This window comes from Cavia porcellus, unplaced genomic scaffold, assembly GCF_034190915.1.
Source record: "Cavia porcellus strain 051 isolate PalLab524CR breed Dunkin Hartley unplaced genomic scaffold, mCavPor4.1 scaffold_21, whole genome shotgun sequence".
Lineage (NCBI taxonomy): Eukaryota > Metazoa > Chordata > Mammalia > Rodentia > Caviidae > Cavia > Cavia porcellus.
The window spans coordinates 18,704,479-18,848,657 of NW_026947504.1; positions in this window are offsets into that span (position 1 = coordinate 18,704,479).

Consider the following 144,179-nt stretch of genomic DNA (forward strand, 5'->3'; position numbering starts at 1 on the left):
CCATAATATAGAACTTGTGTTTTTCACTTGTGTGAATGTTTGGGTTAAATAAAGGATGAGAAAATCAACAACAATTAATAAGCAGTGGTAGCAATATTAATATTGGAAATAAAATGTTATAAAATACCATGAGCAGAGTTTCAGCCTAAATTATGGAAAATTTTAACATAAAACACCCTTGGAAATTCCTGTGGCTCTGGCTGTAATACAAGAATCAATGCCTTGGGGCTGGAGATGAGGCACAGTGGTAGAGTTCTTGCTTTGTGTGCATAAGGCCCTGAGTTTGATTCCTAGCACCACAAAAAAAAGACAGAAAGAACCACAAGTCTCCCACAGTCAGTCTCGTAATGAAGCGAAGCCTGACCTGTTAACTCAAAATTAAGTCACTTGAAGAAATCTGCCATCTTTCACTTTCCATGGCAACCTGGAATAATGTTCAGGTGCAAATATTCTGCATTTCATTTTGTTCGTATAGCTTCATCCAGTGCTCACTCAACATATAAAATTTTGTGTAACTTTCAGGCTGCAACAGCTTGAAAATTCATGCTCCTAAAATTCTTCTTCCCTCAAAATCCTTCCTTTCCATTACCTCTTTACCCACATTCTCCGCTGCAAATTCCTGTATCTTGATACACGACTTCCTCTCCCGTTGGATATACTAGAACTTTTGGTACCTCCTGAGGCTCTTTACTCTGGAGGTGACCTTTACTTTTTATTTTATTTTTTAATTTTTAGTTTTTGGTAACGAGAATTAACCTCAGAACCTGAGGTGGCCTTTAGACAATATGTGGCATGACTTTTTCTACACAAAAGACTCAGTGGGCTCAAGTACAGAGATTGCATGAGTTTGTTGATGATCTACACCTTACCCACCTTTCCAGACTACAATGGGACAATCAACCTGTACCACTGAGGTAGGATTAATGATTTTAAACAATAATGTTCATTTGAGATGTATGGACCGTAAATTTACCATATAAGTTAATATCTGAAAATAAAGGAAAGGCAAGGCAAAAGAGATTCGAGATGTAGGATCTGGCTTATGCTTAAGAATTATGTTTTCATCAATCTAAGAATTAAGGGAAAAGTAACAAAACTGGATTGGATGACTGTGGATTAGAATACATTATAGAAGTCAAACTGTTGGAAGCTTTTGATGTTGTGGGCAAGGCAAAAGGAACAATAATCATCTTTGTTAAGAAAAATTGAGTGCTTTGGAGTGAGTTTTTGATCAGCAGCAATGTCTGTATCCCTTATTACACTCAACATGACAAATACAGCTTGCCAGAAACACACTTCTGTCGTTAGTCAGGCTACATACTATAGTAATACCTAAGATAACAAACACATGACACATGATAAAGGCACTGACTCAGATTTTTATCTTAACTTCAACTGAGGATTCAGCAAATATGCCATTCGGTTGAAAAAGGCACCTGTGTAAGAAGTCTTCCTAGCTAATGTCCAACAAACTCATTGAATAAGAACCAATATAATGCTTTGTTCAGAGTGAGACCTTAGAAATATGTAACATAGGTTGAAACTTCTGTGAAATTTTTTATTAAATTTCCTATTAAAGTTCAGAGAAAACAGTAAAATCGTATACTGCATTATGTGTTTAGTAAGACATATAATGCTATTAATTTTTCAAAGAATTAACTTTCAAATTGGCAGAGCAAATGCCTCTCTTTACCTTATTTTCTTTATCCTAAAGATTCTGTCTCACTTTACCCTCGTGATGAAGGTCTATGTTTGCTATTTTTCATCCTATTCAAATATCCCCGTATGAGCACTCAAGTTCCCAAATCTATTAACACAAAAGAAGAGGTTTCTTCCCTTTTCCATGATTCCCGATGGTGTTTCACAACATTCAATACTCCTTGTTTCTCATGAATGTCTCTCCTTTAGTTTTTTACTCCTTTCTTGGGGATCTCCTCCTGGACTTATTTTTTATGTGATGTTGATCTTCAGTTTATCTGCCTCCTGCTCACCTTGTTCAGAATCTTTAAATATTTCTTCAACTTTAGCTTTCTTGATCTTGGCAAGGGCGACCCAGGAGCCGAGGATTCACTGTCAATTCCTTGTTACGTTCTTATAAAATAAAATAGCGTCCATTTATGTTTTTCCGGATTGGTTTGTTGCCCAAATCAATCACATTGTAAATTGGAAATAAATCCATTTCCCAAGATGAAATCTGAAATGAGGAAAAATGTCTACCAAGGTTTCAAGGATAAACTCAAAGAAAAATAAACTGGACATAACTCCTACATGGTTCCACAAATGTGTGTTAAAGAAAGGCAACCAGGATCAGCTTACTATTCCCAGGAATTCTGGATCTCTTCTATTAGTAGTTAAAGTAAAAGGAAAGCAAAAGGATAAAGAGGAACTAGGGGAATTTGCAAACACCAATTCAACTCTACAGAGAATACTGCAGGATATTCTAAAAAAGGAAAAATACCAAGGCTTCAGAAACAGTGGCAGAGATGCCACAATGAATGGAGCAGAAAGCGAAATGAAGAAGACAAACTGACAAAAAACGACAGAAAAAGAGCTCAACAGAAATGAGGCAGAGAAGGTTGGATGGTAGGAACAGCTATTTTGGAGAAAACAAGACATCGTTATAGCTAGTGCTGATTTAGTATCATCTTGCTTTGAAGTCCCATCAAGCTTTTATTCTTCTGTCTCCATCAGTCTTAACAGGTTGTATCTTATTGGATTTTATTATATGTGATAATATAAGCAAAAACTTTTATAGACAAGGCGATTACACAGAAACCATTGTTCATTTTCTGATAGTTGGTTCTAAATACCCTGTAATACTATCATTCTCTTGAGTGGTTTTACATTGTCTTGATATGTTTGGTGCTACAGTATACAAAGTTATACTCAAAGATTTCAAGGAAAGAGACACTATGGTAACTACTTTTATGTCAGGATATCTTGTGGTGAAACACTATTTTGCTTAAATGGTTATGCTTTGACCTGCGCTGTTTTGTTGTTATGCCCTTTTTTATCTCAGTCTCTTTTTTAAAAATTATTTATTTTTTTATTTTTCTTTTTAATTAAGGGAAAAATAAAAAAAGGATACATTATAGTAAACTACTTTGATTTCCTATTAACTTGATTTGAAATCCTGTATTGCCCTCACCATCTTGCTTTGACTGATTTTCCTCTATTCTGCTTTGCTTGATAGTGCCAAGTTTGAAAGTATAGGCAACAACTGTAAAGACAATAAGATTCATTATGATGCCCATTCCGGTTGACTATTATCTTCTTTTAAAGCCCTGTAATGTCTCCAATGTTTTGGTTTTATTCTTTACTGTTTTGTTCAATTTTATTATAACTGATGATATAGGCAACTCTTTTTAAGATAGCAAGAGGCAGTATGGTAACCATTGTTGATCACCTAGTATTTTGTTTTTTACATTATCTGTTATGTTCATCCTTCTGATTTGACTGACTCTGTTCTGTTATGTCACATTTGGTTTTATTCTTTTCAAAAAAAAGTAATAAGAACTGTGGGAGTAATAAAACCCAGAATGTGTAGTTGTCATTGTACAAAAGAAAGGAAAAGAAAGTGCTTTAAAGAATATAACTGCATATATATTTAAGTATATAAGATAGAGAACCATATTACTGAGTTTTGTTGGATAATTGAACAGAACTGTTTGCAGTCTCACTGTTTGAAAGTCCACTTTATATGCTTTTTGTAACTTGAACAACTATTTCTAAGATAACAATATGTAATCTCTTAACTAGTGATTTCCTATTGTTTATTTTTTCTGAAATTCTGTATAACTAGTACCCTATTTCTGTTTTTTTTTCTTTTTCTCCATAATAAAAGAAGAAAAAAAAAAGGAAAGCAAAAGCAAAAGTATAGTTTAAAAAAAAAACCCTCAAATCTAGGTAAGTTTGTTCCTTTGGCATCCTGCCTCCTACACATACGTATATAACAACATAGTTCTGCTCCATATGTTTTCTGCTTATACTCCAAATATATCAGCATATTTTCAAAATTTTGTATTTGTTGTTGATTTATAAAATTTATCAAAAAGAAAAAAACTGATAATTTTATCTAAAAATTCTATTCTATAGAGAAACAAGGGTTTTGAGTAGTTATTTATATAATTAATATTCAATAATACATATTTAAAACCAATCAGTAAATAAATGTTAATAATGTTTAGATATTTAAAAGCAGTAAGCAGTAAGCACAAATGCTATTATCTGAAAAGTAAATATTAAATTATCATTTAAAATATTATACATAGTACATTGGCAGGGCTTTCCGATTATTCGCATCAGAGTAAAGATAAGTTATTCTACTAGGAGACTACAGGATTTAATCAATTGTCACACTCTGAAGTTTTTCCTGAAAAATCCAAGAGAAATTATCATCTGTAAATGACACAATAGTGACTATAGACTATCTCTTTCTGAAGCTTTAATTTTTCCCTGTTTAATTCATTATTTACTTGTTTATCAAACAAAGTTATGGCAAGAATTAAATTTCTGTAGTAGATAACAAAGCTGTGGGAATAAGACTATTTCAATTGGATTATTCTTATCTCTATTAAGCTTTCTTCAAAACAATTTAAAAATACTGCTTCATTCATCAGGAGGACAAAATATGCAATCCGAAATGGTCAAGTATATACTAAAGAGAAAACGGAATGAAGTGCTATGTGACTCAACAAACTGTCTTGCAGAGTTATTTGGTTTCCATTATGCGTAAGGTGTTTCAAAGGATTATGAAAATGAGATGGAATCAAGATGAGCCTGCTCCTCTCCTGGCAACTGACTTTTTAATACAATGGATAATTAAGTTGTTTTTTTCCAGAGAAGGTCACAGAGAATGTCAACCATCAGAACTTGTGGAGAAAAGTCTTGTAATTTACAAAAAAGTAAGAAAAGCACCCCATTGTATTTATTGTTAGTAAGTTACAGGCGGGAACTAAGCATACGTTTTAAAATGAAAATAAACACTGGGTCTGGCTCTATCTGCTTCTTTATTTTTAATAATTTTGTTCATTGTTTATGACTTAGTGAGGCGATCATCACTGAACACTTTTTCATGCAGAATACCGTCATCAAGGTTAGGATTTCAAAACGTTCTTAAAGAGCAAGTGTGTGAATTGATCCAGAGGGGCTTGATGAGCACAGAAAATGTGAGCGTGTCAGTTACATCATCCTTAGCTGTGAGCAATGTGGCCTTCACAGGACTCATGGACACTGGGCCTCTTAGCAGAACAATACCGGGCTTTTGCTCCACCTCTAGCTTTGCCCATATATTATCTAACATTTAACTTAATGCAAAACATACCGAAAGAAATTACTGATTTTTCATTGGAATATCAACTTTTCATGTGTCAGTAAATGTGTCACCCTATACCCAAATCCTTGAGTAAGAAACCTAGATGTTCCTCTACACATCATCTTACCATGGGAAGAATTAAGCAGATATTGTTCCTTCTCAGAAGCTTTCTGTTGTACTTGTGTAAAACTCATACGTTCTCCCACATCTATGTCTCATTCTGTTTGTTGCTCAGACTTTGATGTATGAGTAACTTTATCGCTTAGTATGCCCCTACATTTTTCTTCTACGAGTTCTGTTCATCATTCTAATTGTCACGTGACTGGTGCCAGTCAGTTATTTAATAGAGCTCCATTTCTCCAACTCACACATATTTTCTCTTTTTTATTTTTTCATATCATGTGCCACAATTTATAAAGATTCATTCCTCTGATAGACTTTACATATCTCTCTCTTATTCTGTGAGAGCAGGAAACAAGTATACTCAACTCAATACTACATTTCCATTCCTTCTCATGATTCCAGACACACTAATACATACTCAGTATTTGTTGAAAAAGAGACAATTTTTGGTAGATTTACCAATATGTACTCTTCTAAAGCTTCATTAAATACTGCAACACAAATCATACAGATGATTTTTTTCTTAAAATTTTTATGGAAACATGATGGAATATAAATATATAAAAATAAGCAACGGTTTTAATTTCAACTGGTGATGTTAGTTTGCAATTTCACATATAACTATTCTATAGTTCTCAGTACTTTTTGATGAACCAAATGAGATCATGACAAGGATTTCCAAATTATCTATCAGTAGGATAATAAAAGGCACTTGCCATTTTCAAAGCAGGTTGAATCTTACCATTGTATTTGAGGAAAATGAAATTTTTTAAAGTGTCAACTTTCATCCAATTCACAAAATTTCACATTTAACCTCATAATTTATAAGTGATTTCCATTTGTCAGTCAAGTGTTGTGGTGGATTGATGACCGGCGGTTAACTTGTGGGACCCAGCTGAGCTGAATCAGTATGGCACCGAGTGTGGAGGCCCACCTGGGGCTTGTTGCCAATATGAGAGGGAGAACTGGAGAGGAAGAAGTGCTGATGCTGGTTCTTCTGTTGCCATTGGTTCTCCCGGAGGAGCTTGTTGAGTTTCTTTCTTGATATGAACTTGGATGTCCTCATCCTCGGAAGAGCTTGGGACCTCATTGTTACTGAGGATGGTGGTCCTTTTGGGGAAAGCTCTGGTCCTTACTTGAGTATTGCTTCCTGCATTAAATTGTTTTCCTTGCAATCCTGTGACAGATGTCTATCAAAAATATGTCTATATCCTGTGCTCATTTTGAAATGAGTAAAGAGTTGTGAAAGAATATTGCATTTTTTTTTGCAATTTTATGAAAATAATAGTCAAGCTGTTTTCTGAGAAAATGTTTTGCCTTTTAAAAGTTGATCTTGATTAAATAACACAATAAGTTGGGCTCGGTGATGTGGGTATGTGTCATAGTTACTTTTTACTAGTCTCTGAGACAAAATATCTGAAGCCCAAAGTTGGGAAAGGAAAGGTTTATTTCTTACAATTTTTGGAGGTTTCAGTCCACACTCAGTTGGCTCCAAGGCAGGCGGGCATGGCTGGGCCGCAGTTCATGGTGGCTGCAAACAGCAAGCAAAAACCTGCAAACAAAGACACACCTTCTTCCTGCCATTACATCACATTCTGGCTCCACCCCTTTGTGGGTGGAGCACTGACACCATCAATCCAAGCACTAAACAATGAACCATCACAAATGCACAATGCAAACTCATTAGGGCTGGGGGACACAACATAAACCATGACAGTATGTAATCCCATCACTCTCGGGGCCCAACCTGAGCAACTAACATATTTAGCAAGAACCTATTTCAGCCGGGGGTTTAGATCAGCGGGACAAGCACCTGGCAAGAACAAGGTCTTGAGTTCAATCCTCTGTACCAAAAAAACCAACAACCATTAAAAAAAAAAAAAAAAAAAAAACCTTATTTCAAAATAAAGAATTAAAAGTGATCTGAGGATTTGGCTCAATGCAAATGCCCTGCGTTCTATTACCAGTAATAAAAAATATAAAACACTAGATCAAATCTATGTTGTGATGTATAGGCAATCAGTTCAATATTTTAACTATATGTTATATTTTCTCATGTACTTATAAAAAATTTCACTTGAATACTCAAATGCATATTTGAAATGATGATTTATACATATGGTCAGATGAAGTAAGAATTAACACAGATCTTAATAAAATTCTCTTTTTGTCTGAAATGTTCTGGTAATTGAAATAGAAAAAAAATTTACTCAAGTATCCCCAAGACTGCATTTGTTTATTTGTTTTGGAGTATATGTATATTACTATGATCATGGTTATAATACCCAAGAATTTATCATTAAGCATAAAACAGAAATTCATTTTAATCCATGTTATCTCTTAAATTTGATCTCTTGGAAAAAGTACCAGGAAAAAGCCACTGTTAGTAGTAATTTAAAAATAAACCATGCTAGATGAGGTATGAAATGGGATAAATCTTAACAGCCATAATTTTTCCTTTCTTCCGTAGAACACTAGTGAATGACTATTTCTGTGAGACAAAAATGAATTTATAGTAATCAAATTACATTATTGAAAGACATGCAGTTTGTATTTTAATATTTGTGTTTTGATGCAGCTCCTTATTCTGGGACAAACTTCCTTGCTATTTTTCGATTTGCTGTACATCAAAAATATCAGAAGGCAAACAGACATGAAACAGGTAAATGATCTTTATCGTCCCTGTTATTTCTGTTAAAAGATTGAACAAACTACAGTCAGCTATTTTTTATGGCACTCTGTACTATCTCCACCTGAAAATGTCAAACTTAATGGTCTGTACAGGTCGGGGCCCAAGCTGCTTCAGTTTTGATAAATTAGAGGTGGATAAATTGAGATGGGGTAGATCAGAGCCTCCATCTTCCTGAATAATTGAATATAAAGCAATTGACTGTTTTAAAAATTTGTCTGTGGTCTATATGTGCAGAAGGGGAGATACAGGTCATAAAATTTATCCACTACTATTGCTTCCTGAAAAATCTTAACCAGAATAATAAACCTTTACCCAAATGAATTTAGATAGCTATGGAATTCTTAAATTTAAAAATTTAAATCTTGAGATATATGCATAATATTTAAAATTTCTCCATGAATATATACACATATTTTGAAGGAAAAAAGTGAGAATATTTTCTTAGATGAAAGTTTGTAATTTTATTTTTATTTATTTATTTATTTATTTATTTATTGTCTTTTTGAGACAGCATCTTGCTATGCAGTTCAGGCTGGGCTTTAGCTCACATCATAGCCCAGTTTAGTCTCAAATTTAAAACATTCCTCCTGCCTCAGCCTCCTGAGTGCTAGGACTACATGAGTGTACCCCCACATTCAACTTGAAAGTTTGTAATTTTAAAATGTATTCTCCTTTAATGAGAGAAGAATATGGCAAAAAAGAGATTATGTTTTCTTCTTTAATTCTCCATAGAAACATCAAATTATTCAATTAAAGACTGGGCCAAATATCAACTCTACTAATTGCAGAAAGAATTTATCATTAATTTAATGCATGCAAAATCATATATAGGATGACAAATTTAAATTATCACAACTGTATATGTTTCTAACTTATTTCATACATAGGTAGTACATAGAGAGGGAGAGGAGATAAACTTTTAAGGAGCAGACATATTTCAGGACTCCCAATGATTCAGGTGATTTATAGTTACAGAATCTTTAAAGACAAAGGTATTTTACCAAAAGATTAAATTTAGGAAACTAGATTTAGTTTATGGAATTGACATAACCATCTAGTATAAAAATAACCACATCTTTTGCATTTATTCCTTGGTTGATGGGAATTTGAGTTGTTTCTAAGATGTAGCCATTACAAATTATGCCGTTATAAACATGGGTGTGTATATATCACAGTTAATGTTTTAACTATTCTGTCTTCTATTATTTTGTTATGAAGTTCTGTTTTACTTTTGCTTTCCATAAAAAACTAGTGATCCTAAGGAGATTTACATGAACTACAGAACATTAGAATTCAATTACTACATTTATTTTATAATCTAATTGTTTTACTTTATATATAAATGTTCTTTGATGCATTCTAGTCATTTGAAGTTGCTTACACATTTAGCCATATAGCAATTTTTTCTGAAATTACTTTAAACTTATAGGTGCTAAATGACTATGGTTTATGTATTTATTTATTTAGAATTAATGAAAATGACCTTCCCGGCATACTAGAGGCTAACATATTATTTAAGTCTCCTGTTAAATTAGAAATTCCATATTTCTTTCTAAATATTGTAGAGCTTTAACATGTAGCGGCCAGAGGAATTTCACCCAGAGCAGGTCATTAAAAAACCATTCCTTTCTTTGACCCTATGACTTTCATCTCCTATACAGTGCCATTAGAACTGAATTACACAGTGGTGTTTTACGTTTACATCTGACTTTGGGAGACTCTTACCTATGATGGAATTTGAAGCTGTAATCTTACGGAAGCCCTAATCTTGGCTAGCTCTTCACAGCAGATGCTTAGCAAACATTTATAGTTCTAGAATGGAGAAAAACAGTGTATCTATGACTCTTCACTGAATTTTCAGCAAATTCTGAGGAACAATTCCAGTGTTAGCAGCATGTCTCAGAAACTACGATTGCTCTCATTAGAATTTTCAAGCTAGTGATGAATGGCTACCAAAGAGATTTTTATGCAAGGTAACTGCTAACATCTTATGAAGCATAAGTCTATGGTTCATAGCACTTAGTCCTTCTGATTCCTGGAGAAAAAAATTCTTATCCTCAGTCTTTATCATGATTTCTATGAAGATGGAGGCCTTATTTAAATTTTTTTTCCTACTCAACTACCTTCTTAAACCTCTGCCCTTTAGTCACTACTCACAATATGTGATAATTACAGACATTTAACCAACAGACCAGTGAAGAAATACTGTTTCTTTTCCTTTAGGTAAGGAAAAGTTAAAATAGATAACAAACTTCCGGCAAATAAATGTTCATTAGTCTTTTGCATAAACAAGCTGTGGCACCCTGGCTTCCACCCAACCTTGCAAAATTTCTGTTGCTTCTCTCTATTCGTCCCTTACTTCCGTATGATATACTGGCTTAAGTGAAGAACTTACATCATGCTTAAAAGATACTCTTTCATTTACAAATACTGTTTGGTCCCTGTCCAACTTCACTAGAAGCAGAATTGGTATACAGTGCAGCAACGAGCACTATTTGAGAGCTTAAAAAGTAAAGAATTAAAATACCAGTACGCTTTATCAAGCTGCTCTGTGTCTTGGAAATTTTGCTGTGATCTCTGTACAACTGCTTTATGTTGCTGTCTTGTTTTTGGAAAGAATTATTCTAACAGTTATTCATTGCTTGATAAGTGGTTGGCGCTAACTTCAGAGTAGCTATATATAGGAACTATCCATCAGTGAGGTCAGGGTAGGTACAACACAGAAGACACAAAATTTGCTACTGAGTATTTCTGTGCCAAGGACATTACTGAATGACTGTCTTGACAAACAATCACAAGGCCTTTATTTCAGAGCCAGTGAGTATAAGAATCACTCAAAAAATCAACACGTACTATGTTTTCATCCAGCACAAGCAGTAACACATTCTGTGTGTGCCAAGTGAAAAGATATTTTTCTTTGGCGCTGAGGGCTGGGCATTTAAAAACAGTCATTTTTCCTTTGTCTGTAATTCATCCTGATGGTTAAAATGTGCCGTTGGTTCCAGAGTCTGAATCAGGTGAAATGATTTTCTTTACACTGAGAGTGGGGAGGAAAAGAAAAGAGTTATCTGTACCTTCACTGGAATATATTGATTTGGCACCAGAAAGAAGGAAAATAAATATTCCATATATGTGACACCTGGTAAAATATGTATAAAATTCTACTTAGAGGAAAGAAGAGTCATGTACGAAAGTACTGTTTTTGAAAAACAGGAAAATGATATTAATATCTCTTTACTTTTGCAAAAAATATGCCTCAAGTCTACTGAAAGTTCATAATGAGATTTATAATGAAAAGTTCATTCATAATATGTTGTCATTTTGTGAAGTACTTCATATGCACTTCCTCAATAAATTGCTCCACTGGATGCATTTGCATTCATATAAGATCATTTCTAAATTATTAATGCAGGAAAGAACTTGTGGCATATCATTTTACTTGTAAGATATTGGTGAAGATTCTTTGAACAGCTTCATTGAGAACAACTGCGGTACACTGATTATAGTATCAACTGTGATTTCAGAGGTAGTTTTAAGTCCTGGATTCACCACTATACCATTATAAATGTAAAATTACAAATTGCTTGAACAAATACATGAGATTTACTTATTTATATAATTTTTAAATGTTAGGGGAATCTAGATTCAGGCAGAATTGAATTCAATGAGTAGCTAATAAAATCAGAACTGAATTTCTCTCCATTATTTTGGCATTATTTTCTTTATTCGTTGCCGTAATTTTGTTTCTTTGGTGGGAAATTCTTCTAGATTCACATTCCTCAGATTTGTTTCAGGTAGGAAAACCAGGGACGTAAAAACAAAGTTTAAAAATGCATCGTATAAAACTGAGGGTCCTTATTTGAAGTGAGATACAAATTGACACGAGGTTACAAAACATGTTCCCTTCTCACCTAATCATTACTAACTGTGTGTTAGACAAGTTGTTTAACCTATCCAAGACTAAATTTCAATTGTAAATGGATGATGAAAATGTTAAATACTTTCTACATTGTCCAAGGTTTAAATGCTTTTTCAAAAACAATTTCTGAATTTCTTGGCAGAATGTGTGACAGATAATGATTCTGAAACAAAGCTGTTGAAAATGTGCTAGCAGCGGAAAAACAGGGTCCTGATCACAGAGCCTGTCTGAGGGCTGATGGTCTCTTTAAAACAGAGGAACATTTCTGTGAAAATGTGTGTCTAAGTGGATTAAGTGCATGAAATTGCTTATACTTGTCAAAGAAAATTATCCCAGTATTTATGAAAGATGTGCTATTTTTGACAGAGAGCACAGGAAAAGATATCCAGATTCCTTTTATATGAAAATTATATTATTTGTTTTAATGCTAACAGAAGTGAGTTAATGATGGAAACATACCTTCATGAATCATTTTGGATATACAAAATTGGGGATATTTTCCTTTGCCTGGTGAGGCCTTTATCCTGATCATTTAAAGATTACCCACTGGATGAAAGGGAGAGAAAGTGAGAGATCAATAGTTACAGGAAGGGGAATGAATTTGTGAGCTTTCTGTTGTTGGAAAATGTACCCAACACCCATAACTTAAAGGAGATGGCTGTTTTGTTCTTGGTTTCTGAGGTTTAATAGATGATTAGTTATCTGCAAGGCAGGAATTTCATGGTGGAAAGCTAACGTGGAGTGAAAGCTACTTTCTTCACGGCAGCTGGGAGGCAGAACACAGAAGGGCACCAGCAAAGACATGCTCACCCAAATCCTGCCCCTACTGACACATTTTAAAGTGGTCCTCACCTCCTACTAGACATTCGACTATGAACATCTGTGGATTAAACCCAGTGATGATTATAACGTTCCAGGAGTCTATTAATCCAGACAAATTGACAATTAAACTTAAGCATCATAGAGAGATATAGAGAGAGAAAGAGAGAGAGAGAGAGAGAGAGAGAAGAAGGGAAGACAGGTATGCTTGCTACATATTTTTTACTGGAAAATAATGAAGGGGCTCTCAGTCATCTTTAAAACCTGCTAATTAGCTCACAAATAACATGGATTTCTAGAAGAACAGCAAGAAATAATTAAGAATGAAGGCAGAGTACTGATTCTAAAAAATTCTTTTTTCTGGCCCGCAAGCCAGAGGTATAGATATATTTTTCTGGAGACAAAGTATAGATTAAGTGGACTAAATACATTTCACCACAATCTGCCCCACATGCTGGATGCTTAATATTTGTTCTTCTGGGTTTGGTCTCCTTCCTTTCTGTTCTCTGCACCTCTCTTTTGAAATGGGAACATTTATCCTGTGCTGTAGCATGCTGAAAATGCTTAATTTGCTTTTTATATTTTAGAAGGGCTCACAGCTAAGGGTTCGCGTTAAGTCTCAGATGAGACCCTGGATTTGGTCTTGCTAGCAGTCCTGGAACTGATAAGACTTTGGTGACTCTTAGAGATGCATTAAACACATTTTGCATAGAGATGTACATAAGTCTTTTAGTGCACAGAGTGAACTGTGGTTTAAATCTTGATATCTGGCAGATCCTCATGTACACATAGGTGGGGAGTTTTGGAAGAAGACTGAACCATCATTGGCACACTACAGCCGACTTACTGTTAGGAGACAGGATCCCATCAGCTGCGACAGGTTGCTTGGTGGAATAATCTCAAAAGCATATCTCCCTTGACAACCCCTCCTTGCTCTCTCTGCTTTTGGGCCATCATGAGTTGAGTACTTTTTCCTCTGCCATGACTCTCTACCATACTGTTTTTCCTTTGGAGCCAGCCCATTATGAGCTAAAAGGGAGTAAAAATAAACTTTCTCCTTTAAACCATGGAAGCTGTGTATTAATCCCCAAAACAAGAAAGCAACAAGACATCTGCTTAGGATATGCTTTTAGATACCTGCATCCATTTCTTATTGTTTCTATTCTCCTGTTGACTTTGAGAAATTCCTGGATATTCCAAAGAGAGGGCACTCTCTTGTTTTCCACTATAGGATACTGGGCTGTGGTGCTGCTGCCAGAATCTTCAGTTCTGTCATTTAGCTTTGAGGCTCTGCTGGCTGAACTATGTTTCATTAACATGGTTGTATTTTAAAATATATTTTGATAGTACCAAAGTTCTTAAATTTAAATTATATTTTGTGATTCACCTGAACCATTAATGAGTTACTCATAAAATGTTGAAATAAATAGAATATATATAATTTGTAATTATTCTGATGAATATAAATATACTAATTCCCATTCTCTGGTAGATAATTTAAATGAGCCTCAATTACTAGTTTGATCTACCATAGTCTTTTAATTAAATACATTAGAAGACTCAAAGAGATGTTATAAGACTGATATGATGCTACAGTCTGATAATACTAACCACGTAGTCATCTCTTGAGAACTTGAGCATTGAACTCTGCGATAAGAACAAATAGTTTTCGTACATTTAGATTTGTGTAAAGCAGAATTTTGGGAAACAACTCACAGAATTGGAAAAATCCTGTTCTCTCTGTCTCTCTCTGTCTCTGTCTTTCTTTCTCTCTCTCTCTCTCTCTCTCTCTCTCTCTCTCTCTCTCTCTGTCTCTCTCACTATCTCTGTCACTCTCTCCTTCATTTTTATGGCATCAAAATCATTTAAGATATGACAAGGCAAAATTTTAAAATGATCATCTTGGTACCTAGCACATTTCTAGTACAATGACAGCCATATTATATGAGATTATATTTTAGTGTTCCAAACTCATTACTTCAAATTCAAACACTACCAAAATAAGCACATTTGCTATCTACAGAATATACTCTGGCTGGAAGTTTCAAGTATAAAGTGATTAGCATTCAGGCATGTTTGCTTCTCAACAAAAGCTTCAGAACAAATGAACGTGTAAATCGAACAAGCTATCAGTCCCATCTCATTATTAAAGTACAGCATTTTGGCAATTTCTTTGCCAGGTCTTTTGTTTTATAAAAATTGGCTTCCAATCTGTGATAGACAGAGCCCACTGAATTGTTTGCTATGCTGTCAGCAGGTCCCTGTGTCTCTTGGAGACAGCTGAATCTCATTTCCCTTCCATTTTGGATTGTGCATTTGAAGCACCATGTAATGGGTTGGCTATAGGAGCAACAGCAGAATGAATCCATAACTGCTCCAGCCATTGCTTTCAGTGTTAATTCACTTTGATTGTGTTGACAAGACCCAGCTGTGAGTCTGATTATTAGCACTTCTAAAGTCTTGCTGCTTATGCTACCATCAGAGCAACAGAAATCAGAACTTGTATCTTAACTAGCACTATAATTTAAAGTGATTTAAATTATCCAATAATAGTGTGATGCTACTTTTAAATCAGTGAAAAGATAATTGTCCAAGGAAAAATTTTATGTATGTTAACATCATGGCTTTACTTTCATGGGAATGTTGAGAGTAGCTTGATTCAAAAGTTAATGGAGTAAAACCAGGGTGAACCAAAATGGATTCTCTTTGGCAGATATTTAAGTAGACAGTGTTAAACTAATCCATGTAAAAAAGTTCATTTTTACCTTAACTCATCCCATTCAACCTATGGGATAATCATATTGATGGCCACCATAATTCCCTGGAAAAATTTCTGAAGATAAATTTTTCTAGTTTTAATGAATAAAATTTCAGGATAAAACTAATTCTTATCACTTTGGAAGAACTTTAATGGCTTTGCTATGTGTTACTTGTTCAGGTTGAGCTACATTATCCATAATTCATTTTTGTCTGTTTCTAAGTAGGATGAGATTTAGCATTATTCTCATAAGGTTTAAAAGATGGAGGGAAGGAAGGAGATGCTGTGTAGCTAACGCATGCTGTTGCCGATATTTTGACTCATTTCAGTGAGGTAACAGGATCTGAGTGTGGAATTGCTCTATATTTTCTGACTTCATCTCCAATTTTTCTGACTCAAAGACCAGGTGTGTGTCTGCTTAGATCTTAGATAAAGGGTACTGCAGGTTATGTTTTGCACTGAGGTGAAGGTAATAAAGAGGGACTTGGATTTGAGTTCATCCTCCTTAGATTTCAGGGATCTCTGTGGAGTTCCATGTCTGGCTTGTAATCTTTGCTTCCTAACCTGTAGTCTTCACATTCCAGCATCAGTGGTAGAATAAGGTTTTCAAAGGACCTCTTAGGACTGGAGATGTAGCTTAGCAACACATACCTGCCTGGCAAGTGTGAGGTCATGAGTTCAATTCCAGGTACAAGCAAAAACAAAACAAACAAACAAACAAAAAAAGAACTGCTTAAATATTCCTCATTAGTTAATCATTAATAACATCTATATGTAGGCATGTGCATGGATGTATTTGTATATAAGAAATATCTTACTGATATTTATTCTGTCATTGCATCCTGCATGACATAGAATTTTTAATCAAGCAGTGGTCTTCTCTGGAGAGAACAGAACTGATTTTGTGTGACTGTATGTGGGAGGTACTGATCTTTTATGCTCAAGAAGAGGGATACCTATAGGTATACAGGTATACAGCTATACAGATACATCTGGGAAAAAAAGAATAGGTAAAGGACTGTGATGAGATTATACATGATAAAATGTATATGAGATCATTATACAACATCTGCCTTTTTTCATGCTTTTTTATCTTTCTATTATGGAGAAAACTAAATGAATGTTCTTGTTAACACAATCATTGTACTGATGAAATTTATCTGCACTTAGTAACATTCTATTTCTATAGTTAAAACGTCATAGTCTGATAGCCAATACTGTTGTTTCTAGTTATAAATCAAGTTATTAATGAAAATATTGGAATTATCATTATTGACATGTTTTTAATAATTTACCAACTAATTGCTAAAAGAAAATGATGCAACTTATTCACAATTCTGAGGGAAAATAACTTTGAATCTAGAATTATATACATTACTAAATTTTAAAGTCATAGATTTTAAATGACAAATATAGTTAATATATGTCATTAAGGGTATACTGTGATATTTCTGTACATATATGCATTGTGTAAAGATTAACTAAGGCTCTTTAGGTAACCCATCATCTCAAAGTTTTAGTCAAGCACAAGAAAAATGTGAAATAATTTACAGGAATAGAAGAAATTAGAAAGCTATTCTACATGTTTTCTTTCTGAGAAAATTAAAAGCACATTATATTAAAACAAAAAAAAAGAAATAAAAATGTGGAGATAGAGGTTGATTCAACCATAAAAATGAATTGAAGAAATCTGAAGAATGCAGCTGGGCAGTAAATCTGAAAAATAACGATAGTCTAGAATGAATGAGATACATTTGAAGACAATAAGAAAGTCTTTAAGAATAAAGTACAATTACCACAAGTAATTGAAATAATTGTGTAGCACTACATACTTCTTCCATTACAGTTTACAAAGCTACCATCACAAGGTCTCACTATGTCAATTAACAGTCTTCAACCAGCTTCTAACCTGGACTACTTAAAATATGATATGGAGAAAAGGTGGCATGACTAAATGCCATCTTTCCAATACGAATCAGGTGATAGTGAGAAGGAAGGAACAACTACTTCATGGTAAATAAAGATGTAGACTACAAAGGAATAAACCTCACATTAATAAGCAAATCCATACATATCTTACTCTATTGAATTTCACTGTGTTGCATTTTGCAGATACTACATTTTGTACATATTGAAGTTCCGCCTTCTTGCACTGAGTAGGTCTATAAGCACTATTTTTCCAACGGGATGTCTTCACATCATGTTTGTCACGTGTTTATAATGCTTAACATATTTCAGTCTTTTATTATGTTCACGTATACTATAGTGACTTGTGTTTGTTGATCTTTGATGTAACCACAATAATTGTTTTGGGGTACCATGAACTCACCAGGATAAGATAGTAAACTTAAAAAATGTTGTATGTGTTCTGATTTTTTCCATCCACCTGCCTTTTTCCTTCCCCTTAGTGCTCTCAATTGCCTCAGACACCAGAATATTGCAATTAGTTCAATTAAGTACCTCTACAATTGTATTTAAGTGTTCAAGTGAAAGGAAGATTCACATGTTCTTCCCTTTAAACCAAAAATCAAAAATGATTAAGCTCAACATAGAAGGCATACTGCAAACTGAGATAAATTGAAATTATAAATGCAAGAAGATGTTCTAAAAGAAATTAAGTGCCACTTCAATAAATATGCAAATGACAAGTGCAACAGATTTCTTGTTGATATGGAGAAACTTTTAGTAACCTGACTTGAAAATTAAACCAGTCACAACATTCCCTTAAACTAAGCCTATTTTAAAACAAGGTCTGAACATATATTAATTCTTTGAAGGCTGAGAGAAATGAAGAAGCTATAGAAGAAAAGTTTGAAGCTGGCTGCATTTTATTCATGAGATTTCAGAAAAGAAACATTCCATAACATAAAAGTTCAATCAAAACTCTGCAGCAAGTTTTCTAAAGTATCTACCCAAAATAACTGATGAAGATGATTACATTAAATAATACATTTTCAACAGAGACAACACAATCTTATATTGCAAGAAAATGCCACTTAGGCATTTTACAGCAAAAGAGGAGAAATCAATGCCTAGCTTCAAAACTATAAAATACAGACTCTTTTTAGTGGCTATGCAGCTGGTGACTTTCTGTTGAAGCCAACATTCATTTACCATTCTGAAAATCCCAGGTTTTAATGTACCCTGCTTGTATTGTATAAATCAAACCACAAAACCTGGATAGTAGTACATCTGTTTACAACATGATTGACTGAGTACTTTAAGTTCCTTATAGAAGCCTAACTGTTCAATAAAAAATTTCTTTTCCAAATGTTATTGCTCGTTATCAATTTATCTGGTCATCCAAGAGCTGATGGACCTTTACAAAGAGATGAATGTTGATTTAGTTCCTGTTAACCTGACATTTATTCTACAGTCCAAAATGAAGAAAAATTTTCAATTTTAGATTTTTTTGTTTAAGAAATACATTTTATACAACTAGAGCTGTATTGATAGTGATGCCTTTGAGGGATCTGGGCAAAAGAAATGGAAAATATTCTGAAAATTTTTAGTCTTCCAAATGCCATTAACAACACTTGTGATTTATGGGAATAAATACAAATATCAAAATTCACCAGATTGTGAAAGAAATTGATTCTAACCCTAGTAGATGACACTCAGAGATTCAAAACTACAGAAGAGGAAGTAACTGCAGATTTGGCAAAAATTATTAAAAAAAAACAACCTAGAATTAGAATAGAGCCTGACAGTGTGATTGGATTTCTGCAATCTTGTGATAAAAGTTTAGGGATGATTAGTTGTTTCTTATTGAAGAGCAAAGAAAAATTTTGAGATGGAAGCTACTCTTCATGATGATGCTATGAGCATTGTTGAAATGAAATAAAAGATTTATTGATAAGACAGTGACAAAGTTTGAGAAATCTTGACCTTGGTTTTAAAAAATTATTCTGTGGGCAAACTGCCATCAAACATTACCAATGCCACAGATAAATCTTACAGGAAAGCAAAAATCAGCTGATGCAGCAAACTATTGCTTTCACAGTTTCAGAAATTGCCACAGCCCCTCAGCTTTTAGCAGGCCCAATCCTTTGAAGTCTGCAGCCATCAACATCAAAGTGAAATCTTTTAGTAGCAAAAAGATTATGATTCACCGAAACTTAAATCATCTTTAGCATTTTTAGCAATAAAGTATTTTTATTACAAACTACATTTTTAGACCCAGTTCTATTGCACACTTAATGAAATATAGTACAATGGACATATCCTTTATATCCACTGGGAAACAAAAAAAAATTATGTGACTCATTCTATTGCTACATTTACTTTATTATTGTAGTCTGGAACCAAAACTGTAACATCTTCAGTGTATGCCTATCAATGAGAACATCTTTAAAGCCATTACGTTCTTTAAACTTTATGCTTTAAAATTTATGCAATTGTGGCTAGCCTAGAGAAAGACCACCACACCCCAACCCAGCTCTGACCACCGGCGTACCTGCAACCTGGCATGCTCCTCCCATGTACTGACCCACAAGACTGCTGCACCCACCCCAGCTTGGCTCCCTGCCCTCAGCTATCCTCCCTATCTCTTAGGCCAAGCACTGCTGTGAATGTTTGCCTCCCACTCTCCCTCTCAGAACCTTGAACTGCAGTGGATTGGCCATGCTGGTTTGACAGGAGACTTGGTGGCCCCTCACCCAGACGGAGGATGCTGACACGTTCCAATCACTATGAAACCAACAATCGGATGCACATCAACCACACAGTAAGACCCTAAGAGACACACTGCTGACAGTTGTGACTATTGGGATTGAATAACCAGATATTGGTCCAGAAGACGAAAATGACAAAATGAAAAAAGCAAAATGCAATCTCAAACATCTAGTCCATCAAGAGTAAGAACAGGCAACAGCGAAATACAGGAATTTAAAAGTCATACATCAGAAATCTCTGAAAAGATAACAAAGTAAAGAATCAAATCCATGAGGCTATAGAGGAAATCAAACGAGAAACAATGTCTTACATAAAGACAGAAATAACAACCTTAGTAATGAGTTGTTCAACTTAGCTAGAGAAAAAATAATTTTAAAAATACAGAAGCATGGGAAATTGATTGAACCTTTGAATGAACGATATGGAAACAAGCAAAGCAAAATCCATGAAACAAATTCAAAGAAATAGAAACAAAAAATCCCATTGAAACCTGGCAAAACAGTTTAAATGAAGCTGAGGATAGAATTTCAGAACTTGAGAACAGGATCACAGATAGTGATCATGAAAGGGTAGAACTTATAAAAAACAACACTGCAGCATGAAATGACAATACAGCAGCTTCAAAATGGTGCCAAGAAGACTCTAAAACTCATAGGCATCAGTAAAGATGCAGGACACAACACAAAGGACATAACTAAACCATTTACAGAAGTAATAGCAGACAATTTCCCAAAAAGGGGAAAAATCTGATATACAAATAAGTGAGGCATATAGAATGCCAGTCACAACCAACATAAACCTACACCCAGACATACACAATTAAGATCTCAGACACACAGATTAAAAAGAATACTAAAAGCTGTTAGAGAAAAGACACAACTCACCTATCAAGGAAAGCCTATTAGAACCACAGCAGAATTTTCAGCAGAAAACTTCAGGTTAAGACAAGCTTGGAGTGAAATATTTTAAGCCCTAAAAGAAAACAACTTTCAGCACAGACGGATGTACCCAGAAATCAGTTTAATGGAGAAATAAGATATATTACTATAAAGAACAACTGAAAAATTCATATCTACCAAATCAACCCTAGAAAGAGTATAGAAAGACCTTCTAGATACCGATAAAAATGACCACAATCTCTAGAATAACAACAGAAAGAAACCACCAGGCTGGACAAGAGATTAAACAAAGGAGAAAATCTGGAAACCAACAACAGAAAGAGAACATGGCAAAGTCAAGCAGTACATATCAATGATATCCATAAATGCAAAGGGGCTCAATTCACCTATTAAAAGAAACAGGTTAACAGAATGGATCAAGAAACAGGACCCACAATATGCTGTATACAATAAACACATCTGACTCAAAAGAAACTCCATAGATTAAAAGCGAAAAGTTGGAAAACAGTATTCCATGCATCAGGAACTCAGAAAAAAGCAGGGGTAGCTATTCTGCAAAGTGAACTTCAAACCTAAAGTGATTAAAAGAGATAAAGAAGGTCACTACATACTTGTAAGTAGAAAACTACAAGAGGAGGAGCTAACAATTATAAATATATATGCACCAAATACAAGAGCATCCAACTATATAAGACAAATACTAATGGACATGAAAAACCAAATACACAAGAGCACAATTGTAATAGGGGACCTGAACACCCCATTGTCACAAAGAAATAGATCAACTAGACAAAAAGTCAGCAAAGCAATAACAGAACTGAATCACACCTGTGAGCGAATGGACTTCGTGGATGTTTACAAAGTGTTCCATCCAACCACATCAGAATATACATTCTTCTCAGCTGCATATGGACATTCTCCAAAACAGACCATATACTCACTCATAAGACATTCTTAAGTAAACAAAAGGGAATGAAATCATCCCATGCATAATACCTGATCATAATGCACTAAAATTGAAAATCAATGGCAATAAAACTGAAAAACCTATGTATAAACATGGAAATTAAATAACAGCCTTCTCAACAACCAGTGGCTTACAGATCAAATTGAAGAAATAAAACAATATCTAAAATACAATGAAAATGCAGATATCACATACCGTAACTTATGGGATGCAATGAAAGCAGTCCTAGGAGGGAAATATATAGCAATACATAGTCACATCAAGAAAATGGAATGAGCACAAATAAATAACCTAATGCTACATCTCAAGCTTCTATAAAAGGAAGAGCAAGTCAAACCCAAAGCTCATAGAAGAAAGGAAATTGTAACGATTAGAGCAAAAATTATACAATTGAAGCCAAAATAATAATACAAAGAATTAATGGATCAAAGAGCTGATTTTTTGAGAGAATAAACAAAATTGACAAACTTCTGCCGACCTTATGAAGAAAAAGAAAGAAAAAAATCAATTCCATGCAATAAGGACTGAAAAGAAGAAATTATTACAGATCCCATGGAAATTTCAAGAGATCATGAATACCTACTATGAAAATCTCTACTTACATAGAGTGGAAAACACAGAAGAAATGGACAGATTTCTAGAAACATATGAACTACCAAAGCTCAATCAAAAAGATACAACAATTTTCAATAACCCAATATCAGCTACTGAAATAAAAAACATGATTAAAAACTTACAACAAAGAAAAGCCCAGGTCCTGATGGATTCATGGATGAATTCTATAAGAAATTTAGAAGATTTCATGCCAATTCTCCTGAAACCCTTGAGTGAAATTGAAAGAGAAGCAGTCTTCCCTAACCCATTCTTGGAGGCAAATATCATTCTGACACCAAAACCAGAGAAAGATGCTACCAAAAAAGGAGAACTATAGGCATATCTCATTAATGAACATCAATGCAAAGATTCTCATTAAAATATTGGCAAAGAGAATGGAGCAAATCATCAAAAATATTATACATCATGACCAAGTGGGGTTTATTCCAGAAATGCAGGGATGGTTCAACATATGCAAATCAATAAATGTAATATACCGCATCAATAGAGCCAAAAATAAAAATCACATGGTCATCTCAATAGATGCAGAAAAAGCTTCTGCGAAAGTCCAACACCAATACCTGTTCATGATAAGAACCCTAGAGAATCTTGGAATAGATGGTATGTGCCTCAATCTCATAAAGGCCATTTATGACACACTAACATCCAACATTACATTAAATGCACAAAAACTGAAATCTTTCACTCTAAAATCAGGAACAAGTCAAGGATGTCCACTATCACCATTTCTATTCAATATAGTTCTAGAAATATTAGCCAGAGCAATCAGACAAGAGGAAGAAATAAAAGGAATAAAAATCGGAAAAGAAGAATTTAAATTATCATTATTTGCAGATGACATGACTCTACATAGAAGACCCCAAAAATTCCATTAAAAGACTAATAGAGGTAATACACAAATTCAGCAGTATAGCTGGATACAAAGTCAACACTCAAATATCAATAACAATCCTGTACCCAAACAAAAAACCCACTGAGAGAGAAATTATAGAAATAGCACCTTTACAATGGCATCTAAAAAATGAGATACTTAGGAATCAATCTAACCAAGAATGTAAAAGACCTATATGCTGAAAATTATACTACTCTAAAAAAGGAGAAGAAAGAGGATATTAGAAAATGGAAGGATGTTCCTTGTTCTTGGTTAGGAAGAACCAACAATGTGAAAATGGCCATAATCCCAAAACTGTTATACAGATTTAATCCAATCCCAATCAAAATACCATAAACATACCTTACAGATCTAGAGAAAATGTTCCTAAAATTCATTTGAAAACAGAAGAAACCTAGAATAGCAAAGGCAATTTTGGGCCGCAAAGGCAAGATTCCTGACTTGAAACTATACTACAAAGCCACAGTAATAAAATCAGCATGGTACTGGCAAAAAAAAAAAAAAATAGACCTGAGGATCAATGGAACAGACTAGAAGATACAAACACTACTACAAAGAAACTCAGCCACGTTATATTTAACAAAGGGGCTAACCATGTTCACTGGGAAAGAAAGCCTCTTTAATAAATGGGGTTGGAAAAAGTGTCTTTCCACATGCTGAAGGCTGGAAATAGACCCATGTCTATCACCATGCACTAAATTAAAGTGATAATGGATCAAGGATCTAAATATTAAAAAAGAAACACTAAATCTACTGGAGGACAAGGTAGGTAAAAATCTTGGAGTCATAGGGGTTGGCAGAGAATTCATGAATAAAATGCAAACCTCAGGGGAAATACTTCAAAGAATCAATAACTAGTATGTTACTAAAAAGTTTCTGCACTTCAAAAGAAATCACCAACAAAGCAAAAAGAAAACCCACAGAATGGGAATGAATTTTAGCCAACAACCCCTCAGACGAAGGACTTGTCTCCAGAATATATAAAGAACTGAAAAACATCAAACCTCCTAAATTCAAAAATCCTCTCCAAAAATGGGCATTGGAGATGAACATACAGTACTCAGATGAAAATATACAAATGGCAAATAAATATATGAAGAAATGTTCACCATCACCGTTCATTCCAGAAATGCAAATTATAACAGCATTGAGATTTCATCTCACCAAGGAAAGAATGGCCACCATCAAGAAAACAACTGGTAACAAATGTTGATGAGATGCACCCCCCACCCATTGGTGGAGGCATAGACTGTTGCAACCACTGTGGAAATCAGTATGGAGATTCCTCAAAAAACAAGGATTGAAAGTTCCATTCAATCCAGCCATTCCTCTCCTTGGTATTTTCCCAGAAAAATTGAAAAAGTCATGTCACAGTGATATATGTGCACCCATGTTCATAGAAGCACAATTTGTGATAGGTAGATTTTAGAAAACAACCAAAATGCCCATCAACTGCAGAGTGGATGAAAAAAATGTGATATTTTTATACAGTGGAATACTACTTAGCTATAAAAAGGATGTTCTGGAGGCCTTTGCAGGCACCTTGAAAATATCCTCAAAAATGAAATAAACAAGACTCACATTAGTAAATATTGCATTGTCTCTTCAGTGTAAAATATAATAAAAACTGACAGAATAATGGGATTCAAAAGTATAATAGATATTGTAAAATCAAAAGAGAAGGAAAGTGCTCTAAAGGATATAACAGTATGTACAGTGTGTAAGGTAGATGACCATATTACTGAATTTCTGTTGGATCATTGAACAGAAGGGTTTGCACTGTCAATGTTTGAATATCTAGCCACTTTTTATGCTTTGATTTTGTGACTTGGGCAAATATTTTTAACATGACAATGTATTAGGTATCAACTAGTGATTTTATGATGTTAATTTTTAAATTCTGTATTGTTCTACCTTTTTTCTTTTTTCCATTTTTTAAAAATTCCTTTCTTTCTTTCTTTGAAAAAAGATAACAATTGTTAAATTTCTTCCATTCTGTTTTAAAAGCCTATATTGTTAGTGTTTTGAGTTTGCTGTTGTTGCTTGTCTCATTTGCTTTTCTTTTCTGACTGCTTTTTTCTCTTTAAAATAAAAAATTAATTAAAAAATAAAAACAAATCTATGTAATTGTGCTTTAAACCCAATTTTTAAAAATAACTCCAAATAAAATGATGTAAATGTGGCTAAAATAGATACAAAAATGTGTTAAGCCATCAACAAATGTGATAAAGTTTATAATTATAATAATTATATTAGAATTATATTAATTATATTATATTAATTATATTATATATATTATATTTTATTATAATCTAATTATATTAATTAGAATTATATTAAATGAATTTCATGACTTAATGCACAGGACATAGGTAGTGATTAGAAAATAAGTCTTGAAAAGAAGGAGCAAGTCAGGAATCCAAAGTGACATCTGAGAATGCCAATTAATGAGACTCTCTAGAGGTCCATGGAAAAGTCTCATCTGAACATCCAAAAGCCTGAAGAGAAAAATAAAAATGACAAAGTTAGAAGGAGAAATTGAACTAGATCTTGGAAATCTGTTTTGTTGGCATAGGAAAAATGATAGGAATCTGAAAAATAAATAAAAATAAACAAACTAGAATAATTTCTGCTTTTCTATCTGTACTAATGAATGTAGGGTAGCACATCAGATGGAAAGATAAAATTACATGAAGTTTTACAGCTTGATTTAAAACAAATGTGTGCTATTTCCCCATAGAAAATTTAAATGTATTAAAATGCTTTGGCAGTTTTCTGGCCAATAATTCAGAAATGAATACTTGCTCTAACACTAGGAAATCATAATACCATCAAAAGGACTGCAAGATCTTATTGTGAAGTACACCTCTAAAAATGACCCGCTGAATCATAAAAGCTGCTTCTTCTTGTGAGGTCAACTAGCAAGTCAGAAAGTGTGTTAAAAATAGCATGACTTGATTCCAAAATTAAAGAGGATTATTCCTATCGTAAGATTTCGAAATCCATTGGATAATATTCCTATCATGGCTTATCTATTCACATGGTCATAAGATTCGTAGCATAGTTGGTCGTAAAGATTCACAGCACATAGACATACCATCCCTCCTTTAATGAAAGGTCCTGAAGTTACAAAGTATAATTGCCTTTCCATATTTAAAAGCAAGGGAAATAGCAAGAAGACAAGTTCCTAAACCCATAAATCTATCATGAGATTATATTTTGCCAAATATTTATAACCCAAATTTCACAAATCTCCGCTCATGTCTGAGGGTCACGGTGGAGCAAGGAGCTTTTAACACAGGGATATGTGTGCCTTCTATGCAGGGCTGAGAGCAGTAGTATCCAAAATGTGTCATCTTTTATTCTCCTTTTTACACTGTGTGATCACCATGGAGGAGTAGCTGGAGATTACTTTGGGAAAGAATAGGAGGAAGATATAAAGTACATAACTGGTGACAGGATGGAACTTCCTCAGGCATAGCTGGCTTTCACTGAAGTGAAATGAATTCAAGCATTCCTGGATATAATCTTACTCAGATTTGGCATTTGGTTAGGGAGTTATTATTCTTCACTGTGGTGACTTAAATTAGGACTCGATTAATCATACCCACACATAATACTAAACAAATAACCCTAATCAGTTATCCATGTGAACAAATAAAATGAGTGTATTATCTACGGTAAAATTCAATCTCTACTATTCCCAATTGTTAGATGTCTTAGTCTCTTATTTCATAACAAAAATTATGGCATATTAATCATTGTGGAATCCAGGTTTCAGTCAACACAGCAAACAGAACCATCTCCCAGTCTCTCAGACCACACAAATCTTACATCTGTGCACCCAAATGATACATCTGGTTCTTCCAGAGGCTGGCTTTGTTTTATGGCCAAATGGCATTAAAAATAGTGCACACATATTTCTTTGTTTTCTGCAGGTTTAATTTAGTGTATTTTTGTATTCCTTTGGCTAAGTCTTCTCTCTCCTTTTCAGGTTTTTTTTCTCCTGGATCATAGTGAGATCTGTTGCTAATAAACTTTTAGGAAAAGGCAGTATCAGGACTATCAAATGGAAGCGAAAGGCTGTATCTACTAGAAGTGAAGCTTCAGGAAGATCTGGAAACCTGGGGTTTTCAAGATTCATCTGAGTTATTCAAATATCCCAATCCCTATCATCGTTTTTGTGCTTTCCAAATATGTTAGTAGTTTTTGGTCTTCACTAGTGAAAACATAAACTCAGTTTGTAATTTAATAGGTAGAAATGTTAGAGTTTGCATTATATTTTCTGTTATATTAATCCATAACAAAAAGAAAACTTATGTTTTTTAGGAAAACTATTAATTTATTTTTCTAACTTGGATTGTTCTAAGAGTTCGCATCTAAGTTGACATTTCTGACTTCAGGGTCTCCACACAGCAAGAAACAAACAGTCTCCACAAAAGTCCTAATGTTTCTCATTCTTGCCAACATTTTCTGCTGTAACAATAAATCAGTCTGCTAGATCCTTGCTGTCATTTGCCACTTTGTTACAAATGAATGTAAGTAAAATTTTAAGGCACAAGACATACACTAGCAGTATTCTTCCTCTCAAATTAATGGGAAAGGTCTGCTCATTAAGGTAGATTAAGCATCTCAGATTTCTAGCCTTTTTTGTCTGTTGCATGAAACTTCTCTTATTACCCAGTAGTTCCACTGTAAGGCTTTGTACATGACATGGAAATTATTCTAAACATTGTAACAGTTAAGGGGTATATTTGGGCACTCAAAAATTATTAGAAAGGTTAGATGTATGGAGCTTAAGATAGACTCCTTAAGTCCGACTTTCAGAATAACGCATAAGTGACCGCTGAGAGATAGAGCTTGCCTTAGATCTATCAAGTTCAACACATCTCTCCTGTGAGCTAAACATTATACATGTTAGAATCAGAACTCGACTCCTCTACCCTTGCATACTCAAATATTCCTGAATAAAACAGAAAATGAAGAATATAGAATGGAAAGTCATTTTGTTTCTGACTTTATCAATAAGACAATAGGAAACATTAGAAAGGTTCTTCTTCTGAATACTTACATTTACCGAATTACATATATGTGTAAAATTTAATTTCTACAGAACCATATGTGGAAAAGAAATCAGTAGTGCAGATTTTCCATTCTGCATTTTAAAATAAAACCAAACAAACAAAACTACTGAAGATTGTGAAATGAAGGTAAAATAAGCCAGTATATAGTGTTTAATATATGTTGTCAGATAAAAATCTGGCTTAAAATTAAACTATGTCTATAAAAAGACAATGCAATTTTAATGCAAACAAATAGAGTATTGCTTTCAAAAGTATGAATCTGAAGGTAATATCAGAGGTCCAAAATGGATCAAAAAGTTTTGAAAAAATTGGGCAGAGAAATAGACAATGTAACAATAATACTTACCCTGACTTCATGATTGAAATTGCAACTAGACAAAAGTCAGCAAGAAACTGAAGAGTTGAAAACACTAAAAGCCTCCAAGACCTAACAGACAACTGTAAGTATAGTATTCCAAAAAAGCAAAATATACATTCTTCTCCAACACATACAGAATACTCCACAGGAGTACCTTATAAAATGAGCTTATAAATGTAAAAAATTAAAATTATTCACAGCATGTTTTATTGACCACAATGGATTTAAGTTAAAAATGACTAATGAAAAGACATTTGGGAAACTTGCAAACTGGTGTAAATCATACACTGCTAACAAACCCATTAGTAAACACGAAATGGATATACCTTGGGACCATAATGTTAAATGAAATACTCAGACGCACAAACTTAAATCCACATGCTTTGTTTTACATGAGCAACCCAAAATATAATGAAGAGTAAAACAAAAGATAAATGTTAGGAAAATGGAGAGATAGTTCTTTGAAAAGGAAATGGAAAAAAGTGAAAAGGATCACTGGGAAGGGAGGAAAAAGGGTTAAAAATTAAAATGTTTTGTGTAATCTACCAACTCCCCATGATGAATGTAACCATTATACACTGGAGACACGCAAAAAAAAAAAAAAAAAAGAGGAAAAAAATCACAAGGAAATTTAGAGAATATTTAAAAGTATTTTCAAAGTGTAATTCAGAAAGAGAAATTACATCTCAAAACTTACAAGGTGCAACTACAACAGTATATAAAATGATATCATAGCTTAAGACATCAATATTACCAAAACAAGTAATATATCAAATTATGGACCTAACCATCTATTTTAAAACACTGGAAGAACAAGAAAAACTAAAAGTAAAGTAAGCAGGAAAAGAAATATTAAAAATTACAGCTGAGTCTTATGGTATAAAGCAGGTGCTCAGCTGATGGTAGAAACTGATGATGCAAAATGGGGTTCAACTTTTGATATACAACAGGGGTGTAGGGACACAGAAGGGGTTGAATGCCGAATAAGCAAGCAAAGTTTTGTCTGTGTTTATATCAACTCCTTACCATTCCCTTTACTGCCTGAGATTCACGTCATGTCATTTCAGTGGTAGCACTGGATTTCTATATAAGCATAACTCATACTGCGAATAGTGCGTCCAAGATATCTAGCTTCTACCCTTATGAGAATCTACAGCCTGATCATCTGAGGTGGTGTGGAGGTGGTGATGCTAGCCCTGGGGAGTGGCTGCAAATACAATTGACACACCTTATTTGACAGGACATAATAAATCTATTGCCTGCTGATTCATAAACACTTTAGAACATTTAAGCTAAGTCTGGTGTCAGACTTCATAGTGGTAAGTAGATGGTTGTACTTGAACTTACAGTTGCATCTGGTTGGCAGCTTTAAGTCATAATCTGGCATTTTTTTTAGTCTGCACATGTTTTATCCATGATTTTATTTACCACCCTCATCTGTGCCTCTTCCCTACACTGCACACTTCTTTTAGTCATAGTAGTAGTAAGTCCACAATCTAACCCTAAAAAAGATGTATTTTGTTACCAGAGAGCTCTTCTTTGTAAAGGCAGAGAGACTTCATGAAACAGTTGGAGACTCTAAGATTGCCAACAAAAACAAAAATGCACTAAATAGAAAATAACAAGAATTCTAAATACGGTTTGATTGCAACAAGTGTTTCACCTTCTCCAAAACTTGTTTTTCTAATATGTGGTAACAACTGTCTAGTGGAGTCAGGAAGCCTTTGAAACTGTTTTATCACATGACAAGCCTGCAGAGTTTTTCAAATGAAAAGCATGTGAGCTGAGCATGAAAAACAGAATTATGGAAAGTCACAACTTTGTGCTTGATGTGTACACTAGGGCGTTATTCTCAGCAGATAACCCCATGGCTAAAGCTAAAAGGACTTCATAATTGAAAGAGCTGAACTTGTCTGCTGCTAAGAACGTTTAGAGAACTTGCAGTTCAAGAGGTGGCTGTGTTTCTCTCTCAACTAGCACAATAATTAAACAAATTGATGAAATAGCAGAGAATACTGAAACACACTTATTAGAGTGAATTATAGAGTCGTCATTATACAAAATCCAGATTGAGGAATCTACTGATGTTGACCACAAGGCAACAAAGCTTGTTTTGTATGTGATATATATGTTTAGGAGAAAGTGCATGAGGATATATGATATTCACTTTTATTTTCAATCACCACCCCAGCTGCAGAACTAATCGATTCTTTGATTACAAATCATAAAAAGTAAATTGGTTATTTTGCGGTTGTATTTGAATGGACAGAGCAGCTGCCATTACTGGAAAATTTTCTAGTTTCACTGCACAAGGAAAATTTTTGAATGTAAGTCTATACACTGTCATCCATAGATAAATACTGCTGGCCCAAAAACTTTCACGGGAACTTAACAACATTTGGATGATGGCATTAAAACTGTCAGCCATGTTGGAATGCATTCCTAACACATTGTCCGCTCACACAGATCTGTGAGGGGTGGACATAGACCGAGTACACCTTCTCTTAAACACAGAAATGAAATGAGTTCTTAAGGACAGTTCAATGGCCAGAGTTTTTGATTCACAAAAACTGCTGAAGGGTTTTCTTTTAAAAAAAGTTATCACCACTGGCCACATATTTCAGTGACATAGAATGTACACAAAATTTGCTTATTCATGTCACATTCAGCTACCTCACTGAACTCAGCCTTCCCCTTCAGAGAAAACAACAGCCATGTTGAGTCAGTAAATAAAGTGGAGGAATTCAAAGCCAACTGGGACAATGGGGGTGACAAGTGAACATGGAAACGTGGAGATTTTTGACATGTTTTGAACATTAGTTGAGTTTTGGAAAGAGTAAAGCAGGACCCTCTTTCTCTCACATGGTATGTGCTCATATATGCTCCCTTTCAAAAAAATTTGAAAATTACTCTCATTGTGGTTGCATCTAGATATCACCCCAAAGCCTGATTCAGTCATGAGTAGAGAGTTCTGAAGGTGACTGGATCATGGTGTGTGACTGTGGATTAAACTGTGACACTGGGGTGGTGGGTGCAGATAATGGAGGTCCTGCCCTGGGAATGGGTGGCATCCATCAATAAGCTGGTAGCCAGCATGGGATATAAAGGAGCAGAGAGAAGGCAGGTTTGCTGCCACTGATACTTGCTCTTGGCTGTCTGTAGTCATGCCGCCCTGCCTTGGAATAAACCAGGGACTGAAGAAATGACAAGCTGTGAGCTAAAATAAATATTTCCTCCTTTAACTCTGAGTGTCGGGTATTTTGTCTCAGCAGCACAGAGAGTCACTAAAACAACTCCTAAGACAAAAGATTCCTTAATTGAGAGAGAACAGATCTGTGACCCATTTATGAATATGCCACGTTAATTTGACTGTGTCTATGCTAGAATATAGAAAATGACATTGGCCTTAAAATTGGTCTGAGACTACTTCAAATGTCCATACATTAGGGATAAAGTCAAGGTAGAATATCCTGAGATTGCCACAAAAATACTGAGAAACCTTCCTGTGTTTCCAACATTCTATATTTGTAAAGCAGAGTTTTCTGATTGATGTCAATCAAAATAATATCACATAGTTATCTGGACAGAAGAAACATTCTCTCACGTCATATCCAGATGAAATTCTTTAGTCTAAGGAAATAAGGTTAGAGATTCCACTGATTGTGCTTCTTGGTGAGACATATAATTATTTTTTATATATTACAATGTAATAATAATAGAAATAAAGTGTTCAGTAAATATAATGTGCTTGAATTGTGCTCAAACCACTTCCCATCTCCCCAATGGTAGAAAAATTGTCTTCCGGAGAACCAGTCCATGATGCCAAAAATGTAGGGGAATGTTGAAACAAACTATATAAAAACAATAGAAAAAAATCAATAAAACAGAAAAATGGTACTATGGATAAATTTTTAAAATTAACAAACATTCGATTAGACTGGCCCCTAGAAAAACAAAGACATTTAAATTATTAAATTAGGAATGAAAGAGAGAACATCACAATATGCTTTGTGGAAATTTACGAAGATTATTGTAGAATACTATGAAGAGTTGGGTGCTCACAAGTTAGACAAAATTAAGTAAACAGAAAAATTCCTAGAGAAATGCAAACTACTAACAATTTTAGAAAAGAATAGAAAACATGAATAAGCATAAAATAGGAAAACAAATCAATCATTTGAAACTTCCTTCAAAGAGACTCGCATTCTATATTACTTAATTGGTGAATGATGTGAAAAAATATATGCAAATTTGGTGAATTATATGAGAAAATTTTGAAATAAATTTGTCCTATTTTTCCACAAATTTTTATAAATACAGAAGAGAAATTTTGCCAACTAATTTTATGCAGCAAATATGAATCCAAAGAACCCACAATTACTCCGAAGACACACACAGACATTCTAAAGACAGAGATCTCCTTTGACAACACATCAAAACAAGAACAACACAATATCTTGTTGTTGTGGTGTGAAGTCAGTGATATTTTTAAAGATTTTATAATAGTACTAAATGTTTAATACACAAAATTCATATAATATATTATTATCAGTTGAAATAAAGAATGAAAAAATTCATATATTCTTCTCAATAGGTGAATAAAACCCCATAACATAGAAACTCTGCATGATCTAGACAGTGATTAAACTGGAAAACCTGAACTGAAGGAGAAGGTCCTCACTTGATAAATGACCTCAACAGAAAACATCTGGAGCTAACATTGAATCTAACAGTGACTAACAGAGTGCTTTCTTCTTAAGATGAGCAGAAAGACCAGGCTTCCCACCATAGTCAAAAGGTTCTAACCTGACAATTAGGCAAGAAAATAAAATTAAAGGTATTCTTGTTTGAAAGGAAGAAATAATACAATCTATTTGCAGAAAACATGATCTGGTATATTAAAAATATCCTTAAGATATGCGATTAGAAGTTATAAGCCAGGAACTTTGCTAAACAAATCAATATGCAAAAACATATTGTATTTCTATATGCATCTACTAAATAATAAAAAAAAATTAAGCAGCATTTACAATAGCATTAGAAAAGAGTATAATGCAAAGGAATACATTTAATAAAAGAGAATAAAGTTTAAAATGCAATTTTAATTTGGACAGATAATGAAACCATGTGTATATTAAAGCTTGTATTTTGAGTTGCCTGCCAAAAAGGCAAGGTAGGGCTTAATTGTAAAGTATGTAAAATTCAGTTTTTAGATGTTTTATTCAGAGACCATTATAAACATGTATTTACATAAGTTTTTGCATTCCCATTTTATGCAAACTCAAAAATTATGCTTTCATATTCAAGACATTCAGTTGAATGCAACCCACTGAATTTTCTTTACACGTTTTTAAATCTACTGAATACTAAGTAACTAATTTGACTGTTTTCACTTCCAAATTTAGTTGTGTTGTTTCCAGAGATAATATATTGCAAAATAGTTATAAAATCTAGCTGTAGGCAAGGTTTTGCTAAAAGAGAGGCTTTATTCATTGTTTCTAGTTCCGTTTACTTAGTCTTTGTCTAATTGTCTTTCAGCTCACTGGATATTGTAATGCAGATAATAATTTAACAAGAAGTTGTTGTTAAGGGATTCATAGTGCAGGTGCAATATAAATTTATATCAGACAATACCTTAAAATTTATCTAACTGCATGAGTCAACTAAATTGAGTTTTAGTATATAAAAATTTGTCTCACATTCAAGTCTCTTTGTCCTATTATTCAGAGCATACTTACTAAGAAAGGCTACTAGAATAAAACCTATCTCCTTAGCAAGTAATTATTAATGATGACTTAGTTTGAACAATTCTTTGCATCTCACATAAGTAAGACTATGGAGAATAGAGATGCCCATTAAGAAAAGAAGCAGAAGAGCCGTAGAGTGGTTGACATTGCAGTGTATTTAAGGGAAATCATTGAAAAATGATTTGTAAAGCTTTTAGAGGTAAACAAATTATCTCATATGTGGCACTGCTCTAAGAGCAACTCTTTCCACTCTGACAGCTTGTAGATAGAGCTGGGAGCTGACAGGCGCTGTCCTCAATTACTTGATTCTGTTACATGTACACTATTGCAGCAATGTAAGAGAAATCCAAGGCATCTGGAACCAGGAATCAATTTTTCTGCTGTTTCAATTTAAACAGATTATTGGATAAGATTTCAGTATTGAATTAGACTCCAGCTATATTTTTCACTGCATTCAGTAAACTCTTGAATTAATCTTGCTTCTGGGAGCTTTATATTTATATATCTTAGTCCTTTTGTACATTCTGAAATATGAAATATGTGTTATGAATCTGTTTCTCTGTTCTGGTAAGACATTTTGTATTTGAGGAAGTGATTTTCTTTCCTTTTTTTTGTGGATTAGCTACTGTGAACTAATGAAAGTTAAAGAGAGACCGGGAATCTGTAGGTGACTTATATCCAAGAAATATCATTAGTTGTAAGAGAAGTGTATTCTATATTACTCATTTATATTTGCCATAATCCCCCACACAGTAAGTCTCTGACTTACAAACATTTTGAGTCATGAATTTTCACAAGTATACTGTATAAGATTCACAGGTATACTGTATAACACTCGTTTCATTCACTACTAATGAATCTGACTTAGGAACATTATCCAAAAACGGATCTCATTTGTAAGTCAGAAACTTATGGTACATTTAAATATTTTTTTATCTTATTTTGCTTTACAAAATTTACGAGCAGCAGTCTTTGTTCTGCTTTCCCATATCCCTTTAGAGAACCCAGCATCACACTTCATGCAATACTAGAGCTCCAGGATCATTTCAACCCAGCCTCTCCCATCCTAGTCAGCCAAACTGAGTTTAGAGCTTTGAATGGCTCTCACGGTCACAAAGCTAATTAAATATAAATTTAGGTAAAACTTGATGTCTTTACAAAAGTTACTTTAAAATGGATCAAAAAACCTGAGGTAAGTAGGACTTTCAGAAGGAAACATGAAATAAACACTCATCACACTGGATACGACAAAAATTCTTAGATGTGACATTCAAACCACAAATCTTAAAATAGATAGACAGAACTTCACTTAAATTAAAAATTTTTTAATCAAAGGATATATGAAGAAAATACTTCACATAATGGGAGAAAATATTTCAGCCAAGTGTTTAGGCACATGTCTGTCTGTCTCAGCCTTTAGGAAACTGCCTCAGGATACTTGCCTGTTCAAGACAGCTAGGATACAAAGTGAGTTTAAGGCCAGCCTGAACCACATAGCATGACCCTGTCTCAAAAAGAAATTTTCAAATCAATTTGCAAATACATATCTCTATTGGGTGAATCTAGTGATCAGAATACATAATTAACTCTTCCAATTTAATAATAAAGAAGCAACCTAGATTAAAATGGAAAGGACCGAAAAACACTTTAAGGTTCCCCATCAGAAACTTCGTGCACAGGAAGAAAGATCGTAACTGACATCTAAATGACTTCAATTTACAAAAAAAAAAAAAAAAAAAAAAAAAAGTGATTACAGAAGACACTAGCCGTCTCCCTTCCCATGTCAGCTAATCTCCAAAGGAGCATCAGCAGAAAGCTAGCAGACAATCTCAAGGCTGCTGTAATAAAGTCAGGAGATTTGATGTGCTTTTGTTACCATTGGTGTCCCAGGAAAGCATGTGTCATCCCTAAGTTGCACAGAAGTTTTACACCCGTAAGTGATACCACCATCTGTCCAGATGTATAAACAAGATAACCCCTTTGTTTTCACAAAAGTCATATGTACACTTGGATATTTAGTTGGCATCTTTAAAAATGTAAATGACCTAAAACTCTGTACTTTTCCTTCCCTCCTTGAAAAATCTATTTCTCTCAAATCTTCCCTTTTTAAAGATCTGAAAGTACCATCTACTTGGTTGTTCAGGCAAAAGCTGAGACAGCTTTCCTTCTTGAATGTTGCTCTTTGCCAGCCATCTTGTCATTGAGATGCAGCGTGCAACACCTTCAGCTTAAATGAGGGGTGGTTTCATCTGCTCAAAGTTTTGTTTCATGTTCTCTGGGTTCCAAGCTGGAGGCAGCATGGTGAGCGGGCATGGTGGCACAAAGCTGTTTAGTTATGGTGTCTGGGAAGCAGAAAAGGCAAAGAGTGCTGGGCAGAAGATTTAAAGAACCAGACACAGACCAGTGCTATGCAGCCATGACCTACCACACTTCCTAGGAGTGTGCTTCACCAAGCTCTGAGTTTACCCCAAAGTTGACCAAATTGGTCATTCAGTCTAACTGCCATACCTCTTCATTTAATCTGTCAAGTCCTTTCATGCTTACCTTCAAATTTACCCCAAATACATTTACTTTCTCAAACTTTATCAGTGGAAAACAAGTCCAAATTGCCATGCTGTATTCCCATGGAATCACTATGGGACATAGAATTTTGGATTGGGTATTGATCATTGAGCAGGGCCTTTGCAGTGAGTTATACCTCCAGTCCTCTTTTGAGACAGTATCTCTATAAATTGCTAAATTGTGAAGCTGAGTTTGAATTTTGCAATCTTCCTCACTGAGCCTCCTAGACTGCTGAGATTACAGGTATATATTACTAGCCCTTTCCTTGCGATGTAGGATTCTGATGACTTCATACTTTCAATAAAACATTCAGTGAGCTGCAATTATTTAACATGACTGACCAGGCTTTGCACAGTCTACCCTTATCTACCCCTCTAGATTCACTTTTCCTGCTACTCCTCTGTTTACTTCTGTTTTTTTTAAGGCAGGATCTTACTGCATAACCCAGACTGGTCTCAAACGTATGATCCTCCTGCTTCAGGCTCCTGAGTGCTGGGATTACAGGTGTGCACCTGGCTTTTGTTCAGTATTCTCTATGTGGAAAGATCTTTTTTCCTTAGACAATATTAGGATTATATTTTCTTGCAGATAGCTCTGTTTCCATTTGTTTGTCTGTTTGTTTCTAAAGACTCCAAATCTGGGACTTGTAGCTGACTCCTTATCATTGAAATTTCAACTTAACTCCTACCTACTCTTTGACATGTTCGTTAAATTATTCCAAGCAAAAAAAAAATCTTAAAAAACTGTTTTGTGTCACTCTATCACATTTCTGCAGTTTATTACTGTATAATATATATATATATATACATATATATATATATATATATATATATATATGTGACTTTGTCTTGTCTTGTTCCCTGGTATACACTTAAATTTTGCAAGAGTTCCCAGCTCAAAGTACTGGTTCCCAAAACTCACTGAATGAATAAATTCTTGACCTTTTCTTCCACTCCAACAGCATAGTGAAACTTTGTCTAATTCCTGTTGCTATTAATTTATAAATATCTTTTGAATGCATCATCTTTCCTCTGTCTCCCACGTCAAACTTTCCAGACTAATTTATCATTCATTACTTAGCTAGACGATTGAAATAAACCAGGATCTGAATTTCTCGTATCATATTTTGTCCCTCTGCAATCTATTAGCCACCTTGCAGAGGGTAGTTCTTTTAAAACTGTCATCTGAGCACGTCCTCCTCCTAATTTACTTTATCCACTTGTCTGCCATTGATTTTAAAGATAAAAAATGTGAACATGGGCTACAAAGCATACATCTGTGTCCTACTCCTGCATATTTCCTCTCTCTTGTCTGGCTATTTTCTCTTTCATATTCCGTGTTCCGTCCCCTCTAGCCCTCTTTGACAATATTGTTACTGTGTTGTTTTTTTGCCTACCACAGAAGCTCTCTGCTTGCCTCTCCATGTGCATGGAACAACTTTTAATCCTTTTGTGTTTCAGATGTTAATCCTGTGGTAAATGCTTTAGCAAAACCATGTACAGCTTGTAATCAACACTCTCAATCCTGGGGCATCAGCAAGATCGCTGTTTGGAGAAAAATGGAGAATAGATAAACAAAACATGAACCAAACAAAATAATCCACCCCAGGGTTCTTGGACCAAAATATCAAGGAGACCACTTCCGTCATCCACATTATCTAAGCACCCTTCCTTTTTATTTGTGACCTTAGATTAAATGAAGCTCAGGTCCTATCAGACTCATCTATTGCTCAAAATAATCCAAGGATAGAGTGTAGACTGGTTCCCAAAGCCAGACCGTCTATGTTATTTGACTTCAATTAATAATTAAGGGTTTTAACTTCAGTGATTGAGCAGAAATTGATTTTTCCCTACCTCTTTCAATTGGTACTTGTTGTATAACATATGGCTCTGTTGCAGCAAACAAATTAAAATCCAATGAAGTTTTATAAAAGTAAGTTTTATTTTATTGAAAAGTTGCTTCTCACTTTTGACTCAGTAAGTTTGTTTTTAATTATGACTTAAGTATTTTCTCTCCACTAATCATGTTGCTAAGCAGTGTTCTTACCTGTAGTAGTTGATTGAGAAGTTTAGAAGTTTAAGTGAATCAGCTCAGCAATTCTACACCATAGGGTAGGAGGACCCCCACCCACCCACACCCAGGGCAGCCAGCACCTGGATGTTACAAAAGGCAAATGAGGAAAGAGGGAGAGGCTTCCTTTCTCTGTTGTTTGGAGAGCTAATCTTCAACTTCAGCTTGTACATCGTCTCCCGGCTTCTAGCTCCGACTCTTTGGCTTCTACCTTGACTCCTTCAGCCTTCAGGCATAGACCCCTCAGCCATCTATCACAGACTCACTGGTTTCTCTCTGCAGGCTCGCAGGGAACACCGCTGTGAGCCACAGACATTAAACTGAAAACTCAGCCTCCGCGTGCTGACACTCTCTGCATATTCCCTCATCCAACTCGTGGCTGACAAGTGTAAGCCAATCTTGTAATTTCTTATACATTTGTACATCTTGTGTTTTGTCTGTTTCTCTAGCAAAACCCTGACTGATACATCACCTTAATGGCACATGAATACTTTCCTTGGTCTGTTTTACGTAACTACATTGTCCTTCAATCTTCTTTGTTGTTTACATTTATTCTGTTCATACTCTTTTAGAACAAAATAAATAAATTCTGGATTTCTGATTTACTAGCCTTCTGTTACTCATCCTATTCTGCTCTTTCCCACCACAGAAGCTTTACACATGCTTTTCCATCTATCTCAGATAACCTCTTCAGATATTTGTATGATTCATCCTCCCTTGCGTAATAAGGTGTTAACCCAGTAGTAAGCAGAACCCTTTCAGCATGAGACAGAGAGTGAAGGATTTTCTACTTACTGCATATGTCCAACTGTCAATTTAAACATTCACATTCTTCTCTGAATACCTAGTAAATGTCAGTCTACTTGTTTCCTTTATAGAATAATCACACAAAAATAACCATAAAATAGTTTATGTATTTTGAGTTCTTGCAATAATAAATCAAGAAGCATTTCAACTGCTTTAAATCTAGTACTTTGTGTAGGCCAAGCTCAATAAATGGAAACAGTATGGTCATTGTTGTTCTTCTTGCAATTTTCATTTTAAATTATTGTCATTCTTAGAATTTTCATAGCTTTCCAATCTTGTAGACTTCTGAGAAGAATAATATAGTTATTCTGACATAACTTGTTTTAATGAGATTAAAATCAACCTTGATAATCACTGCTTCCTGTCCAGCTGCTTACATGTCAACCTTTCTATTTTTTTTTTTTTTTTTTGTCTTTTTCATTTTTATCGGTACCAGGGATCGAACTCACAACCGCCTGCTTGGTGCTTATGCCGCTGAGCTAAATCCCCAGCCCCTCAACCTTTCTATTGTTCAGTGTATTTTAAACTGTAGCCTGGAATAAAGACCACATTTTCTTGTTTACAGAGTGTTTATATTAGAATCACTTTTTCTTGTCTTTTTGTTTTTGCATTTTTAGTCCCTCAGAATTATTTAGCACTATATTGGCAATGATGTACAATTCCTGGAAATATGTAGTCAGATTATTAATCAAAACTGATCTATTTATTTTGAAGTCAGGAATAATTAATACTTTGATGCCTACCAACAAATTACTGGTTAATTTGTCCAAATAGTTGATTCAAATATATATAAATATATATATATATATATATATATATAGATAGATAGATAGATAGATAGATAGATAGATGTATGAATATCTATATATATATAAATAGTGACTATGTCACTATCTAATGTATCATATTTTATAATCATTAAATTAAAATTATCTTTATCATAGTATAAGCAACACTTATGTAAGGTGTGATAGAAAAATTTGAATTTTTAAAAATTACAACAAAATAAACATGGCCTCAAAATATTCCCCCTAGTGTCACAACACTTATGTTATAATTTTTGGCACTTTTTGAAGCAGTTCTGGAAATCTTTTGTGAGTGTCTTTAGTTGCAATGTCTTGGCTGCCATGAAGTCTTGAATTTTTTTTGAACATTTTACCTTTCAAGATTATTGTGACTTTGTGAAGAAGTCTGAAGTCCCACAGTGCCAGATCCAGTGAATGAGTCTACTAAGAACACGACATCATATTTTTATGAGCCTGCCTTTGGTTCAGTGGCATTTGGTAGCAGTAGTCACATTTTTTATCGTTCCTTAAACAAGCATCCAGGAAACAGAACACTTAAAACTGCTTCAGAAAGCATCAAAAATGATAGAATAAGTGCATTTGAAGGGAGGGAGTATATTTTTTATGAGAATTAATGGCAATGTGCCCTTTACTATAAGAATCTTTAAAAAATTTAAAATTCATCACATACTTAGATGGTATCTCAGACATACAATCAGTCTCTACCAAGAGATTATAAGTGATAACTAATCAGGTGGAATCTCCTATTTCTTTGACCTTATTTTCTTGTGCAAAAGGACCATGACCCTGTAATATCCTTGTAATATCCTTATTCTTTCTTTTTTTTTTTTCTTTATATAGAAGAAATGAAGTATCTGTTGTTGTTTGGCAAGTGTCTGACACCAACTGATTCATGTTTTTTAATTAACAAAGCTCATCTATTAACTCTGCAAGCGCAGTAAAATAATTTCCTTTCTCTATATTCAAGGCAGTTACCCCAGGTCAGCATATTTGCTTAGCAGATCCAAAGTTTTCCTTGAGTGTGTTTTAATAAGACTTTTGGCCTACATACCAATGCCATAATCTCTAATTGGCTTTATCAACATTAAAATCAGTATTTGATCCTCCTTAGTCTATTTTCTATGCTTTGTCTCTCAATGTATTCTGAATTCAAGATGAGAAAAAAAAAGAGAGGGTGATTTGCTGATTTTCCCAGAGCAGAATAATTTTTCTGTCTTTTCTCATTCTCTTGATATTTCTAGGCACCTGTCATCTTATAGCCTTGCACCTGGGGAAACCCAGTCATTACTGGAAATTACTGGCACTGAATTTTCCAAGTGGTTATCACAGGATTTGTGTGAATGAGAACTTGTGTAAATGATTTACACATATGCAAGCATTAAATTCTTACATTTTCCATCCTTATAAATGCTTACAAATGAACATATCATGGTATATTCACCTAATTTATCATCTTCAAATCAAAACAGAAGCAGATAAAGGAAGTGTTCCATGCTAACAGGTGGGTTTTATTCATGGATTTTTTTTTTTTTTTGTCTTTTTCATTTTTATCGGTACCGGGGATCGAACTCACGACCGCCTGCTTGCATATTCATGGCTTTTTTTTTTAAAATCATTTCTGCTTGAAATGTGAAGTTTCTCTTTTTATTGCACATCTATTATACAAAGGATGTATCTCTTGATCAGAGTATTTTGAGAGACGCTATGATATTCACAGATGTGAAGAAATTAAGGTCAAGTTAGCTTAGAGATGCACATTGATAGTCTCTTAACTTGTCCCAAAGTTGGATAGGATGAAAAAAACTGACTCAAGATACAACCTATACATATTGTATCTTATTGGATTTTATTATATGTGATAGTATAAACAAAAACTTTTATAGGCAAGGAGAATATACAGAAACCATTGTTCATTTTCTGTTAGTTGATTCTAAATACCCTGTAATACTGTATTCCCTTAAATGATTTTACATTGTTTTGATATATTTGATGCTACAGTATATGAAGTTATACTCAAAGATTTCAAGGAAAGAGACAATATGTAACTACTTTTATGTTGGGATTATCTTGTGGTGAAACGCTATTTTGCTTAAATCATTATGTTTTGATCTGCACTGTTTTGCTGTTATGCACCCTTTTATCTCAATCTCCATTTTATTATTTACTTTTTTATTTTTATCCTTTTAATTAAGGAAAAAATAAATAAAAATAGCAGGATATATTATAGTAACCCACTTTGGCTTTCCATTATCTTGATTTGAAGCCCTGTATTGCTTTCACCATCTTGTTTTGACTGATGTTCCTCTATTCTGTTTTGCTTGATAGTACCAGGTTCGAAAGTTTAGGCAACAGCTGTGAAGATAGTGGGATTTATTATACGCCCATTCTTGTTGACTATTTTTACTTTTGAAGACCTGTAATGTCTCCAATGTTTTGGTTTTGTTGGTTTCGTTCTTTACTGTTTTGTTCAATTTTATTATAACTGAAGATATAGGCAATTCTATTAGAGACAGCAGGAGGCATTATGGTAACCGTTGTTGATAACCTTGTATTATGCTTTTACATTATCTATTATGTCCACCCTTTTGATTTGACTGACTCTGTTCTGTTATGTCACATTTGGTTTTCCTCTCTTCCAAAAAAGTAATAAGAACTGTGGGAGCAACAAAACCCAAAATGTGTAATTGTCATTGTACAAAAGAGAGGAAAAGAAAGTGCTCTAAACGATATAACTGCATGTATATTTAAGTGTATAAGATAATGATATTACTTAGTTTTGTTGCATCATTGAACAGAACTGTTTGCAGTCTCACTGTTGGAATGTCTACTTCATAAGCTTTAATTTTGTGACTTGAACAACTATTTCTAAGATGACAATATGTAATCTATTAACTAGTGATTTCCTACTGTTTATTTTTTTTCTGTAAATCTGTATAATTTGTACCCTTTTTCTGCTTTTTTTCTTTGTCTCCTTAAATAAAATTTTAAAAAATGTAAAAAAAAAAAAAAAAGATACAACCTATACAGAAAAAAAAAAAACAGAGTAAAACATGGGCATAGAAGAACATGTTTTGAAAGCTCTTGTGGGATCAATCTGAAATTTGAGAAATAATGCCTTGCCTCTGTGTGATACTTTTATTAGGGTTTCTGCTTTCTGACCAGTATTCATGCTGAAGTACCAGAACACTGGCATCCATTTCACTTATCAATCCATTTTTCTTGTTTTGTTTTGTTTGTTTCAAATCCTTACAAAGTGTAGAATGTCCATAAATTAAGATGTTTTGTGTATTTTTTATTTTGATGTTGTTTTTCAGGTTATCCGTTCCTGTATTTCTTTCTGTGAATAACATAGCAAAATATAATCAGAGAGAATCTCTTTCTCTCTGTCTCTGTCCCTCTGTCTGTCTCTGTATCTCTTTCTTTCTCAAATCACACACATGCACACAAGCACATATATTGACATATTTAAGTGCTAATGGTCAAAGACTATTTTTTTCAGCTTATCAACAATGGTTCCACCATAATTATTGACTCTTAATATGTAGTTACTGATGAAAAGATTTCAGGGAACTTCTTGAAAACTGATAATGTTTTTCTGGGGAGGAGGGAGATTGTATTGGTGTCGATTGCTAGTAAAATTTCACCAAGTTTTGCAAATTATAATTAAATATGATCAGTCCTCAGTACGAATCACACACAACAAAGAAGCTTACTCTAAAACACCATACATGAACCATGCAAAAATAAACAATGAAATATCAGTAATATAGGAAATTTAAATTTGAATTGCAAATGCATTTTGGAATATTTTGACTTACGAAAAAATGAAACATTCATTTTCACTAGATAAATTTACATTTTCCCCTCAAGTGGAGTAGCACTAAAAAATTGTGTATTCTTACAGTATTTACAGCTAAGAAAATATTAAAAATAATCAAAATGTTGGCAAATTAAGTTATGTCTACCAAAATACTTGTCAAAAATAGTAATATACATGGAAATAAAATTATTGTACCTGTGACATCTCTGTTAAAATACTTACATATTTCATTCTGAACAGTATCATGAGTTATTATATTGTTCATTTGGTAGAATTTGCTCTGAACTAATTAGAGAGATTTTAGCTACAGAAAATCAAGTTTGAAAGAAAACAGAGAAGATAGTATAGGAAAAAAAGCATATGTAATTGTAAAACAAATCACTTCAGAAAAAGTATATGGACCTAGTGTAAGAGATATAGCTGAGAAAGATTAAAATAGCAAACATGTTAGAAATATTCATTTAGTGTAATTTTTTAAGTGAAACACTTTTTCTTTTGTTTTAAGGTGCATGGATACAGGCTATCTTTACTTTTCAAAATCATTTTTTAAACTGTAGGATAGAAATAATTGATAGGTCTATCCGTATATTAAAATTAACGGGTGTTTACTCATTCACAAATATCATAGAGTATGAAGGTCATTTTTATATGTCAAGATGACCCAATCAAGGTGTCTAGATGGAGTCATCAATCAATACTTTTCATGTTTCTGTAAGGACAATTTTGGATGAGATATACATTTCAATCAGTGGATTTCCAGTAAAGCAGATTACCTTCTGTAATGTGTGTTGGCCGTTCTCAATCAGTGGAAGGCCTGAATGGATTTAAAGGCTAGTGACATTGAAGAAGAAGAAATGATGTGGGCTATGTGTGAGCTGATAGTACTCCCATTCTAACTGCAACCTCAGCTCTTTTCTGATCACCAACAGACTGCATTTGGACTCAAGGTATTGCTCTTTTTTGAGTCTCCAGTCTGCTAGCTTCCCCCACCAGACTCTGGACTTGCCACACTTTTACGGCAATGCAGAGAAGTATATCTGTATGTCTGTATCTCTATCTGTATGTGTATGTGTATATGTATCTATATCTATATAATCTGTATATTACCATATCTATAGCCATTTTCTATATTTATCTATGTTTGCGTCTATGTCTATGTCTGTGTGTATGTGTACATCTATCTATCTATCATCTGTTGCATGCACACACACATCCTATTGGTTTTATTTTTCCAGAGAACATTGGCTGATTACTAAGGGGTAGCAATTTAGTATAATTTCCCGAAACATTCTGATATCTGAGCAATCAGGCAAGTACACTTGCTATACATTGTCACTGTCTCATTCTTCATCCACAGCATCATCCATGAGAGCACAGCATCTGTCAGGGGAAATTCCCAAAGTCCCAGGGACCTACAGCTGAATTCTGAGTTTTGGCTGCTGATAGAAGGAAATGAGAGGGACAAAATTATCAAAATTTGTATTGCTAGAATCATCCTACACTTCTTACTTTTAACTTATTTGTCTACGAGTTTAATCTCACACTGTGAGGCTGTATTGATAGCCTCTCAGAAGGAAGACAATATTGAAAATCTTCAAATTAATCATGCAGACATTTCTCAAAACAAATTCCTGAAGCAACCTTCCTCTCCTCCTCTGTCTTTCCACTGTCTGCCATACTTGGTTAAGGATTCATTTCTTTAGAAGATGCAGTTTTATAACAATGTGCTTTTTTACATTTTAAAACACAGTGGACAATAATAGGAATATAAAGACAATGAGTTATAACTCATAGAAATTCAGGTTGAACTCAAGCAAAATAAAAACAACAAAAAAAGAAATTTAATGGTTATATTAATTGGGAAAGGATGAGAAATGCAGTGTATAAAAATGTCAAGTGCCCCAAGTACTCCACTAATTGGCCTCCTGGTGTGCAAGTACATACACCTTCCTATGTGCACAATTCATTTTTCCACTATGTGTTTAGTATTATTTCCTTATTTATACAAATACACAATGAATGTGGAATTGTTAAAAGTGGAAATACTATGAATCAAATTAAACCCTCTTTTGACTACTAGATAATACCCACTTTTATTCCAGCTTATCAGTTAATGTGTGTGCTTTCAGGAATTTAAAGTTTTAAATAAACATGCACACATATGTTCAAGTGTTTAAAGAAATATATAGCGTTATTTTGTGTAGGTATGTGCTTTTGATAGAGAACATTTCATACTACACATATTATTTAAAAAGTTGCTTCCTACTTCTTTCCTTTACCACTTTAATCCCCTCAGAGATCTTTTTGTATCATTTTAGTATGACATTTTATACCGTTATTATGTATTTAGTGCAATTCACTTGTAGTTTATTTCCTCAATACTAGAAATAATACATTTTCCCATTTTTGTAATAAACAACATGTCACTGAAAATATCTGTTGATTCTACATATTTTTAAGTGTGGGTGTTAAATCTGACTATATGATAAGAAATGGAATTCAGTTATAAAACATTTAATTTTTAAAATTTGGAGGATTGTTTCCCATAACTTTACAACATTTGATACTAATGAACTCATTTTGTCCTGTAATATTGAAAAGAGATTTAACTGTGCTTATTGTGTTCCTAAGTCCTATGCATCTCCTGCTGTTCAGATTATCGTTTATACATTTTTGGTCTGCTTTCATAGCTTGGCGAATCCTTTACATATTTCAATATTCATCTAAAATCTGATATTTGTACTTTTGTCATTTGATGTTACTCATCTTTTTATACTGTCTACAGAAGAGATTTTTAGTGAAAGAGATATTTTTCAATTTAGCATGGTGACATTCATGAATCTAACTTCATGCCATACAATTTTTGTTTAAAAGAGATTATATAATCTACAGTTATACAATTACTTGCATTTTTCAGAATTTTATGTTTATTCTACTTTTTAATATTCTGTCCAACTAGAACTTTTCTGTGTGTCAGGAAAGTAGAAATGTATGCAAATGTAGTTGTGTAAAGTACTTCTCAATATCTCCAATACCATTTCTGAGTATTCTATAAGTTTTCTACTAATTCAAACATACAAATCATTTTCTTTTCAACAGATCAATTTTTAGAACTCCCATCCTGTAGCTTGTGTTTTCATTTCACAGAGAAAATAATCTCACACTTTGGCTCTAAAGTATCTTTGTAAATTTCTATATTCAAAAGACATGGAGCAGCAGTAACCAGATTTACTCTCCCAACAGAAGCAAGTTTAAAACTAAGCAAGACAGATGACATGTAGTTTTCAAGTGAAGAATTGTGTATCATGAAAAGACAATGATGATCAAGCTACACAAAGCAAAACAGGTGAACTCTACAATTGCTATTGTTTGTTCCCTTGTCTGTTCTAAGCAGTAGAATAGAGAAGAGAAACACACACAGCCTGACAGACCTCCTAACAAGATGAAGGAGCTGAGAATCAAAAGAATCCAAGATGGCGACAAGCAGCCCTAGAATAAATGCTACCCTCTTGCTGCCTACCACATTTCAAAAGAAGGAACGTTTCCAGGTAGCTTAACTGTCTCAGAACAAATTTTAATAGTATTTATATGAATACAAAATGTCTAGCATCAAAGAAGATAAAATTTGCACCTTTTAGTATCCTGTGAGAAAGATATACAGAAAAGAAGTAAGTATAGCACTAGGGTAGAAGAAAAATCAACCTGCAGAAAATCAGAACTAAAATTATTCGTATTATTTTCATTATTATTATCATCAGACAAAGCCATTAAACAGTTACTGTAGCTGTATTAAGCATGGTTGGAAAGGTACAGAAAGCTTGAAAACATTAAGTAAACATGGAAGATAAAAAGTAAAATCAAAATCAAAATTCCAGAACTGAAAATTAGTCTCAGAAATGAAAAATACTCTAGATGACATTGGTTGCTGACTAATATTGTAGCATAAGTACTTATGAATTTGAAGGCACACATAGAAATAAACACTGCATATATGGAGCAAAAATATTTTAAGAATTTTGTGTACTATGCAATAACTTCAAACAAGCAACTATGATATACCTGGTATCCAAGAAAGAATGAAGAGGAAGAATACAGAAGACTGTATTTGAAGAAATCATAACTCAAATTTTATAATTCTATAAAACCTATATTGTACAGTTGAAGAGCGCAGAATTTAAAGAATTTAGAAAATCATACAGAAAGATGGCCAATTATAAAGACAAGATCCAAAGAAAACTGACATTATGTAATAGACAAGAATAACAGATTGCTCAATGAAAATAATGTGACCATAAAGACTGTAAAGCAACTTCAGCAATGCGAATAAGGAAAAACAGCATTAATTTAGAAATCAACAACCGGCAAGGGGCAAACAGGCTCAGAAAGAAAGAATTAGACATGCAAAAATCTGAGGATAAGGTGTACGTTCGCTGTCCTTATTCTATTGGTGCTTTTGTAAGCATAAATTTATATCAAATTTATCAAAACTTATAACTCAATGTGTGCAGTTCATTGCATGCTGTTTATAACTAAACAAAGCTGTTAATTTCTTAAAAATTGTTTTAGGAATTCTTGAATATTTGTTGTTCCCTTTATACTTTGTAATTTCTGCTGAAATTTAAATTTCATATCACTGAAATATGACTAAACGTAAAGAGTTAATCGATTTATGAATTTGACTTTCTATTCTTTTTGTGTGTGCCCTAGTTGGATCTGAAATACTGTGTTAAAAATTTGACTTTTCCATTTTTCACTTTGTCATTAGTCTTTGAACATTATAACCATACTTAAGTTTCAAAAGAGTCCTAAATAACTCTTCAATGTCTAAATGAAAGTGGAGTTACTATTTCATCAAAGAATAGCTTCTAATTTGTCCAGTTATACCTAGTTCTGCTACCTAACACCAAATTTAGATCTCTGACTAATCAGCTTCTGAAATGGTTTCTTAGTGTGTAAAAAAATATAATTAGTTTACCCAAAGCAGGGGTAAGAAACTAAAAATCTCCTTTTAGAAACAGAAGACTCAGTATTGTTAATAGGGGTTATTGGCCCGGAATTTATGTCCTAAGCTGCATGGACAGAAGCAGCAAAGATGTCTCAGCCTGGGCTTAGTGAAAGCTTTTAGTTTTTCTCAGCTGCCTACCAGGGCTTTGGTGCATAGTAGGATCATTCTCCTCTTTGCCGTCTATAGTGCGATACTTAAAAGGTAGTCTATGAAGACAACTGAATAATAGAAATTAGACCAAGCCAGCAGTTAAGATGCCTTTCTTGGCAATTACAGGACTTAAAATTAACAGAGGTGTTGAGCAGTGAGTGGCTTCTGGATAGCAAACTAACTTTATCTACAAGTCAGCTCTCATAAAACTTCTAAGTGGCTCATTCCTAAAGATTTCATTAATTAGCAATCAAAGTCAGAATTTTGTTTGTCAAAAAATTTAATTAGTGTATGTTAGTTATGAAGACTAGCAGAATTGTGCAGTTTTTGAATCAAGAGAGAATCTGAGCATTCTCTGTATCTTAGCAGTTGTCAAGTGAGTTCTATCCTTGTCCCTGATTTTAAGCTGAATAGATAGTGCTAATATATATCTATCTATTATGCTTAATAGAAACATGAAAGTATACACAAGAATGTGGACAGAAAACATACTGTCTGTCTTTCTAAGCTTCAGCCTAGTAAAATACAGATTTTATTATAGAAAAAAAAAATTATGCTTGAGTTTCACAAGGATCGCAAAGTACTGGATGAGGCCTAGAGAACTAAATATCCTTCTACCCTACCCCAATCACCAGAATAAGCCTTGTAAATTTCAATATCATTTCCTGCTTTGGTTTTCACTTTCAGTTTGTGTGTATTAATATGGAGCACAGAACTCATCTTAGTCAGGAGCAGGGAATCTAATCCTGCAAATAGTATCATTACTAAACCTTGACAGTCAGGCATTATAGTCCCGGGATCTTTCTTAACACTGTATAGTTTTCTCTAACTGTGCTCAGTACAGTTTAGACCAAACCTTAACCATTATCACAGGAAACTGCTAGAAGATATAAAGTGCAATGAACATAACAACAATTTGACGCTTCTCTACCAAATCTGAGAAGCTCCCATTTTGGCTGACACACAGTCCAAGACCCAATATACAATAAGTCATTTACCCACCAGCTGCTTTGCTATCGCAAATGTCAGATTTGAACTTACATCTTTTTCTATTAAGGTAAAGGTACACTTTAGGATCATCCATTTGCAATATTTTTACATTAGTAAAAATACCACAATGAGCAAAATGTAGGTAAAGTTAGATGAACAAAAATTGACACAGTTCATAATTTATATATAAGGGGTAGAGGAGACTCCAAGAATCCAGACTCATATGGCTACTGCTATAAGAACCTGCATTAGATAGAAATACTACAGGCAGTCTGACAGGGCTGGGCCTTGGAAGCAGCCAGTGCAAAAGGCCAGGTATCTTGTAACACTGGAGGAGACAGACACCTCCAGCTAGAGGCCAGATCTCAAGACAAAAGACAAAAAAATGCAACCACATCCTAAGTATAAACATCAGGGATTGATATTCTAAATAGGTATGGATCACACGGAGGTAGTTAAGAGTCACCATCCCAAACCCCTGCAGAAAGAATCGCTGCTTTCTAAGCATGCCCAATTGCTATGTGACGATATAAAAGACAGGGTCTTTGGTAACCCACTCGGGACCCCTTCTGTCTCTCTGACAGAAGCTTTCTTTCTTTCAATAAATGTATTCTACTCTTAACTTCCACTGTTCCTAAAATTCATTCTTCAATTTTAGAGAACATGAACTCTTCCTGGACATCTAGTATGTTGAGGGTTTCATTGTCCTATATTGCTATCATTAGAACTCTTCTTTTTTTCTGTGGTTGGCTTCCTTCCATCCTCTGCTCTGCGTGGCCCCTATATAGAAGACAAACTATAGTGAGGACATATTTTCAAACAGTCTCAGGCTTGCATGACTCCAGTTTAAAGATCTCAGGGTACCTTCTGCTTGTGTCATACAGTATTTAAATGTTAAAATCTCAGAAGAAATCAGCAGTTTTGCTTCTGTGAAGTTTGGCCAATACTTTTGATGCCCAGCAGGATCCAGGTCAAAGATCCCAGTAAGGTATGGTGGAACATGATTAGCAACCTTGTCAACGAGGGATAATTTCTAAAGTAAGTTGTGGGCATTTACTGGAAGATAGGGGCAATGTTCATTAGTAGATAAAATATTAAATGCTCATGCTGAAAAGAATAGAAAAGCTCCAAAGCCCCAACTGACTCAGTTCCCAGCATCACCTGCTAAGTCTGTTGTTTCTTATATTTTTAATAAGCAATGAAAAACTGAAATCACTACAGACTCTGTAGAAATACAGAAGATCATCAATACCTATTTTGAAAACCTCTACTCTCATAGGTTTGATAATACAGAAGAGATTGACAGATTCCTAGAAATATATGAAGTACCAAAGCTAAGTCAAGAAGGTGTAAAACTGCTGAATAACCCAATTTCTATTAATGAAATTGAAAATGTAATTAAGTCCTTACCTACAAAGAAGAGCTCAGGACCAGACGGATTCACTGCAGAATTCTACCAGAAGTACAAAGAAGACTTAATGTTGACAGTCCTCTAACTCTTTAATGAAATTGAAAGGGAAGCAATCCTTCCTAAGTCATTCCTGGAAGCAAATATTACTCTAGTACCAAAACCTGAACAAGACCCAACTAAAAAAGAGAACTATAGACCAATCTCCCTAATGAACACAGATGCAAAAATCCTCAATAAAATATTTGCAAATAGGATGCAACAAATCATCAAGAAGATTATACACCATGACCGAGGGGGATTCATCCCAGAAATGCAAGGATGGTTCAGCATATGTAAATCAATAAATGTAATCCACCAGATCAATAAAACCAAAAGTAAGAATCACATGATCATCTCTATAGATGCAGAAAAAGCCTTCGATAAGGTCCAACATTCATCCATGATAAGAACTTTACAGAAAATTGGGATAGACGGTCTTTACCTCAATGTAATAAAGGCCATTTATGACAAACCAACAGCCAGCATCATACTAAATGGCCAAAAATTGAAAGCCTTTACTTTAAAATCAGGCACAAGACAAGGATGTCCCTTGTAATCCTCCTATTTAATATAGTACTGGAACTACTAGCCAGAGAAATTAGACAAGAGAGAGAAATAAAAGGGGTAAAGATAGGAAAAGAAGAAGTTAAATTATCATTATTTGCAGATGACATGATACTCTACATAGAAGACTACCAAAACTCCATTGAAAGACTCTAAGATATAATAAATAAATTCATCAAGGTAGCTGGATACAAAATCAATACTCAAAAATCAATAGCATTCCTATACACTAACAACAATATCACAGAGAGAAATAAGAGAAGCAACACTCTTCACATTAGCAACCAAAAAATGAAATATATAGGAATTACTCTCACAAAAGAAGTGAATGACTGATACAAGGAAAATTATAATACACCGAAAAAAAGAAATTGAAGAAGATCTCAGAAAGTGGAAAGACATCACCTGCTCATGAATAGGAAGAATAAATATTGTGAAAATTACCATACTCCCAAAATTCTTATACAGATTCATTGCAATCCCAACGAAAATTCCATCAACATACCTCATAGATCTAGAGAAATCACTCCTAAAATTCATCTGGAGCAAGAAGAGACCTAGAGTAGCAAAGACAGTTCTAAGCAGCGAAGGCAAGGCAGGAGGCATCACAATCCCTGACCTGAAGTTATACTACAAAGCAACTGTAGTAAAATCAACATGGTACTGGAATCAAAACAGAGCTGAAGATCAATGGAGTAGATTAAAAGATACAACCACAACTACAAACACACTCAACCACCTTATCTTTGATAAAGGGGGCAAACATTTTCTTTGTAAGCATGACAGTCTCTTTAATAAATGGTGTTGGAAAAACTCGTTCTCCATATGCCAAAAACTAAGACTAGACCCATGCCTATCACCATGTACTAAATTAAAATCTAAATGAATCTAAGATCTAAATACTAAAACAGAAACGCTAAATCTATTGGAAGACAAATTGGGTAAAAATCTTGAAGACGTGGGGTGGGTAGAGAATTCATAAACAGGACTCAAACCACATGGGAAATAATTGCCAGAATCAACAACTGGGATCACGTGTTATTAAAAAGTTTCTGCATGTCAAAAGAAATCTCCAGCATAGTGAAAAGAAAACCCACAAACTGGGAAAAAATCTTAGTGAACTGTCCCTCAGACAAAGGACTTCTCTCTAAAACATATAAAGACTTTTTAAAAAATCCGACCCTCAGAGTTCAAGGATCCAATCCAAAAATGGCCATCTGAGTTGAATACACACTTCTCACATGAGGAAATACAAATGGCAAATAAATACATGAAAAAATGTTCATCATCATTACTCATTAGATTAATGCAAATTAAAACCACACTGAGATTCCATCTCATTCCTGAAAGAATGGCCAGGATCAAGAAAACTACCAACAACAAATACTGGAGAGACTGTGGGGAAAAAGGAACTCTCCTGCACTTTCAGTGAGAGTGTAGACTGATGCAACCATGTGGAAATCAATTTGGAGATTTCTCAGAAAGCTGGGATTGGAGGTCCCATTTGTTCCAGCTATTCCACTTCTACACATATTCCCAGAAGAACTGAAAGCATCATACTACAGTGATATATGCACACCCATGTTTATTGCAGCATAATTTGTAATAGCCAGATCTTGGAATCAACCTAAGTGTCCATCAACTGAGGAATGGGTAAAAAAGTTGTGGTATTTTTATACAATGGAGTACTACTCAGCTATAAAGAATGATCACATTGAGATATTTATAAATAAATGGATGCAGCTTGAGACCATACTCATAAGTGAAATAAATCAAACTCACATGTATAAATATGGAAAACTTTCCCTAGTGTAAGAAATGGTAAGGATACATAAAAGAATATGGTAATCATGATTCCCCATTGTATTTCTTTGAAGCCGTATAATTTTTTCATTCATTACTTGGAATAGTTTTATTCTGCATTGTTTGATTTTATTGTCTGTGATGGTATGAATAGCTATTTTGAAGAAATCAAGACATTATAATCAGTGATGATTTAATATCATTTTGTCTTGAAGTCCCCCCAAGCTTTTATTCTTCTGTTTTATCAGCTTTATCATGTTATTGGATTTTACTATGTGTGATAGTATAAACAAAATATTTTATAGACAAGGAGATAACACAGTAACCATTGCTCATTTTCTGTTAGTTGCTTCTGAATACCCTGCAACACTTTCATTCTCTTGAATGGTTTTACATTGTCTTGTTGTGTTTGATACTATAGTATATGAAGGCATACTCAAATATTTCAAGGAAACAGACACTATGGTAGCTACTGTTATGTAGGTTTGTCTTGTGGTTAAACACTATGTTGTTTAAAATGTTCTGTTCTGACTTATTTTATTATGCCCCCTTTTATCTTTCTTTTTTTAATTTAAAAATAAGGCAGAAAGATTACAACATTATTAGACTAGGTCTGATGGCTAGTAAGCGACGGAATCAAGATTCAGACTCAGGTGTCCTGTTTTGCCTTGTAATTTTCATTTGTCCGTCTGCTGACTTTCTTTCCATACATCATTAATTTTCAATAAAACTTTCAAGAACTGTGAGCTACACCAAGAGATACAGGGATGATTTTAAAATGTCTATTTTTGTCATCATGAAACCGGTGATATCCTTTGGGGTTAAATTTTAAGGAAGAAAGTCAATTCCTAGTCTCTCTATTGGCATGTTTGGCTCTGTCAGGACTATTTCTTATCTGCCAGGAATGTTTAAGATATTGCTCACTCCCCTTTTGCACTTTCTTAAACCATAGTTATTTGGGTGTAGCTGATGCTTTGAAATTCATAGCTACGTAAGACTTGCTTATGTACAGGAAGAACCTAAATTCTGTGCTCATGCACTGGAGAAGAGTTATTGAGGAGGTGAGAGTTTATTTGCTGTTGCAACCATCTAGGTGTGGACTCTGTGCCAGGTCCAAATATTTTTCATTTCAATCAGAGTAACAACAAGTTCTCCATAAGCAGAGGCTAAGGTATAGTAGACTCTTCTCTAGTCATCAAGGGGAGACTCAGGGCTATTTTTAATCTCACTCATCACAGGACAGATTCTCTTAATTCTGCTCAAGGCACTCAAGAGGGTCTCTGACATAGTCAGCAAGCAATTTTCTGCTGGATTAAGTAAGGTAGTAAATTCAAAGAGGATAGGTTACCATAAAGGCTTATGGGATCGCAAATCAATGTAATAATTTCCTTCAAAGGCCTCTGCCTGGATTGCCATTCAAGGCTGAAATGTGTTTCAATTGTGCTCTGAAAGCTTATATAAAATCGTGGTAGGAGCACTCTGCACCTTTACATACATCTGATTATTATAGCAATTTGACAGTTTTCAAGAGTCACCAGAACATTTGGTTCAGTTTAATGTATAAGGCAAGACCAACAGGAATTTCTATTACTTGAAAAGATTAACAAAACCAGTGAGACCACTGTCCAAATATGACAAGTATAAACATAGTTGAGCCACAAGTTTTGCGGAAGTTACCCATAATGTTTGCAATTTTAAACAAATCAGGGCAGTGGGGGGAGTTATTACCACGTGTTCATATTTTCGTCTTGAAGCAGTATTAAAGGAAAACTCAAAAGCAACTTGATTCTATCCTTTTACCTGTACTTGGGTGAGGATTATTATGTCAAACAATTAAATGTGAAATTTTTAAGTGGGTTTATAGACAGGAAAGGTAGGCAAAAAATTGGTTGGAAAGTTAGTGTACCTTTCCACTTTAACCTTAGGAAATCACTTTTTTTTTTTTTTTTTGAAAAGGGAAGTAAGCAAATTAAAGCAATCAATAACATTGTTCTACTTTTCTTGATACTGACTTTTTCTAATATTTCCTAAAATGTGTACATGATCTTTTAATATCCTAAACAAGCTATCCTAAGGCGCCATACCTAAAATTTATAACTCTGGGTTCCCTTATATGATGTTGAACATCCTAGATTTCAAATATTTTAAAAATATTTTTCTTTATAATTATTGTGCAAAGTCTCAAAATAATTCAGTGTTAGCATGTATATCATAAGCTAAAATAAAATTATGCATACATAATGTACAAATAAATTCACTTGAATATTTATTAGTAGATAAGTGAAAATATATGTATATTATTTACAGGAAGTGTTACTGAACATAACAGAAATTAAATGAATGATCCTTTGAATCACCTATATATTACCAACACTTGTTTCTAAGAGTAACTATATATATACATATATAGTATATAGTACTATAGTATAGTTTAGTATTGTGCTATAGTATATATATATATATATATATATATATATATATAAAGTTTGACTGATCTGTAGGATAACCTTTGATTCTACCACTTAATAATTCTGTAGGCATTTCACTTAGCTGGAAAAATGTCACAATAATATATGCCATTTTAAGGACACATTTTAAAACATAATAATGGAAACAAAAATGTTTCATAGGATTGTAACAAGCTCCCTCTAGCTCTTGGGTTCTTACTTTGGAGTAACAAAGATAGAAGCCCACAAAACAGCTCCGGTGAGCAGTGGAGAATGGCCGAATGTGTGTTTGTCAGAAAGGATAAAAGAAAAGAGCTTCCTGATTGTTGGGGAGGGAATAACCTCAGAATAACCATAGCTGTTTAAGTTTATTGGCCTTTTATGTAGCCTTCTGACTAGTGATCCTAACAGAGAGCAGGGATGCTCCTGGATGTGGCAGGTCTTAACATCTGCAGTGCAAATGACTTCATTTCCATTTACTTCCTTCCTCTCTCCCATGTGGTTAGGGACCTGTTCTTGGTCCCTTGTATTAGACCCGTAGTCACTTTGCTCAAGTTGATTATTCTGGCCCCTAACTCCCTTAAACGCCTTAGTTTAGGTTAGTTATTCAGGACCTGTACCTTATCTACCTAAATCCCCTTCTTTGCTGCCTTCACTATCTCTGGAACAATATTTATGATTCTTGCAAAAAGTATGATAAAAAAGAACAAAGCTAAATGTCTAAATATAGTTATTCCTAACTGTATAATATATTCTAATATATTCTGAGATTTGGGAATTTCATATTTATAACCTTTTGATATTGACTGTATTAAAATCTAAATCCTTAATCTAATTTGGAAACAACAGATCCTCTGCTCAGGGAATTTTTGAAATACTGTAGAAGATGGAGGTCACTTTGGAAATGATCTTCACCCAAAAGAATTATACATTTGTTTTATATGAATGATGATGCTTGTGTAGATTTTCACCTTAAGTCAATAATCTGAATTTTTAATATTCATTGTATTTGTGGAACTGTATTCCCTAACTTTCCATAAAGAAGTTCAATGTTCACCTTCAAGACTGTGAAAATTGAACTTCTATAAATGGCAGGTGTGAATCATCTATTCAATATGTGTGAAAAACAGAGAATTAGAGTTCAACTGGTTTGCTGCACATGTGTTTTCTCTCATTCTATTTTCTTACTAAAAAATAAGTTATATGTTTTTAAGAACTTTCAAAGTATTGTTTTATTTATCTATTGTTACTTTTAACTACATTGAGAAATTCCATAGTTCAAGTTTACCAAAATTTTACTTTAAAATAGACTGAAATAACCAAAAAAGTAACTCACAATAGAAATATGCAAAACCTGCTTTAAGACAACTGTTCATACAATTCTATTAACATATTATCCTTAAACTACAAACTTGAACACAAAAGATTGTACCTTGAAGGGATATATTCAAGGTTCATGAAAGCAAAATGTTACCTTATATGTTCACCTCCTTTCCCCTGCACCCAGCTCCTCCAAGGTTTCCACCCAACCCCAGCCACAGCTCTGCACTGCTGAGGAGTGTCATGGATGGTGTGATGCTATACTGGTTGTTAGACAAAAAAAATGTATTGTTGTTTCATGCATATGCATTTTTAAATCACTTAAATAATAGTTGGTTATGTAGCTTATTCCTTTCTGTTTCTTAGCTTTTCCCATGTGAGAATTTAGTTTTTATTTTAGTTGAATTTTATCATATTAATATTTACATACAGTGGAATGCACCAATCTTAAGTGCACATTTTGATAAGCTTTGAAAAAGCATTCTGTCTATAAAGTATATTCCAAAGGTAGAAAGACACTTGGGACACTTATTTTTTATCTATTTAGTCACTATTCAATTACTATTTTGATACTTTTATTAGCACATATTTGCAGTATAGTTTATTTATTTGTTTATTTATTGGTACCAGGTATTAAACTCATGACCTCAAGTTTGCCAGGCAGGCACACCACTGAGATAAGCCTAACCCAGCAGTACATAATTTATAATTTGGATTCCTTATAAAAGAGATGCTATGTGATACGTAAACTTGTGTGTCATTTCTGTTAAGACTTAGAAGGCAAAGCTTAGGAAGCAAAAGATAGTGAAAACTATTCCTAAAAAATGAAATATGTCACTGAACAAACAGAATCATAAAAAAATCAAACTGTTCTTAAGATTTAATTTTTAAATTCTATAATTGAACTTTGTGATGTTTTGACTTGGAAGAATATTTTCAGGAAACTTTTTAATAGGATAAATTTGTATTGTATATAATGAGTTATTAAATGGCCATGCTAAATTTGTGTTGTATGTGTTATTAAAATGAGAAACAATACAATTTGCATCTATTCAAAAAGTTCACAAATTTTATGTAAACATAAAAATTTATTTTATGAATTCTGATCTGAAAAAAATTATGTATCAAAGGAAAGCCTAAATAAGGCAAAACAAAACAGCTAGAGAAATATGTCAGTTAAAAATTTACATATTTCAATATGGGAAAAACAAAAATCAAGAATATCTCCTATTTAAAACAATTTTTGGAGATTATCAAATACCTAGTTACTCAGAGAGTATATTTTTCTCCATAAAAATAGGCAGGATTAAAAAACTACCAACTATTTAAAATTATCAACTATAAAGTAAAACTTTTTATCATTTTTCTTTATTTTAAAGATTGTGAAAATCTACACAATAAAGACAGAACAAAGCCAATTAAAACCATGCAGCAAAATTGGTACCGAACTTCCAAGCAGGATACCAGGAAAACAATAGCTACCATAGTGTATCTTGTTATCTTCACAATAGTTGTCCATTCCATCAGGTATAGCAAAATCAAACCAAAACCAAAACACAATAAAACCAATCAAAACAGAATCAGATATGTTCTGATAATCAGAACAAAGCAAAACAGTGAAAATAATATTTGAATTCGAAGACAAGACAGAAGGAAATCCCCATTTTGATATATTGTATCCTGTCAACCTCCCAAGAGATGCTCAGACCGCTAACCCCAGGCCCGACAAAATCAGCCAAACAATACAAGCATTTAAATGCTGTATATATCTTAGTTGCTATCAACTCAGCCTGTCCTCTGAACCACCGCTTTGTTTGGGCTCCGGACGACACCCGGATGGTGTTTGATTCTCAGCCCAGTGCTGGTAGGTTCAAGAGAGGCGCTGACTTTTTTCTCCCTGGAAATCGTGTAGTTTGTGCAGCTTACTAACAAGGCTGGCTATTTGATTTCTTGTTTGGACTCCGAAGTCCCAGCATGGCTGATTCTTGAGAGATGCTGACTTTTCTCTCCCTGTATCTCGCTTGGCTTGCACAATTTACTAGAAAGGTTGGCTGCTTCATTTTTTGGTTGGTCCCCCTAAAATAACTCTTATTAAAATGTTGACTTTGGAATTTTTTTAAACAAAAGGGCTGAAAAGAATATGACCTTTAGAAAATTATCAATTTGTTAAAAATTATACATAATCAATGTGCAAACTGATTAAAGTAAGTGAATATGTATCAATAATACACTTATTCTAATTAAATGCTAGATAATCAACATGACTTTTAAAATTTATTTAATTAACAGAGATATTTTCATTTTTAAGAAATTCATTTTGTATGTAATACTTGAATAAAAAGAACTTTATAGTCCCATACGTAGAATCAAACTATTCACTCAGTCAATAAATACTTTAAAATGGAATAATTTAAATTATTTTAGCATTTCTTATTAATAAGTGTGGGGGTTCCAACAATAAATTCTGTAATCACCATTATAAAGGGTTATGTCTCTCAGACTTTTTGTATATGACATTCTTTGAGAAATGAAGGTGCAATCTGATACTGTGAGAATTCTTCCTTAGGTTCTTGTTTGGGTAGTTCTCTTGACTTCCTGTGGTAGGTCACTTTAGGAGGGCAGATATTGTCATAGTGACATAATAGGTTGTTACTAATAGTTTCTCAAAACAGGTACTTTGCTAGTAGAACAGGTATGTTTCCATCATTACGAATGACAATTTTCATTGTCACTCTATAATCATTTACATGAAATTATGACTAAAGTAATTTTATCTGCATTCAATCATGGGAGTAGAGGTATATGAAATGTTGTTACGTTGTAAAACTTTTGTATTATATATTTACCATAAAAGAAATACTTCTAATTTTTATGTAATAAATAATGTGTAAAATTTTAATGCTATGAGCCACTTGATTTTTAAACACAATCAGAACTTTTTCCCTAGAGTAATGGTGCTATAATCCTACAGCCTCAGAATTTATTGTAATGGTAAGTGTGTGAAATGTAAATTACTGGAGATATCAAGAGCTTTTATGTTCAAGTGAGATTTTAGTAAGTAACATTCATTGCCGCCAGCACCATATTTCCACACTACCCCCTGTAGGTGTGGCTGCAGATTTCCCAGGTGCTCTTCTGACCACCTTGGTTTCCGGCTGCCCTACCAGGGCTGTCAGGCACTAAGATCTCAGCGGGGTGACTCCATCTACCCTGCAGCACCACAGCATCACCAGTGTTCTGGCATGAAAATTGCCCATCAGCCTGCTGCAAGATGAAAAAGATACCTTTATAATATATTCTGTGTAGGAATTTAAAGCAATGCTCCATGTCCACTCTTGCTTTATGATCTAATTGTTTTTATTGATATCAATATCATCGTCTTTCACAAGAATCCAGACATCTTACAGTAGGGAAACTAGATGACAATATGTAATCTATTAACTAGTGATTTCTTACTGTTTTGTTTTGAAATTCTGTATTACCTGTACCCTTATACTTTTTTTCTCCTTTAAATAAAATTTAAAAAAAAAAAAAAAAAAAAGAATCCAGACATGTGGCTATTAGCCAGGAAGGTGAGACATACATGCTGTATTCAGAATATGGAGCTCTACCCACTTTAAAATGAAGTAGGCCTTGTAATTCAGAGAAATACTTTGTTCTGTCTCCTTTTTCCCTTGGTAAACTTTTGTGTTGATTTTATGTTGATTTTTGTTAGCAGTTGGCTAGGCATACTCAGACACATTGAAATTCTAGGATTCCTAACAGTCAATATCTCAGACACAATGCAAAGAGAGGACTATATTTTATGGCTTTTGATGTGATTGATACTCAGTTTAGGCACCTTGTATTTTGAATAAATAACACATATATTATATGTTTTAAATGGTAATTTATGATTAATCAACTAAATTATATTCAAATTTTAAAATGTAAATTGCTAATATGATATTTAAACACTTTGAACATTTAAGGATAAAAATAGATAAAATATACAGAAGATTAACAATCGGAAAACTCAAGAAGCATTACAATTAAACCTCTTATAAGTTGTAATTCCATAAACTTTATTCTTCTTAGATTCTTCAAATTTCTCTAAATTACAACAATATTAATTATTTAATATCTACCAAGGAAGCAACCTCTGTCTTAGGATTTTCCCAGAATAAAGATAATCTAATAAGAATATCATGCTATAGCCAATGTTATAGGATCTGATATACTAACTCCTTGATTTTGATTCTGAACTAAGATCTAATGATTCAGGCTAAAGTTAACATATACTGAGTTAAATATTTTTAGAAATTATGTATACTATATGAAAGTATCCATATATGTCAAATTAGACTTTTAGCTTCATCATATGTGCATAAATTTTTAAAATTGTATTTTCTTTCCAACTGGCCAATTCTTCAAGTTTCCCTTGTCAGCCTAACATAACTCTGCAGTAATGTGTGTTTCTCATCAGTCAGCAGGGCTGGAAACTCATGAAATGATTTATTGCCATAGGATAATGATTTACTGTTTTTAATAGGTGGCTAGGAGAAGAAGTAATCAAAAACCATGTAATTCTTTCCCAAGAACTGAGGGCCTTTTTTCAAGCTGGATTTCATTTCTTACAAGCAATGAATTACGAGGTCAATGTCCACTCAAAGGCAGTATCCTCATAAGGTGAATCAGCATTCAGGGCTGCTTTTCCTTGCTGACAACTGACTATTCCCGAAGAGGAGGTTAAGAGACTGAGACGCTACCCAATGTAAGGAGCACTGTGGGCTGGGGAATGGAGAGGAAGAAAAGAGGATGAAAAGGAGAATTAAAATGTGTTGTGTACATATACCAACTCCACGCAAGGGACATAAACATTATATACTGCTAATACATATTAATAAAAAATACACACTTGGGGTAAAGTATAATAAACAGGATTGTGGAGTCAAGGAGTGAGAAGATAATAATAATGATATTAATAAAAATTTAATAACATATTAGTTTCATTAGAGGTTTTGCTATCCAGAGGAAAGCAAATTGAACCTATACATTTAGCTCATCTTTTAAGAATATTTAGAAAGTAAAACATTTTGTATTATGACTTGAGTTTTATATGCTCGTTATTAAACTTCTCCATTGGATCATTAATATAGTGGATTTTCACAGACTCAATTTGTTCCAAATTAATCATAGCTTTTACTTTATTCTCCTTTAGTGTCTCACTTTGTGGCAAATTGGCTAATGGAAACGCTTTCAATTTGGTTTCAGTAAATACTACTCCGGACATTTTCAAAGCATCTTTCTTTCTCCTCAGTAATATTTGAAACACTTATTATTTTTAATGTTTACCCTGCTAAAGATATGAAATCAATCATTTGTCACATTAACACCTCCAGTGCAGAACAAAAGACAGTCAAAAATATGGACATTTTGTGAGAATATATTATGTTTTCCTCATGTATACTGATAGTGTTGACACTTAGTTGGTTGTCTGGTGACAGTACTTATAAAAATTATGTCCAGTTTCGTCTCTGTTACTGCAATTGACCGCATTTCATTCTGTGTTTGGTTGAGTTGTGTTCCCCGTTGTATATATACTATATTTGTTTTCTCTATCAGTTGATGGACACTTTGTTATTCTATTTCTTGGCTGTTATGAATAATGCTGCAATGAACACCCAGGATTATCGGGCACTCAATAGGAAACTCAATTTAACATTGAAATAATAATAGTAATAATTATAACAAAATCCAATTAAAATGGTCAGTAAACTTCTCTCTAAAGATGACATACAAATGAAAAACTTTGGAAAGCAGTTCAACTTCACTAGTCATCAAAGAAATGCAAATTAAAGCCAAGATAAAATATCACTGTAGTTTAAGTGGCTACAGTCAAAAAGATAAGAGATACCAAGTGCTGGAGAAAAGGTGATACACTGTGAGTTTGAATGTAAATTATTACAACCATTTTGGGAAAGACTACAGAGGTGCCTAGAATACTTAAAAATGTAGCAACTATATAATCTAGCAGTCCCACTGCTAGGTACATGTCCAGAGGAAATGAAATCAGTAAGTTGAAGAGATAACTGCATTTTTTGCTTGCTGTGATCTGAATGTGGTCTGTCTGCAGCAGAACTCTTGGTGAGGCGTATTCCTCACCGCAGTGTTGAGAGGGTGAAGCTTCCTGGGAGGTGTGAATCCTATTCCACTGCTCCATTGCAGGAGTAAGTTTCCTCCCTCGCAGGACCGAATGGCCAGCAGATTGTGCTGCTGCAAACCAAGTTCAACTTCCTCGGCTTTCTGTTTCATGATCTCTCCAACAGGCAGCTACTCACCTTTTAGTTTTCTGGCAAGCATGCAGCAGCACAAGACCCCTACCAAAAGCCACCTGATCTTGAACGTTCAGCCTCCAGAACTCTGAACTAAATAAACTGATTTACAAACTATCAAGTTTCAGATAGTATGTATAAACAGAAAGTAAACCCGAATATGACCTCACCAATTAATCTATATTTTAACAATATCCAGTTATTACTCCATAGAACTCATAATTGTCCAAGTTACATTTGTTTCCCTGGTATTTCCTTGCTAATGTTAAATGACGATAAGAGAAGTGAAGGAAATTAAATACCAGGAAAACACTGTGTCTGCTAGAAGCTCAAATCTGTCATCATGAACCAATTTTTAAAAACAAATAAAGGCATGGGTTTTTTGGGTGAATATAGAAGAATCTAAAAAATCTGAGAAACACTGCAATACTGACTAACGGTCAGAATGTTTTTTGGTAGACATTCCCAAGACAAGTTTGTGAGAAAGTGTTAACCTTTTTATCCCTTTTGGCTGTGGCTGTTTTCAGCTATTTTAACCAGTCCTTTTTCCAGGCCTAATGATGTTGTTTGCTAATCAGCCCATGTTACAGCAAATGGATTTTGGATGCCTCTGAGATGTCTAAGTAGCAATTGCAGTAAATATGCATCATGTAGAATTAATAGTGACATCTTGACAAGTTCTATTTGTTTTGAACAGCCCTCCTTACCACACAGAATTGTCACCCAACATAGCACTAAAAGCCAAGGGCCATGTTTGGGTTTTATTATCACACAGACAGGAGAAAAGGCAGAACTGTGAGATCACCTTGGTGACCAACACTTGAAAAATGTAAAGGCTTGTTAAACTGGGGGACAGAAGATCAAGATTTATTATTTCTGACACCATTTCTAGTGTGAACTGAACTATGTATAGATCACCTGGATAAAGGAAACTATATTGTTCATTATGATGAAATTAAAATTAGAACTAAGCTTTTTTAGATGATCTGTACAGTTTCTCAGATTTATAACAATGAAATGCCTCAGAAGCATATTATTTAAATAAATCAAAGGGACTTTGCAGCATGATGCCATGTGACTTGTGATTTATGGAGAAAACTTTACTGGAGTCTATTTTGCATATCTCACTTATTTGTTAGTATTAACTATGGATAAAGAAATTTAAAAAAACAGCTTTGGGACAAAAGTGATTAAAAAAAAACAGAGGGTAAATTAACTGAAGTGTTTTTAAATGTGCCTTATTGGTTGGGTGGTGCTTATTTTGGACCTAGATTTCTTTCATTTCTTTAAAGTTTACAATAAACTTTAAAGGCCAGCAAATAAAGTTATCTGCCAATTATGTTCCCTTTTCTTCCTGCTCCTCTTCTCATTAACATTTGCGTGGAAAAAGAATAAGACTCCAAGTATGAATTGGCGACACTGCTATTAGTTCCACGTGTTAAATTGATTTTTATTGCGCTGTTTGGAAATTTTAAAATTCCAGGCCAGCTTAATAACAAAATTAATACATTTCAATTGTCTAATAATTATTAGAACATTTTAAATATCAGTATTTGAGATTATAATAAAGGGAGCAGAACAGTGAATACTCAAGAGTTTGTAAAAGACCACAAAGGTTTAAAAAAAAAAAAAAAAAAAACCTTTGAAGCTTTAAAAAATACAAAAAGAAATACAGGTTTCAATAAATTCAACAAAAAAGAGTGTCTGTTAGTTAGATCGACTTTATAGCCCTGATGGGACACAACTGACTTTTTTGCTGCTGCGTAGTTTTTTCTTAAGATTCAGTGTTAAATACTGGAATTGAACTCCTCTGGTTTCGGTTTTCCTGGCAAATAAAAAATTTCCATTTTGTCAAACATTTAGAAATCAAGTGTTGATATTTTTCTTATAATTATTGTCAAGAAACATTTCCTGGGGGAAATAGAGCCGGCTGCCACTGGAAAGGGCTCAAAAGGCATTTCTGCATTTGTCTCGCCTCCAGAGACTCTCCCTTCGCCACCTCTGTACTGATTGGCAATAAAAACACACTTGAGCAAACTGAGACCAACAATCTGTGCTACAGACACCCACTGCCTTTCAGAACAGGCCAGAGAACTGTCTGGGGTGATACTGCCACAAATGAATTGAGCGCAATTAGTCTTTCATTTCTGCTTTATTTGTTGAAATTTGTCTGTTCGATGCTATTTGTTGAACTTTAATAGAATGTTTATTTCAAAGTCACTATAAACTTAGTCTTAGAAAAACAAATGAGTTTCAAAGACTTCAAAAACAAAGGGACATTTCTTCACTCTGAAAGACGTGTATAAGTGAGTATACACATCTAAAGTGGCCAAACTATAAATTTCAAAGATATCAATGAAGAATTAAAATTTTAAGAATTTTAAGCGTGAGTATGATTTTTACTAGTTATTATAGGTGGCTGCTTTCTGAATACAGTTGAGAATGAAACACCACAAACTTAAAGGATCATGAAGATCAAACTCATGGTTTCCATTTCTTCTCTTTTTGTGAAAGAAAACAGCAAAATCAAGTGAATAAATTCAAACCTGTATAAATACTAGTTCATGATCAAGCAGAATATAACTCATAGTATTTGTAGGCTCTGGAGGCAGAATTGGAAGGTCAATAAATATTGCACATTGTTTTAAACTACTGATAAATAAAAGATTGCAAGTTAAAGTCAAACTAGATAAATTCTTATTTTAGCTAAATATAGGAATATTATCTACTTTACTCCTTAACAGTTTCGAGACTCTGAAATTTTATGAGTGCAATCACACTGAAAACAGTGTAGTAATATTGAGTTATCAGCTGTTTTATTATAACTTCTGTGTTCCGATCAGCATAAATAGGCTGACTAAAAATTACTTCTTGCAAAATGCAAAGAAAGTAGATGTTAAAGGTTTTTATCACAGAAATGATCACTATGTAATGTAATGCATTTGTGAATTAGCTACTTTAAAACAACATGTATACAATAAAATATACTACTTTATCAATTTAACTTTTATAAGTAATATTCCAGTTATTTTAATGTTCCTTGTACCTTGAATGACTTTGTACATTACTAACTAAAATGTGTAGTACTCCAGATAGCAGGATATAGTTCACCAACTTATACCCTACTGAGCTAAATGAGTTTTCAGCATCTTATTAGGCACAAATTAATTTCAAAAGAAAATTATTACTTTTAAAGTTGCTTACCTGCCAACTTCATACTTATATTAAAACTGAAATGAATATTAGCATCGTGGTTTGAATAACTTAAGCAAAACATTTTTCTCTTATGTCTATTCACAATGACTTTTAAAATGAAGTTCATAAATTTTAAGCTATAGATCCAGTCTGTTTTTAACTAATTTCCTTTCTTAAAATGTCTATACTTAACACAGGGCATGAATTATGTTATTACATAGGATAGAAGCCTATGCAATGGCATTGTTAGCTTCGTATTTCCAGAAAGAAACTGATTTTTAAGGGTTATAAAAGTTTTCTCTAACAGTCATGCATAAGCCACATTCTGGTGATTCTTATAAAATTCTATTCACTAAAAGTGTAATAAAAAAGTTTTTGTGAATTCAAAGCCAGCACATTTAAAACTACTCTATGTCAATTACCAAGTATAAAATCAAGCATAAAGTAATAGCCTAACATGCCCACCATTATTGCCATTAAAAACATCCTCCCTAGTTTTACTAAGGTATGTACTGCAAAGCCTTTTGCTATCCAAGAGAAGGGTTGACATATAAATAGAGAGGTTTATTAAGCTCATAGTTTTGGAGGTTGAAAGTTGAAACATTGCTTGAACTGGCAAGGCCTTTCATTGCCTCATGTTTGGTTGCAATGGCAGGAGGAAACATCACATTTCAAAAGAGGAAGCATAGAGATCCTACGTGAGGACAGTTCAGGTTTTTATGTCAATGAGAGAATGATTAGGGCACATCTCAAACTGGCCTCAGGACCTGGCACTAAGCCCTGTGTCTGAGAAATTCAGCTTTCCAACATCACCACTGTGAAGACATAGTTCCTATCACACACTCTCTTGGGAGTAAACGACATCCATCAACAAATACTATTGACAAATGAAATGATATATTCATGTGCACACATAGGGAAATGATTAAATTGAGCTAATTAGCCTGGCGTTTTACTTAAGGCATCATCTTTTGTGAAGAAAGCAACGCCTACTGTCTTGGAAATTTTCAAGTATAAAATACAATACTATAATGTACTCATCATGCTATATAACAGGCCTCCAGAATTCATCCTGTGTGGGAATTTGCATCTTACAGCCAACAACTGCTCATTTCCCTATGTCTCTCATACCCTAGCATTGGCAACCCCTTCTCTTCTGCTTGTGTGAGTTCAACATTTTTAGATCTTATATGCAAGCAATATTGTTACCTTTCTGTACCTACCTTATTTCGTATAACACAATGTACAGTTACTATAGGTTTATTCATAAAAGATAGCATTTACTTTTTTTCAAAGGTGAAATAGTATTTCAGTGGAGTGTGTGTGTATGTGTGTGTGTTGTGTGTGTGACGTTTCCTTTATGCATGCACTGGATGATAGATATTTGGGTTGATGTTAAATCTGTGCTGTTGCAAAAAAGGCTGCATGAGCAAGAGAATGTAAATATTTAGCATACTGATTTATATATATATATATATATATATATATATATATATATATATATCGTCATATGTATGCCAGATCATTGATAGATCCAGCTATAATTTTTTGAGGACTCTCAGCACTTCTTTGTATAATGGTTATATAGGCTTAGCTTTCCAAGAACAGCAGACAAGAGTTTATTTTTCTCCACATCTTTTTTTTATTTTTTGTCTTTTTCATTTTTATCAGTACCAGGGATTAAACTCACGACTGTCTGCTTGCAAGGCAGGTGATTATGCCGCTGAGCTAAATCCCCAGCCCCTTTTCTCCACATCTTTAGCAATAGTAACTTTCATTTGTCTTTTTGATAAGGGTCACCTTAATAAGGATGAGGTGATATCTAACTGTTTTAATTTTAGTTTTCAATGCTCTTGTGATTAGGATATTGAATATTTATTCACATATCTGTTAGCCACTTGAATGTCTTCTTATAAAAATGGATACTCGGTCCTTTACCCATTTAAAATTGTGTGATTTGTTTTCTTGCTATTTTATTGGTTGAATTCTTTATATGCATTGGTTATTAACCCTCTATGAGGTATAATTTGTAAATGTTTCCTCCAATTCTGTCAGTTCTCTTTTAATTCTATTGATTATTTATTTTGCTGAGCAAAATATTTTAGTTAGATGTAATTGTATTTAATTATCTAAAAATCGTATCTAAAAAATCACTATCTACACCTATGAAACTTTATATTTTGTTATAAGTACTTATTTTTCTCTTGAGATGAAGTCTCACTGTGTTGTCTAGGCTAGACTTAATCCCCTGGACTTAATTTCAGGTTTTGTGTTTAAGTCTTTAATCTGTTTTGAGCTGAATTTTGAATATGGTAAGAAACAAGGATTCTAATTTTTTTTCTTTTTCATGTGAAAATCCACTAATTTGTCACTTCTTATTGAACCATCTTTCATTTCCCCAATTTATTTCCTTGTCAACTTTGCCATGCACAGATTCATTTCTGGACTTTCTATTCTTTACTAATCTTCTGTGCATCTATTTTCATGTTAATATCATTTTGTGATTGCATGGTTTGTAATTTATTTTGAGATTGGGCAATGTTCTTTTTGTTCAATATTTCTTTGACTATTCAATTTCTCTTATGGTTCAATAGGAATTTTGAGATTTTTAAAAATAATAATAAAAGACATAGTGATCAGGAACAGTGTCATGGGAAGAGTCTATGAAGATACTGCATTGTATAATATTATCAAGGTAAGTGTTTTTTGGGTAGAATAAAGAAAAGTTAATCACATTAGCAATTTAGAATTTTTTCTCATAATTTTACACATCACTCATATGCATATTGTGAGATAATCAAATTTCTTAACCTTTGGTACTATCTAGAAAAAAAACCTTCTGAATGATCTTCCAGGAGGCATCATATTCTAATATCATTGTAACACAGTGTCCTTATGTGAGAGGAAGGGAGATGTTACTTAGTTTGTGACAGTGGCAGGTTACTTTGATTAGAAGTTGAATCAGTCAGCACACATTTCAGAAAGAAAGTCATTCAAAACTCATTACTTAGAACCTTGATTACAAATAAGGATTTTTCTATGTATGGTTTAATGGAACATCAAATATCATCAACAGCAGGCAAGTTTAGTTAAAAACACAATACTTCTCTTATAGAAAGGAATTATTCATTAAAATCCATCTATTTTCTTGCTAATACTCTACTAATAATAACTGTATCAAAAGTTGATTTGTTTGACTTAATAGATTATTTGGCAAGCTAAATATAGAGCACAGAAATTTTTGACAATACACTAAGAAAAAAAAAGTTTTGCCTTCTAATGAAACAAATGACAGTACACGTTCATTGGAACTGGGTCAAGATTTCTTATTATGTCTTTTATTTGCTAATGCTTTCCTGAATTTCTGGTTAGTTGCTCTAAACATGAACTTACCTTGCTAGGACCTGGAGGTGCTTCTAAAGAGCGAGGAGCCATGTGCTCAATTGAACCTCCTGTTCCTCACTTGGCTTGATTGGCGAGATGAAGGCACAGGCACCAGTGAGCAACTGGAGATGTGGAGGGCAGAGAGGGAGATAAAGCGTCAGTTACATGCAAATATCTCCAGTAGCATCCTGAAATTCTCATGCTTCGTGATTCCCTTCATGACCACACACTCCATTAAAGATAATTACTACATAGTTTTACTTCTTTTTAGTGTTCTTTGCTGCTCCTCAGACCAAATAACTGTCCATATGGCACGACTCTCACTAGAGACCTAGCCTAGCCAAGTTCAAGAAATGAAAGAATTTTTTCCAAAAAAGACACTTAATGAAACAACCCGGAACAATCTTATTATGGCATCTTCCGAGTAGCCATATTGGCTTGCACCTCCCTTCCTGCACATATCCTGTTTCCTCGCCTATTCAATGGGTAATTTCCACTCATCCTTGCCTTATGTTTATACCCCACAAATTCTTCCTAAGGTTTTCGTCACAGTGAGCCCAACAAGGTCATAACTTATACAAAAAGTCTCCTTCCTGACTTTGCTATCCAGTAACAAAAGTCTGTTTCTCAGAGTTTTCTGATTAGGCCTCTGCTACTTCTGTCACTGAACCAGCCCAGCCTGTTTGTCTTTTTGAGAAGCAGTGCTAACCTAAGTGCTATTTTGTCCTGATCATAAAGACGAAAAGAGAAATGCTCCTGTTTTCTGCTTATGAGGAACAAAACAAATGAAGTACTGTGTTTCCACTGAATTCTTACAAACCCACTAACTCTCCCGCGGTCTGGTGAAAGGAGGGAATTTGCCACCTACACTGGCGATGTACTTCGGTAAGTCGTTGCATTCCTTAGAAGGCTAGTCACTGCTCTAGCAATCACTGAGACTAAATTTGGAAATTCATTCATCTGTCAGTTTTCCTTAGGTTGGTTTAGGACTGTGGAGCAATGAAATAAATGACTTGGGCTTTCAGCATAGCTGTGCTCTGGGAATAACCTAGGTGACCCAACTATGACAGATTTCCTGGGTTGGTCCAACTGGAGTCCAGACATGTTGTCTGTGCAAAAGCATGTGCACACACACACACACACACACACACACACACACACACACACATCTGCTCTAGGCTGCCTTTGTGCACACGTACATAGGCAGCAGAGCTGAGTTTTAATGATTTCTTATGATAAATAGCACAATTTTTTTTTTAATTTTAGAGTTTCTTTGAAAACACTTTCTAGTCTCAAATCTGCTGAAGATTTCAACCCACATCATGCTTTATGGATATTAATGCTATAAATTCTGGAATGTTAATTTAACATAAATAAAATAATAAGACTCAGTAATAGGAATTGAAGTAGTATTTTTAGTATTTCAGATAATTATAACAGTAACAATTAAACTTTATTTTATTTTTATATATGCCAGGTAATATGCCAAGTATCACACTTCAAATATTACATTTGTGAATTTCAGAACTGGTATTATCTCTACTTTTAAAATAAAGTAACAAATTCTGAGCAATTAAGTCCCTTGCTTAGGGTACATAGTAAAAAGATGGCCGAGGTGGGATTGAAACTGACTTAACTGACTGCAGTTAAGGGGCCTGGTATCTTCATGCCTCTGCTCTCTGGGCATGTGAGAGAGGCCATGATTCCTCCCTGGTTCTCCGTGTCACAGCCGTCCGGGGTTCTGCTTACTTTCTCTTTTTGTGTGCCTTGATATATATCAGGATATGATTGTCTAATGTTCCTAATTCTGGTTGTGACCATTACAGTAGGGTATAATGAAATACTTTTTTATAATCATTTGATTCATTACTTTCTCCCTTATAGACTAACCCAAGTACAGTGTCTAGTTGGTCACTATTTGAGAAAATAAAAAATACAGTAATCAAAGTATGAGTTCTGGATCTAGACTGGGTTTTGGCTTCATGACTTTAGGTTGTCGTACGTGTGTTAACTTTTCTGCCTGTTTTCACAGTCTCCATTTTCTTATGTACAAAATGGGAATAGTAATATTTATTTCCTAAGTTATGGAGATATAAATTAGTAAAAGAAAGATACTTAAACTATACCCTGTTTGGAATAGGACTTAGTTGAGAGTAGTTATTGTTTTTTTTTATATGTTCCTGACACCTGTAGTAGTGCTGATTAGATAAGAGGCACTCAGTAAATGTTCTTTGAATAAATGCATGCAGGCATCAGTGAAAGAAGTAATGAATGATTAAAATTTATGAAGTTATCCTAGTATCTTCTCTGGCTTTACTACAGTCTGGTTACTAAAGCTCTGGAGTTGTCTGCTAAACAGGAATTAGTACTACACTAGTCCTGCATCAGATACCACTTCCTTGGATGCTCTTGGGAAAGTTCTGGCTTTGGGGTCTAAGGCCGAAGGACTTTATGTTACAATTTATAAATAAAAGTCACAAATTATGCAGCAGTGCTTCACATCTGTAGCACTGTTTTGGTCTTGGCATCTTCCAAATTTTTTCTTATAAGAATTTTTTTTTTTAAAAGAAAGAAAAGAAAAATAATTGACTACCACTCGGCTAAAATACCGAATGTTTACATTCAGCCAGGCATAGCGGCACACAACTGGTGTTTTCATTGCTGGGTGGCTGAGGATGAAGGACTGCCTGAGCCAGGAGATTGGAACTGGGCTGATAGCACAGTGAATAAAAGACAATTAGAAAAAAGGTTAACCTCGTGGAGATGGGAAGGGGAACTGGGGACTGGGGAGAATGGAGGGCGGGGAGGGGAAATTAGAGTGATTGTGTCTCATTATGTATATGTTCCAGTTTCCCAAGATGAATGCAATTATTATGTATCTCAAATATACACTAATCAAAGAGAAAAACAAAAATAATTTTACAAGGATGTATTAAAAATTGCTTTACTAGGTAAAAACCAGTATTCCCTTCTTATAACTATACTGTGCATGAAGCTCATATAGATTATAACACACTAGTGAGCACTTACCGTGTTTTAAAACCTTCACATATTCTTAATTTTCAGTTTTTGTAGCAACACATAGGAATTGTTTCAACTTTAGCAATGAAAAAAATTCATAGAGGTTAAAGAAATTGAGCAACTTGGGCTGGGGATTTAGCTCAGTGGTATATGCAGCTGCCTGGCAAGTGTGAAGTTGTGAATTAGATCTCCGGTACCACACAAACAAACAAAAAATATTGAGCAACTCTTGCAACAAGAAAAGACTGTTGTTGGAAACCATATTGGCTCACTTTATTCTTACAGGTTTTACCCTTTTCAGTAGTTACATTAGCACACAGTACATTGAAAAGGAAGGATGATTGCTCAAAGGGTTGCATTTTAAACATACCAAAGGCAATTAGTAAGGATAAAAATAACACTGAACTATCTTTGGCATCTTTATTGGACATCTCATCTTTGGGGATAGGTTCAGGCAATGGTTTTAGTCATGCTCTCTGGGGAGCCCAGCTAAGATTTAGCGGCTAGATTACATTTAGTGTGGAGCTACTGTATGCAGCTGCCTTTGGTAAGGCAGATGTTGTGCACTATTATCATCATTATCTGTTTTTTTTTTTTATTTTAAAGAGGGTAAAACAAAACAGAACAAAGCAGATCATAAGAAAACAATGCAAGCGACACAAATTTCAAAGCCAGACAATAGGAGAACAACAGTGGCTACCATATTGTCTCTTGTTTTCTTCTAAATAGTTGTCCATATCTGCACACACAATGAATTCATACACAAAAAAGTATCACTAAACTGATCAGAACAGAGTGATGAAGGCATTACAGGTCTTCAAAACCAAACAATGGGAAAATCAACAATGCTGCCATAATGTCTCTGGTTCTCTTAAAAATAGCTGTCCATACCTTCACGTATGTTGAAATTAGACAATACAAAACAGACTAAAACCATGCGGAACAAAAAATAATAGTATTGCTGGATTACACAGCATGATGCTATGAAATCAGCCCTGGGTACGTTAGTGTCTCTTTTTCTTCAAAATAGCTTTCATTTCATTGTGCATTATATAATCGATTCTCATAAAATGTTTAGGAGAAGTTCTATGTGTGTATGAGTCTCTATATGTATACCTATCATTTTCTGTATTAGAGGAAAAACAAAACAAAAACAATTACTAGAAAAATACAAAACAAAAAAGACAAATAAATAACAATAACAACGAGCCCAAAACAATGACAATATAGGCTTTCAGAACAAGGTAGTAGGAGCATGAATAGGATTGTTATTTTACATAATGATCTTCAGGAGTTCCTCAGATCACTATACAATAATACGCACAATTGTTCCAATGTTAACTATTTTGTTCCAAGAACTTAAGAGAATTTGTAACACAATTGCGTTAGCTATCCTAAGTGTGTTTATATAATTTTTGATATTTTTTCTTTTCTTTTCCTTTCCTTTTTCATTTTCCTCATTTTCCCTGAGATATTATTTTTCCTCTTTAAGTAGATTCTTATCCTTTCAGTGTATTTGTTGAGTGTTTTGTATCTTATGTAGTCTTACTATTTCTTATACTAATAATACGATATGGTATTTACACATGTGAATTTGATTTATTTTACTTATGAGTATGGTCTCAAGTTGCATCCATTTATTTATAAGTATCTCAATGTGATCATTTTTATAGCTGAGTAGTACTCCACTGTGTGAAAGTACCACATCTTTTTTATCCATTCTTCAGATTATGGGCATTTAGGTTGTTTCCAAGCTCTGCCGATTACAAGTTGTGCTGCTATAAACATGGGTGCATACATATCACTGTGATATGATGTATTCAATTCTTCTGGGATATGCCTAAAAGCCTCACTTTGGTAAGCACCAGTTAGTTAACACCAATGACCAGCCTCCCCATCTGAATCTGCTAATACTGTTCACTAGCTCACCTCATTCATTAAAAACCTGTCTTTTCCTCCAGTGAGACTTGAGTTCAATCTCTCTCTCATCTTATAAGCATTTTGATCCCTATTGCTATAGTACTTTACAGAGATGTCTGCCCTTTCATGTTCAATGAGACATTACTAATGATTGCCAAGATATGGGATCAATGTAAGGATTCACCAACAAATAAAATGTGCTTTTTAACCAAGAAATTTTATTAGGAAAATTTTAAAATTTAATCTTTCTCTCTCCATATATACATATGTCTCTCTTCATATTTATGTACATATGTATATGCATATGCAAACTCATACACACATATGTATATCCTCTGGCAATAGAAACAACAAATTTAAATGTCCAAGTAACATTATGTACAAAATATTAAAATGTCATTACGTATATAATTATATAACTCATAACATTCGTGTACTTTAGCACACTTACATTTACTTAGATTGTGAGTTGTGAGTACACCTCAATTAGCTTTATGTAAATTTGTGTTCCATACATTTTTATTAAAAATATTGGTTTTGATATGAGGTTCTTACTCATCAGAATCTGCATTACTATTTTGAGCAAAGGAGATTATTTTCATTGAATTTTTGAATGAGCTATTACTATCTTTTCCACTAAAGTCATTTTTCACAGAATTTCTGGAAATTTTTTTTCATTAATCAGATGAAAAAATTGAATCACTAATAAAATTAATTTTAAGCTTTTGATGCTATTAACATAAGACCAGCATCAATGAACAACTCTCCTTTGGGTAATGCATTACTAGGTATCACTTTTCTCTTTCTGCATTCACAAAGAAATGTGAAATCATGATGAGTAAAGTTAACATAGATGATATGAGTTATGCAACGTAAATGTGAAATAATATTTCTGTAATGATATGCAAATTAAATTTTGTATCTGCATGTGCTATATCATTGTCACTGATCACAATCCTAAAATGCTAATACACTTTAAAATGGTAGAGCTTCTTAAGCACATTTTGTTCTCTGGTTTTTGTTTTGCCTATATTATTAGTACTATGTCTCTGGCATATGAAAAATGTTTACAAACATTTTAAATTGAAATGGATAGTATTAATATTCTTGAGAAACAAAAGTGTATATTTCTTTGCTTCACGAAATATTTTCTTTTTCTCTATTGCTGTCAAAATGTTTTAACCCGATATTGAAAACATTCTAAAACAATAAAATAAACAGTTGTCAGTTTATAGCACAGAATGGATTGCCAGATTGCGTAGTGAGAACATGCGGCAGGGCTGCTGGACGGCCAAGGTGAACACTCCTGCTGCTCATTCCCATGTTTGCACATGGCCCAGTGGCTGGCTGACCTTGTAGCTTCTTACATTTCCCGGGCTGGACAACCAAGTGGTCAGCATGATCAATTGTGCTAGTGTCCTCACTGATTCTCATCCACCTATTGAGATGACAGAATTTTAAATACAAACTTAAGCACAGTTCCCAGAAAGAATCCAAGAGTAGGACGCATCTATGGGGACATGACCGTGGAAAATTAGCATCTGATTAAGCAAAGGATAGAATGAGCAATGTGCTCCAGGCAGAAGATACAAAAAATCCGAACACTTGGATTTGCCATAGAGCCACAGAGAGGGGTGCAGAGGTGAGCAGGAACCACATCCTGTAAAATTGTGTGCAATCCATGGTAAGCAATTTGTGCAAGATAAGTGTATGAATGAATGAGCGAGCAAGTACATTTGTTAACTTTTCAAAAGCTCCTGAGTCAGAAAAAAGGGAAAGTCTCTTCTTTCATCCAGTTCCAGTCACGTACAGGCTTCTATATTTATACGAGGAGGGGGCGCACTGTCGTGGAGAGAAATCTGAGCTGTTGTATGTGACAGTCCCACATTGTCATGATTGTCCTGACTTTCTATTTTGGTCATGTGAAAATATGAGAGCTAGAATAACATTTTTGTGCTTCTGAAATATACTTTCAATATTTCTGAAAACATTATTCGTCATGTTGGCTTTGAGAGTGATAAAAATATTCTTCCATAGGTCCTGAACACCAAGGTTACTGTGTTTTACCTTGATGTCTTTTCTAATATAGCAGCAATGTGATTCAATCATTTGTTTTTATAATATTTTTTATGACATACCTATATCTTGACTGCTCTCCACCAGAGTCTACATAAAGCTGATGTCAAAGTAGTAACAGGGACTGCCTCAACTTTGAGCATCTCAAAGTCACTACCAGGCATTGTCTCCTTCATAAGTCTGTTGTATCATGAATTTTTGTTGTAGGACAAGCAACCACAGGGTAAAACATTTGGTACTTAATTTCTTACAATCCTGTGTGTTGACTTGACATTGTTTCCTTCTTGGCCCACCTAATGCAGAATAGTCTAACCCTCATATCTGGTGCTTGGCCTTTTTCCTGGTTTGTGATCTCATCAGAGGAGGCTGGAATGGCTTCACTCTTTGTGGTTTCTCTACCCCTAAAAGCCTTTTCGTGCCCAGCCGTATGGTGTTAAGCCACAGGCACATCTTACTCCTCTGTCTGAGTCTTGTTTGCCAATGTGTTGTGCCCACACCAATTCACATGATTATGCTCAGATTCACAGGGAGGAGAAAGACATTCTACTTCTTCATGAGATGAACTTCTTTCACTTTACCTGCATCAATTAAGCATGATTTCAGTCTGAACATTTCTACTTCACCTGAAAGGTGACATTGGACAGGGAAACAGAGAAATGAAAGGTTTTTGCTTTACCTTTCAATTCCTGTCCTGGCTGGATACGAAGGGTTTGGGGGAAAGTGAAAGACTGTAAAACATTATCTGGAAAACAGGAAAGAAATATTTCCTCTTTGTACATATCTCCAGTGTTATAAAAGTACTGAGTGCATTAGGAACAAAACAAGAAATCTTGTGGCATTTTATCTAACTGATGTTTAGCAATATCATTTTGAAATGTCCTGTTTGACACAATAAAGATATGTTAACGAAGAGCCATATAAAGAACATTTATTCCAGTGTTTTTCATATCAAGATCTGAATTCTCTCTAGGCCACATAATAGCATGTAACTCTGAGAAACACACTTAACTCTTATCCTCATTTTTCCAATTTATTAAACAAGCAAATCAGGTTTTGATGACTGCTTCATAGATTAAACAATTTAATATCTATATAATTCATGCATGTTAATTAGGCAAAAGTTGTTTCCTTTACTTAATGTTTATAGTTATTTACTTAATATATATAGCATTATCTACTTGTTAGAAAAGATGTTTTTTGATTCTGAAAGTTTTTAAATGGTTTCTATATTAATACCAACCACACATAGCCATGTGCAGTGGTAGTCCTTGAACAGCTCTCTATAGGTCCCAATGGGTGTGGTAAGGTTTCTGTTAAACCATCCCTTTCAACCCCATGAGAGATCCATGAAGTTAGTACTATTGCTATGATTTGAAGATAAGATAACTGGAAATAAATGATGTAAGTTAAATTTATAGGGAAGGAAACTTAAAATAGAGGTGTTACTAAGGTAGGTATTTGGCAAAAAGTGAGGCTGAAATTCTACACCCAGCAATCTATCTGCAGACATGTCCTCCTCAGAACTAAGCCTTGAAACTGCTCCAAGAGCAACATACTGACACACGTGTTGTCTGGTGAGGCCTGGGTCCCTGGTGAGTAATAGACGTGACATGACAGAAAGGACAAATGAGCTTATTGGAGTCTCTTTTATAAAGGCACTAATTTCACTCACTGATGAGCTCTATGTCTTGAAAATCCAATGCTTCACCCCCCATATCACCACATGAGGAATTAATTTGCAACATGCGTGTCAAAAGGGAAGCTGCAGCACAGAGTCTATCACACTACCAAAGACCATACTCTGTTTTAAGAGAAAAATCTAGAACACAAAATGGCGTAACTTATTTTCTCGGTTATTATTGTGGGATGATCTAGATTTGAGGTAAACTTTCATGGTATTGTAATTTATTTGATCACCATAGTGTTTTGCAGTTCAGAACAGATGACACTCTAAACTTGCCCTAACAAGGGAAGGATGCATTACATAAGTATGATATATATATTTATCTGCCAAAGCAAACTTTCAGAGTTAAAAATAAGTAGTCATTTTGAAAAGGACAAAGGCATAGTAAAATATTTAAAATGTCAAAGTATATTTTGCTAGACCTAAAAGATTCATGCTTTGTTGAAAGGTTTTGAATATCATCTAAGCCTCAAAACTGTAGAACTTTAAAATTTATTTTTCCATTTGTTAAATGTTAAGGATATGCTGAAATTTTGATAAAATTCCACAAAACATTTTTTAATTAAGAAAGACATTCTCCCTTAGTGAAAATTTATTTTAGCACTAGCAAAATTGAGCCAGCTAGATATACTCACAGAGCCCAAGGTTGAAAAATAATGTGATTTGGGAAATGCAGCATTTCTCAGTCTGTGAAGGACAAAGGAAATTGCTTTTCTCTAGTACTGTTTTTACCCTCCCATGACTTCCTTCTCTGTGATGTTTACTCACTTCACAGAATGTTTCATGCCTTCCTTGCCTGCACTGAACAGGACTTATTCTGCAAAAATGGCTTCTCAGTTTTCTAACCCCTAGCTACATCAAGGATCAAATTGGGATTATTTTGGCAGTTTCCTTTCTTCTGCTTATAGCTTCTTGTCTTCTTATATCACTGCTTATGCCTCATATTAAATCCCTAATTGCTGAGACCCCATTAATAGGCACGCAGCGCAATATCCTCCTATGTGTTTGTCCTGGGTGCACTCCATATGTGGTGAATGTGATAACTATGATTGTATGCATTTGAACAAAGTGTCCAACTCATTTGGATTAGCATAGTTCTGGGCGTGGCTGAAGGATTTACTGAAGATAGAAGACCCAGTCGGGGTGTGAGTGGCACCAACCATTAGCCTGAATGGAATAAAATGGAAAGGAAGAAGGCAGGCTTACTTCTGTTCCTTTGGAGATGCTCCAGTCTTGCCATTTTTGCTTTTGCTTGCACGTTAAAAACTTGACTGCCTGCACAGATGCTGTCCTGGCATCAAGACATGCTTGTTTCATTTGCTCTTTGGGGAGCAAATCCTTAGCTTTGTCATGTTCTCAACTAAAGACTTAACTCAGTTCCTGTTAATGTTAGTCTACTCTTGCTATACAAGAACATGCAAATTTTAAGATACAGTCCTTAGCAGTCAACAGCCAGGGGAGAATTAAAAAATTCCACAACAGTGGGCAATTCTAGTCCCTTGTATATGTAAGGTAAAATGGAAATACACTTACGCATTTCATATTCATTAATAAAATTTTAAATTAATACCTAATCTATGCTAGAATTTCAACCAAGTTTTGAGGAAGTTAAAAAAAAGATGTATCCTGTTGTTAAAAGTTTATTAATAGTCTATTTAGCACACATTCAGACTTGGTTTCTTCTCCCATTGACCTGTAATCCAACATGTTGTGAATGTAGAAATTTAGAGAGCAGTATAAATATAATGTAAATTACAGAAAACTATATTGAGATCATAAACTAGTTTTATTTTATATAAATATGTGTATGTAAACATTGTCCAGTAAAAAAATATATAGCCTCCTTAGCAAATTGTGCAGGGAAACCGGTTATCCATGTGCAGAAAAATAAATCTAGATCCATAGCCCCCATTTTGTGCTAAAATCAAATCTAAGATCAAAAACCTAATTATAAAGCAGAAACACCGAATTTTCTGAAAGAAAAAAATGGTGAAATTGTTATCCGGAGCTATGACAGAGTCCTTAAGGCAGTGAAATTTGGTTTAGAAAGGAAAAAAAAATTAACAGAGTGGATAAAATTCACAAAAATCCTGAGTATTGAAAAGTTGGGAAGACTCCAAGTTAGAAACCAGATCAGTAACAATTCTTTGATTAGTAGGTGATTATCTCTAAAAAGAATTAATCTTCTAGCCAGACAAATTAGGTCTATTGCACTATTTAAATGTAACCTGCTATCCCTATGCATTATACTCATAAAAAAGGCCTATTGTTCTCTGAATTTTGAGTTTGTGATTTTGGAAGTCGTAAATAATTGTCTTTCACAGTACCAATTTTTTCCCTATAGAACTGAATACCTCTCCTTCAATATGAGTGCATGTAAAAGATTTTTAACAATGTGATTTCAAGTCTATCATGACGATGAATTGCCTAGATGTGTGATATGTTTCATCAGAAAGTCAGACGAGGTGAGGTTAATATTAGTAAGGAACTTAAAACGTCAGAAGCATTGACTCCATTTCAAAAGACTTCATTCAAGGACCAGTTATCAGTGGAAGAGTAACTTGAGGGAGAAATTGACATCTCCAGGAGAAATAGTCTTGAAATGCCTTCTTTTGTGTTAGTTAAACTCTTGTGGTAAGCAACGTTTACAAAGTTTTGTTCACTTGTTTATTTTAGAAGGGTCTTTTTCAGTTTTACAGCATAGAACCAAAGATCCAAAAAGGATGCCACACAGGTGATTAAGCCCATTGCTGGAGTCTACACACTGACAGTGGCTTCTTGATTTAGAATTGTATGAACTTATTTAAATACAAGAAACTCATTCATGAAGGAAGAACTATATAGATTTTATAATTCATATAAATGAGCTCAAATTATGAAAAAATTCCTGTGGGTTCTATTGTGTATCAGTTTCCAAATATTCCACATAAACACAGTGGTGACACTCCTGATGATAAATGGTTGGTGATATCAATTAGATTACTAAACGAAGTCTCTGCAGTCTATTATGAAGAGAAGGAGGTGATAACACAATGATCACGCCTTGTCTTTAGACTTGACTGAAACAGGTAACTCATCACGACCACTATTATTTCTGTGTCAGTAATGTTTTGGATTTGCTTGTGGACAGGTTTATAGAACTAAATTTTACTTGTTCATACCCAAAATACCTGTGCTATGTTTGTGCTCTGAGTGTCTGAATTCAGGATTTGATTATAAATAATCTTTACTATAATTAATGTGTTTTCTTTGTACAATTATAGTGGAAGGAATGCTTTTGGAGGGAAGAATATTTGCTCACTTGCTGTTTGATCTGAAAGCAGATCTTTCAGTTTTAAAATATCATGACATTTCCTACAAAATATCATTAAGCTTTGTCCAGGAATGCTGCAAACAAATTAATCATTTCATTTTCATTTACAGTCATAGTCTGCTAAGAGGGTACCTAGGAAAGGTTCTTACCTAATGCAAAAATTTTCAGGAAGGTGCATGGGGCCTTTTCAGGAAGACTCCAAATGAGAAACAAATCTGAAGATAATAAAATCTTTTCTGCCTTTAAATTACTGTACTTTTATAATTTTAAATATATATTTTATATTATTTTAAACCTGCATTTTTTTTACTGTAACTTCCATCACTTTGCTTCAAGTTGCTTTGGAATATGGGGAAGCCTTTCAGCTATCAGCCCAGAAGTTCCCCTTGATTTAACTGAGATCATTGAAATGGAGCTGATTTCTCTGGTCTTCTTCCTTATGGATCAGGATAGTTGACTCACATTCCATCTTTATAATGTTTTCTTGTTGTAATCATCATCGATAGGTCAGAGATTGTCCTGATTACAAATTTCCAGGAGTGATGTCTATCAATTCAATCTTTTAGTAGAGGCGCCTCTGCATGAATGTGACAGCAGGAATTTCATAAGGTTTACACATGTAGCTATTTAATAGAAAAAAGCACAGCATACACCAATCAGATTGAATAATCACTGTATCTTTTCTTTCATACTGATCTAAAGCCAGTAGATGACTCTTTAACTAGGGTTGGAATTAAGCAAAATTTGTTGACAAAGACATCTACTTCTATTATGCTCAGAAATAGTTTACGTAAGCACTAGATTTGTTACACTAATATTTTTAGAATTTAAATGTTTAATTATTTGAGACTAATGATTGAAGTGTTTCTAGAAACTTTCTCATTGGTTTTTGTTCTATTACTTGATTGAAGGATGGTACTGATATGTATTTAAACTGTCGCAACTCAATGTCTCTGAACAGTTGTTGCTCACCAAATTACAAAAATAAATGAGATCCACTATTACAGACATCAGTTAGTTTATAGTATCCCTTTGGTAATGTAACTAGAACTCAAAACCAAGAAACTTGACAAATTATTAATGTATTTCACCCATTTCTATAAATTGCTTATTGTGTAATTTTGTAAATAAAATTTAATTTTATTGTTGAACCAGTGAACTATTTAAATTGCCACTTTATTTTAAATTTGTTTCACAAAAAAGCATCAAAATAGTATACAAAGTCAAATCATTTCACTAATGAATCTGTATTAGTCCATCCTCTTAGTTGCTTACCCTTTATGAGATCCTTTGTATAATTTTAGTTTGAAAAACGCATGTGCTAATTTTTATCAATTTTTCGTATTTTTCCGCCACATTCTCAAATATTTTCTAAGAATATTGACTAAGCAAACTTAGCTATGAAAGCATCTTTCACGAATAATTCAAAGTTATAAATTGCTTTCTATTCTTGGAACATCTGATCTAATAAGAGTATATATGTGTATACTCTTTAATGAAACAGAATGCTCTTACTATTTTTAATAGCATTTATTATGGTTGATACATTGTGCCAACTTGAGAAGTTTAGAAGTTTAACTGAGAGACTGGGTAGTGAGCCAGGATCTTTACTTTGTAAATATCTTCATCATGTGCAAAAAGAGGGGAAAAAGATTTTGTGAGTGCTGCCCCACCCTGGGGGAGGGAGTGGCTGGTGTATAATATACGGAGGAGAAGAAGCTTGTTTCCTCTTTTGCCCTAGCTGCTGCCTTGAAGTGTTGCCCCCTTGCACACTACCCTGCCTTGGAGCCCAGTTAATGGCAAGCTGAAAATTCCAGAAACAGTGAGCTAAATAACCCTTTCCTTCCTTAATTTTAGTGTCACATATTTTGTCCCAGCAATGAGATAAAAGTATTGAAGATGGCATTTCTTCCCAGATAGATTTATTTATTTCTTTGCAAGTATCATAGGCCCACTAACACCTCAAGTGAGTCAGTGAACCATATGAATATCTATTTATTTACAGTGTGATAAGCACTCTGATTGATGGGAAGAGTTCAATCATGGTTTACTTTGAAGACATGAGACTTAACAATTACAAAGAGAAATTACACAATTAATTCTAGCTCCTTTTACTTTGGTAAAATATCTTCACTTCCAAGGACATTGGATGTGTCTTTGATCACCTTTTTCATCTGAATATTGTAAATGAACTCAACTATTTGCCTCATCTTGTAAACTTCTTTAGATAGTCAAGTTGGCCTTATCTAAAATTTGCTTTTCAATTTTGAAATAGTGACCTGTTTTACACAAATAGAACATGAAATGGAAAAATAAGTACTTCACAGGGACGATAACTTGCACAAATTTTCTGCAACATTCTGAACAATATAATATCATCAGGTATATCCTATCTTTTAATATCCATCAAAATATCTCTTCTCTTCAGTATGCTCCCTATAACTTCTAGGACCAGTCTAATGACAGAAATGCTCCAGTTAATCCAAAACTAGACACACCTTACAGAGCTGATGCTGCAAATTGTCACACTCATAAATTATTTATTTGACTTTTCAAAATTGTCAACACTATGAAAATAAAAGAGACACAGAGTTATTTTCACTAGTCAGAGAAGATGAAGGAGACCTAACAGCTAGTGTAGAGTAGTATCATGATTGGATCATAGAACAGAGAAAAGATATTGCTGGGAAACTTGAAATGCAAATAATACTTTTTGTTTAATAAATAGTAATGTGCCAAATATTAACTTCTTAATTTGGGTATGTGTGATATTATTATGTAAGATGTTCGTATAAGTAGATGCTTCCTAAAGAATATGTAGGCTCTTGGTGGAATTTTTTTTGAAAATGTCTTATAAATCTAAAATTATTCCAAAATAAAAAGCTTGCTTTGGGGATATATATCCCCAAAGCAAGCTTTTTATTTGCTTTGAACAGTGAAATCAATAAAGGACTTCAAAACAAGATAATATGAAATCAACAATGGCTACCATAATGTCTTTTGTTTCTTCAAAATAGCTGTTCATACCATCAGATATAATAAAATCAAACAAAACAAAACCACTAAAAACAAAAGAATGAAAGCACAAAGAGAATAAACCAAACAAAATAAAATAATAAAACCTATCAAAACAGAACATTAAATAAAGGAAAACAATAAATAGAGCAAAACAGTGAGAAAAAATTTGGATTTCAAAAACAAGACAGAAGGAAATCTCTCATATTTATTATATTGCATATTGCTATCCTCTTAACAGATGCTCAGACTACTGGCCTTAGGCCTGCAAAGTCATTCAGACAATACAAGCATCAAGTTGTCTTGGTATCTCAGTTGCTACCAACTCAACCTGTTCGTCAAATCAGCCTGTTGCTTGTGGAGGACAGGGGTGTTCTTGTCACCCAGAGCATGTGCTGGCTGGCTCACAGAAGGGCAAATTGGCTTCTTGTTACTCCTCAAAGGCATAGGAAGGCTTCCATTGACTCATGGGAAGGGCAAATTGGCTTGTTTTTCCTCCCTGGAGCTGCATGGCTTGTGCCATCTCATGGGAAGAGTGAACTGACCTTTCACTACTTCCTGCAGGCCCAGCATGGCTTCTGATGACTCACAGGAAGGATAAATTGGCTTGCTTGTCCTTCCAGGCCCAGCATGGCTTCCACTGACTCATGGCCTCCTGTTACTTCTCCCAGGCCCAGCATGACTTGCACCAGCTCATAGGAATGGCAAATCTGCTTCTGGTTCCTCCTTCCAAGCTCAACATGACTTCTGTTGACTCTTGGAATATATATTTTAAATAAAGATGGTGTTGCCCATGAGAAATTACTCTACTGTCCATTTTTTAATTTTGTCACTTTACATTTCATCATTGTTTTACTACTTTATTTTATTTCAAAGAAAATTAATGTGTGGATATTCGTTCATGTTTGAAACAATATTGGTTGCCAATTTCTATACAGATAGCAGTAAAAAGAATGAGTAGCTATAAAAACTTTGTTGTGCAGTCTTTTATAAGATAGGAGCAATAACGAATGCAATAATAATATTTTAAGATAATTTCAAATGTGTTTAATAACATAAATTATAAATAGAACTATAATTGCTTGGTGCTCTTAAAAGACTTTTAGACACATGTTATATCATCTCTTTGAAAACCTGTTATTATTTTTCTTTTATTAAGTTGTATTGTGAATGTCACAGTTAGTGAATTATGCTGAGGGCAGGGTATTGACAGTTTGCAGTTATGAAGGACTTGTCCTTGCAAATGTTCTGACAAACTATTTTCCCCATGGAAGGCATTTCAATGCTATTTCAAATATAGATATTTTGGGGGTGATATTCCAGTTGTTTCTTCTTTGTACAAAAGGTTAAAATAAGTGATTAAATCTTCCTGCATTGCTCTGAAATGACTGAGCAGGATTGGTAATACTTATGTTTATTGATTTTGAATGTAAATTGCTCTGCTTTTATTTGTGGAACTTTGCTGCAGTTTCCAAGGTAGAGACCTTGGAAACAGAGACAGAGGTCCAGCCTTTCTGATTAGCAGATATGATAGGAAGTACTTGATAAAAGGAATAAACAACTTTGATGGACACACATATTATAGTAGCTACTTTTTCTAAATATAGCCTACAATCCAAGGATATGAAAAACTGGGTCTTTATCTGAACAGAAAATGAAAAGTGCCTAGATATATATTGTGATTCAGAATCATTAATCTCAATCATCCAACTAGCTCTCTTTGCCTAACTAGCTACATGTAATCACTCCAGCATGATCCTAAAACATCATCTATGTGCCTTGATGGCTACTAGTTTATATATTTTCATGTAAACATGCATATTAATTAGAATGCATATCAACTTAATTTTGTATTATAATGATTGTTATATATTAAGCAATCTATTAGTCATTATGTGAAGAGATTCATGTTAATGTTAGAGACTAAGTAGAATAAAACAAACAAAATCTGAAAATCAGGAGACAAAGTCATAAGTCTTGAGTATCTACCAATAATTAGTAGACATCTGAAAACTTGGAAAATTTGACCATAAAGTTATAAGAGTTACTCTGGAAGCTACATGTGACAAATGCCTCTGCTCATCTTTATGGATGTTTATCCAACTGTGAAGTTGAGATAATAATATCAGCAGTGTTTCAAAGTATTGTCTCAACATTTCATCCATTCTCTTATCAAACATTTGTTGATCACTTACATGATAAATCATTTGCAAATGATGATATAAGAATTAATATTAATGATAGTTATTAACAATCAGAAGTGGTCATAAAACACTGTCTCATTTTACTAAGCTTTGCAAACTTTGGAGATGATAAAATTATTTCCCTTCAGAAAAAATAGACTTTCTTAATACAGATGATAAAACTGAACCTTTCTTATGATATTTGAAAAGATAAATGCTGACAGCAAAACAAAACTGAAAAACAATTTTTTTGTCTCTCGATTTCCACTCTCTTTAACATGCACATGCAAAATTTCTTATGAAGAATATACTTCAGTGAATCTTGTTACACAATTTAAAGAAAAAGATTCAAATGTCAGCATTAATGCCCATAATCGTCAGCATTACTGGAACTGCTGGAACAATTCTCTACAAACTTTAAACAGATTTAGAAAGTATATTTGATGGTGAATGTTTCTCTTTCCTTGTTAAAAAAAAAAGGAAATTCAAATTCAATTTTAGCTATAAACATTGTCAGGTGGTCTAAACACTAAAATGTTTTCCCTATCACATTAGTGATTACCTTCAGATATTCAAATGGTTCCATTACCAAAGGTGATAAAATATACAGTTTTACAGAGTTTCTTTAAAACATACATAAAATTCTGCTTTCAAAGGTAAATAATTTATCTGATATAGAATAATATGTTTACATGCCACCTATAGTGTTTCTAATAACTATATAGAGTTGTAATTTGTATTTGCATTGTAACACAAGTCATGGACAATTTCAGTTTAAATATTTTGTTATTTTCTCAATTATTGACTATTAACATTTATAAGGATATGATATGCTTAAAAACACTACCATAATCCACTGTTTTCATTCAAAAGTTCCAATATGTGTTTAACTCAAAAACTACGTCAGTATTTACAATATGAAAATTTTATAGAAAATACCTATATAATTTTAAAGACAAAATAATTTTAATTCATAACTTTCCAGTTAGAACGTATAAATTAAATTTCATAATTTGAAATTATAAAAATCTTTTAAAATCTCTGTATATTGTTTGAAGCCACTGTAAGACAAAGATAATATTTTCATGCATAACATATGGTTAATATTTATTATGGTAGTTTAGTGATTGCAGAACTTTTCAGCTTATTTTGCCCAGTGGATAGGAAACAAACCCATAAAAGAACACATTTAAGCTTTTTTTCTCTTACTTTAATTATAAATTTAAAAATACTATGATTTTTAGTTTTTGTTCCCAATAGGACCAAACCATTCATGCAATGTAAAAGAAAAGGCCTAAAGAGTTAATGTATTGTGTTCCCATACTAAAGAGTTAATATTGATGTTACTTTCTGCCTACAATCACCTGTTTTGGCAATAACATCCAAATTAAAAAAAAAAACAGTAACTTTTGTGAAATTTTAAAATTTCATATTAAAATTCATGTAAAAAACAATGACCCAGAATAGCTAAAATGGCATTGAAAATGAACATATGTGCTTGATGCCAAGCACCACAATAAGGAAGGAAAAAGATGAAAAATGGAGGAAAAGGAGGAGAAAATAAAAGAAGGAGAAAAAGAAGGAGAGGAAGAGGAACAGGGAGAGGGGAAGGGAAAGTGAAGGCAGATGGCAGCACTTAGCCTCGGGTTGTGGTAATGAAAGCAGTGGGCCACTGTTAGAATCGTAGAAACACAGATAAATGTCACAGGACAGGCTGGAGAGACGCACTCCATGAATATTTGTTCAGCTGATTATTGACAATAAAGTCAATGGAGTGGATAGAAATAGTTTTTAACAGATAGTACTAGACATTTTTATATTCTTTTATAAAAATGATCCTATGAATCATGGAACTATATTTAAAAATGAAGTGCGTAACCTTGAGAGACAATGGAGGAAAATTGTTTCTAGCATACAATGGCATGAAAAATATAATTATAAAATAAAATACCAAAAATTGTAAGGTGAACTGCATAAAAACCATGTCTCTTTGAAAGATGTTTGGAAAATGAATATTTGAGTCATTTGCAAAGGATACTCTTTTTTTTTTTTTTTTGATACCAGAGATGGAACTCATGACTAACCACTTGCAAGGCAGGCACTTACACTGATGAGCTAAATGCCCAGCCCACAAAGGACATTATTGAAAAGTGTATATAGAATTCTCAAAATCTGTTAAAAACAAACAATTTCAAATTCGAACAGAAATGAGAATAGAAACAAAAATATGAATAGCAAATAAACACGATAAAGGACACCCCATACCTTAAGTGTGAGAAAATTATAAATCAAACTCAATAAAACACTAAAATACTAAATCTGCATTATAGTAACTACAGCAAAATTAGTAAAGCAAGTACCAAGTGCAAGTAAGGCTGATACGTGCAACCACTATCCTCAGATGAGAATGTGAAGCCCTGTAGATAAGGCAAAGAGAAAATTGCATGGCTGTTTTTAATAAAATCAAATATTTATTCTATTCCTCCCCGCTGGGAATGATTTGAGTGAAATGAGATTTATGTTCACAAGGAGAAAATTCACAAGTGGATATTTACAACAGCTTTATTCATGATGTCCAAAAAACAAGAAATAATTTAAATTCTTTTAGTAAATTAATCAGCTAACGGGGATGTATTCAGTTGATAGAATTTTTAATAATAGAATGATACAAACCAGTATGTTAATCAAGATATATAAATTCAAAATGTATTATGTTAGACATACTGAAATGCTAAATTTTGTGTAGCTCCTTTTATATGAATTCTAAAATAGCCAAAACTGCAGGCAGAGAAATAAGATCATTAATTTCCTAGACTTCAGATCAGAATAGGATTTTGTACTAAAATGTACCATTTTAACTTAATAGGCATCATTACAGATAAGCTATAATAGTATATTAAGCAATAAATAATAGTTGAATATTTATCATTTACATCTATTATTGAAATTATAGAGGTCATGTAACTAGTATGTTGGGGCTGCTTACTCTGTATCTAAAATGCTATTTTAGTTCTTTTTTTAAATTTTGTTTTAAAGAGGCTAAAACTAAACAGAACAAAACAGAACTAAGCAGATCAGAAGAAAACAATGTAAGAGACACAGATTTCAAAGCAAGACAAGAAGAGATCATCACTGCCTATCATATTGTCTCTTGTTTTCTTCTAAATAGTTGTTTATATCTTCACACACAATGGATTCACACAAAACAAAATAGTATTAATCTGATCAGAATAGGATAATGAAGGCATTTTAGGTCTTCAAGATCAAAGAATAAGGGAAGTCAACAATGGCTGCCATAATGTCTGTCATTCTCTACAAAATAGCTGTCCATACCTTCACGTATATTGAAATTAGACAATACAAAACAGACTAAAATCACTCTGAACAAAAAATAATAGTACTGCTGGATTTCACAGCATGATGCTATGAAATCAACACTCAGTACCTTAGTGTCTCTTTTTCTTCAAAGTAGCTGTGTATCATGCAGTATATAATCGATTCTCATAAACTATTTAGGAGAGGATCTATGCATGTATGAGTCTCTACATGTATACCTATCATTTTCTGTATTAGAGGAAAAACAAAATAAAATAAATTCCTAGAAAAACACAAAACAAAAAAGACAAATAAATAACAATAGCAACGAGCCCAAAACAATGACCATATAGGCTTTCAAAACAAGGAAGTAGGAACATGAATAGGTTTGTTATTTTACATAATGATCTTCAAGCGTTCCTCAGATCACTATACAACATGTACTATTGTTCTAATCCTATGAATGTTAACTATTCTGTTCCAAGAACTTAGAGAATTTGTAACAATAAGTGTGTTTATATAATTTTAGATATTTTTTCTTTTCCCTTCCTCTTTCTTTTTCCTCATTTTCCCTGCGATATTATTTTCCCCTTTAAGTAGATGCTTATCCTTTCACTGTATTTGTTGAGTATTTTGTATTTTATGTACTCTTACCATTTATTATACTAATAAGACTAGGTGGTATTTATACATGTTTGATTTATTTCACTTATGAGCATGGTCTCAAGTTGCATCCATTTATTTATAACTATCTCAATGTGATCATTTTTATAGCTGAGTAGTACTCCACTGTATAAAAAATACCACTTCTTTTTTATCCATTCCTCAGGTAATGGGTATTTACATTGTTTCCAAGCTCTGGCTATTACAAATCATGCTGCTATAAACATGGGTGCATCCATATCTCTGTGATATGATGTTTTCAGTTTTTCTGGGAATATGCCTAAAAGTGGAATAGCTGTGTCAAACGAGACTTTCAATCCGAGTTTTTTGAGGAACCTTCAGACTGACCTCCACAATGGTTGTGCCAGTCTGTACTCCTACCAACAGTGCAAAAGAATTCCTTTTTCTCTGCAGCCTCTCCAGCAATTCTGTTGGTAGTTTTCTTGATCCTGGTCATTCCTGGGAATCTCAGTGTGGTTTTAATTTGCATTTCTCTAATGGCTAAAGATGCTGAACATTTTTTCATGTCTTTGTCATTTGTGTTTCTTCATCTAAGAACTGTGTATTCATCTCAAATGCCCATTTTTGGAATGGATCTTTGAATTTTGGGGATTTGACTTTTTAAATTCTTTTTATGTTGTAGACAGAAGTTTTTTGTCTGTGGGACAGTTGATTAAGATTTTTATTATTTGTGGGTTTTCTTTTCAATATGCTGGAGGTTTCGTTCAACATGCAAAACCTGTTTAATAGGATGTGAATCCAGTTATTGATTCTGTGAAGTATTTCACATGTGGTTTGATTCTTGCTCATGAATTCTCTACAAACTCCTATGTCTTAAATATTTCTTACCTACTTTGTGTTCCAATAGATTTAATGTTTATATTTTAATATTTAGATCTTTGATCCATTTAGACTTTAGTTTAGTACATGGTGATAGGCATGGTCTAGTTTCAGTTTGCTGCATATGGAGAGCCAGTTTTTCCAGCACAATTTGTTGAAGAGACTATCTTCCAGTAGATGTGTTTGGCCCTTTTATTAAAGAAAAGGTGGCTGAGTGTGTTTGTAGTTGTAGTTGAATCTTCTAATCTATTCCACTGATTTTCAGGTCTGTTTTAATTCCAGTACCATGCGAATTTTATTACACTAGCTTTGTAGTATAATTTCAAGTCAGGGATTGTGATGTCTCTTGCTTTGCCTTTGTTGCTTATAATTTCTTTGCTATACTAATTTTAGATGAATTTTAGGAGTGATTTCTCTTTATCTGTGAGATATGCTAGTGATATTTTGATTGAGATTGCTTTAAATCTGTATGACAATTTTGGGAGAACGGCCATTTTCACAATATTTGTTGTTCCTACCCATGAACAAGGGATGTCTTTCCATTTTCTGAGGTCTTCTTTGATTTCTTTTTTCAGGGTATTATAATTTTCCCTGAATAGATCTTTTACTTCTTTTTTAGATTGATTCCTACGTATTTCATTTTTTTGGATGCTATTGTGAAGGGTGTGGCTTCTCATTTCTCTCTCAGTGATTTTGTTGTTAGTGTATAAGAATGTTATTGATTATTGAGTACTGACTTTGTATCCAGCTACATTACTGAATTTACTTATTATACCAAGGAGTGTTTCACTGAAATTATGGGGGTCTTCTATGTAGAGTTTCATGTCATCTATACTTAATGATAATTTATTTTCTTCTTTTCCTATCCTTACTCCTTTTACTTCTCTCTTGTCTAATTGCTCTGGTGAGCATTTCTAGCACTATATTGAATACATGGGATAATTTCAATTCTTTTGCATCTAAGCATGTTCTATGAGCTAATATGGTCTATTTTAGAGAATGTTCCATGTGCTGCTGACAAGAATATATACTCTGGATGTTGTTGGGTGGAACAATCTTTATATATCCATTAAGTCTATTTGTTCACAGGTATGATTGAGTTCTCTTATTTCTTTGCTGATTTTCTGTCTAGTTGATCTGTCCCTTTGTGTTAATGGTGTGTTAAGGTCTTCTGTTATAATTGTGCTTTTGATTATTTGATTTTTCATTTCTGTTAATATTTGTTTTGTATAGCTGGGTGCTCCCAAATTTGGAGAATAGATATTTAAGATTGTTATCTCTTCCTCTTGAATTTTTCCCCTAACTAGCATGTAGTGACCTTTTTTAATCTTTTTGGATAATTCTTAGTTTGAATTTCACATTGTCTGAAAACAGAATAGCTATCCCTGCTTCTTGGAGGGTTCCTGTTGCATGGGGTATTGTTTTCCGTCCTTTGACTTTTAGTCTATGAGTTTCCTTTTGGGTTGGATGGGCTTCTTGTATACATCATATGGTTAGATGTTGTTTCTTGATCCATTCTTCATGTCTGTTTCTTTTAATTGGTCAATTGAGGCCACTTCCATTAATGGTTATAAATGATATACCTTGGTTTACTTGACATGCTATCTTTCTGCTGTTGATTTTTTTACCTTTATACTGTTTGTTTGCCTTGCTTAGTGTTTTTTTCTTTGTTTATCTAGAATGTCTTTCAGTATTCTTTGCAGGGTTGGTTTGGTGATCATGAAGTTCTCCAGCTGCTCTTTGTCATGGAAGTGTCATATTTCTCCATCCATTTTGAAGGACAGTTTTGTAGGGTACATCAGTTGGGGTTGGAAGTCATTTTTCTTTAGAATCTGAAATACTTCACTCCAACTCTTCTTGACTTCATTGTTTGTGTTGAGAAGTCTGCTGTGATTCTAGTAAGCTTTCCTTTATAGGTGACCTGTCTCTTCTCTCTAGCAGCTTTTATATTCTGTTCTAATGTTGAATTTCTTGGATTTTGATTATTATATGTCTGGGTGTAGTTTCATTTTGGTTATGGGTATTTAGAGTTCTATATGCTTCACTGATCCATATGTCAGTTTCTGTTCTCATGTTTGGGAAATTTTCAGCTATTACTTCTATAAATATCCTCTTGATATTATTTGTGTTGTCACCTTTTTCATTTATACCTATCAATCTTATGTTGTTTTTTTTCATCATCTTTCAGCTGTTGAATTTTTATTTCCTGATTCCTTGTTATTTTAAAGAGATCTTTCCTTTCCTGTTCATTAGCTGCAATCTTGTCTTTGAGGTCTGAAATTCTATCTTCACTTTCACTGAGGTGGTTTTGCCAACTTTTGACAGAATTTTTGATTTCCTGTATATCTTTCTGAATCTGCTAAATGAATTCTGTTTGTTTCTTATATTGTTCATTCAGGGTTTCCATCTTTTTGCATTGTTCCTCTAATTTCTTAACTATGTCTTCTTTAGGTGTGTTCAGCATTTCTTTCATTATTTTATCATTTCTTTTTTTACTTGGTATATTATTTCTGATCTGAGTTCTATTTTAGCATCCTGAAGTTGTTTCTTTAGTTCAGTTGTTATTGTTTCAGGAATTTCAGGTATGTGGCTTACATTTTTTCTGTGTCATGTCTCATAGGCTTGCTTGGATTGGGCTGGAAGTTTGAGATTGCATTTTGCTCTTTCATTTTGTTATTTTCCTACATTTCTGGGTTTTGAGTGATGTTCCAAATCCTCCCCTGTATGCTGGGAATCACCTGGCCAACTTTTGGTTCCTTGGGCAGACAGCAGACAACCTTTCAGGGTTGCTGGCATGGCCCAATTTGGCCCTTGGGGACCTCCTGTGCCTCCCCCAGTGATCTGTGATGCTAGATGTGGTATTACCAGCTTGGAGCAATGTTCCAAATCTTTCCCTTTGTTCTGAGATTCAACTCATGCACGTTTGGCTCCTAGGACTGAATTCAGACCTGGCAGGGGATATTCCAAGACAGTTTAATGTTCAGGTTGTGGCATATGTACTGCTGGCTGCATTCAGCCACATTTATATTGAAAATCAAGAATAAAAGGCAGAGTAGAAAAAATTTTAAATCCTTACATGTTGGCCTAAAAGCAAGCATATGCAAAATTGGGTATAAAGCCTGTGGTTGCTGAAGGGATTAGTAATTTTAAAAAAATTATTTTGTATAGTGACAAAAATAAGGATTCCTTAGAGTCATTTTAAGAATCAACAAGAGCCCACCCTAGGCTAAGAGTATAAAAGTGTCTACTTTCCTTGTGGAGAAGGTCCTTGAAACCTCTGCATGAGAAAGGCCTCTCTAGCAATTGGTTCTAAGGGAATCATTTCACTGTGCTAAGCCATCAAAGCACCCAGGGCTGCTGCAGCTGGTGTCCCAGCTGCTGCTAGGACTGGCAAATGACCTTGGCATATTCACATGGTGCCGATGTCACTAGGAGGCAGAATAGAAGAGCTGTAGGTGAAAGCAGATGTCTACTCGAGTTTCAAGGGAGAGTCTGGTAGGCTAGGCAAAGCGTCCCTGAAACGGCAACACATGAAGCTGTGCTAATGAAGCCAAAGATGCAGTGGAGACCTCAGAAAGTTAGAGGTGACAGCAACATGGAAGATCTCCTGAGGGAAGCAGCAGCTTGAGAGCACAGCCAGCCTAAAATGTGGTATGGGCTGGAACCAGCACAACAGTGGTGATGACACTGAAGCTCTTTGGAACCTACCTATTTCCACAGTGCAAGACAGACTGTAGATGTGGAGCTACAGGACTTGGTGTTTGCCCTGCTGGCTTTTAGTCTTGCTTCGGTCCAGTTCTTTCCTATTCTCTTATTCCTTACTTTTGGAATGGGAATATTTACTCTGTGCCATTGAACCTTGCAATTATATAACTTATTTGCTGTTTTCATTTTTACTCAGCTTCATGGCTAATGTTTCGCCTTGAGTCTCAGGGAATCTGAGACTTGGGGTTTTGCAAACTGGAAACTGTTGAGACTTTTGGGGAAGGGGTTATTACATTCAAGAGCTGTGTTATGTTAGGTGGAATTATAATTTTACTATTGTCTTTGCTTAAATATGGGTTAAGGAAAAAGGTTTAGGTGAGAAGTTGACATGGGGTGAATTGTGACCGTTAAACCTGATAGGCCAACTTCACTGGATTAAGGGAGATCTAGAGGATTAGCAAAAAATTCTCTGAATACGTCTGGTTTGGTCTTGATGCTCACATGTGTCTCTTGTTGGTTCCTCACCGGGCTCTCTCATCCTGCTCTGTTTCCCAGTGGCCACGAACCTGCACAGCTTTGCTTGTCCACCTCCTCGATATTTCTGCCTTGGAGACAGCTGAGTATAGGCTGAAAACATAAACCAATGAAACCTTTCCCTCTTTAACTTGTGTGTGTCAGTAACCATGTCCAACAGTGGGAAAACTAAGTAATACAAATGCTTTGAGTTCTAACATACTTCTTCTAGTTTGATGAAAAGTTCCTCCAAGCCTGGCTGATTTTCTGCTAAACAGTACATTCATTTTGCAGCCTAACTCTGAAGGTCATGAGTTTTCTACCTCTGGTTTAAAACTCCACCCTTGTTATACTAAGTAAAATATGGGTCAGGGCAGGACATTGTAGCTGGTACACTAAGTAGATAAATTTTTAAAAATCTAGTCCTTTTTTCTTTTTCTTTTCTGACAGGGTCTCTCTCTGTAATAAAGCCTGGCCTTAACTCATTATGCAATCAGGGCTTCCCTTGAACTCTCAACAATGGAATTACAGAAGTGTGCCACCACACCTGGCTCAAAAATCTGATTCTTAATTGCAAATCTATATATATATTCCAGAGTAACAACAATTTGAAACGAATGAAAACTATTTTCTCTGGTTCTGTTAATTTTTTAAAAGAAATTATCAACAATTCTTTGCTGGTTCATCACGCTTCCTCTCCCATCCCAGCATGAAACACCTGGAGAAAAGAACAATAGCCAGTGGTACGTCAGCAAAATGGCTTGACGTCTAGCCAGTGTTCCTGAGTTGTCAGTACTGGATAAGAGTTCCCTAGGGTGACATACTGGATAGAAAACAATCAGGTCTGTGTTTGCAAAGTTTTTAAGTAAACCTTTTACTTTGAAATAATTTTACATTTACAGAAAATTTGGGTGATAGGAGTTCCTGTAGTCTCCATAGTAAGTTTCTCTTATTAATATCTTACATTAGTTTGGTACATTTGCTACATTAATGAATCAATATCTATACATTATTATTAACTATAATTCATACTTTACCTAGAAATCCTTAGTTTATCCACTGTCCTTTTTCTAATGTAAGACTTCATTGCAGTTACCAGTTCACATTTAGTTTTCTTTTCTTCTTAGTTTCCTCATGTTTAGTATAATTTTCTCAAACCTTTCTTACTTTTGAGATGTTGATATTTATAAGGATTAATGGACACTTTGAAGGATGTCTTTCCATCAGAATTGCTTGAAAATGTCTCATAGACTGAGGTTATTGGATTTAGAAGGAATACCAGAGACGTAAAAGGTAATATTTATCACATCATATCACATTTTGCATAATGTCAACATTTACCACTTCTGATGCTGATCAAAATGACTTAAATATGGTAGTTTTTTCAGGTTTCCCAACTTTAAAGCTATTGACATTATCGGATCTTTCTCAGTTCCTTACTTACCAGTGCTTAAAGATGCTGCAGGATCATTTTGTGTGTTTCTTGCCTCAGGTAAACTAAAAAATGGCTCTCTGGAGTTACAGGGACTTCATTTTGTGAAACTTGCTTATTTATGTGTTGTATTTATTTCATCATGATCAGTTTTAAGCTACCAACATGTCACTAAATGGAGAGATAAGAAGAAATGTACAACTCACCAGTGGGTAGTATTTCTACTGTATAGTTACAGTGGATAGAAATAACCCCAGATGCATGGATAATATAAAATGTATTAAAATACTTAAAAGAGGATTGTGTTCATAATATTTCTTGTATTTTGTGCAACTTATTTTTAAGTTTATAAAATTTGATTTTTAGTAATAGTTCTGTATGATGCCAGGCTTATAAAAATTTCCTGGAAATTTAACAACTGACTCATGCAAGCTAGCTGGATCTGAGGAAAATAGAATTCATTGTAGGTATGATGATGATAGTTAAGAAGACAAGAAAAAGGAAGAGGGGGAGAGAGCTGTATGAGACATTTGTGTTCCTAGAAGTATACAAACAGTTCATATGCATTGTTTTATCTAACTTGAAAAATATCCTCACTGGACAAATAAAAATAAGGAAAAGTTGAAGAATGACAGAACCAAAAAATTTCTGCCATAACATGTAAAAAAGAATAATCTCTGAAAATTATTCCTTTTGATAATTTCTCATTATGTGTTAAATTTCATATACTTTAAATCAGGGCAAATGTTATACCTCCACTTTCATATTTTAAAAATGTATTAGCTCCACTTACATGACTTTCAAATTGACATTTACAGATTATTAGTAGAAAAAGATGGATATGGAATCCATGTAAGCTGACACTGGAATATAAACATGAAGTAGTAATTATATTCAATATAATTCAATCTTAATTAGTTATGGTGATAATACAGACCAAAATATTAAATGTCATTTAAGACACTGTGAAATTAAATCAATCTTTAATGATTTAAACTATGAATTTGCAAGGAGGATTTTACTTTTAAAGCTTTATTGAAGTATTCTGATGTTGGTATTTTTGGACAGGGTTAATGCAAGCCACATAAAAAAGGGTAAACTAAAGATGGTGAAACCATCTGGAGTTTCTGGATTTTTAAATGAAATGTAAGATTTTTTGTATAGTTACTGACATGTGAATTATCATACTGTTGATCTCCATATAAAACAGTTTCTGAAAACAAATATCCTCCTTAATATCCTCATCCCTAATACCAGCTGTGCTAACGACGCAAAAGTCATTTTTGATGATAAGCAAACAAGTTTATCTGTCAACATTATAGCAACATCATTTAGGAAATGTAAGTGTCTCGAGAGCAATCCCAATGGTAAGGACACCATCTGTCACGCCTAGCCCTCAGTGTGACTTAACCCAAAGGTAGTTAAGGAGGAAGCGAGCTTTCATAGCTCCCCGTTACCTTTGCCATCCCGGTTTTCTTACCCTCAGTATTAATATTTATTTTTAGAAGTGATTTATTTTACCTATATCAGTATATTTTAATTATATGTATATATGCTATAATTTCAGTGAGTAAGGTAACTATGGATGTTTCTTTGTTTAAGAAAGAATAAAAACAACTTCTGATTAAATACACTTGCTATTTAACCAATTATATGGGAAGAAATGTAAGGTTTGTTTAGTTTAGTGGGCATGTCTATAAAATTGTTTACATTAGCAGTTGCTAATGCAACTGTAAAATTGAACTTAAATAAGACAGGTGCAAAATTTCTAAACTCTTTGCTAACAGAAGGAAAAGTATAAATGCTTCATTATATTTAAATTAGTGTTTTATTAATGCATACATCATAATATTCTCATGACAAAAAAGAAATATAACCCTGTGGAGAATAGCTATGTTTAAGTTAATTTTGAAAAATATTCTCTCCTTTCCAACGGTCATTGAGGTTTTGCCCTTTGAGAAAACAGTACAGTATAATTTTCTTATAAGAAAAGAAGACATTTCAGATTGTCTTACAAACCACTAACATATGAGGCAATTTTACTTTCACTGTGGCATAAAGGTGAAAGGAGAAAGCAGATCTTGAAAATGTCAATAAAGTATTTTAGCTTCAAACTTGCAGGCAGGTAGTAATCAATTCTCTCCTGATGGAATGAAGATGAAGGTTTTTAAGAATGTTTCTTTTCCTCCGATAAAACATGCTATATCAACACAGATCTTAAAACCTCAGGAAGATCCAAACGCTCTAAAAATTAAAGGCAACTTATTTCAAGTCAAGATGAACTAGAGTAAAGTTCTTTTACTCATGGCTACTCTAGTAAGTGATTCCCAAAACTAAATCGAGAAATATACCTGATCGGATCCTGAATTACTATTTCTTTAAATAGGATGCAACAATTGTAGTCTTTTTAAATGAGGGATTTATTTTTAAGTGCATTATATAGTTCTCTGTTTTGTAAAAAAAAGATTTTTAAAACTCACAATTCATTAAGGTTAATGAGCAATTGAACATTGGAAGCGCTCTTAGATACTTGACATATATTATGCATTTAATGGTCCATGCAAGCTCAAGAAGCAAGTACTATGGTCCTATCTGGTTTTACAGCAAGAAAACTGGAACCAAAAGAGGTCAGTTAAGGAGCACAGGGGTTGCAGGGGGCATATCCAGCCTTCTAACTCAAACAAGTTAACTGCAGAGCCCTGCTTGTACTCTCAGAACTATAAATCAGCTCTACATGGAAAAGTGCAGATTCTCAGACCTAAACTAAATAGTCAACTCGGGAGGTCTGAACAGTGGGTTTCCGTTGGGGAAGCTGCCCTTTAAGCAAATGTAGCAAAGTTGGTTTGTTCATTTGTTCCTTTGTTTTCAGTGTTGTCTTGACCTACTGGGGCCCTGGCTAATGGTGGGTCAATTTCCTTTCTTGAACAGCTCATTAGTCCAGCCCCAACCATTTCCATGTGGCCTGTCAGACTCTGAGTAACTAGGCACAGATTCTAGATGCCCTGGGGCCAAAAGCAGACAACTAGAGACAGGCATATAATCATGAAAATTAGCAAGTCCACCAAGAGCCTTCAGAACTCTGTTAACCCTTCCTGATTTGCCATTCACAAGCAGGGTCCTTCAGTTGCAACATGATGTTACCGGGTTCTAGATGAAAAGCCCTGATGGCCTCACTGGAGCTGTCTCTAGTTGGAGTGTTAATATAGTGTGTCCCTTCACTGAAAGAATCTTTAAACTCATGGTGTTGGTGCTGTGGGCAGCACACTGGCAATGCCTGCTGATTCTTGGGTAGCTGCTTGGGGTTCCACTCTTAGTTCAGTAAATGGCTCTGAATCACCAGGAGCTTAGCTCAGGTCACAACTCCAACTTCAGATTTAATATTATTCCCTACTGAAATGTCCACCAGGACAGCTAATGTCTGGCAGAGGTATTCTTGGGCTGTCACATTATTGGGGTTAGTGTTCGTGATGTTTGAGTTATTGTGTCAGTTTGAGAAATCTAGTTAAGAGAATTTTGACTAAATTGGCTCCACAATTCCACACAGTATGGTGTGGAGGATTTACTGTTGGGTGGCTCACTGCCTGGATAGCATAATGAGGAAGGACAGATCTGCTTCTGATTCTTTGAAGGAGTTCCAGTCTTCACTTTGGACATCACCTGGCTTCCAGTGCAGACTCTTTAGCATTCCATCACAGACTTATTAGCCTCCTGCTATGGACTTGCATGGATGTCGCAGTGAACTCCAGACCTTGCACTGAATCCTTTGACCTCCAGTGTATAGACACACTTTGCAGTCTTCCTCATCTGACTCTGTGGTGACCACCGAAAGGCAATCTTGTAAATTCCTGTATGTTTGTATATCTTGTGTTATATCCATTTCTCTAGCAAAATACTGACTGATACAATGTTTATTGTTATTTGGGGCAGAACCCTGGTCTTTCTGTGTTTTGATTGTTTCCTGTAGAGGAAGATATTGGATGAGTTGTTCCACATTAGAGAACTAGCCCCTAGGTCCTCTGTTACTCAAGCGAAGATAACAGCTTACCTGTTTGCTTTGCTGCGACAAAGTTGCAGTTGTCACTGCATCAAAGTTTAGGCTCACTGGACCATCACTGCTTGTACGCTTGGGGATAAATAGGACAATGTTTACTCCAAATGGGATTCTTGGAGCAAGGGAAAATATTATTTCACCTTTGTACAAGTGTTCTGAAGAATATTTGATTGTTTAACTAGTGCATGACTCCTAGCCAGTGTTCCTGAGATTTATTAAATGCCACTCCAGATCAGTATGTAAAGGGACTGATCCTTAAGATCAGGACATTACCTATATAGGCTTTAGTGACGGTCAGTGTAAAGCTCTATCCTTCAGATGTGGGTTAGAAAGCCATGAAATGAGAAGGCTGCTACCAAGTAGTCTATGAGGTCCCATTTCCTTTCCATTCCCCTTATTTTTCCCTATAACTACCTGGATGGATTATACTATGGATCTTCAGAAAGATACAGAAATTATAAACCACTCAAATACATGTGTGTGTGTGTGTGTGTGTGTGTGTGTGTGTGTGTTAGAATACTAGAGCTCAAATTACACTTGTACATGGGATCTTCATCATTTATCTTTAGGAAAATAAACACAAAATTGAGAAAAGTTAGACATGCTTCACTTTAACTGTAATGTTGGCTAAATATCTTGTAGGCTGTTGCTCTCAAATTTAAAATAGTAGTCAGAGACATTCAGATATGATGCACAATGAATTAAAATTAAATTAAGTTTTGCATCTTATAAGCGGTTAAACATTGGGATCAAATTAATTTGTGGTCAAATAATTAATTAACAAGGCCTAATATAATTAAATCTGTCTTCAAAAATTAAGCCTTAGTATAATACTGAGGCAGAAAGATTGCCAGGAATAACAGGCCGCCTTGGGCTGGTTAGTGAGTTCAATGCCACACAGTGAGTTCAGACTACATAGTAAGAACCTGTCTCTAAACAACGGCAGGAATAAGAAACACTGTACAAACTAGATAAGTAAGTGAATAGCTCCAATTCTTGACACTGACAGTCTGATTTTACAAGTTCTTTAACCTAAAATATAAATAGTGTCAGCCTACTTGGGGGGACCCAAGGGAGGTTTTCATGGGTGAGGTCCCCAGATTAAAGAACGCACGGTGTACTAGATATCACCAACAACAGCAGCAAGCATGGAGCAGAGCAGAGCACAAGAGCCCGAGAGCAGTCGTATCTTTACTATGTAGTTCTTACACAGGTAGTTATCATATATATTCTTCCTTGCACAGGGCTGTAACCAGTGCGTGTGTGTCTAACCTCTGCTAAGCCATGGCTTTATAACTGCATCCTGCTGTGCGGCTGCACTGCACAAGCAGGTTCACATCCTTAGGTGTCCTTAGAGGCCCCTGAGCTTTGAAGCAGTCTGAGAGGTTCCCAAAAGTAGTGTCTCATAGTAGAACATTACGTTAATGCTGTAACCCACTATATAAAGCCCATAAACCCAACATCTAGAATTATTTAAATTATGAATTTCATCTAATCTACAACAGATACACACTGTATTGAGGTACTATGGATCACAGGAATGTATTGTCAACAGCCTTTCAGCTGCAACTTGCCTTCATTTTTGCATCTTTATTGCATTGGGAACCTTCAGCAGTTTGGCCTCAAACACTGTTTTGCAGATAAGATAATTTAAAAAAAATAAGTTCACTGATACATTTTAGATACACATAATGATCACATTGAATGTAAGGAAATTGTACCCATACAAGATATATTTTGATTCCTCTTTTTTCCCCAATGCCTTCTCCTCCTTTCAACCTATTTTCCCTTCCCTATTTAAAATTTTTCTTTCCATTTTATCCTTTTTTTAAAATCACTTTTTGCAGCTAAGATTTTAACTATAACCACCTTCCTTCAGGAACACAGGTTTGACATTAAACCAATGACTTTCTTCTCCGTGGAGTTTTGACAGTCTCATTAAGGACATACAAATTCAACATCTTTTAGACTGTTTTGTGCTTTGGAGGCAACATATTCTTCATCTGCAAATTTTACCTAATCTCATTGGTGCTGTAATGTAAGAATCAAGCCATCTTAATTTCCTCCAGCTAAAGGCTCTAGAATCTGTCTACATTAGCATTACAGGACTCCCATCAATTTTTAATACAAAAAGGATAATATATAACAGAAAAAAATGTTCCAATGATGGATAATTATTTTAGTTGCTCTGAAGTAATTCAAGTAACCAATAAAAGATTTCATTTGCATATGTAAAAATCACCAGCAAAAAAAATCATTGAATTTTTCTTTAAAGTTAACAAAGGTTGCAACTAAACCATCAGCTTGAATTATTAATTTAAGAGAAAGACTTATTGAAGTTGATGAAGCACAGTGAACTATTTAAAATGCATTAATCTTTTGCTGATTAAAAATCTGCATTTATAAGACTACAAAGATTTTGAAATCAGTGCTATGAGTAAATCATAAGGAGATAAAAGATTAATTGAATCAGTTTCAGAGGCCCCACGGCCTGTGGTAAGTGCCCAGTGCACTCTGTCCCAAGCCAGGTTGTTCGGGAACCCTGAGCCTTCCAGGTGCAGTAAAGTGGCTAAGTGGGCCCCAAGCGCCTACATCCACCTCCCCATTATGGCTGTGATTGGGGAACTGTGCAGTTTTGAGTAACCAGGAAGGCACACAGTGTCCCTGGAGCTCAGCTTATCTGGAACTACAGAGTTCTAAACAGGCAGAAGACGGCCACTGGTTCCAGAGGCCCAGCGGCCTGGGGTAACTGGGTGCCAGAGTCCCAAGAGTGTGAACATGAAAGTGGATTTCCAACAGACCCTGAGGCAGCTGTCAAATAACACTTGAAACACAGAAATATAGGAAAATGACAAAACGAAAGACAAATTACAACCTCAAACCTCCAGCCCATTTCAGAAACCCTAGGAGCGATGTATATAGAAGAAAATACATGCCATACACCTCAGATATCAGCCATAATAGCTACTGAAATAAACAAGCAACTCCAGGAAGCTTTAAAGGAATTCAAACTTGACATAATCTCCCAGGTAAAAGGAGAAATGATAAAAGAAATGAAAGAGATTCTGAATATATCTAGGAGAAAACACAGTTAAAAAATTGGAGGAACTAAACAGAAAGATAGAATCCATAGATGAGCAATATAAGAAAAAAACAGAATACATAAAGCAGATGCACAGAGATATACAGTAAATCAAAAACTCCACTGAAAGCTATAAAAACCGCCTCAAAGATAGAATTTCAGACCGTGAAGACAGGATTGCAGCTAGTGAATAGGAAAGGAAAGATCTTTTAAAAATAACAAGGAATCAGGAAATAACAATTCAACAACTGCAAGATGATGCAAAGAAACACAACACAAGGTTGATAGGGATTAAAGAAAAAGAAGGGGACAACATAAAGGATGACCAGAGGATATTTAGAGAAGTAATAGCTGAAAATTTCCCAAGCATGAGATCAGAAACCAACATCAGGTTCAGTGAAGCCTGTAGAACTCTAAATAGTCATAACCAAAATAAAACTACAACCATACATATAAAAATCACCATCCCAGAAATCCAACACAAGAATAGATTATTAAAAGCTGTCAGAGAGAAAAGACAGATCACTTATAAAGGAAAACCTATCGGAATTACAGCAGACTTCTCAGCACAAACAATAAAGTGAAGAAGAGCATGGAGAGAAGTATTCCAGATACTACAGCAAAATGATTTCCAACCTAGCCTGATGTACCCCGCAAAACTATCATTCAAAATCGATGGTGAAATACAATACTTCTATGATAAAGAACAGCTGAAGAACTTCATGAACACCAAGCCTACCCTGCAAAATATTGAGAGACAGTTTAGATACACAAAGGAAAATAACACTAAGCAAAGCAGATAATTAAACAGAACAGAAAGATAAAGATGCAACATCAAAGAGATAACATGTCAACAATAAACCAGCATTTAACAGTAATAATCATTAATGTAAATGGTCTCAATGAACCAATCAAAAGAAACAGACTAGCAGAATGGATTAAGAAACAAAACCCAACCATATGCTATTTAAAGGAAACCCATCTAACCCAGAAAGATAGTCACAGACTGAAAGTCAAAGGATGGAAAACAATACTTCACAAAACAGGAATCCAGAAAAAAGCAGGAGTAGCCATTCTGTTTGCAGACAACATGAACTTTAAACCAACAATGATCATGAAGGACAAAGAAGGTCATTACATACTCGTTAGGGGAAAACTCCAAGAGGAAGAGATAACTATCTTAAATATATATGCACCAAACTCCAGAGCACCCAGTTATATAAAACAACTACTAACAGAAATGAAAACTCAAATTATCAGTAAAACAATTGTAACAGGAGACCTTAACATGCCATTAACACCAAGGGACAGATCAACCAGACAGAAAATGAGCAAAGAAATAACAGAACTGAATGACACATGTAAACAAATGGACTTGATGGACATATACAGAATGTTCCACGCAGTAAAATCAGAATACACATTCTTCTCAGTAGTGCATGGGTCATTCTCTAAAATAGACCATATATTAGCTCACAGAACATAATTAAACAAATGCAAAAGAGTTGAAATCATCCCTTGCATGTTATCAGAGCATAGAGATTTGAAATTAGAAATTAATGATAAAAGATACTACAAAAATCCCACAAACACATGGAAACTGAATAACACACTCTTGAGTAATCAGTGGGTCACAGAGTAAATTAAAGAAGAAATTAAACAATACCTACAAGAAAATGAAAATAAAGATATAACTTACCGGAATCTGTAGGATGCAATGAAAGCCGTCCTCAGGAAAATTTATTGCACTGAGTTCCCACATCAGGAAAACAGAACGAATAGAAACAAATAACCTGATGCTACACCTCATACAGATAGAAAAAGAAGAGCAAGTCAAGCCCAAAGCCAAAGGAAGGGAAGAAATTATAAAAATCAGAACAGAAATCAATGCAATAGAGACTAAAACAATCCAAAGAATCAATGAATCAAAGAGTTGGTTCTTTGAAAGAATAAACAAAATTGATAAGCCCTTAGCCAACCTTATTTAAAAAAGGGAAGAAAAAGCTCAAATTCATGCAATAAGAAATGAAAAAGGTGAAATCACTACAGACTCTACAGAAATACAGAAGATCATCAACACCTATTTCGAAAACCTCTACTCTCAAAGGTTTGATAACACAGAAGAAATAGACATATTCCTAGAAGCATATGAAGTACCAAAGCTAGATCAAGAGGTTGTAAAACTGATGAATAACCCAATCTCCATTAATGAAATTGAAAATGTAATTAAGTCCTTACCTACAAAGAAGAGCCCAGGCCCAGATGGATTCACTGCAGAATTCTACAAGAAATACAAAGAAGACCTAATGCTGACACTCCACAAACTATTCAATGAAATTGAAAGGGAAGCAATCCTTCCTAAGTCATTCCTGGAAGCAAATATTACTTTAGTACCAAAATCTGAGAAAGACCCAACTAAAAAAGAGAACTATAGACCAATCTCCCTAATGAACACAGATGCAAAAATCCTCAATAAAATATTGGCAAATAGGATGCAGCAAATCATCAAGAAGATTATACACCATGACCAAGTGGGATTCATCCTAGGAATGCAAGGATGGTTCAACATACGTAAATCAATAAATGTAATCCACCTTATCAATAAAATCAAAAGTAAGAATCACATGATCATTTCTATAGATGCAGAAAAAGCCTTCAATAAGGTTCAACATTCATTCATGATAAGAACTTTACAAAAAATTGGGATAGATGGTCTTTACCTCAATATAATAAAGGCCATTTATGACAAACCAACAGCCAGCATCATACTAAATGGCCAAAAATTGAAAGCCTTTACTTTAAAATCAGGCACAACACAAGGATGTCCTTTATCACCACTCCTATTTAATATAGTACTGGAAGTACTAGCCAGAGCAATTAGGCAAGAGAGAGAAATAAAAGGGGTAAAGATAGGAAATGAGGAAGTAAAATTATCATTGTTTGCAGATGACATGATACTCTACCTATAAGACCCCCTAAACTCCATTGAAAGACTCTTAGATACAATAAATCAATTCAGTAATGTAGCTGGATACAAAATCAATACTCAGAAATCAATAGCATTCCTATACACAAACAACAAAATCACAGAGAGGGAAATAATAGAAACCACACTCTTCACATTAGCAAGCAAAAAAAAAAATGAAATATTTAGGAATTACTCTTATCAAAGAAGTGAAAGACCTATACAAGGAAAATCATAATACACTGAAAAAAGAAATTGAAGATGATCTCAGAAAATGGAAAGACATCCCTTGCTCATGGATAGAAAGAACAAACATTGTGAAAATGGCCATTCTCCCAAAACTGTTATACAGATTCAATGCAATCCCAATAAAAATGCCATCAACATACCTTATAGATCTAGAGAAATCACTCCTAAAATTCACCTGGAACCAGAAGAGACCTAGAATAGCAAAGGCAATTCTAAGCAGCAAAGGCAAGGCAGGAGGCATCACAATCCCTGACTTGAAGTTATACTACAAAGCAACATTAGTAAAATCAACATGGTACTGGAATCAAAACAGAGCCGAAGATCAGTGGAATAGATTAGAAGATACAACCACAACTACAAACACACTCAACCACCTTATCTTTGATAAAGGGGCCAAACATTTTTTTTGTAAGCATGACAGTCTCTTTAAAAATGGTGTTGGAAAAATTCGCTCTCCATATGCCAAAAACTAAGACTAGACCCATGCCTATCACCATGTACTAAATTAAAATCTAAATGAATCTAAGATCTGAATACTAAAACAGAAACGCTAAATCTATTGGAAGACAAATTGGGTAAAAATCTTGAAGACGTGGGGTAGGTAGAGAATTCATGAACAGGACTCAAACCACATGGGAAATAATTGCCAGAATCAACAACTGGGATCACATGTTATTAAAAAGTTTCTGCAGGTCAAAAGAAATCTCCAGCATAGTGAAAAGAAAATCCACAAAGTGGGAAAAAATCTTAGTGAACTGTCCCTCAGACAAAGGACTTCTCTCTAAAACATATAAAGACTTTTTAAAAAATCCGACCCTCAAAGTTCAAGGATCCAATCCAAAAATGGCCATCTGAGATGAATACACACTTCTCACATGAGGAAATACAAATGGCAAATAAATACATGAAAAAATGTTTATCATCATTAGTCATTAGAGAAATGCAAATTAAAACCACACTGAGATTCCATCTCACTCCAGAAAGAATGGCCAGGATCAAGAAAACTACCACAACAAATACTGGAGAGACTGTGAGGAAAAAGGAACTCTCCTGCACTTTCAGTGAGAGTGTAGACTGGTGCAACCATGTGGAGATCGATTTGGAGATTTCTCAGAAAGCTGGGGTTGGAGGTCCCATTTGTTCCAGCTATTCCACTTCTACACATATTCCCAGAAGAACTGAAAGCATCATACTACAGTGATATATGCACACCCATGTTTATTGCAGCACAATTTGTAATAGCTAGATCTTGGAATCAACCTAAGTGTCCATCAACTGAGGAATGGGTAAAAAATGTTTGGTATTTTTATACAATGGAGTACTACTCAGCTATAAAGAAGGATCACATTGAGATATTTATCAATAAATGAGCACAGCTTGATATCATACTTATAAGTGAAATAAATCAGTCTCATGAATAGTTTCCCTAATGTAAGTAATGATTCAAATATATAAAAGTACGTGGTAATCATGATTCCCCATTATGTGGCCTTGAAGCATTATAAAGTTTTCACTTATTAATTGGAATGGCTTTATTCTGGGCTGCTTGATATTATTGCCTGTGATGAAATGAACAGCTATTTTGAAGAAAATAAGTCATCATAATAGCTAGTGCTGATTTACTATTATCTTGTTTTGAAGCTCCACCAAACTATGGCTCTTCTGTCCCCATTGGTTTTATCATGATATATCTTGCTGGATTTTATTATATGTGATAATATAAACAAAAATTGTTATAGGCAAAGAGATAATATAGAAACCATTGTTCATTTTCTGTTATCTGGTTCAAAATACCCTACAATGCTTTCATCTACTTGAAGGGTTTTACACTGACTTGATATGTTTGAAGCTATAGTATATGAAGTTATATTCAAATATTTCAAGGAAAAAGACACTATGCTAACTACTATTAAGTCGAGTTATTTGGTGGTGAAGCACTAGGTTGCTGAAACTCTCATGCTTTGACCTGTATTGTTATGTTGCTATGCCCTCTTTTATCTCAATCTCTCTCTTATTCATTAAAAAATTATTTATTTTTATCATTTTTTTAATTAAGGGGAAAATAAAAAAATTAGCAGGATATATTATAGTAACTTTTTTGATTTCCTGTTAACTTGATTTGAAGTCCTGTCATATTCCCACTATCTTGTTTTGACTGATTAGACTCTGTTCCATTCTGTATGTTAGTATCAAGTTTGAGGGTATAGGCAACTACTTTGAAGGCAATAAGATTCACTATGATGCCCATTCTGGTTTGACTATTATCTTCTTTGGAAGTCCTATAATGTTTACAAGGTTTAGGTTTTATTGGTCTTGTTCTCTATTGCTTTGTTCAACTTTATAATACCTAATGAGATAGACAATTCTTTTTAAGGAAGCAAGAGGCATTATGGTAACCATTGTTGATAACATTGTACTCTGTTTTTACATCATGTGCTATGTCTATCTTTGATTTTGACTGAAAGCTGTGTTTTGCCATATTTGACTTTATTCTCTTCCCAAAAAAAGTAATAGGAACTAAAGAGTAATAAAACCCCAAATGTGTAAATTTTGTTTTAAAAAAGAGAGGGAAAAAAGTGCTCTAAAGGATACAACTGCAAGTGTGTTTAGGGTGTTAAATAGATGACCATATTAATGTTTTTAATTGAATCATTGAACACAACTCTTTGCAGTCTCACTGTTTGATTGTCCACTTTGTATGCTTTGATACTGTGACTTGAGCAACTATCTCTAAGATGATAATGTGTAATCTATTAACTGGTGATTTCTTACTGTTTTTTTTTTTTTTTTGTAGTTCTGTATGTCTTAGTTACTTTATGCTCATTGCTGAGACAAAATACCTGATGCCCGAGTTGGGAAAGGAAAGGTTTATTTCTTACAGCTTGTGGAGGTTTCAGTCCACACTCAGTTGGCTCCAAGACAGGCGGGCATGGCTGGACTGCAGTTCATGGCAGCTGCAAACAGCAAACAGGAACTAGCAAAGAGAGAGACACACCTTCTTCCTGCCATTACATCACATCCTGGCTCCATCCCTATGTGGGTGGAGCACTGACACCATCAATCCAAGCACTATACAATGAACCATCACAAATGAAGAATGCAAACTCATGAGGCCTGGGGGACACAACATAAACCATGACATGTATTACTTGTACCCTTACACCACTTTGTTTTGTTTTGTTTTTTCTCTTTTTCCTTTTAAATAAAATTTTTAAAACAGATTAATTGAATACACACACACACACACACACACACACACACACACACACACATATATATATATATATATATATATATATATATATATATAGAGAGAGAGAGAGAGAGAGAGAGAGAGATGAAAAAGATAAAGCTTCCCTATCTAGACCCTATCTAGAGAAGGGAAGCATTTAGGTCAAATCGTATATGAATATAATGCATTAACAGAAAACAAAGTGACTAAGCAGTGAGATATTGGCCTTAATAAACTGGAGAGGAATAAATCAGTGGTTTCAACCAGGGTCAGTTTTGCTCCCTGAGAATAATTTAGCAATGTCCAGTGAGGTTTTTGACATCAGAATGAGAAGTTGCTACTGAATTTAGTGGTTGATGGCCAGGATCTTATGCATGCTACTGTAATGCACAGAGAAGCCTCCCACAACAAAGAATTATCAATCCAAACTACCAGTGGTATCAAGCGTGGTAAACACTTACTGAAGTGGTCAGAGAAGTTTAGTTTTGCTGCAGAATAACCAGAAAAGTTTAACTAGCTGATGGCACAATGAAATCAGGCTACAGGTGACTGAACTAGTAGAAAAATGTAGCCATGGGAAGGCCTGGAAACAAATACTAGGGAATACAGGTGTGCATAAAAACAGAAATTGGAAACGGTACCCTGGGATAAAAAGAAAAGTCTTGACAAAAGCTATTTTCTGAAGAAAGAGAAAATTAAAAATGACAGACTCAGAAAGTTTGAGACCAACTGGCTGTACTGTAGAGGTAAGAAGACAATGCATTCTAATCCTAATGTCCAAACAGTGCTTTTGGAACCTAAGTCACTGGAATAGCTGATTTCCTCCAATATTAGCGATGTCAAGTCTTCCAACTCAATATTTTTAATCTAATTTTAAAAAGCTCAGACAAAGGTATTTCAAAGTATTTTCATTTCTGTTTTTTTTTTTTTTACTTAGGAATGTATAATTCTTTCTCATATGGTTATAAAAACCAACAATGATCATATTGATTCAGTTTCCTTTCTGTATCCAAGTCTTTGAAGATTTTTTTTGTCTTTTTCCTTTTTATTGGTACTGTGGATCGAACTCACGACTGACTGCTTGCAAGGCAGACGCTTATGCCTCTGAGCTAATCTGCAGACCCGAAGATTTTTAATCTATTCTCATTTTTTCTTTATTAATACAATTTAGATACTTCTGCATTTTTATAGGAGTAATGCTAAATATTAAGAGTAAATGCAGAAAACCGTGTTTTAAAAAATGAATATTTCAGATGTCTGAGTAAAAGAAAGCAGAACTGTAAAATAATAAGAGTATATAGATGGTATTTTACCTGTGTTTTTGTGTGTAAAGAAATAATAAAATGGAGAAAATGTTGAGCTTGTACAGTGAAATGAATGATTTATTTTGATAAAAACCTGGCTTATAAAAATTTCAGAAGGAAGATGTGAGAAAATGAGCATCCTAAATGTATTAATATCTGAGTTAAAATTAAGCTGAGAATACTCAGAGAATTTTACAGACACACTGCCTGTTAGGGTACTAGATTATAGCAAAACTAAATGTCTAGGGAGAAAAGCTTATGTATATTGTATACCAGAGAGAACCGTGTGCCAGACAGAAGGCTAAGGAGTTTGGACAGAAAGATTAATTGGAATTGCAGCATTTTCATATAAATGGAGTAATCATATTGTCAACATCGCACTCTCAAAATGCCTACGTTAATCTAAGATGACCAACCCTTTTCTTTTTTGTTGTTTGGTTTTGCTTTTGCTAAAAATAAACTTTTCACAATTCATAAACTTTATTTATCACAATTTTAAAATGCAAAACAATATACAAATAACTTTTATGTAAAGACCTTGAACAAATTTATATCCTCCCAAATGTTTTAGTCATCCCTTGGGGTCTGAAGAAATGGCTCCAGTTATATGTGTCATATATAAAATGACAAAGAGTGTTTACAAATGAGCTGCTAGCATCTTACTGTATACGTTAAATCACCTGTAGATTATTTATAAAACCTAATACAATGCAAATGTTATATATAAAAATAGTTGTTTCTCTTTTTAGAAATTGGCTAAGGAATGTTCAGCATGACAGAATTTTTTTCAAATATTTTTGATCTGTGGCTTATTTAATCTGTGCCTGCACAACCCATACATATAAAAACCAGACTGCACATATATTTTCTTTATTTCTCATTTTATTACATTCCTATGAAAGCTTCATGGTGGAACAGCATTTGGGGATCTATGAAATAGAATAATCTCCTTAAAGGCAGTGATGAATAATGCCTAATAAAGTAGATATCTAGATAACAAATTTTTAGAATCTGTTTTATACTAGTCCCAAAGAAATGTGCAAAGCAATTTTATATGACTTATAATTCCTGGAATTCTCAAATTTCAATGAATGAAATTCAATATTCCATTATTGTGAAATGTCAGCAAATAACAATAGAAAAAGACGTACGTATAGATTCAAAAGACCTTGTGCGCCAAGACATGATGGCAGGAAGGGGAAAAATAAAACTAATGGTATTTATGGCATGCTAAAACTGCATTTATTGTAGCTTTTGCCTATTGGTCAATATCTATCCCAGTTTGGAACACAGTGATTTCTCCTTAAAGAGACATTGTTCTAATAAAATTATCAATAAATGTGTTTAAATTATCTTCATGATTATTATTATCTTTTAATGAAATGCAATATAACAAATTAATAAAATAAAATTCAAAAGATTATGTGTAATATTGAGTTATGGTATAGACTGTGTTTACCTTAGATTATAAACACAAAATTTGTACATGATGGATAGATACTGAAATCTTGAACATTATGATATCTAGCTAAATTTTTTTGGATAACAGTGTTCATATATGTTATAAATCTCTGTTGAAATGGTACTTAAATCAAATTGATGATAAACTATTAAATGTTCAGCAATCTAGAAATTGTTATGAATTAATTTTTAGGATCATACATGCATGTTTGTCAAGATCAAAATATCCTAAAATAAAAATACTCCCATAATGGTTATTATATAAAACTATTAGAAATAGTATTTCAAAGTTCTAAGGTTTCTTCTCAATAAATATTAAAAGGAGATTTATTGTTCAGGAACCTGGTCACACAGTGGTACTTTGGTTCATAATTGTCATTCTTCTCACAATTCTGGTCACAAACTGAGTTGGTGAAAACAGAATCAGATTCATGGGGAAATTTGATTTGATTCTTTCCCAGTTTGCATTGCAACGGAATTGTGCAAAGAATTGAGTTCATGAACAAGAAAGGAGAGAGACAGACAGACAGACAGACAGAGACAGAAACAGACAGACAGAGAAACAGAGAGAGACAAAGAAAGAAAGAGACAGAGAGAAAAAGAAGCAGAGAGAGACAAAGACAGAGAGACAGAAAAAGAGACAAAGACAGAGAGGCAGAGAATGTACATGGCAAAGCTTACTGTAAGCAGTTTATTTCTTTAACAAGTGTTTTAGCTGTTACTGGTATTTGGTAGAAGCCCATTTGTTTAGTATACTATACACCAAGGGCTAGAACACAGTTCCTGCACTCCTGGTACTGAAATTGGCTATGGAGGAAGAGGCTTGGTGTGCAGCACACACTATGAACAAACACATGTCTAGGAAAATTCCCTAAGTTGGAAAGATAAAGAAAGAGGAAGGTAAAATTTGGTTTACCTCTTCTTCCCACAAGAAAAATCATTCAAAATGCAAAAGCTAAAGAACACATTACAAGAAGTAAATTACAGCTCAGTTTTAAGAGAGTAAGTTATAGATTAGAAGCAAGCTTCTAAAATTATATTTCATATTAATGGAAAATTTGAAGATGTAATCAGAAAACTTTAGCTACACTCAAAATTTTTAGAAAGAGAAAAGAAGTTGCAGAAAACTAGTCAAAAATGTCTAAATTAGGATGGAAAGTAGATTTCATGACACTTTAGATCAACATGCTAAATTCTGACCCCTACTAAAACACTAGAGCTGAAAATTATTCAGATAATGTTCTCATTTTTAATCTGCTTATTTGGTCTTTTGCTCTTGTGTTGTTTATGTTTCTTATATATTCTTAAACCATTACTGGATGGATAGTTTACAAATATTTTCTCTATTGTGCAATTTGTCTCTTTTTGAATTGTTTCTTTTGCTTTGCATGAAGACTTAAAATTTGATACAGAGACTGTTTCCCAGTTTTGTGTTTGTCGCCTGTGCTTTTGGACCCTATCTGCAAAGTATTTATGTCAAGGTACTGATGTGTTTATCCTATATTTTTCCTCTGGTAGTTTAATAATTTCACATTTAAATCTTTTATTCATTTTGAGTTTATTTTTGTATACGGTAAGAGTTAAGGGTCTAATATTCTCCATCATGTGGATATCTGGTTTTCCTATCATCAGTTATTGAAGACTATACTTTCTCCAATGTGTGCTCTTGGCACATGAAACACAGTTGGTTTATGGTCAACCATATGGCAAAATTGCTGAGTTCCACTAACCCGGGAAGTACAAATCTAACCACTATGAGTCTTCCTCTCACTCTCGTAAGAATGGCTATTATTAGATGAATAAAAAATAATAGTACTGGCAAGGACATGAAGCAAAAGGAATCCAATCTAGTAGAGTCATTATGGAAAACGATATGGAGGTACAACAAAAAACTTAACATAGAAATACCATACCCACCAGTCCATATATATACAAGGGAAATAAATCAGGATGTTAGGCAGATAGATATCTACACTTCTGTGTTTACTGCAATATTGTTCACAATAGTCAAAACATGGAATCAGTGTAGATGTCCTTCAGCCAAAGAATAGATAATGAAAATGTTGTGGTTATATAATTGCAATATAATTCATCCATAAAAAGAATGAAATGTAATCACATTCAGCAATGTGAATGAATATGAAAAACATATTAAGTAAAATAAATTGAGACCAGTAAGACCAATAGCATCTGTTTTCACTCTAAGTATAAGCTAAAACAGCAAATATAATTAGAAGTAGAAAACAGAACTGTGATTACCAGGGGCTGAGAAGGGTTAGTTAATTTGCACAGGTGTATAAGAAAGTAAAGTTCTAGTATTCTCTAGCACATTAGGGTGACTGAGGGTGACAATAATTCATTATATATCTCCAGATATCTGTAAGAGATTTGGAATGTCTCTAGCACAAATATATAATAAATAAACATTTGAGATGATGGATGTACTAATTACCCTGAACTTATCATTGTACATTGCACATGTATTGAAATATTACACCATATTTCATAAATAGATTGGCTCTAAAACATTTTTCAAAAAGAATGCATTGTCACTGAATACCCTCACGATTTACCGTCCCTAAGATATTTAAATCAATTAAATCTTTTTGCGAAATCTACTGTATTTATCAAAGCATTTGTAAATTTTTTTCCTGAAATACTGAGACAGAGAAGTGTGACTTACTAATGCATCAAAGCTTCAACTGATTAGCACGTCAAATCAAAAGAAAAAAGTGGAGTATACATGAAATTTGACACAGAGCAAAACAATCAAATGTACACAAAAATGTTGATAAGAACTCAAGATAAACATTTTCCTCTTTTATGAAGAATGAAGTGACCATGTGCCTTCTAAGGATATACTTTCTGAGGCAAGTACATAGCAATATCTATATAGTAATCTCAGGAAGAAAATTACGCCTATCTGGCTTTCTAGTTGTCACTGAAAGTTAGATAAAAATTTAGGAAAATATTTTGTTTCAGGCAGCTTTATGAAAAGTAATATTTATAACTAGTCAGCAGAGGACAGATAAGGAGGCTGAATGGACACCCATTTAGGAAATTGCTCTTGGTAACATGCCCAGTAGCCATCTGGAAGACCTCAGAAACAGCTGCTAAGACTATTTGAAAGGAGTTGACTTCTGGAAATGAAATGGGTGGATCTGTGTTTCAATAATATTTGGGTTTAATAGCAGTTGTGATAAGAGTGATCTTCATTCATAATTTTATCTCAGCTCATTACTTGTCTTGAAATTCCATTGAGACTATACAAAGCCATCCTGTCAATGACTTCTAATGGCCAATTTGTGGACCTCATCTCTGTCCTGTCCATAGGATTTGTCCATTGTATTCTAGATATTTCTGAAATCTCTCTCTGCTCTGTTTCTGTCTCTTTCTGTCTCTGTCTCTCTCTCTTTCTCTGTCTCACAGATTACTTCTTCCTCATAGTCTTTATGGACTTATGTTTTTCTTCTAAATCTCTTAAGCGTTACAGCATCTTCATCTTCCTCACTCTTCAGTTCATCAGCCAGCCTTGAAGACATCTGTCCTAATCCTGGGTCCCAAAGCTGACCACTTACACCACAGAGGCTGTCCCCTTAGTGCTGTCCCTCTCACAGTCACCACTGTAAATGGTTCAAAGAAGGGGTTTCAGCCTTCCCTACTGTTTGACCAGGATGTGTTTTCAATATATCAAGCCAAACATGCTATATCATATGATTCTTGGATTGAAAAGCCTTCAGCTAAGTTCACACGTAACATAAAATCCATAATCCTGCTTTCTGGGCTGAGAACATCTCTACCTTCCTTTTACATCAGGGATCCATCCTGTCCTCCAGCTCTTTGCTATTTGTCGGATTCACCATAAACACTCCCGACTTGGAGTTTTTCACCTGTTACTGCCAAGAAAATGCACTCTCAAATAATCCCATCATCATTTATCCTCTTTTTTTTTTTTTTTTTTTTTTTTTTAATACCAATGATCGAACTCGCCACCTCACATTTGCCAGGCAGGCACTTATGTCGCTAAGATCAATCCCAGGCCCCTCTTTTTTCTTTATAGCATTTAAGCATGTTTGAAATTCTAGGAAAGAGTCTATATGCTGTTTATAACTAACATCCCTTAATAAGAATGTAAGTTCTGTGGCACTAACAGCTTTGTCTTCTTGCCATTCTTGCCTATTCCTAGCACATGCAGAATATCAGGAATAGAATAGAAGCTAAATAAATCTGTTAGAAAAATAAAACAATGAAGTGAATTACAAAAGAAGGTAATGAGCTCACTGTATCATCTTTTCTGATACAATATTACTGTGTATTTCATTTAATAATTAGTATCACATTTTATAAACCATGGCAAGGTAGAACTAAAGAGGCTGATTATGGTGGTTAAGGAATGAATTCTGCCTCCACCCAAAAAATGTTATTTTTTAATTTTTAAAAATTTTATTAGAAAATCTTTGCAGTACATAATGGTTGCGTTTGTTGAGGAATTGGTATGGGTAGGTGTTTTTTGTTTTTTTTTTTTTTTTTTTTTTTTTTTTTTTTTTTTTTTTTTTTTTACTTTACCATCTTCTGCCTTCTTTCCTCCCTCCAGGTTTGACCCCTCGTCTCTGACATCCTGATTTGGAAGTAATTTTGAGGCAGTTGCAATTAACAGAAAGGCATTACGAAGTTTTCAAGCAGCTAATCTAATGTGACTGGTATGCATATAAAATGGTCACAGGAAGACACACGCACACACAATACGCTCAATGTAATGATGAAGGCAGTGATTGGAGTCAGGAATCTGTAAGCCAAGAATGTCAAAATGTGCTAGCAAACAAATGGAAGATAGAAGAGCAAATGGAAGATAGAAGAGGGTTCCCTTCCAGAGTGCAGAAGGAGCATAATTCTGCCAATGCTTGGTTTTGGATTTCGCACCTCTAAAATTGTGAGATAGTAAATTCGTGTTATTTTACGGCAACCAGTCTGCAGCAATTTATTATGGCAGCCCTGGAAAATTTATACAGATGGTAAGTGTTGAAAATCATATACCTTTGAGGATGAAATATTGTTATCTGGAAAATGAACATACCTGAATAAAAAGTATGAGTTTAACACTAAATAATTTTCACCTTCTTAACGAAGTATACGAAGAAGAGGATGTCTACATGATTAGTTTTGTGACCATATCCTAAACTATAAATTAATTGGGATTATATTTAAAAGGTCCATAGAATTGTTATTCTGGGGTTATACTTTATGGAAGAAAAAGCCAGGTCCATACGATCAAGTCTGAGAACGGCATGAGAAGTTCTGCCTGATGCTTATATAAATGGAAGCTGAGATTTCTGCTGGCAAAGATTGTCTGCTGCTGATGTTCAAATGCTTCTATATATTTCTGGTAAGCTAGCAGAGTGAGACAAAAGAAAAAAATCTGTGTTCAGAGAGTATTAAAGAATTTCCAAAACAAACAAACAAAAGTAAAGAAAAGTAACCACCATTCAGAGTGTGCATTAGTTAGAATCCAAGCAGGGAAGTGTAACTATTTAAGGTGAAATGGAGATTGCAGTTTACTACAGGGGTCGCACACTCATGGGGTCTAGTGCAGAATGGTATGGGAAGCTGTGACGATAGGTCAGAAGAGCCACAAGTTGGATTTAATGCACAACAAGAGGCAGGGGAGAATGAAGACAAAAAAAAAACCCTGAAAGCCAAAGGAACTGCAGGTACAAGGCCAACATCTATGTCTGTCTGTCTCTCACCATCTCCAACCTTAACAGTAGGGGAGGCCATCAGAAGAAATTGGTGTCTTTCCTCACAGAGTTGCACATGTGTCTATCCTAGAACTCAAGGCACTATTTCTGACGTTGCATACACAGTGGAAATTGGGTAGTTATCACTTGCCAAATACTTACTAATCAAGACAAATAATAATTTAATGCAATACATTAAAGTCAAAATGAATGCAGAAATCCAGGGTAAACAAAACATAAATATTTTAAATAAAGACAATCCAGTATACATGTCAGTAAAGATAGAGACTGAGTTTTGTAAGGATAGAGTCAGATTCTTAAGAATATAAATGCTTATATTCTTAAGAATATAAATGCTAACACTATAAATGTATACATGCTGGTGTGTGTGTGTGTGTGTGTGTGTGTGTGTGTGTGTGTGTGTGTATTTGGTAGGTAGCAGGATCCTTCTTCAAAGAAACCTGTCCTCTCTTTCATTCATTCTGTATAAGTAAATTGGCCTAAAATTGGAAAAAAAATTAGTTGAAAGGATTCAATTCTATATTGTGTGACCAAAACTAGAAACTGTCTGTTATTAAAGTCAAGCAACACTGTAATGGATTGCCATTCAGTTCAGTTCTAACAACAGATGAGTCAATTAGCTAATGTGAGCAACCTCTGAAGCTCAGATCATTCTGCTTACTCTTCTTCCTCTGCTTCTTGCTAGAATGACCCTGATTATCTTATCCCTATCCAATAGGTACCACTATTTGAATTCTGGAACACTGGAACCCTATCATCTTCACTGAAATCAGAAATTAAGTTTCATAACAGATGTTCTTACTGTCATTTTCCACCTGCCAACAGCAGCCGTGACAGTGCTCCTGACTGAAGCAAATGTAATTTCAGCGAAATCTTGGTGAAAGAACTGTTCTCTAACATTTCTGGGGTACCGAGTTAGAAGATGGGAGCATGGTTTACTGATAAATTTATTTTAGAATTCTAATATTCTTAAATGTCTAGATGCCTTCTTCCAAGAACTGTGGTGATTCCATTTATTTTTTTAGTCTTGGCCAACTTTGGGACTAAGCAAATTTCTAGAGCCATTCTAAGGTGCCAAGGTTAGAACACATTACATTCAGAATTTCAGCTTAGTTTATTCACATTAGTAAATTCAATGTAGTTCAAGTTCATATTTACTCTGTCATTCAAGATTCCTTGAGATCCAGTCCAATATATATCCCTTAGGTTCCATGGAAATGAATTGACAAAGTCATGGCATTTTTAATGTGAGTTGTGACTCCTCAAAAGTTATGTTTTAAATTTTATTTCCAGTAGCCTTTGGGGACATGAGCCAGGTTATGTGCCCGGGAGCAATGAAAAGTGTTGGAATTAGGTGCTTAATAAAAGCAACAGTTGTTTGGATGGAAACAATCACTAGGGATGCAGTACGGAGAGCCTCAGATAGAGAGGGGAACTACATCTGATGGCACCATAAGTTTGGCCAGACTTAACGATCAAGATTGTTACTTTCACAGGAGTTTTGTTGTTGCCCAAACCCAAAAAGATCAGCCAGACAATCAGGGTAACGTGTATATAAATATGGCGACAATTGTTATGCTATTCCAACTTTAGGAATTAATGACTACTGATCCATTTTTAACCCTCTAATCTCACAGTTTCCCCACTGCTGAACCTTTTAGAACCAGAAATGAAATAAAATGTTGGAATAGTAGTTTTAATTTAGCTAATTTGCCACAATCAAAACCACTAAGGGGACGACTCAGGAAAAAGGAATCCAAACACTGTGTGGCACTTGTTATCCATTAAGTGAATCATCCAGTCTTGTCTTTGAGCACTTATCTAGTACTCATGGGACATATACGGAGCAAAATCAAAAGTTATTTGTACGTAATCTATTTGGAAGCAAATAGATTTAACTGCTTTACCATGCCTTTAATAGAGTAGGATTTAATGGGGAGAATGCTATTTGCACCTTTGGTATAATCTGTCCCTCTGCTTTCAGAGGTCACCAGTGAAGCATGACGCACTCAGACCTACAGGGGAGCATCAGTTGTGCAAAGCAGCAGTTAGACAAAGGCTTCCTATACAGAGTGGCCAGGTCTCAGCTGCTCACTGCTATCATCACCTATGAAAAGAAAGCAGAACTCGGCAGGCTGTCGTGGAAATCTGGACATGAAGCAAAATACAATACCGATTTTAGGTATCCCTAAAATACTTACGGTTCACGGATTCTTACAGGGCATCTTTGAATTTGTATTGGAACAGTAAAATATGGGTGCACATGCATGCACATTCTCCTTCAAATGTACTACATGCTTTCAAAGTATGGTTACAAATAGTTGCAAACTGGGGGGACATTTTTATCCTTTACAATTTGTAAATTACAGAGAGGTTATTTTGCCTACTTAATATTACAAAACTCACCAATGTTGAGGCTAATTTAAACCAGCAAGATCTATCACATACCACTTTGTGACTGTATTTTTAATGACAATTTTGAGCTGACTTAATCATTAAGAGGGGCAGATCATGTCAGATGTTTTGCACATCATTCTGCAAAGCACAGCATTGTCTGTGATTATCAATGAGATCAATAAACTACTGTTCTGTGAATACGTAAATTGTACAGCAATTAAAACTTACAAGGCATCTCCCCAAAATCTAGGTCTACCCAATTAGAAAGTGGTCATTATTTGGAATTAGGATCTTTGTACACATAATTTGTAAAAGGAGGTCATGCTGGATTAGAATTCTAAATCCAGGGATTGATGTTTTTCTAATACTACATAAAGTTAACAAAGCCACATTCCAAGGGAGAAAGGCCATGTGAAGACAGAGGCAGGAACTCCAGTGATAAAACTATAAGCAAAACTACACTAAGGATTGTTGACAACCATAGAAGTAAAGGAAAGGAAGAATTATTCTCCAACTTTCAGATGGAGTATGGCTTGTGATAGAACTGTGGGGGACTGGCGGTGGCTGAAAAGAAGTATGAAATATAAATGATTATTATTTTGAGAATGCGGGGAGAGACACCCCCGACCCCCTGGGCCATGGCATCTCCACCCCGGGGGGACACAAGTTGCCCAGAAAGACCCTGCATTGGGGTGAGGATGTGAGAGCTTTACGTGAACCCAAGGAAAGGGGGAGAAAATACGCCTGGGGCCTGGCCCAGGGGCAATCTCTGGTGGTTGCTCACCTGTGGTAAATTGGGTTGGTTTTGTTTGCAAGCCAGCAGTGACAAGCTTACAGCTCCCAAGTGTAGAAGTGAGGAATTAATGGAGCATGCCATCAGCTTCTGGTCCTGAACGGCAGGGGACTCAAACTGGGAACCAGCCCCAGGAGTCTCTCATCTGCTGTTCCCGGTCAGGGAAACACATGATAGAACTGTGGGGGACTGGAGGTGGCTGAAAAGATAAGAAGTATGAAATATAAATGACCTTTATTTTGAGAATGCGGGGAGAGACACCCCCGACCCCCTGGGGCGTGGCATCTCCACTCCGGGGTCAGCGATCTCTCCGTGGAACACATGGAGTGAGGCACATAAGTAGCCTCGGTTTGGGGTGGAACCTAAGGAGGCATTAGAGATGTACAGGTAGCCCATTGGTCTTTGTTTGGCATCATAGGTAAATTCCTAGGGGTGGGGGAGCTGGGAGCTCCTTGGCTTTACCGGCTACAGTGTCCGGCCTGTGCCAAAACCCTTTCAGCTTGCTGAAACATTGATTTTGACGGCTCACTTTCAGAATTGTGAAATAATTTTTTTCTGTTGGGTTAAGGCATCCAGTTTAGGTGATTTGTTATTGCAAACCTGGAACATTAAAAGAAGTGGCTCCCCCAAAGAAAATGGCCTGATCACTTCATATGTTCCTGGTCACAACTCAGATTGCATTTATGTTGTTTTATATGTGTTCCATGATTAAAATGAATTATTATCTAAAAATAAAGGAAATCTTTACTATCTCATAATTTCAAGATAAATGATAAGGTACTTCCTAAAACTCATAACAAAAATGTATTTCTTAGTTTTTGTGGTTTTCTGCTTAAGATTTTGTACACTAGAAAGAATAAATGTCTATAGTTGACTTATAAATAGAAACATTTTTACAAATATGTCCATATTTCAAATACATATAGTTAAAGTAAAATATTCATATGATTTATTTTACTTTTGTATTAAAGTTTAAATTTTTAAGTTCTTTTCACTTCATGTTAATCTCTGGGAATACTTTAGTTCTTAAGACTGACATCTTTTAATTTCTATTAATCAGTGAATAGAAGAAATTGGCAATGTCTTTATCCTACCATTTCCTGAAAAGCACACAACAAAATTATTAAAAGTGAGTTACAGAGGCAATTCAATTTCACATGCCACTGTCAAAGCTATTTTCCAGTGTATCACTCACTGTTTCCTTAGACAAGGTAACAACTGGCAAGAACATCTGCCATTTGTGTATAAAATGAGCATAGGAGTATTGCTGAATTTTACAAAAATGCACCATTTCTATCTGTTTAAATAAATAGCACTTACAAAAGTCACTTACATCTTTGTGTAGTAAAGTCAGAATAAACCTGTTGTACACTAGAAAAAAAAAGAGCTTTGTTATATTTGTTTTATACCAAAATACCTGTAAATGTGACCCTAACTGTTCTGTATATATCTTTCCCTTCCCCCTTCTCCCTCTGGGTAACCTAATTGATATGTGCTCTCCTCTAGAATTGTAAAACCCTGGGGTCCTAACCTAATTGATATGTTAACCATTGCTGCCCTCTACAAATAACAGATGTGGTGCTAAAATAAGGTAACTAAGATTGTTAATTGCTGCTAGACTCCTCTGTTCTCTGCTGAGGAAAACAGGAACTTCCCCATTAGCCTACCTCCTGATCCACGCCCAAACCCCTTACTTGGTAAACTGTGAGATATACTTAAAGGCTGCAAGTATAGGGGGCGAGACACACAGGGCTTATGCAAAAATTGCAACTGTACTGTGTTGCTGGGCCCAGGATTAAATAAATCAGCACTGCTTTCTTTAAAACAAGTTTTGCCCTATTTTTGAAACTTGAGGTGGGGGCTGGGGATTGTTTTGGGTTATAAGAAAAATGATTCATACACTGGTGCAGGAGAGTTGAATAATATGACTACAATCTAAAATGTAAATTTTAAAATGAAGCTCTAAAATTATTATAATTAAAAAGAATCAGGTACAAACCTCAGGAAAGTGTTGTGATAGCTCGGACCCTGGAACAAAACCCAAGGAATCAACAAATTAAAATTTGGGGAGCAAAGGCTTTATTTTAGGCCAGACCTGGTGACACAATCCCTGGGAGCCAATTTGGAGACTGTGCCCCTGACAGCTAAAAGTCAGGGCTTTTATCTTGTAAAACCGCAAACACCTGCTGGTCTCACAATGCAAGGAGGGGGCCTGGGGCACATTACAGAATAGGAACTCGGAGATTACATTGGGAAGAGCAAAGTTCAAATAAGGGTTGGGCTAACAAGCAAGTCTCCCTGCATACAAGCAAGTTTAGATTGGCCAAACATCTTTTTTCCCTCAGCAGAGAATACAGAAGTCTAGCAGCAATTAACAACCCCTGTTAGCTTATTTTAGCACCACATCTGTTATTTGTAGAGGGCAACAATGGTTAGCATATCAGTTAGGTAAGATTTTACAATTTTTATAGACGACAGCATTTCTTAAAGAACAGCACATTTTATTACAGATAGCCAGATGAGGGGTAGGGGAGGGGGTTACAGGAAACTGAAACCTAAAGCTTTTACAGCTTTCTCAGGAAATAGAAACTTAACCTAGAAAGATAGGAAGGGAAGGAGGGGGGCGAGCAGTGCATACAGAACAGGAATGAGATGCAATGGTTAGAACTAAGCTATAACAAGTGTTTCTAGGAACAATCACTATTAATCTTTACTGCACATTTTTCCTATGAAACACTGATCAGCTTGTTTCAGGGTGATGTCTGTACTGACAGACTTATGGTCTGAAAACACTTCCCTTCACACAGAAGTGGTGTCCTATTCCTTTGGGCTCTTGTGTGTGCCAGGTCCTTTGATATCTTCAAGGACCTGATTATCTACCATTGCTTTGGTTCCACTCTGACAGCTGGAGGAAGTAGGACTCTTTCTGGCTTCCAACTGCATCAAGGAGGAAGAGCACAAAGCAGATGTGTTGTTTTAAAGTGATAGTTGAAACTTCTTCCAAAAGGCCTTTCCTTTAGCAATTTCATACCAGGGATTGAACTCGCAATCTCATGCTTACCAGGCAGGTATTTTTGCCACTAAGTTAAATCCCCAGCCTGTTCACAGCATTTCTAAACACAGATGCAATTCTGTCAAATTCTCTAAAAAAGTTAGTTGTTAAAAATTAACCATTCTTCTGTCTGCTGTTCATTGTTCTGTAGATGAGTATTGTAAGTCGAAATGTGGAATTAAGTTATCCAAGTATTGTAATCCTCTTTCTAGTTTTCCTCACAATCCAAAAAGTTATATTTGCAATCCCATTGAGACATTATTGGAATCCTAGCAATTTAACTTCAATCTACCACCATCAATGCAACCCACAGCAAGAGTAAAAACATCAAGACATATTCCAAGTTAAGAGCAGCCAAGGGGTCCCAAATCCAATCCCATGAGGACATGTAGGCAAAGGCCTTGATTCTAGGCCTCTCCTAGCATTTATTATCTCGTGAAGAAAGGGAGGTGGCTCAGGGATGAGTGATAGTGAGGATGTTGGGGATTACTGAGTAACTTGAGCTGGCTGGCCAGGTGCAAGATTGGCATCTCTGTAAATTGCAGAGATAAAGACATGCAGAAGGATCAGTCTATATAATCCAATTAAGGTAGCAGTGGAATTGTTTTGGGAGGCTATTGCTTAAGTTTCTGATACGCAAACTCTTGTGCCCTGGAGAGTCATAACCTCCTATCTTGAGGCTTGTACCCCGTTGACATTCCCAGAGCTATTTGCTCTTAACATCTCTGTGCTCAATCCTCTGTTGTATGGAGAACACTATGTGAGGAAAAAGGACTGTCTGATGGCTATAGACTTTGCACATTAGCACCTTGGCTAGCCTTATTTGCAATGCTCAGAGCCAGTTGAAGAGAGAAGGAAATACCGCAGCCAGCCTTTTACATATCAGTATAAGGAAATAAGTTTCCAAGTAATCAAAGTCACAGCAATTGTTTGGATTCAAAGGGAGTCACTGGAGTTGTCTCCCACAGGTGAGCATACCATTTCATACTAAATTATCTGTGCCAACCGTAGTCACCTTCCAATTATGTTACAGATGGTTACTAGGCTCTCAAAGAGTGATTATCGGCAGACTTAATTTTTATTATCCAAAAGTTGAGATACAAGAGAAATTTACATGTGTATTTTCTTACTGTTCTTTAAGTTTATAAAAGGCAACATGCTACATAACAAGAGTAGCTGTAACTTGTTAAAATACAAAACAAATTGATGCTTTTGATCCTAGTGACTACTTAAGACCTATAATTTGCCAGTGCCTTTATTCAGACAAATGTTCTTCTCCTGGTGCCTCTCATTTCTCCAACTCTGAAATAGTCTAAATTGACCAATCTCTCATATTTCTCTTATAAAGTATTATCACTCAAATATATATATACATATATATATATATACATGCATATATATATATATATATATATATGGTTTGATATTAGTGTGCTCCTTGTTTTTATTTATATGTGTGGAATCTCCTTAAAGTCTTTCCTTTCTAGTGCAAAATTATGTTTTTATATAATTCCTTATTTTTTATATAATTCCAGATATATGGAATACCATACAGATATTCTAATTCTAGAATTTGTAGAATTTAAGATATGTAAATATTTGAACTTATACAAAAATGGTAAACTTTTTCCAAAGTGGTTATCAATTAAGTCTCTCACAGAGCATATTTCCATTTACCAATATAATTTCTATCACTTTTTATTCTTAATTTAATAGTTGCTAACTTGCATTTCAAGAATTATTAACACATTTTTAGATTTTGGTTTACTATAGACTAAATCTATATTTATGCCCATTTTTCTATAAAATAATTTTTCTTTTCTTTATTGATGTATAGCCAATGCAGGCTGTGATGAAAATTTACAATTAATGTTTAAAATTTTTGAATTGATCCAGGACACTTAGCTCACCATAAAAATACATTCAGGAAGAATACTTCCACAACTCCTTTAGAAAGTTGCAGGTAAAATTAAATAAGTATGTTAGAATCAAACAAAATTAATGGCACAATGTGTCTATTACTATTACAGTTTTACAATTATTATTTAAACATTCTCCATATTTTTACATTCTAAATACCAATTCTTTTCTAGTGTTATGTTTTGTGAAAATAAATTCTCTAATGTGTCACTTCCCTTTTGAGTTTTTGATGCTATATTTTGAGGAAAATGTTTCTGAATTTAATATAGTCAACTTTATTAATCTTTTTATGGTCTACTTTATAATAATGATAAAAAGATACTATGAAACATTTTATTTTAGAAATATTTAAAGTATGAAGTGGGAACTGAATTCATGTATTATTTTAGCATTTTTTGAAAAAAACCTAATTTCAGTCTCATTTATCCAATAACTATTTCTTTCCTAGTGACAAGACAGTAACTTTATCATACATAATTTTCATATAAGACTGAGCTTTTTATGGATTCTACATTCTATTATTTACTCAGTTTATCATTTTACATAGAGCTAATAGTTAGTTAATACACAGGTAAAATATGTCTACTTATATTCTGAGTTGTCAGACTTTTGTTCTGATGGGATAGAAGTCAATTCTGATTGGTTGGCTCAGTTTAGACCAATTTACATCATCTTAATTAGCTTCTCAGCTAATTTCTTCTTTTCGGGTGCCACAAGTTTTTAGGATTTGTGCTTCCATAATAAGTTTTAGAGAAGATTTTCAGGCTCCATTTAAAACATGACATAATTCTGGGAAATTAACTTGAATTTAGAAAATTTAGAGCAGACTTTAAGTACTTCTATAAATATGAAATATTTATCATTTTACTTCCAAAGCTTTAATAGCATTCAAAAGTTTTATCTATGATTTCAGACAAGTCTTACTAATTTGGGTACTTAATAGTTTTTTTTTATTATTGTTGTCTAATGTAACTACTGTTTCTCTTATTTATATTTTAACATCTAACTCATTTATATGATTTTTCAAATTTAATTATAATTCATTCTTACTGTGGTTAACATGTTAACATTGATTTGTAGTTATCATTTGTTGCTTCTGTTTTTGTATTTATGCTTATTTTTATTAGTATTTTTCTATATTATTTTTGCTTTTGTCCTTCCCATTTCAGGAGTTAACATTCTATGTAATTTTGGCTTTCATATTTGAGTTTTAGAAAAAATAAACAATTTACTAGTCCTTCACAATAATGCATGAGTCTTAAATGATGCACCTGGAAAATACAACATTGAATGAGAAACAAGGAGGGGGGAGGGGGAAAAAGGGATTTCAAAGAAAGGAAGCCACTTATTTTATATACATATATACACCATTCAAGATGACTGTAAACTGTATGTATTGCATTGCAAAAATGTACTCATAAAAAAAAACCCTTTATCATGTCCCATCTAATAGACATACTACTTTGCCATTTTAGTTATTCTTCCACATTTATACAACTTTTATTCAAGTTTGCATACCTTTTAGTTTGTGTTTCTCAGTAGTGTCTTTGTATTTGCAGATTTTTTTCTTTCTTAAAAGTATGCCTTTCAGTTGTAGGAGTTTCCTTAGGCAAACAAGTCTGACTTCTGTCATGTGCAAATCATGTCTGATTAAAATTCCTTAGCAGAATAAAGTTCATATATTTGCCCTACTGAAGATGACCATTAAATTCAAATGACTATGATTCCTTTCCCTAGCTAGAGAGCAAATTCTGAATTGGCAGAAATATTCACCCAGCTAGTGTTATATATGACAGTATCAGCAGCAGCAGTTTTAATTCACTAGATTTTATTTCATAGAAGTTTGCATCTCCCACACATTTTTCAAAATGTTCTCTTGAAAACAATGCATTGTTCTATGAGCAGATAATAGATGTTTATTTCCTGTATTATTGTATTGAATCATTTATTTTATTTTTCAAAGAATTCTTGAGGACTCTGATAACTGCTTGATGTATTACAAAAGCACAATGGAAATCAAACTATGAAATCTTAACTGTCCTTGGAAATTACAAACAAAATTGTAAAATTGCCAATGAAATTCTATGGCTTTTCATCAAGAATCCAGACTATGAAAAAATTATACTGAGACAGATGTCTTTTTGATATTAAAATGACATAGGCTTTAGACAGGCTCAAAGTATTATTTCTGTGGTCCTTTCTTTTCCTCAAGGGTAATTCATTTAGGGGTACTGTCTTTTTTAATTTTATTTTTTTATTAGCACATGTGTGTAATACATAATGCTTACATTCTTTGTGAAGTGTTAATATGTGTACATGACAGCTCTTAATTCCTGTTTTTTTTTTCTTTCCCTCCCTCCTGACTCTGTCCATTCCTGATCCCCTTCCTTTCTAAAATTTCTTTGTGCATATTTGCAGTACATAATATTTAAGCTCCTTGTGTGGAGCTAATACATGTATCAGGGTCCTGCCAACATCCCCAATCTTCCAAATTAGTGTACAGTGAAGGCTTAAATAAATGAGACAAGTGGTATGATTTTAGGGCTCCAGGAGGATCAAAGCCCTCTAGCAGAGTTTGAGACTCTGGGCACTGAGGCCAAGGAATGTCTCTGGGTGGCCCGTATTTATTTAGTTTTTCAAACAAGAGAGGGGTTAGAGTGGAACACACAGGAAACCATGCAGGACCTTGGGAGTGGTTCAAGGACTTTCCCAAGTAACAGACAATGTTAATTTAGGAGAACTATCTTACGTGAGTTTAGGAGAACTGTTTTATGTTAACTTAGGAGAACTATCTTAGGAGAAACTCTCCAGGTTGACGAGTGAAATGCCTGCAGCTACCATCTCTATCTTGTTAATTTTGATTGGAGCAAAGAGTCCTGAGTGGTGGCCTTATCTTGCCCTTTGAGGCATCTGTTTGCTTTTGGGTCAGCCATACCTGGCCATGCCACAGCTCTGCATATGTGTTCAATTTCCTGTTTCAACAAATCCCAACATATGTGTACATAACATATATCAATTTCTTTTTTCATCTCCTATTCTTTAACTCTCTCTCCATTCTTCTCCTTTCAAATTTTTTTTGAATTTTAAAGACAATAGAATAAAACAAACAGAACAAAGCAGATCACAATAAAATGATGCAAGCAACATAGGATTTCAAAACAAGACAAGAGGGAATCAGTAGTGGCTACCATAATGACACTTATTTTCTCTGGAATAGTTGTCCATATCTTCACACATGATGAAATCAAATAAGACAAAATAATATAAAAATTTATCAAAGAAAAGAATGAAAGCATTACAGGCTTTCAAAACCAGACAAGAGGAAAATCAACAATGGCTACTATAATGTCTCTTATTCTCTTCAAAATAACTGTCCATACGTTCACATATGTTGAAATTAACTGATACAAAACAGACTAAAACTAATCAAAACAAAGAATAAAAGGATTACTGGATTTCACAAGATGATCATCAAGATGTTGTGAAATCATCAGTGGCTACAATAATTTCTCACTTTCTCCAAAGCAGCTGTTCATACCATTACACATAATGAAATCAATTTCTTGTAAACTCTTCAGTAGAAGTCCCAGGCATGTATAAGCCTACACATGTACATCTATCCTGTCTGTATTAGAGGGTAAACCAAAACCAAAAATCCAAAAACAAAACAAAACGAAACAAAAACAAATTTCAAAAGAAAAAAACAAGAAACAAAAAAACAAACAAATAATAAGAAAGAGTCCAAAACAATGACAGTAAAAGCCCTCAAAACAAGGTGATGGTGATATAGGGGAATAAAACTCCCAGCCTACTATGTCTGTGAGTTCGTGTTCTGTAAAACCAAAGAACGAATTTTAGCAACAATAGAGGTGAAAAGTGGAATATGTTTATTGAGAGAAAGCCTCTGTCTGAAGAGAGAGAGAAGGGGCCCCAAGAATGTTGTCCAGGACTCTGTCTTTTCCAGAGACTTTTATAGAGTAAAACCATGGATTCAAGGCAGGGAAAGACTGGGAACTTACAAAGGCATAAGGTGGGACATAACTATAGTTAGCCAATAAGATCAATAGTTTATGTAAAATTGATTAAATTGGGAACAAATGGGAAAGCAAGTCACATAGGAAGTGAGCATTCTTAGAGATCAGTGACTTCTCCTATAGGGGATTGGGTTGGTTATTCTTGGCTTCTCAAGATGATCCAGGTTTAATCCCTAAGGATTATATTTAAGGGTATGGTTACATTTGTTTTGCCTTCTGTTTTGAGATCTGGCCCACAGCAAGAGTTGTGTGTCCCCTCCAAGACTGTCAGATATCTGGTCCTCTGTACCAGCTTCCTCAAGCGCCTAGCCCTATCTGATTGCCAACAATATTTTTAACTGGCTCAGCTGCCTGTAACATTCATCCCTCTGAAGAAGTAACTGGAATTGCCATCAGCAGATAATGGGTGATGACCAATCAAGCTACTTCAGGCTGAATAGGATTTCAGTGTGGAATGGCAGTCAGAGATCCTGTCTAGAGGCCCTCGATAGACACCAGGCATTTTCATCTTGGGTATGAGCACAGCTTTAAGTCTGGAGGAGACAGAGGCAAAGAAACAGTTAAGTACATGTGAGCCAAAGAGTAAAATCAATAAGACAATTATGAGTATAGTTAACAAAGATTTCCTCCAACAGGAACTAGAATTAATTTCTATAAGAATAAAGTCCAGGGAATTTTGGAATCTGACATGTCATTGATTTGTTATCTAATATCTTGACTAGCTACTGAGATATTAACAGAACAATCAGGAATGTGAGAATCAGGTTCCCAGCATAAAATATGAGTATCTGCCTTTTGAGTCTCTTTTATAAGTTGATAGAGCGGTTGTATAATCTCCCCATATCTGGGTATCCAAAGATAGCAAAAGCCTGTAACTCCTAGGGATTTCATTAGCTGTTTTTATCAGTTTTGGGCTGTGGGAAGGAGAGAATGGACTTAATCCTTCCCTTTCCTAGCCTTCTGGTCCTTTTAGATATAATGAGGCCTAAATATTTTACTTCAAGACAAGAAAGTTGTGCCTTAGATTTAGAAACCTTATAATCTCTATCTGTTAGAAAATTTAGCACAGCACCAAGTGCATTGGCTACAGAGCTCTTATGAGGGGACACATAACAGTATGTCATCTACATATTGCAAGATTGTGACCTGGGAAAACTCAAAACATGCCAAGTCATGGGAAAGCATGGTCTAAAAAGAGGTAGATTATCTCTGAACCCTTGGGAAGCACAGTTCATGTTAACTGAGAAGCTTGGTCCTGTGGATTTATTGTCCTATTTATTCTACGTTTTAGTTGCCCATACTGTAGGATTTCTGTCTTCATGAGGGGAAGAGAACATACCTGAACTGGCTGTATATATATTTACACATGATAAAACATCTTTTCCTAAGAGAGTAACTAGACTTTCAAGCATAATAAAAAATGAATGTGTAAAAAGAAAACCATCCCAATAAGGGTTGTAAAAAATGGCAGATGACCTTCTTGCCAGTGACTCCTTTCACTGAGGTGTGACTAGAAGGAAGGCCAGGATTGAAAAGAAGGATTCAGAGGCTTGCATCAGTATCCAGAAACAGGCTGACTTTTTTTCCTCTTTCCTCATGATTATCCAGGACTCCTCTGTGTAGGTGGCAGTCCAGCCAGAGGGAGGGTGCTGTGAGTGTCCTGGGGCCCTTTAGTCCTGCTGGAACAATTGATAGGATGGAGCCTTGGCCTCAGAGGGCAGTCCGACCTCCAGTGGTCATCTTTGCAGTTGTGGCATGGTCCAGAGGGTTTCTGAGTGCAGTCCCTCTTATGGTGACCAGGCTTGTGGCAGTTTAGCAGGTCTGCATTGTCTTTGAATTCTTCTTGGATTCCTGAGAATCAGTTTCTTTTAAGGCTGCAGCATAAGCGGCTGCTTGTTCTTAGTCTCTTTGTCTTCTCTTCTTGGCTTCCTCCTCATTATGATTGTAAAATACAGAGGAGGCAACTTTTACTAAAGTATCAAGTGAACTATCTGGAGCAAAGGCTATCTTTTATAGTTTTTTTCTAATATCTGGGGCTGATTATGTAATATACTTATCTTTAAGCAAAATCTGTCCTATTGAATCAGTGAGTTTGTTGTTTGTGTAGAGGAATGCTACTGATTTTTGAGTGCTGACTTTGTATCTAGCTCAATTCCTGAATTTGATTATTATGCCTAAAAGTCTTTCAATGGAGTTTTGGGGATCTTCTGTATAGAGTATCATGTCATCTGCAAATAATGATGATTTAACTACTTTTCCTATCTTTATTCCTTTTATTTCTCTTTCTTGTCTAATTGCTCTGGCTAATTTTTCTAGCACTATGTTGAATAGGAGTGGTGATAATGGACAATCTTGTCTTATTCCTGATTTGAGAATAAAAGCTTAAAGTTTTTGACCATTTAATTTTATGCTGGCTGCTGGCTTGTCACAGATGGCTTTTATCAGATTGAGGTAAAGACCATCTATTCTGATTTTCCATGGGGTTCTTATCATGAATGAGTTTTGGACTTTATTCAAAGCTCCTTCTGCATCAGTTGAGATGATCATGTGATTCTTATCTTTGGCTCTGTTGATATGGTGTATTACATTTATTGATTTGCATGTATTGAACTCTCACTGCATTCCTTGGCTGAATCACACTTGGTCACAGTGTATAATCTTTTTGATGATTTGCTGCATTTGTTTGGCAGTATTTTACTAAGAATTTTTACATCTATGTTCATTAAGAAGATTGGCCTCTAGTTCTCTTTTTTGGTTGGGTCTTTCTCTGGTTTTGGTGTTAGGGTAATACTTGCTTCATCAATGAGTTAGGAAGAATATCTTCCTTTTCAGTTACATGGAAAGTTTGAGGAGTGGTAGAACTAAGTCTTCCTTGAGTTTCTTATAGAATTCAGCAGTAAATCCATCAGGACATGGGGTTTTCTTTGTTGGTAAGGTTTTAATTACATTTTCAATTTCGTTAAATGAAATTGGCTTATTCAGCAGTTTTTCATCTTCTTGATCCATCTTTTGTAATTCATGTTTCTAGAATCTCCATTTCTGTGTTACCAAACCAATGATCTTTTATATTTCCACTGGATCTATAGTGATTTCATGCTTTTCTTTCCCTAATGTATGTATTTGAGGTTTTTCTTTCCTTTTTTAAGTTAGATTACCTAGGGGCTTATCAACTTTCTTTCTCTCTCCCTTTCTTTCTTTCTTTCTTTCTTTCTTTCTTTCTTTCTTTCTTTCTTTCTTTCTTTCTTTCTCCCTTTCTTTCTTTCTTTCTCTCTCCCTTTCTTTCTTTCTTTCTTTCTTTCTTTCTTTCTTTCTTTCTTTCTTTCTGCTACAAAAGACTTTATTTTGTTTTGGCCCAAGATTTGAGAGGAGGCTCAAAGAAGTGAAAACAACTGCCTAGGGCTGGAAGAAGAGGGTGAGGCTAAATCCCTGATGCCAACTGATATAGGAGACCCTCACAGCCTGCCACTCATTGGGGCCTTCTAGTCATGGATAAGGGTGAGCCTTTCAAAGAGGTAGCTGCCCAGCCCAGCCTGGGGCCATGCCAGCCTGTGAAGGTTAGCACTGCTCTTTATTTATCCTTTCAAAGAAACAGCTCTTTGATTTGTTAGTTCTTTGTGTAGCCTTCTTAGTCTTTATTGCACTAATTTCTGCTCTGAACTTTATAATTTCCTTCCTTCTTTTGGCTTTGGGCTTGACTTGCTCTTCTTTTTCTAGATAGTTGAGCTTTAGCATTAGATTATTTGTGTTCATTCTCTTTTCCTGATGTTGGGAGTTCACTGCAATAAATTTCCCCCTGAGGACTGCTTTCATTGAATCCTACAGGTTCTGGTAGGGTGTATTTGTATTTTCATTTGCTTGTATATATTGTTGACTTTCTTCTTTAATTTACTCTGTGGCCTATTGATTGTTCAGGAATGTACTGTTTAATTTCCATGTGTTTGTGGAATTTTTGCAGTTTCTTTTGTCATTATATTCTAGTTTCATGGCTTTATGATCAGATAATATGCATGGGACAATTTCCATTCTTTTGCATTTACTTAAACATGTTCTATGGTCTAGTGTAAGGTCTTATTTAGAGAATGTCCCATGTGCTTCTGAGAGGAATGTATACTCTGATGTTGTTGAGTGGAACACTCTGTACATGTCTAGTAAGTCCATTTGTTCACACATTGATTCAATTCTGTTATTTCTTTGCTGATTTTCTGTCTAGTTGATCTGTCCCTTTGTGTCAATAGGGTGTTAAAGTCTACAATTATAATTGTGCTATTGCATATTTGATTTTTCATCTATATTAATTTTTTTACATAGCTGGGTGTTCCTGTATTTGGTGATATTTAAGATTTTTATGTCTTCTTGAAGTTTTCCCCTAACTAGTATGTAATGACCTTCTTTGTCTCTTCTGATCATTCTTGGTTTGAAGTTCACATTCTTTGCAAACAGAATAGCTAACACTGCTTTTTTCTGGGTTTCTATTGCATAAAGTATTATTTTCCATCCTTTGACTTTCAGTCTGTGAATTTCCTTTTGGATTAGATGGCTTTCTTGTATACAGCCTATTGTTGAATGTTGTTTCTTAATCTATTCTGCCAGTCAGTTTCTTTTAATTGGTGAATTAGGGACATTTACATTAATGGTTATAACTGATATATATTGCTCATTTTTGTCTTGTTGTTTTTCTGCTGTTTGGTTCTGACATTTCCTCTCTCTTTAACTGTTTGCTTTGTTAGTGTTTTTTTCCTATTGGTAATCTTTCAGTCGTAGTTATATTTATGTCTATGTAGAATATCTTTCAGAATTATTTGCAACATTGGTTTGGTGGTCATGAAGTTCTTCAGCTGTTCTTTGTTGTAGAAGTATTTTATTTCTCTATCAATTTTGAAGGAAAGTTTTGCAGGATACATCAATCTGAATTGGAAGACATTTTCCTTTAGGATTTGAAGTATTTCACTCTACGTTCTTCTTGACTTCATTGTTTGTGTTGAGAAGTCTGCTGTAATTCTGATGGGCTCTCCTTTATAAGTGATCTGTCATTTCTAAAAGCTTTTAATATTCTGATGTTGAATTTCAAAGATGTTGATTATTATATGTTTGGGTATAGATTTATTTTGGTTATGCCTAATTAGAGTTCAATATGCTTCACTTATCTGTATGTCATTGTCCTTTACCATATTTGGAAAATTTTCACCTATTATTTGTAAAAAACCTTTTGATAGCATTTGTATTGTTTTCTTTTTTCATTTACACTCATGAATCTTATGTTGTTTTTCTTTGCATCATCTTGCAACGGTTGAATTGTTATTTCCTAATTCGTTGTTATTTTAAAAAGCTCTTTCCTTTCCTGTTCACTAGCTGCAATCTTTTTTTTTTTTTTTTTTTTTTTTTTTTTTTTTGTCTTTTTCTTTTTTATCGGTACCGGGGAAGATACTGTGTTCTATAGACTCCAGTAAATTCATCAAATGCAAGTAAAAGAGGCAGCTTCAATCCCACCCCAGGGTTAAGAATGCAACTCTCATAGTAACAAGAAAAATCCATTTCATGAATCTACTTATAATTTTTAGTTAGTTTTGAGAGAAATGACTCATTTAGATCTAAAAGAGAGACACAAGTTACTTAAAGACAGATAATTTGGATGCAAAACTCGGTATGTGGAAGAAATCTAACTAGTATTAATATAATCTCAGTATAAATATTAAACAAAACATAGCACTGGTAATATTGGACATTGTAATTTTAAAAGTTAAATAAAATTTTTGAACGGTATTTCTATTTTCATTTGTGGTCTAAAATCTAACATCTAAGAAATCTGCCAAAATATAAAAATTGGGAATTATTTCATCTTGTACCCATTAATTTAGAGAAATAATTATTTTTAAAGTGGTTTTTTTTTGTTTGTTTTTTGTTTTTTGTTTTTTTAGTGTAAGGCTGTAGTAACCAAATAAAACTACTCATGAATATGGATAAAATCTTACGAAATTGCTTGTATTTTCAGGAAAACTACTCCTAAAATATTTGCAGAATTCTGATTTCTAATATTATCTTACTTAGTTTTGTAATTCAATAACATTCACTACTACATCTAATTCATGTTACAAACCTTTTGAGAGAAAGGGAACTGGGAAGTTGTAGTTCATCTTCATAAAATTTGAAATCAAAGCAATTTTTTTATCTTTAACTCCAAAGGTTGAAATTTAGCTCAGCCTACTTCTTCACTTTTGAAAATTAATTTTAGCTCAGGAAAGCAAGTCACTTTGTACTTTACCAACTGGGTTTTTTCAAATCACAATCTTATGAGGAATGTGCAAATTAGATGTGAGCAAATTTTTTGAAGAAAAATTGCAAAGAAATAGTCAAAGAATTTCAATAGACTTTAATAACATCCATATGAAAATGTTTGATTCAGTATGTATCAGTTAGTTGATTTTCTGTTTAAAATTTTTTGAAGACAACAATATGCAATATAGTAATTATTGTAACTCTCCTACTAATCTGTTTTAAAACTGTTTTATCGTTTATTTGTTTGTTTTTTGGGTACCAGGGATCAAACACAGGACTGTGTGCTTGCAGGGCAGGCACTTACGCTGCTGAGCTACATTCCCAGCCCTTTATTGTTAGTTTTATTTTTTCTCTTTAAAATGAAAAAAAAAAGTCTTAAGAGGATTCAGCATCATTTAATAATAAATCCACCAAATTTTAGTTTCATTGTGCCAACAATGATGTTGTGCTTGCAGCTCATCAATCAAAACTGACTGTTACGATTCAAGACAAAAGAATACATCTAACATGACAGAATCAGTGATGATTCAACTAAATTGGGTGTGGCTATCTAGGGATTAATAAAACACACTTTTAGATATGTCTATGTGCATGGTGACCTTAGGTCCCCTATCTGGTCCCTGGTCCTTTTCACATACTCTGCTTTGAGACCAAAATAAACCAAGCATCTTTGCTCCACTATTCCTTTGTACCATAATGTCCATGTCATAGAGCTCACCATGTACTGTGTCCTCTGAAACTGTGAGAAAAAAACGAACAAAAATGTTGTCTCTTTTAAATTCTGTGCATTAAGTATTCCAGCAACAAAAATGCTGCATACTACAGCATCTGTCCTTATCCCCAACCCACTTTTCTCTTTTTTGTCTTAAAGAAACAATGACGTGTTTTCCTTAGAAAATCATTCTCTTTTAAGTATTTGTCTATCTCAGAGGAAAGCGACCCAAGTTCCAGATTAAACGGCAGGATTCATTGGTCGAATATTTCTTCTTCCTGGTTAGTGGATTCCGGAAAGTTCTCTTATCAATTTCAGAATATTAAAGTGTTGTTTAATGTCCTTAGCATGTCATTTATAAGGCAAGTTGCTAATGTAAGAGACTAAAACCATACTGAGGATTTCTGTGATGTTTAATAAATCCACCAATATTTAACTCTTCCTGTGGATCTGTTACATGCAGTGACATTTCTGTTTTAAAACCAATGTAAGATTGAATTAATATGTCTTACATTTAACGCAGTCCTATATGTTATGTGAAAAGTTGTATTCCGGACTTTTGGACACAATTTCATCTTACTGAATGTTGCCATAAACTTAAATTTATTCAGTGTTGCAAAATGTCACTCCTCATGTAAATGATACAATAAATCCAGTGTTAGAAGGATCATTCTTCACCCTCATATCTGTGATACTTTCAGCAGTTTTAAAGATTTTTAAAAGATTTTTAAAATCTTTTTAAAAAATTTTTCAAAACAACTATTGATTTTCTAACAAGGAGTGATGATGTGTTAGTGACGCCATTTGTAGACTTTCAAGTTTTAACTAGTTTTCATTAAAATTGGTTTGTTAATTTTCAAAACACAGACTCAATTACTAATGGTGTTTTTGTCATGGATACCATATTAAATTTTTTATTAGATAAGAATTATTTGAATATACATACATTTTTATAGATAGAGGTTTTTTTTTATATCTCTATAATAACAAGTTTTCCCATCACTGGGACGCAACACCCACAATTTAAAGGCAAAGAGGTTTATTTTGGGTAACAGCTTCAGTGAATTTGATCCATGACTGCTGACTACAAAGCAGAAATATTATGGTGGAAAGGCATGAAGTAAAGAAAGCCAGTGACATCACGGCAGCCAGGACACAGAGGACAAGGAGGAGCAGGGCAAGAATACACTGTTTCAGGTCATGCCAGTAACCCACCTAGGAAGCCTTATCTCCTAACAGCACAATCAACTATGAACACATGGGTGACTAATTTAGTGGTGATTATAGTGTTCCCATGATTTAATCACTTTCTAAAAGTGCCTCCTCTGAATACATGAGACTTCTGGAAAACATTATTGATCTAAACTGTAACAATCTGGGTTCTCTATAGTCACCATACAAAAATACTGTAAATGATTTAATTTTCGTATGCAATTTCTGAAAACTTCACTAAATCCTCTACATGCTGATTAGTAGTGCTACTGTTATGAATTAAGTTAAAATATATTATTATAGTTTCAGACTCAACAGTACTACTTTATCTGAAAATATTCCCACCTGGCAAAGTGTTTAAGTAATTGGACAATTTCACTAACTCAGAACCACATTCCATAGTAGTACTATTATTTCTAACATCATATGTTAGAAAACAGCATATGTTAGAAAAACTTAGTAGAACTACGTAGGGTATTATTTGCCATGCAAGTTCTCAAGTACCTATAATTCTGACCAAAGGAATTGTGTTCATAATAATTTCTTTGTATTTTTCTGACACACTCGTTTGGTTTGCAACATAAAAAAAAGTGTCTTTTCAACTTTAGTAAGAAATATGTGTTGTCTCATATTTCTTTAAAATATATTTCTCCTCTTACTTTTTTTCATATTATTGAGAAAGAAATATTGCTTTTAAAACTATCAATAAACAAATGTAGAAGCACAGTGAAAAATGAAAACACACTTTGTTTCCGATTCATTTGGAACGATTGGCACTGGAACGAAGGTCTGTAGAGAACGAGGGTGTGCATAGTGCAACTGCGGTAGGGTGTTGACACTGAGCCCCAGGTCTGTGGCTCAAGTGCTCCTACAACCTAATTTTTCATTAGAAACTGAAAGTCATATTTTTAAGTGAAATCTTCAATTTTAAATGATGACCATGAACTCAAATTTGAAAAGTTCTCTTTGGAACAGTACTCTAAACAAACAATACTGTAAATCATAGAAAGTGTATTTGCACACCCTGTGTACACTTTGGGCTTTGAGGAAACTATGATATATAAGTATAAACATCCACCAGGGAGATGTCACCAGTAAATCAACAATATGCTCTTAAGAGATATTAATACCAGGGCCTATTTCTAAAGGCAAACTTATCTTTTTATTTTAGAAAAGCTATTCTTGCACACAGTTTCAAGGAGAAAGTGATAGTAAAAGATGTATAAACTGTAAAAAAAAAAAAAACAACAACAACAAAAAAAAAAAGTTCCCTGTTAAATTTTATTTCCATTTCCTAACCTACACAAAAATCTATTTTAATCATTCCTCTTGGATTTGACTCTTGAATTAGATATCTGCATAATTGGGATGTTAATGTTATTTCTAGATAATTCAGTTTTTTAGACTTTATCTGCTGAGTTCTACTGTGTAAGTCCCATAGGTTCTTATACTCACCATATTTTCTTAAATGTATTTGTGCATACAACACTTTCCTCCTCTCATTTTTCTATCATATTTAAAATATTAGAATTATATTTAAAATATTAAGAATACATAAATACTATTAATAGATATGCCATTCAGTATACTATGATTTTCTTCTATTTCTATAATAATTTTCCTAGAATTTTTTGGTTTTTTCATTATTTGTATTTTTGAAATGTTTGTATTTTTATTTTGATATATTTGTATATGTATGTGGCACATAATGTTTACATTCCTTGTGGGAAGTTGATTACATAGATAAATAGATAGATAGATAGATAGATAGATAGATAGATAGATAATATGTCTGTCTATATATAACAGATTTTAATTCCTTTAAAAACCCCTTCCCTTTTGCGTATTGCTTAGTTTTATTTCTAAGCAATTACATCAATATATTTACTATCTTTATCTGGAAAATCTTCACAGAGAATTATTGTTTGGTTTAGCTCTCAGTAGTCTCTGAGCACTGAGGAAACGTTATTTTTTGATACTTCTGATTTTTTTCTTCTGGCTAAGGGACATGGGGAGATCATTCTATTTCTTCTTCTTAACTTTTCTTTAGGTCTTTATGTAAACTTGGTTTTCTTATACAGTAACATGAACCTATGAACCTTCTTCTGCCTCTTTTCTGCCATATCTGACTTACCCTCTTTTTTATGTACTGATAGAATCACTTCTAGTGTCTTTATCTTTTTTCATTAGGTATTACATATCATCTGCAGTGTTCTAGTCCATGATGTTCTTACAGTGTCCTGCTTTAGATTTTTGCTTTTAGACTCATAAGCAGGGAATCCTGCTATACTGAGAGCAATAGGTAAGTGTCCATACATAGCCCCTTGCAAGGCAAAAAGCTCTTACTGCTGTTGTAGTGCTGGCAAGACCTACATTCAACTGGTAGATGTAACAACCAGGCTGACCATCAATGAGTTCGACACTAAGTTACAGCCCCTTCTGTTGGCCTTGAAAGATC